Source organism: Arvicola amphibius, chromosome 9 (genome assembly GCF_903992535.2).
Source record: "Arvicola amphibius chromosome 9, mArvAmp1.2, whole genome shotgun sequence".
NCBI classification, from domain to species: domain Eukaryota; kingdom Metazoa; phylum Chordata; class Mammalia; order Rodentia; family Cricetidae; genus Arvicola; species Arvicola amphibius.
This window is the reverse complement of record NC_052055.2, coordinates 40,625,718-40,767,352: the sequence shown is the minus strand read 5'-3', so window position 1 is coordinate 40,767,352 and position 141,635 is coordinate 40,625,718. Positions and strand designations below refer to the sequence as shown.

Here is a 141,635-nt window from a genome sequence, read left to right as displayed (position 1 = left end):
GTCTCAAATTCATCACTCACTGATGATAGTACTGACTGAGCCCTTTGATCCTCCTGCCTCTGCCTCTCGAGTACTGGGATTGCAGGCGTGCACCACCATCCTCCTGCCTCTGCCTCTCTAGTCCTGGGATTGCGGGTGTATGTCACCATCCTCCTGCCTCTGACTCCCGAGTGCTGGGATTGTGGGTGTGCACCACTATCCTCCTGCCTCTGCCTCCCGAGTGCTGGGATTGCAGGTGTGCACCACCACACCAAACTTTATTTTTGAAATAACAGAATCTGGCTGTATGTTCAGTCCTGGCTGACCTTCAGTTTCCAGTCTCCCTGCCTCTATCTCTAGAATTCTATGGTTACAGGCAGACACCCTTATATCTGGTGTGTTCTCTTATAGCACTGCTTTCTGGCTAACTGTACTTCTATTCAGCCACCAAAATTCAGATCGGGAATTCCTCCTCCCCCTCCTTCTTCTTCTGAGACAGGGTTTCTCTGTGTAGTCCTGCTGTCCTGGAACTCACTATGTAGACCAGGCTGGTCTTGAACTCACAGAGATGCGCCTGCCTCTGCCTCCCGAGTTCTGGGATTAAAGGCATGCATCACACCTGGCTAGGCTTTTCAGAGATGCTGCTACCTTTGAGTCATCCATGTTCTTAATTCTACTAACCTCACTGACTGAACTGGGATGGAATCCTTTTTGGTTAGTCAGTGCCCCATGTGAGCTGAACAGATGTTTCCTTACATCTCCCCAGGAAGAGGAATGCAGCATTACAAACAATATACAACCAAAGATGACTCAGAGTGGAGAAATTGCATGGCCTCTGCTAAAGGTGGTAAGATATGCAATTAAGCTTAAACCATCTGAGAATGGAGCATCCATGGAGAAATCCCAGGGTAGCCATCTTTACGTGGGATGGCATGCCCATTTGAAGAAATAAGAGTGTGCAAAGGCCATGAAGACGCAATCCTCCACGTTAGCCTCTGATCCGGCAAGAAAGGCAGCTAAGAGGGAGGATGAGATAGAACACTAGCTCAGAAAGATTTGGCTCAGGCCAGACATGGGAACATACGTCTGTAATAACTAGGGTTTGAGGGGCTGAGGCAAAAACAATTCCAAGTTTGAAGCCATCGTGGGTTATCTATCAAGATCTTGTCTCCACAATAAAAAACAAAACAAAATATTCAGCTGGCAGATTATCTCTGTAACCATTATGCCTAGCTGGACGACATTCTGAAACAGTGCAGTCACGGCGCCAAAAGCAGAGCTCTAGAGAAGTCTCCCCCCTCATCCTGGAAGCACCATTCACCTCCCCACCACCATTCCACCCATCCCACCTAAGGCTTTTTCCACTTTTTGGCAGCCATATTACATCTGACTTCTCACTGGCTTGTGCTCAACCGAGCAAGCAAGTCTTCCCTCAACAGTGTCTCTACTGCAGAAATACAGTTCTTTCCTCTCTCAGACAGAAGGACTCGAGAATGTGTGGCAATGTGAATGTCTACTATATTTCACATGGAGGCTTTCAGTCTGTTGTTCTTTGTCAGAATAATCAAAATCATTCCGTGTGTGTGTGTGTGTGTGTGTGTGTGTGTGTGTGTGCGTGCGTGTGCGCGCGCGCGCACGTGCTCGTGCATGTGTGTATGCACACACATACTTGAGACAGCAGTTAGTCTAGGATGGCCCTGGATTCACTATATAACCAAGGATGCCCTTGAGCTCCTGACCCTGCTCCCTCTTAAGTTCTGGGATCACAATAATAAAAAATATTTTTTTGCTTGTTTGTTTTTCAAGACAGGGTTTCTCTGTGGCTTTGGAGCCTGTCCTGGAACTAGCTCTTGTAGACCAAGCTGGTCTCAAACTCACAGAGATCCACCTTCCTCTGCCTCCCAAGTGCTGGGATTAAAGGCATGCACTGCTACTGCCTGGCTTAATAAACATGTTTTTAAAAAGATGCCCAGAGAAGTGTGAACTGGATGACCTGAGTCAGCTGTGAGACAGGGAAGATAGCCGACCAGATATTGGGAAGCGTTACCTGACACAGACTGCATCCAGAAGGCCTTTGTGTGCCAAGCACTACTCATCTACCAAAGCATATATTTGTATCTCAACCCTACTTGAGGGATGCTCCATTTTTACCTATGAACTCAGTACAGGCAAGGTGGCTCTGCATACAGTTACCACAGCTAACATGCAAATGTCTTCCTGACTTCACTACAGCTGGTGCCTCTCATTTGCTGTTTTGGGTTTTTGTTTGCTCTTTAGAATGGGTGTCTCCCAAATATTCCTTTACAATGAGCAGAGGAGGTCAAAAGACGCCCCTAGGAATAGACTGACTTGTTCACATTTTCTGAACCGAGTGGGCCCCACCACACTCAGACCCAGGCCCGTGGGCACTGTCTCAAGCAGCCGAGGCACCTTGATGAAGCAGCTTCATGGCCATGCTGTCCAGTTCTTGCTCCGACTCACTCCTGAGCTGCACCAAGGAGAGGAGGTTCAGCAGCAGAGGCAGGTTCCCTGAAGCTATGGAGAACAAGAACCAGCTGCTCAGAGAGCTAAGCTCAGCCCACCCAAAGGTCGAATACTGCCCTGCCACAAACAGTCCCAAGTAAGGGCACTTGGCTCTCTCATTTCTTCTCAGGAGGGACAGCAGTAGCTTATACACTGGGTGCCAACTCTAGGGAATTCATTACTTCACTAAAGCCCATTAAAAAACATGCAAACAGGGACTTTTATTCCTAATTTGGAGTTATGAAAACAAAGCTCATAGTGACTTCTCACAAGGGTCCCACTGCTACTGCAAGGTGGGTGTCATGCTCTGAATGCTTGCGAGCCCCAGCTCCTCTGCTGAAACCCTAACCTTCACTGTGAAAGTTACTAGGAAGGAGGGCCACTAGGAGCTGATGGAGTCATAAGACATTATCACCATGGATAGGATTAGCGCCATAAAAAGAGACTCCGAAGTACTAGTCATTGTTCCTTCTGCCGCACGAGAACACAAGATGTCTGAACAGGGACTCTCACCAAATATCAAATCTGCTAGTATCTGGACTCTGGATTTCCCAAGAACTGTTAATAATATCCTATTGTTCATGAGTCACCAAACAAAGGCAGAAATTGAACACAAATCTAAATCTATTTTCCATCCTTTAATCTTTTTTTTTTGGGGGGGGGGGCTTTTTGAGACAGGGTTTCGCTGTGTAACAGTCCTGGCTGTCCTAAAACTCACTCTGTAGACCAGGCGGCCTCAAACTCACAGAGATCCACCTGTCTCTGCTTCCTGAGCGTTAGGATTAAAGCTATGTGCCACTACTGCCTGGCAGTCTTTTTTTTTCCTTTGAGTCAGGGTTTCTAAGTGCAGCCCTAGCTATCCTAGGGCTCCCTTTGTAGCCAAGGCTGACCTCAAACTCACTCTGTAGACCAGGCTGGCCTCAGATTCATAGAGCTCTGCCTGCCTTGGTCTCTCCAGGACTGTCACACTGTTACACCTGACCTCAAATTTTTAAAATTTGTTACTATTATTACTATTATTATTATTATTATTATTACTATTATTGAGTGTGTGTATTGTAATGAGGGCGCAGCAGCACATACATGGAGATCAGAGGACAACTTCATGAAATCAGTTCTCTCCATCCACCTTTACGTGGGTTCCAGAAACCAAACTTGGCTTGGCGGGCTGTTGAGCAAGGCGCTCAGCTGTCACCTGCTGAGCCATTTGGCCGGTCCTACCCTTACTGTAAACAGTACCATCGTCCAGATACAGTTTGTTCTTCCCTGGAAAGGAAGTGCTTGGATCCTCAAAACTCCAGGGTTCTTTCAGAAAGTGGATCTGGGAACCACAAGCCTCTTCCCACCTCCCCTTGATGGCTCAGAAAGTTAGTTTAAAAAAAATAAGATTCTTGGCTCAGGTGTGGCAGTGATAGCTTTAATTCCAGCACTCAGCAAGCAGAGACAGTCGTGAGTTCGAGGCCAGCCTGGTCTACAAAGTGAGCTCCATGCAGCCAAGGCTACACAGGGAGACCTTTTTAAAAAGAAATCAGATCCTTGAGCCAGGCATGGTGGTACATACACACCTCTAAACCCAATACTCCAAAGACAGAGGCAGGTGGATCTCTGAATTTGTGGCTAGCCTGGTCTATATGAGACCTTCTCTCAAAACTCAAAAGCAAAATCAGATTCTCAAAGAAAAAAATGTCAGCTTCTTTAAAAATAGCTGAAGACAAATCAACCCTAATTTTGAGTTTCTTCATACTGAGAAGCCAGCTTCTGTGACTGCTAACATATCCTCCTGGGGCTCACTGGGTATTCAACACATCACAGATCCACCCTACTCCCACAGCCCTGCTGGTTCCCCAGCTTTCTCCAGATTTGCACTTTCCGTTGCCCTCTGGGAGCTGCCATTTTTGTGACAAACAGTTTTGTGCACATGCTGTGCACGGTAGGGACTGGCCTGATTTTTCTTCTGTTGCAAAATCTGATGCTCTTAGAGCACACTTCACCAAAATAGAATGGTCTACCCTACGTGTCAAAACATGTCCAAGGAAAACTGACCTCCTGGGGTGGAGGCTCCGTACTCCACCAGCAGGCGCTGCAGGATGAGCAGGAAGTGGCCTCGGATGAGACCACCCACCTCAATGTCTTCATTCTCCCGGATGAAGGTCCCCAGGACAACCAGGACCTTGTGGGCTGTGTCCACGGGGCTGGAATAGACGAGGTCCTGAGAAGAGAAGGAAGCCGGAGCTCAGAGGGCATACAGCCAGGGACAGGTAGACAATGCAGGAAAGAGAGTCAGGGACCATGCCCAGGATGATGGTTTCACAGAAACTGAGCGAGATCTCACTTAGCACCTAACTTTGTACCAAATGCCCTGTTGGATGAACGGACTCCTCACAAATCCTGGAGAAGAGTCCCATCATATTACATGAAGAAGCAAACACGGACATTCCACGATTTCCCGAGGTCATATAAAGCCAGTAAGTGGCACCAAGGATGTGACTGTATGCCTCTGGACTCAGGATGCCTCTCTCTTGTAGTTAGAGGCAAGAAAGTTGCTTTTAGGACAAGGAACCTGAGAGCCAGAAGACGACGCAGAGGGCAGAGATGTCATAGGTCAGGAGAAAAATAGGCTGGGAAAGATGCGGAGACGGGAAGTGAGGACCAGGTCAGGCCCCTTCTCTGCCATGGCATCTGCCCTTCCCGGCCCCAAGCAGTGAAGGACTCGGGTTCAGAAAATGGAAGAGGACTTTTTGCTTTGTTTGTTTTGCTTTTAGAGTTATTTTAATGAAGCGTATGTTGAAGGCAAAGCAAGCAGAAGGCACAGCAGGAGCTGTCCCTGATAGCTCCTGGCACCTACCAGCTCAAAAACGCCAATGTCTTTGGACAAGTGAACGTGTCAAGCCAGTTATGATAGGGTGCTATGAATCCAAGGTCGCTCAGACGCTACCCAGAGAACATCTCCCAGTGCAAAGAAACATGACTGCAGGGCACTTCAGCCAAACAAGCCCTGATGTGATGACCTCTGGGCAGGCAGGGTAGGATGGGGAAACATGAGCATAGGGCTTGGGCTGTGGAGAAACAATATCAGCAGTTAGAACCTAATAACGTAGGTGCTGCTTTGTTTTTATATGATAGCCATACATTTGTCTATACATTTATCTTTTTATTTATTCATTTATTTATTTGGTTTTTCCAGACAGGGTTACTCTGTGTGATCTTGTCTGTCCTGGAGCTCACTCTGTAGACCATGCAGGCCTCGAACTCACAGAGATCCACCTGCTTCTGCCTCCCAAGTGCTGGGATTAAAGGCGTGCACCACCATGCCTGGCTGTCTATACATTTTTTTTACATCTTCCTGATAATTTTAGATATAACTCCAATTTACAAATGGGGAAACTGAGGCAGATAGATTAGTTGTCTATTAACTAATCAAGAAAATAGTAGAGAACTGGACAGAGTGCTACAATCTCAGCACTCAGGAGGATGAGGCAGAGGAATTCCACGTGTGTGAGGCCAGCCTGGGCTAGGTATTAATTTCTGGGCTAGCCTAGGCTACCGAATAAGATGGTGTCTTAAAAAGAAAAAGGAAATAGTAGCACTGTAAATTCTACTCTAGAATGTGTTAATGAAGGGGAGGGGTGAAGTGGCTTTATCTCTGACGCTTCATGGAGACTCAAAAAACATCTCTGAGAAGACAAAATCACAAATTGGAGGGCTAAGGAAAATCAAGATAATTTCAGAGATAGATGTGTGGCCTAAGCCTAAAATCCTAGAACTCGGGGGTGGGGATGGGTGGGTCTCAAATTCATTCATCTTCTCTGCTTTAGGCTGAAACCTAAAGAAGGTCAAGAGAGAAAAGGTCCAGTTGGTTTCCCTGCTGTCCTTTGCTGGCCCATCCCTGCTCCAGTGTCACAAAACTGGTCCCTCAGACATCAGTGAAGGTCTAAAAGGAGAGGGGTTGCGTGGTCTCCGTGGGCCGCAGTAAATGCGGTGTGCTGGTGTGCACCTCCTCACATGGGTTAGTGAGAAGGTGTTGGGCGGACCCATGGCCCACTGCATTTTCAACTGTCCAATGCTGTCCAATCTCAGAACAGAGCATCTGTGACAGCCTTGTTTTTCACAGCCGAACAATGTACGTGAAAGACCACCCGTGGGTAAGAGTGGCAATTAGCAGCTTTGTTTTCAGCTGCTAATTACCCATATCAAAACCAGAAATTGGTCCCAGCACATATTTTTAGACTCTTTTCCCCCCTGTGGCTAAAAGCTGGGAAGAAATGGTGGGAATTATATGTGTGAACAGCAAGCGAAGTTGTTCCTTGCTGTTCTTTTCAGCACTGACGTTTCTAGGACCTAATTTAGTAAGACTCAGTAGCTGTGGTCTGCAGTCCAGGCCATGATCCTTATTACCTTGGGCAACTCTTAGCATCTCTGAGTATTATCCAGCTCAGACTCAGAGCCAGTGATTAACAAGATATTATCTGTATGCGGGGCTTGTTTAATATCCCTCGAACTCCCCCTCCTCCAGCTGTCTCCATTTTATCTGAAACACAGGAAAGTCTCCTTTCCCAGATCTCTAAACAGCACCCAGCCCTGAAGGTGGTTCCTTCCTATTGAGCTCTAGGCAAAGGGAAGAAAAAAAAAAACTCCTGGGGCCTGATGTAGCCACCTCCAAGAAGAAATGAATGGGACAGTGGGACAGTTTACATTCGAGGGCAGGGTCTGAGCCGGAAGGATAAAATGGTGCACCCCATCCCTTCCTGAGCACATGGAATCTAAGGATTTGGTCTTGTGAGATTCACTTTCTTTTTGGTTTGCTTCTCCTAAGTGTTTATTTCCTTTGACACTGGTGGCCCAGGGTGGTTTTCAGGTCTCCACCCTAACAAGGTCCAAACTATGAAAGGTGCAGAAAGAAGAGATAACGAGCTGCATTGTTTTTATATTAATTATAGACTTATATGTCTACTTATCATGAACTCAGTACTTCACGTGTTCCAAGCACAAGCTCTATCACCGATTTACACCTCCATTCCAAGGAGCTCTGCTGTGGGAAAATTCTCTTGTACACTGTAAAGATTTGTCACTCGTATTGGTTTAATAAAACATTAATTGGCCAGTAGCCAGGCAGGAAGTATAGGTGGGGCAACCAGACTAAGAGAATTCTGGGAAGAAGAAAGGCAGAGACATAGTCACCAGCCAAATGCAGAAGAAGCAAGATAAAAATGATTCAGTGAGAAGAGGTACCAAACCATGTGCCTACACATAGACAAGAATTATGCATTAATTTAAGTTGTAAGAGGTAGTTAATAATAATCCTGAGCAACAGGCCAAATAATTTATAATTAATATAAGACTGTGTGTTTCTTTGAGACTGTGCAGCTGCATGACCAGTGGACAGAAACTTCTGTCTACATAGCTTCATGTTAGACAAAACTGCCAAGTACATGGTTGGTATTATAAGACTGAGTCTGGAGTGGTCAGAAGTGAGGTGTAGACTTGACTCGTCAGCATATAGGTAGAGGCTACCAGAGTCTGGGATAGGAGACCAACTCAGGAGAGATGCACTGAGTGAAGACAGCTTCAGACAGAACCCCGCAGAATACAACCCTTCAAGACCCTAGCCAGGGCACAGGGAAATCTCTAAGGGACTCCGAAGGAGCGTCAGAAGAAGGGTAAGGAAAATCAAGGGATGGCAAACCTTAAACCAAGAGTGGATCACTAAAAAGGAAAAGGACAGCCATCAGTATCAACAGGCCACTTAAGATGATTACCAGCAAGCCGACGGTAATTAGGCAGAGACATCCTTGTTATAATGGTGATGCAGTGTTAAGGAGCATCAGGGCCTGAAGCCAAAGGGTAGATGAATGAATGATGGAGGTGAAAAGTTGGAAGTAGACAATTACTTCTAAGAGTTGGGCTGTGTCAAGGAGGGAAATTAAAACATAAAGAGCAGGAGGCAGGGACTCAGGAGCCTCCACTTCCCTGGTGCTGGGATTACTGCTGTTCATCACCATACTCAGTTTATGCAAACTGGGATGAAACCATGGGCCTCCTGCACGCTAGGCAAGCACTCTGTCAACCGAGTTGCATCTCCCCAAGCCTGCCGTCCATGAATGCAGAAATAAATGAGTGCACCCACCAGCAAAATGAGTAGGACACTAGGCGTGCTTCTGAGCATCTGGAACAGGGCTGCTAAGCTGGCAGGAAGGATGGCACATCCAGGAGACGAGTCGTGATCTAGGTTCTCATAGTTGCACTCTTCCCAAGAAAACCAAAGTTCCAGGACACGATACCCGAACCTGCTCATCAGCTCTGGGTAGACCAGGAAGAGCCTGAGCAGCAGCGGGTGATGGGTGTAGACAAGGCGCAGGTCTGAGATGCCTTCTAGGAATTTCCTGATTGCACTGATCACAGTCTGGAGGGAGAAGAAAGCAAATGAATAGACCTTGCAGAGGACCTGAAACCCCAATAACGTAACCGATGACTGAGGTATCTCAGCATCCCAGGGCATCTCGCTGATCATCCCAATGGCTTGGAAAGAAAACCCTCCACAGGACTTCTGTAGCATGCGTGTTTCTAGCTTCTCTGCAGACTACATGCATGTTGGTACAGACATACATGGATGCCAAACACCAATACACGTAAAAAAGAGGCAGCAGGTGTGAAAATATAAGAAACTCTTTTTATTTCTTTTTTGAAAACTGCTAATTAAAGAGAAAGAATCACCGGGCGGTGGTGGCTCACACCTTTAATCCCAGCACGCGGGAGGCAGAGGCAGGCAGAGTTGGAGGCCAGCCTGGTCTACAAGAGCTAGTTCCAAGACAGGATCCAAAGCAACAGAGACACCCTGTCTCGAAAAACCAGAGACAGAGAGAGAGAGAGAGAGAGAGAGAGAGAGAGAGAGAGAGAGAGAGAGAGAATCCCAGCTGGGGATACAGCTCCGTGGTGGAATGCATGCTCACTTACATGGGGTCCTGTGTGTTTCATTCCTGGCACCCAAAATAGGAGCCAATCTTTTCAGCTATTTCCTATGCAATCTGCCCCTGAGAGTGAATGAACAGTTGATAAAGTACTCTAGTTAATAACTGGCGAGGGTGGGGCACAGTGTTTCTACCTGTGAACTCAGCACCCAGGAAGTATGAGCAAGAGGACCAAGAGTTCAAGGCTATCCTTGGCTACACAGGAAGTTGAGTGAGCTGAGTTCCAAGCCAGTCTCAACTAAATGAGACCATGTCTGAAAACAACAAAAACTAAATAAAGAATGTTAAATTCAGGCCAGTGAGATGACTCAGCAGGTAAAAGTCCATGCTGTCCAAGACTGACCATTTGAATTTGAGCCCTGGAACTTATTTAAGGGTGGAAGGAGAGGACCCATGCTACAGAGTAGTCCCCTGACCTCCACACACATGGTTCAGCACGTGTGCATGCACTTAACACAGACATCATGCACACATATACTCTCACACAATAATAGTCAAGCTTTTAATCTCCAAATAAAAAGAATGATAGAATTAGAATAGTATTGTGTGAAAATCTCCAGTGAAGTAACAAGTGTAGGCAACAATCACCGGAGGCTGCTGGTAACCCACAAAGACAAGCAATGGGACCCTGCGTGCGAGACCGCACAGAGTCACGCCATGCTCTTTATGCTTCTATTCCAATGAAACTTAATCTCCTTACATCACATTTGGACCGGTATCAATTAAAAAAAAAAAGAATAAAAGTTAATCGGTGTCACACACCTTTAGTCCCAAAACTCAGGAGACAGGAGCAGCCAGATCTCTTGGACTTTGAGGCCAGCATGGTCTACAAAGTGAGTTCTAAGCTAGCCAAGGGTACATAGTAAGACCTTGTCTCAAAAAAACAAAATCAAAACAAAAAAAAAACTGTTAAACTGTTACTGTAGACCAGTGATACAGCACTTGCCTAACATACGCAACACACTGAGTTCAATACCCGGCACTGAAAACCAAGTAAACAGAGCAATAAAAATAGTCTGGGGTAGCCAGGCAGCGGATGAACACGCCTTTAATCCGAGCACCTGGCAGGCAGAGGCAGGCTGATCTCTGTGAGTTCAAGGCTAGCCTGGTCTACAGACCCAGTTCTAGGACAGCTAAGGCTGTTACACAGAGAAATCTTGTTTTGAAAAAAAAAAAACCCTATATATTCTTAGGTAAAAACTGAGAAGTTCATAGTCAAGGAATTGAAGTGGGGCTGGAAAGCTGGCTCAGGGGTCAAGAGTACTTCCTGCTCCTCCAGAGGACCAAGTTCTGTTCCCAGCACCCACGTCACATAGCTCACAGCTGCCTCCAGGGAATCTGACATCCTCCTCTGACTTCCACAGGCTACCACACAGTTGTGCTACACATTCACTTAGATACACACACACAACAATAAAAATAAAATGCATTTTAAAAAGACATAGAAGCAAACTTCTAAGAAAAACATTCTGTTATGAGTTAGACACTGTTCTTGATTTCCAGGACTGATACAACAGAGAAACCTTGTACAATATAACTATAACCACTATTGCCGGGTGGTGGTGGCGCATGACTTTAATCCCAGCACTCGGGAGGCAGAGGCAGGCGGATCTCTGTGAGTTCGAGGCCAGCCTGGTCTACAAGAGCTAGCTCCAGGGCAGGCTCTAAAGCTGCAGAGAAACCCTGTCTCGAAAAACCAAAAAAAAGAAAAAAAAGAAAAAAAAAAAAACCTATAACCACTATTAAAGTAGGTGGGAAGTTAAAAAAAAAAAAAAAGATCCAATAGCCAGGTGTGGTAGAGCATTTAATTCTAGTTTCTTGGAAGAGTGAGGCAGGAGAATTCCAAGTTGGAGATCAGCCTATGCAATTTAGTGAACTCCTGTCTCAAAATAAAATAAGAAAAAAAAAGGCTAGGAATATAGTTGAGTAGTTGAGCACAGAAATGTGGAAGGCCTTACGCTCAATCTCCAGAACCACCCGATACATACACACATACAGAGAGAGAGAGGAGAGGAAGGGAGGGAGGGAGGAAGGAAGGGAGGGAGAGAGAGAGAGAGAGAGAGAGAGAGAGAGAGAGAGAGAGAGAGAGAGAATCAGTCCAACTAACAGTGGCCACTCAGTTTGATGCGTTGTCACCACAGCTCCCTCAAAGCACAGAGGTGGCACCAAGGACAGACGTGTGCACCTAGAGAAAGTTATTTTCACTTTTTATGGGGCGGGGAGGATGTTGTTAGAGGCAGGCTACGCAGGCTGGCTTTTATCGTCTTCACCTCACTAGCATATTAGATGTGATCCCACGTCTGTCTCCATTTTCTTACGTATGAAATGGAAATCACAATCTCCACCAGCCAGGGCTGTCGAGAGAATTAGTGGGTTTATAGGCTCGCCGTGTGTCAGCACTGTCCTCTCTTGTCCCATGGCACTTCAGCTCAGCCTCGCTCTGCCATCCCTGTCTACACAGATCACCACGCCCTCCCAAAGAACAGGAGTGCAAAGAGGAGAGCCCCAGGCCTTCTCGTTCCGTTTGTACCTCTCTCAGTGCGCCGTCCCTGTCCTGGCACACGGCCAGCAGGTAGAGGGAGGCTTTGCAGGCCGCTGGCGGAGGGCACTCGCCCTGGTCCTGCAGAGACAAAAGGAAGCTCTGCACAGCCACGAATAACTCTGCCTCCGGAACAAACCTGTTGACCAGAAGAGCCTGAGTGAGAAAGGCAGAGCTGCCGGGCGTGCAGCCTCCTGTCCTGTGGCCCCGTCCTCCCTCCGCTCAGCGTCCGTCCCCAGCACGACCACAACCTGGTCATTCCGGGCACAGTGTGTTGTATAGACTTTCAAAGCACTGTCACACATGTGCAATACAAATGCGCTCAAACGCGTGTGCCCAGATGAACACAGACACATGCACACATGCATTCCGCGGAACTAGGCTACAGATAAAAGCCCCAGGGGCTGGAGAGATGGCTCAGCGGTTAAGGAGCATTGCCTGCTCTTCCAAGGTCCTGAGTTCAATTCCCAGCAACCACATGGTGGCTTACAACCATCTGTAATGAGGTCTGGTGCCCTCTTCTGGCCTTCAGGCATACACACAGAAAGAATATTGTATACATACATAAATAAATAAATAAATAAATAAATATATATATTTTTTAAAAAAAGCCCCAGGACTCACCCCGGCCGGGGCCTCTTGGAGAAGCTGACCTGTCTGTCGGTGGATATGAGCCGGTAGAAGAGGGAGCAGGATGCAGTATTGTCTCCTGGCGTGCAGCGGCCTCCACATACTGGCGACTTGACCAGGAAAGCAAGGCTTTCCTCGCGGGTCCTGCCTGCTTCTCTGGGGCAGTCCATTGCTGCCTAGGAACTCAGACACTTGCGCTGAGTCTTGGGAGGCGGCAGGTAGGGGAAGGCCCGCAAAAGAGAACACAGAAAATCAAGTAATGGTGTCTGAGGACCACCGCACGTAGATGCTACACAGGGCACCCAAGGGCTGCACCATGCAAATTAGAGGCTTCTCTTCCCTTATGCAGCTCTCGTCTCTCAGAAGAGACTGAACTTAACGTGTGGAAGGACACAGACAGTATTCATTCATTAATTCACTCACTCATTCATTCATTCCTCTGATATGTTTCCCGAATGGCTTACTCTAGAGCAGACTGTGAAACCTACTGGAGTCCCTGAAGGGAGTGATAAGAGAGAATTGCAGGAAAGTGGTCAGTGCCATGTTCCAGGTGTGGAAACAGGAAATCAGGCTAACCTATGGCGGAGGGGGCAACCTTAAAGGGCAGAGAATCCAGAGGGTAAGCAGAAAGCAGGCAGAGAATGGGAGAGATTTTTCTCTCTCCCAAGGGACAGGAAGCAAGGAGTTTGGAGACCCAGAGCCATAGGCAGGCACATTTCCGTTCACTATGAACAGGTACGGGGCGTCAGGGACCATAGGGCCATGTGGATAACTCACAGCTTGACTGCAAAAGACATCAGATGCTGCTGCTTAAAGAACTTGAATATTAGCAGGGCAGATTAGTACTTGAGCAAGGAAGTTGTGGCACATGCAGTTCCTATCACTACTGACCTGTGCATCAGGATGGCACTCAGGTGGCTGAGAAGGGGGAGACAGCTCAAGGGCACCCTGGCCTACATAGTGGGATCCTCTCTCTCTCTCTCAAAAAAAAAAAAAAAAAAACCTTGAAACACAAACAGCAAAAACCATTTGTATTTGCTCCTGGGAGTAGAGATCCTAGTTTTCTTATGGAACCTGTTTTACAAGAAGGTACAGAGGAAGAGAAACAAAGGATCTCAAAGCTTTTTCAACTTTTTGGGAAAGTTACCACATTACCCTTATTCTTTGTATCACCAAAGGCCAGCGAGCTCTCCCCTCACCATCTGACGCTGCTACGCAGACTGACGGGTGAGGACCACAGCTGAAGAGCAGGGGGAATTAAGGAGATATAAAACTTCGCCAGGCGATGCTTCAGCAGTGAGTGGAGACAGCTTGGAGAATGAGCGCCTAGAAGCGGGGCATCCAAGCTAAAGGCCAGCCGAAAGAAACACACCCGCCAAGGCAAGTCCTACCACATGTAGAGGGATCCCCAGAACAACATGGCAGCACCAATCCATCAGGTGTTCCAAGTCCAATTCAATTCTTCTCCAGCAACAAGCTCCATATGTGTATGATACAAGGTGAGTGTCCTTGAGCCTCACAGATCCACCTGGCACCTCTCCTCATGATACATCAGGAAAGGGAATAAAGCCACGAGTGTGAGAGTAAGTCAGCTGCTCTCCTGGCATTCTGAGCTCTGACAAGGTGCTTAGTGCCCAAGGGAACGGGCCGCAGGTGGCCGGTGGGGGGGGGGGGGGGAACGACTTCCTTTTGTTCTGACAATGAGGGAGTGTAAGAGGCAGCCACAGTGATGAGGCTGCCAACAGTCTCGCGGTCACCGTCAAGCGGAGGCACTGAGGTCTTCTCTCTTGCAAGTTGTGACCTGAGCAGCAGACCGCTGGGATACCATCCGGCCAAATGCTGGCCAGTGTGTAATGAAAGAATCAGGCCCCCAGGCACATGCTGGAAGTAATAAATTGCTTGTCTGGACTCCTGTCTGTCTCGGTACGGGAGTATCTGAGAAAGGGAATGGACCCGGGAGATGAGGGGGGACCCAGTCTTCATCGTGATGACAGGAAGAAACAACTCAACACCTCTCTAACTCACCAAAGACAGGATAGCATGAGCGCACACATAAAACAATCATTGTCCTATGTTATCTCAAATGATAAGTCTAGAAGTAGGGGAGTTTCATAAGAAATAACCCTGTAATCATTGTCTGATCTATCTGTGCCTCACCAGGCATAGGGGAGAATTCAGGGACTATTCAATAAAAGAGAAGATTTCTAACAAGAGGCCGACACCCACTGTTCTTCCTGCCTGGGTCCTGCTTGGCTCTCCTTTGGTCCCCTGTCTAGCACAGCCTCCTCTCTTCTGTCTTCCTCCACCCCTCTGCCCATGTTCATTTCCTTCACAGTGCTGTGCCTGACACTGCACCTATTGTATAACACCCGCCTTTCTCACTGGAAGAGAAAGGGCGCTGTCTCCCCAGCTCTTTCACTAGCACCTGGAATACAGTCTGGTATAAAATGTATGCACAAGAACTACTTCATGAGCCGGGCAGCGGTGGCGCACGCCTTTAATCCCAGCACTCGGGAGGCAGAGGCAGGCGGATCTCTGTGAGTTCAAGACCAGCCTGGTCTACAAGAGCTAGTTCCAGGACAGGCTCCAAAAAAGCTACAGAGAAACCCTGTCTCGAAAAAAAAAAAAAAAAAAAAAAAAAAAAAAGAACTACTTCATGAATGAACGAACAAAGAAATAGAACGGACTAGTCGAGAGACACTGAGTCCTGGGCGGATGCAGACCAGGAGAGTGTTGGTGTGGGGTGGGGTGGCGCAAAGGAGACAGTCGAGAGAGAAGATTTAGAGCCAATAAACTCCAGGGTCCTTCTCAACCTTCCAGAGGCTAACATCCCAGGAACCCTGGACCCCATCAGTGTCTCTACTATTATTTCACGTCCTTAGAAATCATTCTAGAACTCTATCAGTGTACCTTCTAGCAAGGTGGTCTCATTGCATTGACTCATTATACAGCCAATCAGCAAGACTAGCGGACTGAGAACTGTCACGGGACTCGGGGTGGTCAGATCACTTCATCTTACCTTCTTGGGAGGAGGGTTCTGTCTTCTCTGGAGCTGAGAGCAGATTGAGGCACATGTAGTAGAGGAAACTGGAACACACCTGATTGAGGGATGAGTGACTTGAAGGGGGAAATAAGAACAAAAGAGGCAGCATTACTACTTGGGCCCCAACACCATTAACCCCAACATCTGCTAAGACATCATTGCCTTGTGCCAGAGCCCGGTGAAAGTCTAATCATGGCTACAGCAGAGGAGACCCTAAGGTGGTTAGAAAAAGTAAGTAGCTGGGGAGGGGAAGTGGAGAGATGGCTCAGTGGTTAAGGGCATTTGCTGATCTGGCAAAGAACACAGGTTCAGTTCCCAGCACCCATAATGGACAGCATTCAACCACCACTTCTAAGGGCACAGCACACATACAGACAAGTAGGTACACACACACACACACACACACGAAATAAAAATAAAAAAATATTTAAAAGTAAATATGTAACAGCTGCCACATTTGCAATAGGCACCAGCTCCTGTGGGATCACTGAAAGCTTCCTGAAACATATACTAAGGAAGGCTGCCCAAAGATACAACACGCAAAATACACTAAGGAAGTCTGCCAAACATACAACACACAAAATACACAAAGGAAGTTTGCCAAACATACAACACGCAAAATACACTAAGGAAGGCTGCCCAAACATACAACACACAACATACACTAAAGAAGGCTGCCCAAACATACAACACACAACATACACTAAGGAAGGCTGCCCAAACATACAGGGCTGAAGAGTAGTACAAATGTAAGGAGCGACCTGACATGGTAGTTCGTATCCATAATTCCAGCACTCGGAAGGCTGAGGCAGGAGGATTGTCGTAAGATCCAGCCTGGGTAGACCATTTGCAAATAAAAGAAAAAAAGAAAGAAGGAAAAGGAAGAGGGAAGAGGAGGAGGAAGAAAGAAGAGAAAGAAGAGGAAGAAGGAAGAAGAAAAAAGGAGGGAGGAAGAAGAGGAAGAAGACACTGAATGCAGTTCTGACCTTGAACCCAGACTGACTCCTGAATACTCTTGAATGTGAACATTGTATTCAGAGCTATGGAAGGAGAGCCGCATGTGATGCTGTGGTCACTTTGTAAGCTCTGGACAGTGGCAAATCCCAGATGGGAAAGTACACAGAAGGACGATCTAGAAAACTAGCAAGACACTGAAATACTGACATCCACAATGAGCAAAAATTGGTCCTCTGAAATCGCCGAGCTGGCAACAGCTACAAGTTGATAAATATTGTATCCCTTCACCTCTGCAGGCCTCAGTTTCTCCATTTACTGAGATTACACAAATAATCTCCAAGAACCTGTGGTGTTGATCTTTCCTTGTGAACTTGACACAACCTAGGCTCTCCTCGAACTTCGTGAGAAGTTGTGTCGTTATGGGTTAGTGCCTTTCGGCTATCTTTGAAGGTGTGTTAAGTTAACTGATGCAGGAAGACCCAGTCCACTGTGGGTGGCACCATTTCTAGGAAGGGAGTCCTGAACTGTATAAGGAATCAAGAAAGGAGGCTGGAGATGGCTTAGGGGTTGAGAGCACTGGCTGCTCTTCCAGAGGTCCTGAGTTCAATTCCCAGCAACCACATGGTGGCTCACAACCATCTGTCATGAGATCTGGCGCCTTCTTCTGGCCTGCAGGCATAGATGCAGGCAGAACCACTGAATACATAATAATTAAAAAAAGAATAAGAAAGCCAACAGTGTGAGCAGCCAGCAGGCGCGCATTTCATTTCTCTCTCTTCTTGACTGTGGATATGATTGTGACCAGCTGTTTGAAGGGACCTTGCCTTAACTTCCCTATTCTAAGCTGAAATAGCTCTTTTCCTCCCGTACGTTGTTTCTGCCAGGGTGATTTATCACAGCCACAGAAATGAAACAAGGACAGAGCCCTCCCAGTTTTGATGTGACAGCTGCCTGCTCCACAATCACTTTTCCGTGGCAGAGGAATCTCAACTTACAGAAGCACCTTCAGCTCGTGTGTCAGTTGCTGGGCAACACTGACACGGTTTCCACGACTGAACCACCCACCAGACACTCCCACTTGTCCGATCAGAACTTTTTCTGGCCCCTGCTGTCCAGTTCTGCGGAAGCCATACATACCTCTGGCCATTGCAGAACTTGGCCTTCAGCTCCAGGGTCAGCCGTATGATGATGAGTCAGCTTCAGGGAACTGGGGAAAAAAGCAGAGCTGTTCAAACCAGGGCTTGTCAACAGGAAACTTGCAGGTGTTGGTGTCGGGGTATTGGTTTTGTAGTCTTGGGGCCTAGCTCATCAGGATCTAGTAGCAGTTAACTTCTGAGACTCTGCTTTCGTTATCTGTCCCTCATAGGTTGGGAATAAGTACATCTTTTGTATGTCTATTTTTAGAGACAGGGTCTCACTGTACAGCCCTCAGCTGTCCTAGTACTGGCTCAGTGGACCAGGCTGGCCTTGAACTCACAGAGACACACCTGCCTCTGCCTCCCAAATGTATGCCACTACCACCTGGTGGGAATAGCACACCTAACAAATGCTTGCTGGATCTCTCTCTCTCTTTCTCTCTCTCTCTCTCATTCTAGTATAACATGGTACTTTCTGCAGGCACCAGAAAGGGCCTTGTTGCTTCTACCTTGTCTCATCTTTGTTGAAACAATCTAGTTTCAGACTCAGAAAGAAGAGTGGTAGTCATTGTCTTATCCCTATCTCTAAACTGCCTTTGTGAAGGAGACTGGATCTCGGACCACAGACCTGAAAACAGCTTTTGTCTTAGCTAGTGACTGTGGCCTAGCTTCCTCTGCAAGGTTTCTTCCGGTCTTCCCTCACAGACTGGCTTTCACTCCCAGCACCCACTCAAGTGGCTCACAATTACCTGTAGCTCCAGGGAGTCTATGCCCTCTTCTGGCCTCTACTACCTCAATTACAGCAAATACCCTACACACATCACACACACACACACACACACACACACACCACCAACATGCACGCACCTCAAAAACAATTGTTAAAAAGGAAAGAAAACTCTAAATACATAGTCACAGGATACTTACAGTGGTAACCCTGGGCAAGTCCTTTTGTCTCCCTGATAACTCAGTTTATTGATCACTTCAGTGAAGGACTATGTGTAATTTCCCATGAGTTTTCAATCCATCAATATCTGTAAGCCATATCAAATAGTGTCTCAGACAGTAATGGAGGAAACCTTGTTAGCCAATTAACTTTAAGAGGTGGATCTAAGTTAAGGAGCTGGCTTTCTGGGACTGGGAGAGAAAAGAGAAAAGAAAAAAAAAAATCACTCTCTCTGTGTGATTCCTGCGGGGCACAACTGAGCTTGGACTTCTCATTCCTGTTTCGGAGTTTTCCCCTTATAATAAATAAAAATATAATTGTTTTATCCTTTAGATAGCCTGGTTATTTCCCGAATCAAGCCAATTTCTACAACACAGTAAGAACTTAAATTATTGAGGATGGAGAAGGAAAAAAAAAACAGAGGCCAGGTAGTCAGTAACATGGCTCAGGCACTTGCTACCAAGACTGATCACCTGAGTTGAATCCTCAGGACCCACACAATAGAAATGAAGAGATAATTTATGTAAATTATCCTCTGATGCACACATATACACATGACAGAAAGAAAGAAAGAAAGAAAGAAAGAAAGAAAGAAAGAAAGGAAGAAAGAAAGATGATAGATGGCTAGTTGGATGGTAGATAGATGATAGATAGATAGATAAAAATGGAAGGAACCTCAATGGACCACTAAGTAGTAGCTTCTATATAGAGTGCAACGGCTCCCTTAGAAGACACTTGGAAGTATATTAAGACCTTTCTCAGTTTTCACAATGACTGATGCCCTGGCATCCAGTACTCAGAATCAGAGACTCTGAGGGCTGGAGAGATGACTAAGCATCAAAGTACATATTCTGTTTTTGTAGAGATTCTATGTTCAGTTCCCAACACCCATGTCAGGTGACCCATAACTCCAGCTTCAGGGGATCCACATCTTCTTCCCGCCTCTGCAAGCACCTTCACTCACATGCACAATCACACCCATCCGTATCCACACCCACACACACACACACACACACACCGGCACACACCAACACACACATTTACACACCCACACACATCCACCCATTCATACCCACACACGCACATACATCCACATACCCACCCATCTGTATCCACCCACACACATCCATGCAATTTATTTATTTTTTATGATCTTTAAAATATTTTTTGCAGGGTGTGGATGGCACACACCTTTAATACCAGCACTCAGGAAGGCAGAGGCAAGTGGATCTCTGAGTTCAACACCAGCCTGATCTACAAAGTGAGTTCCAGGACAGCCAGAGCTACACAGAGAAACCCTGTCTCAAAAAACAAAAATTAATTAATTAAATTTCATTAAATATTTTATTACTTTTTATAAATATTTATTACATGTAACTAAAAATAAATCTTGACGAGAGAGAGAGAGAGAGAGAGAGAGAGGAAAGCGAGAGAGAAGAGGGAGAGAGAGAAGCAGCAGCTTCTAAACATCATTTGTAGTCTCAAGGGATATGGTATATAAAAGGAATGGGGGATCCAGGGATTAGAGGCTCACACATTTAACCCCAGCACTAAGAGCAGAGCAGGTGGCTCTCTCTAGAGTTCAAGGTCAGTCTGGTCTATATAGTGAATTCTAGGACAGGCGCTCTATATAGTGAGACCCTGTCTCAAAAAAAAAGAGAAAGACAACACTGAAAGTATCAATAAGTTGGAAAACTGACTTCAATAGCTTTGATTGCTCCATGATTTTTTCTGCCACCCAACCACTGGACAGAGAAAAGAACATACAGTTTAACGGACATGCAAATGTCCACCCTGTAGCTAATGTTCTCTTTGAACACTCTCAACAGCTACTGGACAGTGCTCACCTCTCTGCAGACTTCCATAACAGCCTGCCACCTACCAAGCTTCCTGGAGAACTTCACCTTCATGTGGGGAACGATGACAAAGAGGCTGTGCAGAACTGAGAGGAACAACTTCCATCAGGCTTGGATGCATGGCCTCCTCCGAGTATCTCTGAAAGTACCAGAAGTGAGAAGACAATGCAGCACCAGGCCTGAGTCTCCGAAGAAGAAAAAGACGGCTTCAGAAACCAGCATCAAATCTACCAGGTTGGGATACCACTTCCATTTGACCACACAAGGAAGACTAGGACTCTGACCTCACAGGCCGACACCAAAGGACTCTGCCAATAGATAGTACCAGGTACTTACCTCCCTGGCCTCTGCTCTATCCCCTTCCCCCCAAACAAGAACAACCTATCTCCGAGAAAGATAAGTTATAATGTACAGGAGGCACTTCTAGGCCATAATGCAGGGGTGGACATATTTCTCTCACATAATTATAATTTTAATAGGATTATAGAATTTCAACCTTCATTTTTAACCTTCATTTTATTTTTCCCAAGATAAGATTTCACAGTGTAGCCTTGGCTGTCCTGAACGTTCACTCTGTAGACCAGGCTGGCCCCAAATCAGAGATCACCCACCTGTCTCTGTCTCCGACGCTGGGAGATTAAAGACGTGCACCACCATACCAACTTCTGCCTTCATTTTTTTTTTGTGTGTGATTCTGGGCAGTCATGGAGACAGCCTGATATAGACCTCAGGATTGAGGTAAAGGGCATGTTTCTGTACGTCCTTAACAATAACCCTTCTCCCCTCCATGAGTCTTAGTTCCTAAGTGTTGAACTGCTGGGACCTTTGAGACATATTCTTAGGACATTGCCAGTTCTTCAGTTTTCAAAACAAAACATTTAAATACATATAAATTATTATAAAAGTAGTAACTGGGGGTAGTAAGACACACCTTTAATACCAACACTTAGAAGCAAAGGCACGTAGATCTCTACAAGTTAGAGGCCAGCCTGGTCTACATAGCAAGTTATCTAGGACAGCCAGAACTATACAGTGAGACTGTCCCCAAAACCACAAAACCAAAAAAAGTAGTATGTGCACTTATTTAAAAAAAATCTACAAAATAAAGGAAAGTAGGAAGCAGGAATATTATAATATTCCATAATCTGCCCTGACTAATAAGGGGACTCTTGGTAGCTCACAGGACATCAGACCCTCCGAAGGAGAGGACTCTGGATGACCCTAGAGTCAACCACTCTGTCTCCCCCGCCCCCCAACCTGTTTCCATCATCTTCTTATAGGTCAACCATAAACAAAGCTCTGTGGACCAGGTCTCATTTCAGGTTGGTGTCTCTGATTTATGAAACACCACATGTCCTTATTGAGCTAAGGATCAAAGACATTCACTGTTGCTACTACTCGGGGGGAAAAGCAAGAAAAGCTATGAATACTGAAATTACGTGCTCTTTCTCGGCACACATAAGTACTTGTTTGCTTTTCTTTTCTTTCTTTTTTTGGTGGGGGGGAGGGGCAGGATCTCTACATAGCTCTGGCTGTCCTGGAATTTACTATGTAGACTAGACTGGCCTCAAAATCACAGAATTCCACCCGCCTCTGCTTCCTGAGTGCTGGGATTAAAGATGGGTGCCACCATGCCTGGCAATACTTGCTTTATAACAGTAGAAGAGTATCATTTAAAAAAAAATTACAGAATATAGTTTAGTGTGGTGATATTTTTGTTTGTGATCTAACAAATAAGCTTGCCTGAGATCAGAGTGTTGGAGCTAGCCACTAGTTAGCCACAAAGGCCAAGCCAGTGGTGGCACACACCTTTAATTCCAGCACTCGGAGGCAGAGGACAGACCATCTATGTGAGTTCAAGACCACCCTAAGCTACACAAGATTGATCCAGCCTAAAAAGAGATACAGAGCCAGGCAGTGGTAGCTCAAACCTTTAATCCTAGTCCTCGGGAGTCACAGGCCTTTAATCCCAGCACTAAGGAGGTGGAGACAGAAAGGGTATGACTGGGCAGAGAGTTATGATGGAGGAGTGCCTATGTGTTACTTTCATTGATTAATAAAAAAACTGCCTTGGCCATTTAAGAGGATAGAAAATTAGGTAGGTGGAGTAGACAGAACAGAATTGTGGGAGAAAGGAAGCAGAGTTGGGGAGACACTTCAGGCAGTCACCATGCCTTTTCTGTCCGAGATGGACTCAGGTTAAGATCTCTCCTGGTAAGCGACCACCTCATGGTGCTACACGGATTACTAAATATGGGTTAATTAGCCAATAAGAGGCTGAAACTAATGGACCAGGCAGTGTTTAAAAGAGTACAGTTTTCGTGAAATTATTTTGGGTAAAGCTAGCCGGGTGGCGGGACACAGCCCCGCCGCTCCATCTACAGAGTTATATAAGGCGAGAGGAGACAGAAGCTCAAAGATTCAGTCTGAAGATGCATGGAGACAGGATCCTGTCCACTTTGGTCTGAGGATTTGGTAGAGGTAAAAGGTCTCTCTGTGGTTGCTCCTTCACTTCTCTGATCTCTCAGCATTTACCCATATCTAACTCCAGGTTTTTGTTATTAAGACCAATTAGAATTCATGCATACAGTTTAGTGACAGCCACGTGTAAGGTCTGAGGCAGGGGAGAGATACAGGGAAAATTCTAATGACCCTTCTGCCGTGGCCACGGGGACAAAATTACATGTGACTGTAAAACAGGTACCACATTACAAACGTTACCTGTTACTGATTTCAACTCTTTCGTCAGATGAGTCTATTACTTTTATAGATGAAACTCACTTTCTATGTTACTACCAAAGTAAGGTGAGCTGCAAGAATAACATTGATAAAGGGCTAGGACTAGCTGAGTGCTCCCCCAAGATCCATGCTGCCTGTGGAGGAGAGCCTTACCATCACATCAGGGATGCACAGGGATGGAGGAGAGCCTACTATCACCACAGGGGCACAGGGAGTCACAGAGGAGAGCCTACCATCACCACAGGGATGCACAGGGAGTCACAGAGGAGCCTACCATCACCACAGGGGTGCACAGGGAGTCACAGAGGAGAGCCTACCATCACCACAGGGATGCACAGGGAGTCACAGAGGAGAGCCTACCATCACCACAGGGATGCACAGGGAGTCACAGAGGAGAGCCTACCATCACCATAGGGATGCACTATGGAGGAGAGCCTACCATCACCATAGGGATGCACTGGAGTCACAGGCACTGAGAAGAAATTCTGAGAAGGCCTCCAAGGTGTCTTCCTCTCTGCACCTGGAGCTGTGAAGGATTCTCCTGAGTGGAAGGCTCGCCTTGGAATTCCACAGCCAACCTGAGAAATCAGTACATATGTTTTTTATTAACACCCATGCACCGTGAGAAAGAATGTATCCAAGGCTGAGAAATGGCTCAGTGGTTAAGAACACGGCTGCTCTTCCAGACATCCTGAGGTCTGAGTTCGATTCCCAGCAACCACATGGTTGCTCACAACCATCTGTAATGAGATCTTGTGCCCTCTTCTGGACTGCAGGCATACATGCAGACAGAACAATATATATATATATCTTTTAAAAAGAGAGAGAGAAAGGATGTACCCTCTTACACTGAGCTCAGAATTCAGGGAAAGTATTCCCACCTTCAGGTGGAAGCAATTTTAGGACTCCTCAATGAGAAATTCAGGGCTTTAATCAGTCCTCCAAGTCTCTGCTGCCCCATTATATGGCTCTTCCATACCCATGTGTACCCCCTGACCATCTCATGCTATCTGCTGATGCTCCTCTCCCTGCCTATACCACTTCCTTGGATTTTATGCAACGTAGAGAATTTGCTATATACCCAAAGCCTCTTCCCACAGAGACTGTCAGCTCCCTGTGGGCAGGGGTCACTCGACTCATCTTTCTATCTCGAGGTCTGGCACACAGATGTGACAAACATCTGTTTATGTGAAGTGTGTTCAGAGAAGAGTGATGGGTGACATCAGGCTAGTTTCAGGGAGGAACAAACAAAAGTGAATAAGACATAACTTCATGGGGGCTGGAGAGATGGCTCAGTGGTTAAAAGCACTGGCTATTCTTCCAGAGGACCCAGGTTCAATTCCCAGCACCCACATGGTGGCTGACAACCATCTGTAACTCCAGTCCCAGGGGGATATGCTTCTCTCTCTCTCTCTCTCTCTCTCTCCTCTCCTCTCTCTCTCTCTCTCTCCTCTCTCTCTCTCTCCTCCTCTCTCTCTCTCTCTCCTCTCTCCTCCCTCCTCTCTCCAGCTCTCTCTCTCGTCCTCTTCTCTTCTCTCCTCTCTCTCTCCTCCCTCTCTCCTCTCTCTCTCTCCTTTCTCTCTCTTTGGTTTTTCAAGACAGGGTTTACCTGTGTAGCCCTGGCTGTCCTGGAACTCACTCTGTAGATGAGGCTAATGTCAAACTCAAAGATCTACCTGCCTCTGCCTCCCAAATGCTGGGATTAAAAGCGTTCATCACCAACTACCTGGCTTGATACCCTCTCTTAGCTTCCATGGTAATGCATGTACATGGTGCAATACATACATTCAAGCAAAACACCTACACACATAAAATAAACACATACATACATTCAAGCAAAGCAACCTACACACAAACATAAAATAAAAATAAACAAAGCTTAAAAGATGTTTTTTAAAACAAACCTCATGGTACAGTAGCAAAAGCATCACCAGGATGCTTTGGGGGAATCTTAGAACTTTCCTACCCAAGCTACTCGTTCTCAAACTTCCTCCACATACTCAACCCCATTCAGAGTTCTTTCACAATTGGGAGAGCAGCAGAGGCCAAGCACTACTCCGTCCTTTGCCTAGGAACTCATCAGACCCTACTCTCCAGCCTCAGGCTGCAGAGGCCGCTTACCTGCAGGCATTCCTGAACCCTCCAGAGTGCTCAGGAGGAATTTCCCCATTCGAAGAATGCCTTCTCTGAGTTTCTACCTGCAAGCATGGCCCTGGGGTGAGGAGGGGAGAGGAGATTATGAGTCACACAACCCACTCCACGTGCCAGCCTAGGCCTGGATGGCACAGGCCTCTCCTTCCCTCGCTGCAGCCTGCCCTGGACATACACCTAACTTTCCAAGGGATCGTGTTAACAGCTTCACGAATCTGAGCAACTCCCTTAAAAATAATAGAGGCAATAACTTTAACCCCATGTGCCTAGCACCTCAAGAATGGCTCTTGGTCTATTACAAACAGAAAGGAAGCTATCACAGCTGGTGAACAATAGCCAAGTAGTTGTAACACCCACATTGTTGCTCCCTAACACAAGAAAGCCCTCACTCCAGCAGTCTGAGAATACAACCCTGAAAAACAGAACACTCATACTGAGAGCATCTTTCCTGATATCATAAGGCTAGGAACCATTAAAAGCCAATAATTAGCCGGGCGGTGGTGGTGCACGCCTTTAATCCTAACACTTTGGAGGCAGAAGCAGGTGGTTCTCTGTGAGTTTGAGGCCAGCCTGGGCTACAGAACTATTTTCAGGAAAGCCAGGGCTCGAAAAACAAAAACAGCCAATGATTACAACATAGTACCCATCAGTTAGATTCTTTCTCATAATGTGAGAGTGTTTACCATACCTACAAGGTAGGGTTAGGAATGTGGCTTAATGTGGAGTACTTGCCTTTTACTGATTCCCAGAAGCACAAAAGTAAGCAAGAAAACAGAAACAAAACAAGAAAGAATGTAATTAACCATGTTTGGATAGTAGCTAAATTATTTTGGGACATTATGTAGCCGAGGCCAGCTTCAAATTCTTCAATCCTCCTACCTCAGCCTCTTGATAAGGATTATAGGTATGAGCCTTGCTTGCTAAGGTACCTTGAATTTTTTTTCTAAGAAAGGGTTTCTCTGTAGCTTTGGAGCCTGTTCTGGAACTCACTCTGTAGACCAGGCTGGCCTCAAACTCACAGAGATCCGCCTGTCTGTCTGCCAAGTGAGTGCTGGCTGGGATTAAAGGCAAATGCCGCCACCACTGCCCAGCGAAATTTTGGTCTTTAGAGAAAAGTGTTTAACCCCTGGGGCTTCAGTTTCTTCATCAATCAGAATGGAGATAGTTGTCCTTACACCTATAAGTTGGTATGGGAGATAAGGTGATGTACAAATTACTTTTCTAAGGACAGGTTGGAGAGCTGGAGAGATAGCTCAGTGGTAAAGTGCTTGCCTAGCATATATAAGGCCCTAGGTTCAATCCCCAGTATTCCAAAATAAAAAAAAAAATCTAATAAATAAGATAGGCAAGATAATGCATGCTTCCAGTCCCTGGCAGAGAAAAGAAAAGACGGACAGACATTAGGGCAGGGGCTTGCACTTCACTCACCAGGGGCCTCCTGTTCAGCGGGGTCTGGGAAAACTCCATGCATCGACTCAGCATGGCTTCAAGCAAGGCCCGAAGGGCTCTGTATTGCACAGGTAGAGAGCTCTGATGGTCCTTCCTACAACCACGGAGACAAGAATAAGCTCAGAGAGGTAAGATAGCCCTAAAATCCATGCCACAGGGTTTGGGGCGTTGGGAGGCCCAGAGCAGATGCATAGCTTTCTTTACGTTTTCACCCTCTGTACTCACCGGCCTTGCCTGCCCGTGGAGGGAAGCTTAACAGCAGGGAACCTCACAGACTGATGCTGGGGATCATACTAGGCCAGTCAACGAAGGTGGCAAGAGGGAAGGCCAGGGAACAAAAACAGAAATGGCCTTCTTTCTGATATACCTCTTTCTTTTAAAAGTCTGGGCCGGGCTGGAGAGATGGCTCAGAGGTTAAGAGCATTGCCTGCTCTTCCAAAGGTCCTGAGTTCAATTCCCAGCAACCACATGGTGGCTCACAACCATCTGTAATGGGGTCTGGTGCCCTCTTCTGGCCTGCAGGCATACACACAGACAGAATATTGTATACATAATAAAAAAAAAAAAGTCTGGGCTGTAGGAAGGTGCCATCCTGACTGTGGGTCTTCCTACCTACATCATTCGAGGCCGTCAGGACAGTTCCAGGAGAGGCCTCCTGTTCAGGTGATTCTAATGTCTGTCAAGCTGACATTAACTTATGAGATAAATTATGACATAATTTTTATAACTCAATTGTGTAGGGTTTTGTGTCTTTCTTTTAATTTTGGTTTCTCTTTTTTGTTTTGTTTTGTTTTGCTTTGCTTTTTATTTTTATTTTTGAGACAAGGTTTCTCTGTGTAACCCAGGCTGTTCTGGAACTCATTTTGTTGACCAGGCTGGCATCAAACTGACAGAGATCTGCCTGCCTCTGCCTCCCGAGTGCTGGGATTAAAGATACATGTCATCACTGCCCGGTTCAATTGCGTAGTTCTTGAGTGTGAATTCTGTAAACAATGTCTTGTCATAATGTTAGAAGACAGGACTGACTTGCAAATCTAAAGCATCTTGGGAAGTATCTTTCCTTGTCTTAGCTTATTGGTGGTTGCCAGCAATCTCTGCATTCCTTGGCATTGCTCTAATTTCTGCCTGTCTTCACAATGATATCTTCTCCTTTTCCAAGTTACCATGTGTCTAAATCATCCCTTTTAAAGTTTCATTTATTTTTATACATGCGAATGTTTTGGTTGCATTTGTATTTATGTGCACATGTGGTGGCTGGTAACACTGGGGGCCAAGAGAGGGCATCAGATCCCCGGGAACTGCAGTTACAGACAGTTGTGACTGTCATGTGGGTACCTGGAACTGAACCCAGGTCCTCTGGAAGAGCAGCCAGTGCTCTTAACCACCAAGCTATCTCTCCAACCCCAATCCTCCACCCCAACCTTTTTGAAACAGAGTCTCACTCTTAGTTTACTGGCTCAGAATTTACTGTGTAGCCCAGGCTAGCCCCAAGCTCTCAGAAATGTTGTTGTCTCAGCCTCCCAAGTACTGAGATTACAGGCATCACACCATCATGTCTGGATTGTGTTCTTTTGTTTTGTTTTTTGTTGTTGTTGTTTTGTTTTGTGATGGTGTCTCAAGTGGCTGGGGCTAACTTCAAATGCTCCCTATGTACCTGAAGATGGTCTTGAACTCCTGATCCTCCTATCTCCACCACCCAGTGCTAGGATTATAGGTAAATGCCACCACTGTAGCTTAGACAATAGTCATTGAATTTGCAACCCCTGCTCTATGACTTTATCTTAACTTGACAATATCCACAAAAGTGCTATGTCTGAAGACGTACTCACAGGTCTACATGGACAGGACGCTGGGAGTAACTAGGGAACACTATCATCTCTCATTCCTGGGTCCTTTGACACTCAGTGAGCTATTTGGCGTCTAGTAAATTCTCAGCCAACTGCACATAGTTTAGGCTTGGTTTCGCCTTCCTCCTTCTGGAAACCTCTTGTTTTCTTCTTTGATTGATTTTTGGCTTTCTGTTGTTTCTGTTTTGTTTTGGTTTTGTTTTTTCTTTTTTGTTTGTTTGTTTGTTTGAGACAGGGTTTCTCTGCCCTGACTGTCCTGGAACTCACTCTGTAGACCAGGCTGACCTCAAACTCAGAGATCCACTTCCCAGGTGCTGGGATTAAAAGTAGGCACCACTACCACCTGGCCTTTGTTTAGATTTTTGAGACAGGGTCTTGGTATGTTGCACAGACCCATTTCTTTAAAAATTATTGATCGTTGTCTGTCATATACGTGTGAGCAGGAATGTCAGAGTGCATGTATGGAGGTCAGAGGGTAACTTTCAGGAGTGAGCTCTTTCCTTCCGACATGGTTTTCTGGGGACTGAACTCGGGCCATCGGCTTATGCTGCAAGGGCTTTCACTCACGGAGCCATCTTGCCAGCCCATGCAGATGGGTTTTCACTACCCTCAAGCAACCCTCCCAAGTGCTGGGATTGCAGGGGTGCACCACCGTGTGAATGCTGGCCCTCTAACTTTTCCCTACAGTGATCCTCAAGCCCCGGGTCCCTTATATCTGGGGTGCGCTCTCTTTCTATGTTTCAGCAGCTCGCTTTCTTCTTTCTCCTTCTAGTTTGTCTCCCGGAGCCAAACCACTCCATCTCAGAGCGACCACCTCAGCCAGCGTTCTGGGGGGTAAAGTCAACCCCTCGGCAGCCTGCAAATATCAATGACTCACTCACCTTCCTCCCAACTCTCCCCAGCTCTGACCAAACAGCTTTGCTGGTACCGCCAGCTTCTTGTAACCTGCTAACTGAGCCAACTGCTGCGCCTCGGAACGCTCCCCTTGCCTTTCCACCCACCCTGTCTTTCCACAACCTGCATTCCCTCAGCCCTCCAGGCACAGCTCAAATACCACCACCTGCTTGAGAGCTGCTTCCTGCCTCCCCCAAGCACAGCCCTCCTGTGCACGGGAGCCTGACTGCCATCGCTTTTCCTCTAGCTGTGCCCTGGCACCGCGGGGCTCACTCATCTCATCCACCCTGGGATTCATGCTCCAGAATTAGAGATTCAAATCCCGGGAACCACAAAAGGAAGGAGAGAGAGGATCAAGTTATTGTAATGTAAATGTTATTTTTTTTTTTTTTGCTTCAATTTTTAGAACCACCCTGGAGTTAAATCACAAAGATTTTAAATATAAGGAAGGAAAGAACTATAAATGTTAACAACCTTTACAATGTAAAAATAAAGTTACAGCTGACCGACCTTGAAAAGAAGAGAGGGTTTGGTGGGGGACGTGGGGGCTGTTAAGAGAACGAGAACCAACAGATATTGCTTCAAAAGCCATATTTAGCTGATTGAGGTGGTACATGCTTGTATAATCCCAGTGCTCAGAAGGCTGAGGCAGGAGGCAAAGAAATCCAAGGTGGTCATCTGCCATGCGGCAACTTTGCGGCCAGCCTGGAACTACACAGATCTTCCCTCAAAAAGAAACAAACAGAAGCCAGATATGGTGACAAAACCTTTAATCCTAGCGCTCAGGAGGCAGGGGCAAGAAAGAGAATCTCTGTGAGTTCAAGGCCAGCCCAGTCTACAATGTGAGTTCCAGGACAGCCAGGGCTATGTAGAGAAACCTTGTCTTAGAAAAGAAAAAAAAAAAAAGGAGGAAGGAACTATAGGAAATCAGGTGTGGGGCTCGTGCTTGTCCTAACACTTACAAAGCAGAAACAGGAAAATTACTGTTTGAAGCCAACCTGGGGTACATAGTAAGTTCTAGGCCAGCCTGGGCTACACTATGAGATCCAGTCTCAACAAAACAGCAGTAGCAACAAATGATAATAATGACCGTGGTACAAGAAAACATCTCGGAAGCTGCCTGGCCTCCACAAACCCTCAGGCGTGTTCAGCTCAGCCCGCCTCAGCCTCTCACCTCAGAAAAGCCGAAATGGCCCTCAGTGCTTCAGTGGCCACATCTACCACCGGACTGCTCACCGCCTCCTGGAGGGCACGGCTGGCATCTCTGCACATGGCTGAGCTTGTGAACAGCCTGATCTCTTCTGGCTGCCTGTGAAACGGTAGATGAGGAACGAGTGACTGATTCATCCCCGGCCCCACCAGGAATCAATGCTCACTTCTCCGTCACCACTCCTACCTGACATCTTGGCTTACCGAGTCAGAATTTCAGCGAAGAGCAGCAAGCCCTGCTTATGCAGTTCTGTGTTGGTCATCTGCAGGCTTCCCTGGAGGCTCCTGACCACTGCCTCAATCCCTGCCACAGGATAAGACCACAGACACGGGGTCAGTGCTCTGTGGTTCTTCCATGGACCACACCCGAGAGGTGACATACCCTAAACAGAACCCACAGGCTGTATACAGGACCCTGGCGGCTGAACTGCAGGTACCGCTTAGGGACAGAGTGCTTGCCTAGCGTGCTAAAGGCCTGGGCTCCATCACACCAGTGATGGGTGGGGTGGGGATAAGATGAGACCCAGGTGTGAGGTTTTCAAGGCCATATCCTCATCTGTCTCATTCTATCCCCCTACATCCACACAGACTCAAGCACAGGAGAGAGTCAGTGGCCCCTACTGATTAAGTCACATCTTTCCTCTTCCTCCTCTGCTCCTCCACAAAGCCCCCAGCTCCATCCAGGAAGAGCTGGGAACCTCTCTCTCCTGAGCTCTTTTTGCTTCTGTTTAAAAGACTGAATTAAGTTGTATCAAAATTACCTATTCACACCTCTCTTCCTTTCTTAGGCACACAGACCATGTTATACGTATTTCTAAACTTCCTGGCCCCAGTCTGATACCCAATATAGATGGGAAACAGCATACAAATTTAGACAGGTGGTGGTGGCGCACACCTTTAATCCCAGCACTCAGGAGGCTGAGACAGGCAGATCTCTGAGTTGAGACCAGCCTGGTCTACAGAGCGAGTTCCAGGGCAGCCAGGGCTAAACAGGTAAGCCCTCTCTCGAAAAACCAAAAAGAGAGAAAAAGAAAATGCCCCCCACAAGCTTGTGTATGGGCAATGTAGATGGAGGTGTTTTCTCAGTTGAGTCTCTCTTCCCAGAAGCTAGCTTGTGTCAAGTTGACAAAACTCTAACCAGGAAGAACCAGAGGTCCAAGTGGCTGTGAGCTGTCCGTGGGTCTTCTGTTAACTACTGAGCATCTCTCCAGCTCCGAATCTTTTGCCTAGCTCCATCAAAGGCCCCTTCTCTCCCTCCCAGGCCAGCCCCATTGTGTCCCGCCCCAACTGGACTCACTGAGCAGAGGAGACAGGGAGGGTGACGTCAATGGGCAGAGTGACTGGAGGGCCCTATTAACCAACAGGTCAGCAATGTGGCTGCCCAGGCTAGCGGGTGACAACCGGAGTTCTAGTGCTAGGCATGTCCCACTGATGAGCATGGCTGGCCCTGGCTCCCAAAGCTGGAGGGAGACAGCTCACCAACCTCTCCTCTCCAGATGGAGGCACTGGGACTCAGAGAAAAGGACCGGCACAAAGTCACACACACTCAGCAGACAGGACACTGGCCGACTCCCAAGTAGGGATCCACACCAAAAGTCTACCTTCCTTAAAAATCCAACACAGAGCTGGGCAGTGGTGGAGCATGCCTTTAATCCCAGCAACTCGGTAGGCAGGGGCAGGAGGATCTCTGTGAGTTCACAGCCAGTCTGGCTTATAGAGAGTTCCAGAATAGTCAGGACTACACAGAAAAACCAAAAAAGAAAGAAAAGAAAGACTATTTTGAGTCTAAAAATCTGGATATGGTTTTATAAATCCCAAATAGGATCATTAGTATGGAAGAGCAAAGACAGTTTCAAAAGACCCTGAAGGATGAACTGGAAAATCTTGAGACTATCTGGAAGGACAGATATCTAGGTCACACAGAGGACTGAATCCAAGGCTGAATCTAACTGTTTGAAATTGTGTTTGGTGTGAAGCTAGAATTCATTGAGCGGCTAATAAGAATGCCCCTTCCTGACGAAGAGCCTCTACAGAAACACCTAGATACGTTTACACATGGAATGTGTCTGTGCTGCACCCCTAAAGTGGATGCCAGCCCCTCCACAGCCTCTGCGGCTGCGACCCAGCCGCTGCCCATGACCCTGAAGTCGGCACGGGGCCCCCATTACCAACCATACACTGTGTGGCACTTGGAAAAGAAGAGCGGTTCTTCTGCCAGGAGGATCAAGCAGTTGTAGCTGGACCAGACCAGCACTTCGCTGGAAGCCGAAAGATGCTCGAAGAGGAACTCTGGCCAGGGAAGGAGAGAACAATGGATGACAGCTGGAAGTCGGGGTCCTTTAGCCAACACATCCCCCCTTCCTCCTTCTGTCTGTCCACACACCCTTCTCCATCAGAAACTGCCAATTCACAAATAAACCTTCAAAGTGCTCTCAGGGTCACGAAGGTATTTCTTTTTTAACAGATGGAGAAACCGAGGACCCCAAAAAAGCCACAGAAACAATGAAAGCCATTTCTGCTTGGTAGAGATGGGAACTTGGGGTCTTCACACCCTCAGGAAGGGCAGATGGGCAGCAGCACAATTTAGAAATAAAGAGCTTTGATAATCAGTCTCAGCTGCACGTCTCATCTCTGCCAGTGACTGCTCTGGCTGGCTTGGAATATCATCTCCCTTTTCTGAACCTTAATTCTCCCCAGTTATCATTTACAGCCCTTCCAAGTTGTATACATTCCACATTCTTCCACCTCCTCTACCACAAGAGGTGCATATATTCACATGGGTCTGGTGAGTACTATGTAATGGCCTCCATATATGTAAGCTTGTGTCTTTTCTAGGAAAAAAATTAGTTTCCTAAACCATAAAATAAAGATGGGCTGGAACGCCCATCAGGGACAGAGTACCCACTTAGCACGAGCAAGGTCCTTGTTTGAAATCCTGACCACAAAAAGTAAAACAACCAAGATGGGCACCACCACGTTTGACATCTGCAATAACCACTAGGCTTATTTCCTGGCTCCTCAAAGCTCCTCAGCAGACATGTGCCTTCCTGTCTCAGGTCCTTCTGCCACCCCAAAGGTCAAATGAATGGCAAGTCTCAGTAACAAACTACTCGAGTCCATAAGTTAGTAGGAAGCCTGCTTGACGTACAGTTGACCTTAGCCCTGCCCAGTCCCTCCAGGGTGAGTTATCAGAGATCTGAGAAACCGCAGCTGCGGCTGCGGCCTCCCAGCTCTAGTCAGAATCCTCAAGTCCCCAGAGAGGAAGATCGGCGGCTTCCCATACCTGGGATGTCAGCATGAATGAAGGCAGCAGCATGCTTTGCCGGGGAGTGGACCAGCACCGCAGTTATACAGTGGGAACTGGCCACCTGCAGGATCTCGTCTCTGGAGAGGAGAAACTGGGGAAACAGCGAGAAGCATCCCAGTCACATCACCAAGAAGACCAGAGAGCCCAACCTAAGCGTCTTAGGGCAAGTGCCCAAATCATCATGAAGAACAATCATAGACTATGGAAATGAGTCTCTGCCTGACTCAGGGGAAAACAGAGTGAAGGACTCAACGTGAAATCCAACAGAGACACACGGTTCTAAAAGGAGCACCAACTCATAAACGGGGATTCATTAGCGAAAAGTCACGTGACAGACACAACAAAAGAAGAGTCCGCCACTGTGATCTTTGCTTTTCTGAGTGTGTCAAAAGAGTTCATGTAACTAGTCTGAAGCTATTGCTCTTGGCAAGAAGTGTTTACTAAACTGAACTTTGGCTGGATTTGGAATTTGGGTTGTGGGGGTGGTCCTGCTCCTGTCGGGCCCAATGAGGGCAGCTATGACTAAACTATGTGAACAACAATGCATCTGTGAGCAGCTGCTGTCCTTCTGGGAGCCCAGAAACCTAGGCTGTGGGAGGCAAAGGGTCCCTTCGTGACCATCCTGCTCCAGGCAAAACTCCAGGACATAAAAACCACCCTCAGTAGGCAACATTTCCCATGGATTTTCACCGCGAACTGTTGGAGGAGCTACAGCACCATATGAGAGGACTTTAGGAACCTCTGTCCGGTTTCCCTTGGACCTTACTGCATGTGCCTTTTCCCTTCTTAATTTTGTCTTGTAGCCATTCAGTGTAAGAAGTCACTGCCAGGGGGCTGGAGAGATGGCTCAGCAGTTAAGAGCGCTGGCTGCTCTTCCAGAGGTCCTGAGTTCAATTCCCAGCAACCACATGGTAGCTCATAGCCAGCCATAATGAGATCTGGCGCCCTCTTCTGGCCTGCAGGCATACATGCAGACAGAACACAACATAATAAATCTTAAACAACAAAAAAGTCATTGTCATATAATAAACACCCAGGCCAATGAGACCTCTATGCAGATCATCAAGAAGAGACAAAGCCAAGGTAGGAATTCAGGTCAAACAACGGTAAATTTGAGGTCCTACCACAACTAAATTGTCTCATCAAAACCTGGTTGTTTTGAGAGGTTGTTTAGGGTTTGCTTTGTTCTTTATGGCTGTTGTTGTTGTTGTTGTCACTGCTACTGCTGTTGTTTTGAGGCAGGATCCCATGTAGCCCAGGTAATCTTGCATGCCTGATCCTGCCCACATGCTAAGCACATGCTAAGCACATGCTCTACAACGGAGCTCCGACCCCTGGCCCACCACTACCTTCTTGAGCACCAAAGGCAGCGAGGTCTCTCTCAATGGCCGCTCAACACCCTTGGCACTCTCGAGCAGCACAGACTTGCTCATGATCACGGACACAAAGAGATCATACTTCAGCAGCTGCCTTAGCAAACCTAGGTGCAGAGGGGTTGAGTGAGGTCAGAAGGGCACCAGCGTCCTCCCAAGACGGCCCCTCAGACATCCCAAGAGACTTCTTCAGGTCTCTGTAGATGTGAAGTTGGGTTAGAAGGCTTAGGCATCAGTTTGCTGTCTGTGACCCAGCTTTCTCCCACAAACAGCTGAGGAGAACCTACTAACTGTTAAGGCCTGTGAGTCTAGGAATTCAGCTGTGGCCTGGTCTGGCTTCCTGTTGCTATGATAAAACTCTGAACAGAAGCGACTCAGGGAGCAAAGTGTTTCTTTGTCTTCTACTTCTACCTCAGAGTCCATCACTGAGGGAAGGCAGGGCAGGGAGTCAAGCAGACCCAGTTAGGAACCATGTAGGAATGCTGCTTCCTGGCTGGCTTTGCAGGGTTCGCTCAGTTTGCCTTCTCCTACAGCCCAGGTCCGCCTACTCAGGGGTGGCACTGCCCACAGGGACCATCTGTGACTCTAGGTCAAGGGGATCTGATTCCCTCTTCTGGCCTCTGCAGGCTCTTTGTGCATGTGGCACTTGAGCATACAGAGAAGCAAAACACTCATACGCATAAAATAAAAATAAATACATCTAAAAAAAGCTTAAAAAAATAAGAATAAAACTGCATACCTATTTGGAGAGAAAGGCTCCAGAGAAGAGATAGGATTTAAAATGTACCACCAGCTGAGATTTCCCTCTTCTTTCCCTAGGCCAGCTCTGGGAGCATCCAGGATTTCAACTTAATGCCCCTCTGAACGCTAATCTTCTCTGATTCCAACACTGTCTTGTCACAAGCTACCCATCAGGGCTGCTTCATGCCTGGTGCTTTTGCCCATGTTACTTCCCTCCCTCCCATTCCCCCCACGCACACACAGGCTCAGTCTAAGCATCTTTCCCTACAGGAAGCCTCTCCAGTGCTCTGCCTTCCTCACCCTCTTTTCAGCTCTATGTCAGGATGCCACATTGTATCCTAGCCGTCCATGTCTGTCCTGCACATGGCCTGTGAGTCCCCACAGGATAGAAGCTGGGTCTGACCATCTTTGTGATCCAAGAGTCCAGCACACAGCCTGGCTCAGAATTAACACTCTCTGAGTGGCTGGGCTGTTCCTGACCGCTCTTGGCATAGGCTGTGAAAAGCAGCTGTGGTCACACAGATGCTGCTTTTCCCTCTAGCTCCTGCTCCAAAAGTAGCCCACACTCAGTCCTCCATGACAAGGTTGAAGGCCAGCCTAGGCTATATACTGAGACACTGTCTCAAATAGAGGAGGAGGAAGAATAGGAAGAGAAAGAGGAAGAAGCCGCCTATATAAAAAGCAGGGAAACCAGACCTTTACCCTGGAGGCCAGAAGAGGACATAGAGGATTTTTCTGACTAGGAGAGTGACTGTCCAGGAGATGAAAACTGTATGGTATAACAATTAACCTCGACAGCAAGTTCAGGCAGCAAAGACTCAAAGAAAAATACCCTCTATTTCCTTTCAGCTTTTTATCCCAAACACAACATTCTTAAAGTGCCACACCAAATGTAGGCATCTTTCACCCACTCTATGAATCGTCTCTCCCAGACCTGCCTTCTGCCCTCTCCAATGCAGCAAACCTCCGCTCCACCTGCAACAGCCAGAATCGAAAGTTCTCATTCGAGAGCGTCTTCCTTTACCCGCCAGCACCGTCTTACCCAGACAGTTGAACTGTAGGTCCTTTGTCTGGGCATTGTCCAGGGTGGAAAGGAAGAGGGGACACAGCTTCTCCCGGAAATGGCCTGCAAGCATCTCAGCTGCCGTCGGCGAGGAGTAGAGCTTCCCATAAAGGTAGCAGACGGAGGCCTGCACTGCCTCATTGGGGTAAACCAAGCCCCTCAGCAGATGCTCCATCAACGTGCCTATCCAGAAAAGTAGAAGCAATCTTTTAAGTTTTGTTTTTAATGCCGTGTCTGCGGGTGGGTTTGAGCATGTGAATGCAGAGGGCAGGAGCCCAAAGAGGGCAGAAGAGGGTGTCAGATCAAGAGCTACAGGCGGCTTTGTGCTACCCGATGTGGGTACTGGGAACCAAACTCCAGTGTTAGTCGTTCAGCCATCGCTCCAGCCACAAACAAGGAATCTTACGTCAGTTACTATATACTTCAAACTAGAGGCTGGAGAAACGGCTCAGAGTTAAAGAGCACTTGCTGCTCTTACGGAGGACCTGAGATCAGGTCCCAGCACCCACATCAAGGGGCTCACATGACAGTATAACTCCAGCTCCGGGGGATGTGACACTCTCTTTGGGCCTTCAGTGAGGTAATAGTGATTTCCCTACCAAAAAAGAAAGAAAGAAAGAGAGAGAGAGAGAGAGAGAGAGAGAGAGAGAGAGAGAGAGAGAGAGAGAGAGAGAGAGAGAAAGGAAGGAAGAAAGAAAGAAAGGAAGAAAGATGCTTTCTAAATGCACAACCAAAAGAAAAAGTCAGAACTTAAAGGAAGGCCCTCTGGAGATGCGATTTGCATGCCACCGATCTTTTCTAGAGTGCTTCTGGGTCTGTGAGTGGTGGGTAGGGGGCGTGCCTGGAAACGTGATGACCTGAGCCTGATCCCCAGATCCCACAAGCTGGCAGGAGAAAATGACTCCCAAGAGTTGTTCTCTGCATTCCACAAACTCTCTGCGGCACGTACATGGCTGCACACACATGTGCACCCTCACAAACACTCTAAATAAATAAAATCTAAAAGTGCTTCTATATCCCAGAATGAATTTTTTTTTCACCTAAAAGGAAGGTCATGATAAGCCCTTAGTTCATTTGTAGTGCACACCTCTAATTCCAGTACTCCCTAGACTGAGAGAAAACTGTGAGTTGAGACCCTGCCCAAAAAAAAAAAAAGAAAGAAAAGAAAAGAAAAAGCCCAAGACCAGAATCAAGAAACTCAGAAACTGTTTTTTTTCTTTTGTTTTGTTTTCAAACTGACCAATAAGGAGCACACACTGCAGATTTAAAAACAAAACAAAACAAAAAAAACAAAAAAACCCAAAGAAACACACACACAAAAAAAAAACCAAGCAAGAAAACAGTAAGGAAAGTTACGCCTTCCCAAGCACGCACGGTTCTCAGGACACTCAAGTGGCAATGTGACCAAGGCAGGTAAAGGGTGGGAGCCACCCTCTCCACCCTCTCCACAAGAAACTCACCGTGCTCCATTACAAGCTCATCCGCCAAACCAGAAACGGCATCCACCAGCTTGCCGAGAAGAGTCATGATGGCCAGGCTGCCTCCCATGGAGGGCATGCAACACAGCTGCAGAAAGTGAACACGTCAGAGTCATGGCTGACCTCCGATGATGACCTTGCCCTACCCAGACTAGTGCCTGTTATGCCTGTCTCTTACCACAGTTAACTTTAGCTAAGACTCTGTCTCCTCCCTTCAACTGGGAGCACCTGGAGGAGGGAACCAAGTCAGATTCCTCTCCAAGGCCTCAGAACCTGGCTCAGGACACGCTTGTTAAACTGTACTAATATTAACATATTCTGGTTTGAGAATGTAGCTTGGTGGTTGAACACTTGTCTAGCATGCTTGAGGTCCTAGGCTCAATCACACACATACACACACACAAACACACAGTCACATGTAATAAAATGTTTTAAAATACAAAATATATAAATAGGTAAGTATTTTTTTTGCTTCCTTTAGAACCAGAAACTGGAAGATAAAACCTGGGAGTCTCATAAAGATAAAACACTGACTCTAGGCCTAGAGAGATGGCTGAGAGGTTAAGAGTTCAGGCTGCTCTTCCAGAGGTCCTGAGTTCAATTCCCAGCTATCACATGGTTGCTCACAACCATCTGTAAAGAGATCTGGTGCCCTCTTCTGGCCTGCAGGCATACATGCAGAGAGAACATGGTATACATAAAAAATAAATAAATCTTTAAAAAAAAAAACACTGACTCGATGTGGGATGTCCTTCTGTTCATGTGTTGCTTTTATTGGTTAATGAATAAAGTTGCTTTGGTCTATGGCAGGACAGAATAAAGACAGGTGAGAAATCCAAATAAAGATAGAGAGAGAAAATAGGTGGAGTCAAGAGGATACCATGTAGCTGCCCAAGAAGCAAGAGGTTACAAACCACAAGCCTCGTGGTAAAATATAAGATAAATGGGTTAATTTAAGATTTAAGGGGCTGGAGAGATGGCTCAGTGGTTAAGAGCACTCAGAGGACCTGAGTTCAATTCCCAGCAACCACATGGTGGCTCACAACCATCTGTACTGAGATCTGGTGCCCTCTTCTGGCCTGCAGGCATACATGGAGGCAGAATGTTATATACATAATAAATAAATAAAATCTTAAAAAAAAAGATTTAAGAGCTAGCTAGAAATACACCTGAGACATCAGCCAAATGGTGTTGTAATTAATACAGTTTTTGTGTGATTATTTGTGTCCAGGTGGCTGGGAAATGAATGAGAGACTCCATTTACAGACTTTAAATGTATATATGTACATATTTTAGCTACTGTTATTGAACATTCAATTACCTTTTTGTGGATGTAGTACTGAGGATTAAACACAGGACTTCACTATGCCATGGAACTATATTCCCAGCATAATAAATGAGTGTCACATGACTTGAGTAATCATTTCTATTTTACTGACCTTATGATGGATATGAACCTTTACTATTTTGTTTTTTGAGATCTCACATTGCCCATGCTAACCTAAACTCTATGTAGCTGTGGCTGGGTATTACAAGCTGCAACACCATGCTGTTTTTAATGAACACTCTGTGTGTGACCAGCACTATGTTTTTTGCTTTACAGGGAGAGTAACCTTTCCTGGCTTTTTAAAAACCTTTTCTTTCTTTTATTTATTATATATACAGTGTTCTACCTGCATGTATGTCCATGTGCCACAAATGGCACCAGATCTCATTATAGGTAGTTGTGAGGGGGGCTGGAGAGACGGCTCAGAGGTTGGGAGCACTGGCTGCTCTTTTAGAGGTCCTGAGTTCAATTCCCAGCAACCACATGGTAGCTCAGAACCATCTATAATGAAATTTAGTGCCCTCTGTGGCATATGAGCATACATGAAGGAAGAATACTGTATACATAATAAATAAATATATCTTTTAAAAAAAAAAAAGATGGCTATGAGCCAACATGTGGTTCCTGGGAATTGAACTAAGGACCTCTGGAAGAGCAGCAGCCAGTCCTTTTAACCTCTGAGCCATCTCTCCAGCCTGAGATGATACTGCACAGACTCTTCTGGTGGAAACCAATAACAGCAGTGCTCTCCTACCACACACACGACAGGCGTGGCAACTCTTGCCTTTCATCCCGTAAACTCAGGAGGCAGAGATGTGGGATCTCTGAATCCGAGGATAGCCTGGCCTATTAATAAGATCCTGTCTCAAAAATGGGGAGGGGGTCTAGAGAGATGCCTCCGTGGTTATGAGTACTAGCTGCTCTTTCAAAGGACTCATGTTTGATTCCCAGCACCCACATGATTTTTAACTCCAGTTCTAGTAGAACCAACACCAGCTTTTCGTCTCTGAGGGCATGCATGTGGTGCACAGGTATGCACGCAGACAAAACACCCATACACATTAAAGTTTAATTTTAATTTAAAAAGATATTTCATGTAAACTGGATATCGTTGTGTATAATGCAAACACTTGAAAGGCTCAAAAGTTCAATGCCTAGACTACATATGGGTAGATGATCTCAAAAAAAAAAAGAAAAAGAAAAAATATTGCATACAAATCACCTCATGGTGCCTAATACAGAGCAAGTGCTCAATAGGTGTTAATGGCATCATGATGAATATTTACAATAATTATAAATTTAATCTATTACAACAAAATAATTATATCATTTAAATACAATATAAAATTAAGCCGGGTGGTGGTGGTGCATGCCTTTAATCCCAGCACTCGGGAGGCAGAGGCAAGTGGATCTCTGTGAGTTCGAGGCCAGCCTGGTCTACAAGAGCTAGTTCCAGGACAGACTCCAAAGCTACAGAGAAATCCTGTCTCAAAAAAAATTTTATATATATGTATGTATATATATAAATAAATATTGCTCTTAATGAGATTAAGGTAAACATTCATCTTCCTTCTGAAAAATAAATAGTGATTCTAAGCTGGGTGCTTAGAATTCTAAGTTGGTATGCACCTTTGATCTCACATTCAGGAGGCAAAGGTAGGCAGAGCTCCATGAATTCAACGTCAGCATGAACTACATACACATCAAGTTCCAGGCCAGCCAAGGCTACATGCTAAGATTTCAACTCAAACAAAAAGGTAGTTCTGATATTATCCCTCAGTCTCGGTCTTGTTTAACTGGCTATGAGCATGGCAAAGAAAGCACAATGTACATGCGTGTACAAGGTTTGCTTCAGATACTGATACCAAGTCACGCATACAACTCAAAACTGGTGGAAATCCCAAATCCAGACACAGAATCCCCAGTCCCTTGATAAATTCATCAAAGAAATGTGCGCTGTACTTAGATACCCGGCATGGGCTATGGGGGGACTCCACAGGCAAGATGAGGCTCTACTGCACAGAGGCAGGATTCGGGATGCTGAACGTGGAAGGACCGACTTAGCTCCGATAGAATCTGAGGACTCTGAGGGTCTCAAGAACCCACAGCTCCATACTCACCTCTCTGTAGCACTCGCTCACCAGGCAGTGGATGACCTGCTCCAGCTTCAGCTGGGTGGTGAGCTGGATAAGAACTGAAGAGACACCACCACATTACAAACCAGAAGACAGCCGCACGCCTATGATCCCGCTATCACAGCCCCTCTACTCAGACTAAAAGCACGACAGTAACTAGCTTGTTGCAAATGGTGTCGGTTTTGCTATCTCCCTCATTAAGGTGCATGTGCCAACCTTCATTGTTCTGGATGAGCCGTTCCCAACTCAGGCTGCACAGCAGGATCACCTAGGCTTTTAAAACATAGCAATATGAAACCGAGGCCATGACATGTTCTGGATGAGCCGTTCCCAACTCAGGCTGCACAGCAGGATCACCTAGGCTTTTAAAACATAGCAATATGAAACCGAGGCCATGACAATGGGGGGAGTTGCCTGCTTACCACGTGTGGTGTCCTGGATTCAACCTTCAACAACACCAAAACAAGAATAAGAAAGCACTAGTACCCAAGTCCCATTCCAGACCAATCAGGGTCTCTACAAAAACCCAAGTACCTTTATTATTTATTTATTGTTTGCTTTGAAACAAGGTCTGATGTAGTCCAGAATAGCCTTGAACTCATGATATAACCAAGTTTGATCTTGAACCCTTGATCTTCCTGCCTCTACCTCCCCAAACTCTGGGATTATGGATATGCACCATCACAATTAGAATTAACAATTAGGAATTAACAGTTCTTAAATGTGAACACATACAAGCATATATATATATAATTTATTTAAATTTCCTTCTATATTTACATATACTTACCTATTAATATGTTTTATTTTTAAAACATTTTATTACATTTGTAGGGTGTGTGTGTGTGTGTGTGTGTGTGTGTGTGTGTGTGTGTGTAGGTCAACCACCTTTGGAAGCCAGTTCTCGTCCTCCCTTATGTGAGTCCTAGGAACTGAACCCAGGGCATCAGGCTTCGACAGTAGCTGTCCTTACGCTCCAGGCCATCTCACTGGCCTCCCCCCCAAAAATCATTTTTCTTAATATAAAATGTGAGTACATTGCTGAAGTCGCTTAGTAAATCTATTGTGAAGCCAGGGCTGGAAATTACTTTGTTTTAACCGCTGTTCTCCTTCCTCAGAGTTTGCTCCTTTATATCTAAGAAAAGATAATTATAAGTTGAGTGCTGGGCCAATTATTAACATATCTCCCAGCCCCAAATCTACTTTGCTATACAATTGAGATGTTTCTGCTAGCACTTTTATGAAGCATGAAATGGTTAGGAAAAACTGCAATGTGGATTTATAGCCATTGCTGGAATGTTCCACCATTGTTGGAACAAAGAAGCAGTCTAACAGGGTTGGAGAGATGGCTCAGCAGTTAAGAGCTTTGGCTGCTCTTCCAGAGGTCCTGAGTTCAATTCCCAGCTATCACATGGTGGCTCACAACCATCTGTAAAGAGATCTGGTGCCCTCTTCTGGCCTGCAGGCAAGCATGCAGGCAGAACACTGTATACATAATAAATAAAATTCTTTTTTAAAAAAAAAAAAAAAAAGAAGCAGTCTAAGACAGCACCCCTAAAGCCGAGATGCAGCAGGAAGCAAACAAGGACCAGGAAAAAGAATCAGGTCCTCCTGGCACTTTCCAGTTTCCCCCAGTGCCTCAAGGGACATTCGGAGGGGTCTGGTAAGGGCTCTGTATGATACGTCGGCACCGGCTAAAAGTGAGTCACTGCAGTGGTGCTCACGAGCGAAAATCCCACCCAGGAAGGCTCGGTTGGGAAAATACTTGCCTGGCATGCATGAAACCCTAGGTTCAGCTTTCAGGACCACTCAAAACTGAGTGCGGTGACACACCCTATAATCCCAGCACTAAGTGGGATCCCAAGTTCAAAGTTATCCTCAGCTACAAGAGTTTAAGGCCAGTTTGGGTTACACAAGACCCTGTTTCAAACAAAGAAAAGAAAAGAAATTAAAAGAGAGGAAGGGAGGAGGGAAGGAAGAAAGAGAGAGAGAGGACGGAAGAAGTTCCTCCAGTAGCCAGAACTTAAAGTAATAAATGTGTGTCCAGCTGGACGCTGGTGGCGCACGCCTTTAATCCCATCACTCGAGAGACAGAGGCAGGTGGGTCTCTGTGAGTCTGAGGCCAGCCTGGTCTACAAGAGCTAGTTCCAGGACAGGCTCCAAAGCTACAGAGAAACCCTGTCCCCCAAAACCAAAAACAAACAAACAAACAAACAATAAATGTCTGTCCACATATTTGTCTGGACAGATGTTGTCAGAAAAAAACACAGATCACATTGACTTGTGGGATGTTCACAAACATGGGAAAGACAAAATAAGTAGATCAGCTGACAAGATCTGTGTCTTATGTGAGCATTTTCTAGGGAGTATCTGTTACAAAGGAGGTTCTGAACACCCAAGGTCACAGAATGGCATATACGGATGTTCATCCTTCTCCTCTCTGCACCCCCAGCGTTTGTTTAATAGACACATTTATAACGCGGCTGTGCTGGCAGACCTAGAGGCTGTGCTTGGATGGGCTCAACATGGACTTCACCTGAAGGCTGGGCTAATTACTTTTTTTAAAAGACTTATTTATTATGTATACAACATTCTGCCTCCATGTATGCCAGAACGCCAGAAGAGGACGCCAGATCTCATTATAGATGGTTGTGAGCCACCATATGGTTAATGGGAATTGAACTCAAGACCTCTGGAAGAGCAGTCAATGCTCTTAACCACTGAACCATCTCTCCAGCCCTGTTACAACTGAATGTTTAATCCACAGATAGCAGAGACCAACTCTAAGCTTACAGTGCAGCACTATTCCCTGAGGGGACCATTCACATGGCAATGGGTAGATTATATACTGTGCCCTTGGATGGCGGGAAGGCACAAATTTGTCCCCACTGGAATACACACATTCTGACCATGGGTTTACCTTCCTAACCCATGCTCATTCTGCCAGCAGCTCATCTATAAATTCACAGAATCCTTGTTCACTGCCGTGGTATTCCACACAGCATCCTTTTGATCAGAGAACTCATCTCACCGCAGCAGAAGTACACAAAGGGGCTTAAGCTCATGAAATCCACTGATCTTGTCCTATATTTCACCACCTGAAACCAATGTGGGCCTGGAACTAACAACATGGAACAGCCTATAAAAACTCAGTTATGGCACCGGGTGGTGGTGCACACCTTTGATCCCAGCACCCAGGAGGCAGAGGTAGCTGGATCTCTGTGATTTCGAGGCCAGCCTGGTCTACAGAGAGAGTCCCAGAAGAGGTCCCAAGGCTACACAGAGAAACCCTGTCTCAAAAAGGAAATCAAACAAATAGAGTCAGTTATGGCATCGTTGAGAGGTCACCACTCTGAAAGGGTGGGCACCTTCCTTGCATGGGACATAAAGCACCCTCTGCACCATGGAATACATGGGTCAGGAACCAATGAGTGAGTGGAAACACTCCTCTTACTGTTGGAGAATTTTTATATCCTGTATTAGCTCTTTGGGAATTCCATAGTAAAAATACCACAGATGAAGTACATCAAACAACCAAAATTTATTTTCTTATGGTTTTTGGAGGCTGGAAATGCACTATGTGGCCTTTTCCCAGGTTTGCAGATGCCTGCCTGCCTTCTGTGTCCTCCCAAGGCCTCTTCTTTGTACAAGTACATACTAAGTGTCTCTCTGTGTGTTCAACGTCTGCCCTATAAAGACACTGGTCAGACTAAATTAGGACCACACTCGCTGGCCTCATTTTAACTTGTCTCTTTGGAGGTTCTGTCTCCAAAAAGATATGAGGTCCTGGAAATTAGGGCTTCAACATATGAGTTTGGGGGTTGGGGGAGTGACATAATCCAACCCACAATATATGGTCTTTTAGCTCCAAACCCACCCTTTGGATGTTATTTGGGGAGGGTGAGGCTGAATTAATGTCTGCCAATAACGGACAGTGGAAAGAGTGAGCTGTTCCCTTTGCTTCTTTTTATTTATTTATTTTGTTCACTGTCTGCTTCCTACACTGAGGACTATTTCCCTAAAACTTCCTTATCTTAATTGGAACAATGCCTTTCCACCACAGGAGCTGAATTAAGCCTGCAGTTTTTCCAGAATCAGCTTCTTTGCACCCCTCTTCCCTAGAAGACACCCACTGATAGACACTTCTGGTCGACACCCTGCCTCAGACCTGGGTACCAGGCAAATTCCACGGCTCAACAGTATCTAAGTAGTATACTGTTTCATACACAGGACTCACCCGCCAAACTCCTTTTTCTATTGGTTTGTTTTTTTTTTTTTTCAAGACAGGGTTTCTCTGTATAGCTCTGACTATCCTGGAACTCACACTCTGTACCTGGCTGGTCTTGAACTCACAGAGATCCACCTGCCTCTGCCCCCAGAATGCTGGGATTAAAGGCGTGCACCACAACCACCCGGCTCGCCCTCCAAACTTCTAAGTTTTAACAACTCTAACCTCTCCTTCAGAGATGCAGCCCCAGGAGTGGAAGCTGCTCTCTACAGTAACTGCCTCTAGAGAAAACTTTTTGTGTCTTCAGTTACCTACTTAAAAATTCTTTCTGGGTGGCGGTGGCACATGCCTTTGATCTCAGCACTCAGGAGGCAGAGGCAGGAGGATCTCTGTGAGTTCAAGATCAGCCTGGTCTACAGAACTAGTTACAAGACAGCTATGGCTGTTACACAGAGAAACCCTGTCTCAAAAATAAATCCTTTAAAATGTTTTTGTTGGTTTTGTTTTTCTGTTCAAACAACTGGAATGGTTTCTGACCTAACTGGCCCACTTCTCACTCTCGGCGAGACTCGTTCCACTCCAGCACCCTTGTCGTCTGCGATGACTATTCTCGGTTGTCAACTTGACTATATCTGGAATTAACTAAAACCCAAGTGGCTGGGCACACCTGCGAGGGATTTTTTTCTTAGTTAAATCATTTGAAGCGGGAAGACCCACTTGTAATCTGGAATTCAGATCTCTTGAGGGGAGAGATAAACCTTAAATCTGGGCCATGTCTTCTTCTGGCAGCCTATATTAAAGGCCATGGAAGGAGGAAGCTCTTTCTTTGCCTCTTGCTCCCACTGACAAGTCCGTTCTTTTCCTGCCATTAGAAGCTCACCTCTTTGGGGTTCTGGATCCCCAATGAGACATCCAGCCTCACGGACTGAACACTATTAGGATTCTTGGACCATCTGTTGGTAGGCAGCCATTATTGGACTGGTTGGACCACAGCCTGTAAGCCACTTTAATAAATCATTTCTCTATAGATAGATGGATGGATGGATGGATGGATGGATGGATGGATGGATGGGTGGGCAGACAGACAGACAGATAGATAGATATAAACAGACAGACAAATTTATTCAGTAAATTCTATTCCTGGGGCTGGAGAGATGGCTCAGTGGTTAAGAGCATTGCCTGCTCTTCCAAAGGTCCTGAGTTCGATTCCCAGCAACCACATGGTGGCTCACAACCATCTCTAATGGGGTCTGGTGCCCTCTTTTGGCGTGCAGACATACACACAGACAGAATATTGTATACATAATAAATAAATAAATAAATATTTAAAAAAAATTCTATTCCTTTAGGGAATGCTAACAGATGTTGGTACCAGAGGTGGATCTAGAGAAGTAAAGGGATGAATTTTTGTTGTTGTTTTTTGAGACATGGTTTCTCTGTGTATCTCTGGCTGTCCTGGAACTCACTAGGTAAACAAGGCAGGCCTTAAACTCACAGAGATCCACCTGTCTCTGCTGAGTGCTGAATTAAAGGCTCATACCACCACCACCCAGCAAGGATGAACTTTTTAAGCATAGGCTTTCCAATTTGTCAACACCTATGGTTACTGAAACCTCTCCAGTTACTGAAAAACTCTTTTTTGTTTGCTTGGGGGGTTTTTTTGGTTTTTTTATTTTTTGGTTTTTCTAGACAGGGTTTCCCTGTAGTTTCTAGAGCCTGTCCTGGAAGTAGCTCTTGTAGACCAGGCTGGCCTCGAACTCAGAGATCCGCCTGCCTCTGCCTACCCAGTGCTGGGATTAAAGGTGTGCACCACCATGACCAACCAATTTGTGGGAAAATAAGGAAAATGATGCTCCTGCATCCCTGGGTAGACTGACAAGGGAAAAAATGAACTCTGTGATAAAATTAACCATCTCAGAATATGGTGAAGGACAGCATTGAACTCAATAACAAAACTGACCAGTTCCGGACACACATAAACAGTCTAAAGGTTTCTAAGTGTGTCCTTGAAGAGAATCTTCTCTCCAGCAGTCACAGAGCTTGTTATGAAAAACTGGTGCCCTCTTTATAAGGTTTTATAATTATAGTCAAAATTCAAGCTACAGGGAGGCAGAAACAGGTGGATCTCTGTGAGTTCGAGGTCTACAAGAGCTAGTTCCAGCCGGGCCGTGGTGGCGCACGCCTTTAATCCCAGTACTTGGGAGGCAGAGGCAGGCGGATCTCTGAGTTCGAGGCCAGCCTGGTCTACAAGAGCTAGTTCCAGGACAGGCTCCAAAGCCATAGAGAAACCCTGTCTCGAAAAACCAAAAAAAAATCAAAAATAAAATAAAAGAAAGAAAGAAAAGCATGTTGAAACCGTTGCTAATGTTGGTGTGGGTTATATAGACTGGAAACCTCATGAAGGGGGAACAGCAGCAAGCACAGCGAGAACAACAGGCACAGCAAAGAGCGAGGAACAGTGTGGGCATTGAAGAGGCCACGGAAAGATGGGCCTTGATAAAGAGTGATGTGAGCTAATTTATTTCATTTACCAATTAACCGGTTTTTGCCTGCTATGGCAAATCTTTCTGAACCCTGAGAGGTTTAGTGGGCTTAACCCCAAAATAAACTTCAATATGAACTGTAAGTGAGTCACCGCGATTAAATGTTTTCCTTCATAGGAGTTTCTGGGGTCATGGTGTCTCTTCACAGCAATAGAAACCCAAACTCAGGCACATGCCTAGTGCCTAGGGAGGTTAGAAGAGGGCACTGAGTCCCTGGAAATGGAATTGCAGATGGTTGTGAGCTACCATATGGGTGCTAGGAATTGAACCCAGCCCTCTGCAAGGGCAACAAGTGCTCTAAACCACTGAGTCATCTCTCAGCCCTATTGTTTGTTTGAAACAGGTCCTTAGGTAGCTCAGGATGGTAAGGAGCCAAAGATGTCCTTGAATTACGGATACCTCTGCCTCTACCTACCAAGTGCTGGGATTACAAGCATGAACCACCACACAGAGCTCAAAAATATTGTGTTGGCCATGTCTTCCTTCCTTTCTTTTCTTCTTTTGTTTGGTGGGGGGCGGGTGCGGTCTCCCTGGGTAGTCCTGGCTGTCCTGGAACTCAATATACAAACCAGGCCAGCCTCAAGCCCACAGAAATCCTCCTGTCTCTGCCACCAGAATGCTGGTATTAAAGGCATGCACCACTATGCCCAGCGCACAGCCATCATGCGTGCCTTTGTAACAGCACTCGTCAACCCCACTTACTTACCAGTCAATCTCTTTTCTGTGTAGTGGTCTGTCCTGCCCCTTTAAGAGACAGGCCCCGCCCACTCCTTCCCCCCCCCCCCTCCACCTCAGAGGCAGGCAGACTGGCCTTCCTGCCTGCAGCCCTTTCTTTCTCCCAAAGAGGCAGCTTCTGTCTGGCTCCTTTCTCCCCACTTCTCCCCTCCCCTTCTCTCTCTGCCTCTCTCTCTCTCTGCTCTTCTCCCTTCTCCCTTTCTCCCCATTTTCCCCTTCCCTTCTATAACCCACTAAATAAATATCCACTTTCTCTGCATGGCATGCCAATCCGTCTTGGTCTCTCACCCACCATGCGGCTCCCTGGTCTCAGGACCTGCTGCCCGCTGCCTGCAGCCACTCGGGGACCTGCAGCATTTCTGCCGCTGCGCCCCTCGGGGAAACAGCAGCGTTTTTATTTTTACCGTTACACTCTGGACTGTAGACTCTTAGAAGGCAGGGGCCACATCTTACCCCTAATGTCCCTAATACCTAATGCAGGACTTAGCAAAGAGCTGATGCTCAGGAGAAGCCTGGAGCTCCTTATGAACTGACTGGGTTCCCTCCTGTGTCCCGAAGTGGGCAGTCTCACGACAGCCTCCGCCACCAGGGTTCAGTGTGAATGGCAGGCACCACAGTTCCGGTAGGCGCGCCTTACCTTCAGTACAGAGGTCTGCTACGCTCCCATCTTCCACGCTGTTCATCAGCCCTTGGAGCAGAGTAAGGCAAGGAACGTGTGGTTAACAGAGCCGCCTAAGATACAGTTCCTCAAAGGCAGGCTTCATTCTCAAACCGGCAGTTTTAAGTAATGCCCTTGCTAAATTCTACCCTCGGCAACACCTAGACTCCTCAACGGCCAGTCTAAGATAGTCCATGTGCACAGCAAACAGACGGTGTGCTCTGGAGTCTGACACATCTAAGGGTGAAAAGATGAATTTGGGCTGTTACTTTCTGCAAAGATCATCCTATCTCCCACAAAGGTCTAAGCGGGCAGTTGAAAGCACGGAAAACCTCAACACAGAACACCGAATGCATGTTAACATCCTCCCTACACGGACTCGTTCCACCAGACACTGGACTCATATAAAAGAAGGACCCACTTCACTTTACAGGGAAAGAAACCAAGGCACATGAAAAAGCAACATGTTGAGTATCATAACCAAGGTCAGCAGACTCCATTCCAGGCCTCCAATCCTGAGCAGAACCCCAACTGTACAGGAGGACTCACCCACTTCCCATAATTCACTAGCCTCTTAGATCTAATAAGGACAGTTACCATGAAATGACTCGGGTAGCTTAGGAAGGGAGGCATCTTGCTATGAGTATAACAAAACTTGCTAGTTAACGGCCATATGATACAAAACATCTAAGTCGTCTTTCCAAATCCTCCGAGGGAAAAACACGCTCCACAGGCCAAGTTCATGACAGTTTTCCCGTTGATGCTCACCAAAAAGTACGCGTACCAAACGGATGCAGACTCTCTGGTCCTGAGCTACCAGCTGTGTGACCAAGGAGGTGTGTCTCACGAGAGCATCTTGGAAGCAGAACACCACGTGCTTCTTGCGCACCAACTTTGAGCGGATGAAGAGAAGTATTCGTTGGCAACCAAATATAATCAAATAGCCCAAAATACTACAGCAGCCATTTAAACTGTGGGGAGAGCCATACTCCCCAGTGGGAGCATGGATAAATGCATGATTATTTCACACATTTATAAAGAATTCATATTTATATAGAAGTATATAGAAACTAATGTTCCTACCTTATATTTACATAACACATATTTCCAGTCACTCTTCTGCACCAATACATTTGGAGGGGAGACATTCTTTTGTCTCATGTAGCCCAGGTTGTCCTCAAACTCACTGTGTAGCTGAGGCTAGCTTTGAATTGCTCCTCATGCCTCTATCTCCCAAGTGCTGTAATTACAAATGTGTGCCACCAACACATCTCAGCCTAACAATTTGGTGAAGCAAGCAAAAACCGATATTGGCCCTATTTTGTGGATGAGGAAAACAGGCTCAGAGACTTTCCCAGGGACCCAAATCCAAGTCTCTAAGTAGGCATTGCTAATGCCCAGGCTCGTTCCTCTTCAACATTCCCAGGGAAGGATTCTGGGAACCCTTCATGAGCCTCAGCAGTAGACAGAGAAAACACATAAACGCTCACACTGGCCAGTTCCCTGTACAGTTCCTGTGAAATGCCCAAGACAAAAGTCAGGCCAAGAAAAGAGGTGAAACATTAGGCATGGCAATGTGAGCCTTTAATCCCGGCATCTGGGGGGTCACAGAGGCAGGCAGATCTCTGTGAGGTCAAGGTCATCCTGGAATATCTATGAGATGCTGTCTTAAACTAGCAGCATTACTAAGGTAAGTGTATGGACTTCTGCCTATCAAAACTGGCTTCCCAAGCCGGTGGTGGTAGTGCATGCCTTTTTAATCCCAGCACTCAGGAGGCAGAGGCAGGAGGATCTCTGTGAGTTCGAGGCCAGGCTGGTCTGCAGAGCGAGTTCCAGGACTGGCTCCATAGCTACTGAGAAACCCTGTCTAAAAAAAAAAAAAAAAAAAAAACTTCCCATACACCCCACTTCTGCCTGTCAGGAACCTCGGCCTGTCGCCATTCCTGTTATCGCAAAGCTCAAAACAGCCTCTCACCCATTTTTCTAGGGCTAAAAGGAAGTGGGGTGGAAGAGCTGAGTCGGAACTATTTCTTAAAGATGGAGAAGGGCAGCAAACATGGGAGCAGGTGGTGTGGGGAGGGGAGGGAATGGTGTTGGGCGCTGAACTCTAGAGGTGTACATGGCTCCGGGGCTCATCTAGACTCAGTGCACCCAGGGGCAGGCTCACTAAGACAGGATAAGCCACAGGCAGCACCCGCTGAGGGAAGGTCGACCTGGACCGAGGGGGTGAGGAAGCGGGCTGCAGGGGAGACCAAATGTGGGGACAGCAATGGCCGCTGCAGCCGAGAGAGGGGAGAGCCTAGGGGAAGCGTATAGGGTGTGGGTTTCCTTTCAGTAAAGCCTAGTTCTGAGAAACCGGCTTGCTGAGGGGGGTGAGGGAAATGGCCGGGCCAGATCCACGGGGGAGGATTTAGGTCGCACCGACACGCTGGGCTCCGGCAGCAGCTCCAGTACGCAGGCCAGGCAGACATGAGGGGACACCGGCAACAGCCAACGCGGATCGTGCCGGTGATGGGTCCTCTCGAGGAGCAGCACCGCTTCTTCATCTCTCCCAAACGCTGGATAGTCAGCAGCCGTCATCTGCACCACAGCCACCTCCAGGCTCCGGCTCTGCAGCAAGTTTTCCCGCGCAGCTTTTGCGCAAGCGCACTTGGAAGCGCAAACCGCACACGTGTACGTGCTCGTGTCTCCTGTACGCTGAGGCTGCAGTCAGCGCCAGCGAGCAGCCGATGCAAGGGCGGGTTATGTAGGCAAGGACTGGATTGTGTGCAACGAAACCTAGACTTTGGCAGGAAGTGCTGCTCAGTACATCGAAAGTTGAAAAGTATAAAGTAGCTGTCAGACTTTAAAGAAAGGAAAGAAAATTGATTTCTGCTATTATTTACTTGGGTTTGTTTGTTTTTAGATTTAATTTTACGTATGAGCGTTTGCCTGTGTATGTGCATTACGTGAGTGCCTGGAGGTCAGAAAGATCCGCTGGAGCTGGAGTTAAGGGGGCTTGCGAGCCACCATTTGAGTGTCGGCAACCAAAACCAGGTCCTCTGCAAAAACAAGTACTCTTAACCCCTGAGCCATCTCTCCAGCCTGCTTTTGTTTGATTGGTTTTGTTTTGTTTTGAGTTAGGCCCTCATGTAGTTCAGGCTGGTCTCAAACATGAAATGCAGCCGAGGATGACTTTAAATTCCTGATTCTCCTGAGACTGAGACGGGAGGACTGCTCCATCATTTCCGCTGTACCTCACTGCTGGAAGTCAGTAGTGCCAAATCACACTCAAGAAGAGGGACTTTCAGCTTGGTGGTAGTGGCACATGCCTTTACTCAGGAGGCAGAGGCAGGTGGTTCTTTGTGAGTTTGAGGCCAGCCTGGTCTACAGAGCTAGTTCCAGGACAGGCTCCAAAGCTACAGAGAGAAACCCTGTCTCTGGAAAAAAAAAAAAAAAAAAAAAAAGTTAAGAGGGGTTTTCACAAGGCATGGGCAACAGGACTCCAGGTTTCAATCCTCCTGCCTTCCTCCCCCACTTTTTAAAGACAGGGTCAACTTGTCAAACACTAACTAAGCCACAAGTTCTGTCTTAGTTTGGGTTTTTGTTGTTGTTGTTTATTTGTTTGTTTGTTTATTTTTGGTTTTTTGAGACAGGGTTTCTCTGTAGCTTTGGAGACTGTCCTGTCTTGTAGACCAGGTTGGACTCAAAGTCACAGAAATCTGCCTGCCTCTGCCTCCTGAGTGCTGGGATTAAAGGCATGTGCCCACCGGGCGGTGGTGGCACACGCCTTTAATCCCAGCACTGGGAAGGCAGAGGCAGAGGGATCTCTGTGAGTTCAAGGCCAGCCTGGTCTACAAGAGCTAGTTCCAGGACAGGCTCCAAAGCCACAGAGAAACTCTGTCTCGAAAAAACAACAAAAAAAATAAAAAATAAAAAAATAAAGGCATGTGCCACCACCACCAGGCTAGTTTGGGTTTCTATTGCTGTGAAGAGACACCCATAATCATGGCAACTCCTGTAAAGGAAAAACATTTAATTGGGGTGGCTTACATTTACATAAACTAAAGAGGTTTAGTCCAGTATCATCATGGCGGGTCATGGTGCTGGGCAGGCAGACATCGTGCTGGAGAAGTGGCAGGTGTCCTACTACTTCTTAAAGGAAGCAGTCGGAAACACTGGGTGTGGCAAGACCTCAAGGATCACCCCCACAGTGACACACTTCCTCTAACACGGCCACACTCCTAACAGTGCCACTCTCTGTGAGTTTATGGGGTCAGTTACATTCAAACTACCACAAGCTGCCGCTTCTTGCTCTGTGTATTTGTTTTAAAGAACTTCTTGACTCCAGCTTAGACTGCCATATTAAAATTACCTGCTGGGAGTGAGAAGGAAACACGGAACACACAACACAGCAAACCCGCTTAGGAGTTTATTAGAGGGGGCAAGTACAGGCCTGGGGAAGTCAGTGTGCAGAGAGAGAGGGAGATGGCGCTTCCAGCTTTTTTTGGTTTGGTTTGGTTGGTTTTTCAAGACAGGGTTTCTCTGTAACTTTGGAGTCTGTCCTGAAACTAGCTCTTGTAGACCAGGTTGGCCTTGAACTCATAGAGATCCACCTGCGTCTGCCTCTCAATTGCTAGGATGAAAGGCATGCTCCACTTTTTTTGGGGGGGGGGTTGTTTGTTTTTGTTTTGTTTTTTTGGGTTTTGTTTTGTTTGTTTTTTTTTCGAGACAAGGTTTCTCTGTAGCTTTGGTGCCTGTCCTGGAACTAGCTCTTGTAGACTAGGCTGGCCTCAAACTCACAGAGATCTGCCTGCCTCTGCCTCCCGAGTGCTGGGATGAAAGGCGTGTGCCACCACCACCCAGCTATTCCCCACCTTTAAATTGGAGGCGTGTTCAGCTTTTAAAAGCTGCCTAGCACATGGGCACAGGGGGTTAGCGTGGCTATGGCATATGCAGGTGATGGGGTTCATGCATGCCCGCAAGGGCTTAGCTGAGTCATATGTGGGTCACACGGGGCCCTTTAATATACCGGGGGGGCCATTAGTCACTTCTCTCTGAGGGCTTGTCTGCACATGCATGGCCCCTAGAACCCAGAAATATCAGTCTTATTGTGGCTGAAATCATAACGCATATACTCCTGAGTATGGGGTCATCCATTAGAGTATGGTTGACCTACCAAGAGCTACACCTTAAAGAAAACTGACTCTCCCCTTCCACAGAGACCATCAAGTCTGCAGGGCTCCCCAGGAGTGGAGGCTTCTTCACCCCTTCCCACTCCATGCTAGGATGCTAACTGGCTTGATCTTGCACAGGTCTTGTGCAGGTGATCACAGCTGCTGTGAGTTTATGGGTAGAGCAGTTCTGCCAGGTCCGGAAGACATGGTTTCTCTCTGGTTCTCTTTTGCTGCCTCTTGCCGTCTTTCTGTCCCCTCTTCCTTAATGGTTTCTCAGCCTTGACAGGACCTCAAAGGGGTCTGAATAATATTGTCTAATGCAGAGGACGACCCCATCCGCCAAACAACTGGGGCTGAGTACCCAGCTTCGATCAGGATTAGTTGGGAACGGGGCAAGACAAAGCCATGACACATCCTCAATGCACTCTATTGTGAGGAGCTAGGAACGTGGGGGGTGGGCTAAGAAGGTTAGGGTGGTGGAGGAGGTCCTTCTGTATCTGTGTTGCTTTCATTGGTTAATAAAGAAACTGCTTTGGGCCTGGTGATAGAGCAGAACTTAGGTAGGCTGGGAGACAGAACTGAATGCTGGGAGGAAGAAAGAGAGTCAGAGAGAGAGAGAGAGAGAGAGAGAAGCCATGGAGCTGCCAGGTCAGACATGCTAAGTCTTTCCCAGTAATCCACAACCTCGTGATGAACACAGATTTAAGAGAAATGGGTTAAATCAAGATGTGAGAGTTAGCCAATAGGAGGCTAGAGCTAATGGCCAAGCAGTAATTTAATTAATACAGTTTCTGTGTGATTATTTCTGGTGTAAGCTAGCCGGGCGGGGTGGAACAAAGGGCCCCGCTCCCTTCAACATTAGGGCTGGTAGTAGATGATAGTGGATTGTCCTACACTCTGCTAGCCCTCAAAACTGCAGGGTAGAAGTGGAATCCTGTCCCCAAAGAACCCCAAACCCCAAAAGAGAACAGTCGGACAACACACCAAGGCATCTGCAGCCGTACAGAATCCAAATAACCAATTTATTAGAGGCCCTAGGACTAAGCAGATCACTCTCGTGACTTCTCTGGCATGCCCTAAGGATTTCAGCCCGTGGCCTGCTTTTTAAGACCACACCGCCTGAGAAAATATCTCAAGTGCCTCATAAAACCAGACTTTTGTGAAACTGCTGGATTCGGGGGTGCCCCATTTTGGTTCCCAGGTGCCTCATGCTCCTCGTAGCTCCCCGTCTGGGGAGCAGTTACTCCTGCACAGCACCGCTCTGGTGGCTCACCGTCCCTCTCCAAAGCAGTGGGGGCACTGGTGCCGTCTGCCCTTGTATATGGGTCACTCACTTTGGAAAGTGGGGTAGGATTCCTCAGCGTAAGAAGGGGGGCCGAGTGCTGGAGCTTAGCCGGCTGTGGCGACCGTGGCATCTTGTTCAAGATTGTCATGCTCAGCCTGGCTGCAGCAGACTGGACATTGTTCTTGAAGCTGGAGACACGTGCAGAAGAGGGGAAGGGCAGCTGCCAAGCCCCTCTGCTCTCTGCAGGTCCCAAGCTTCTACTTCTCCAGGGTGGGGGCTGCTGGCATTTGAGTCTGGGGAGCTCAGAGGCTTCCCTTGGTATGCATTCCTTCTTCCAGTGGCTGTGGCCCTCTGTACAGGATAAGGCCCTCACCCTGCTGGAAGCCCTCTCTTCCACGTGGGAAACTCGAGACCTGGCCATTTTTCTGCCCCTGCTGCTCTCAGTGGAAAGCTCTTGGACCTGCCCTGGGCCACACCAGCTCTTAGACTCTGCTGCTGGCCTGGGATTCCTCGGAGCAGGGATATTGGCTTTCAGGGCGTCCTCTTGGATCTGTGGTTCTTTTGCGCCCCCTGGTGGTCTGGTTCTCCTGGGTTTCTTAGGTGGCATGGAGCTGCCCGTTGGCTCTGACTTGGGTGGCCTACACTTCTCCAGAGCCTGGACTTGGGTAGAAAGTTTTGAGCTTTTTCTTTCAAGAACTGGACAGCTTTGAGAGCTGCCTTGAGACTCGGGGCCTAACGGGGATCCCTGGGGCTCACAATGCCGTTCCTGCTGCCTTTGGCGATCCTGGTTGGTGCGTACTCCAGGCAGCCTCACGCCAGCCCGAGGCAAAGAGCAAGATTCTAAGAAGTGAAAAAGCAAGTAAGACTCTAGGATTCGTCGAGGGAGGCCCCACCTCAGGTGCGCAATCCTCCTCTTCATAAGGGATTCCAGGAGCAGATGCTTGCTCTTCTTGAGGGCTGGCCCTTTCGGCAGAGCGGTGAGAACGGGTGCACTTGCCAGAGCTGGGGCAGCTTGGGAGACTTGGGGACACAGGAGAGAGGGAAAGACAGAGCAGGCCTGTGACTGTGGGTGGGGGTGCTGGCATGTCATGGAAGCCTTTCCTGCATCCACTGGCTTGTCCCTTTCTTGTCTTCTTTGAGATCCAGGTTGGGCCCCCTGGGAGCTTTCAGTGACCAGACCTCTGTGCTTCCGGGCAGGGGCTGTGCCCTGGCTACTCAGATGTTCTTCAGGACAGGGGACAGAGTCTACACCATTTCCACCTAATGGCTGCTTGTGCCTAAAAATGAGAGAAGCTGGCTGAACCAAGCTGTACTTCCTGCCCGTGGATCCCACTGTCACAGAAGAGTCACCTTGGAGACTGGGCCTGACAGCATCCTTTCTTCTGATGTGGCCCTTGCCTCCTATCCTCCTCACATGAGACTGTTCAGAATCCTCGGCGCTGTGTTTTCTCTGGGCCTCCACATCCTGGATTTCTGCGGCAGCATCTGGACCCTTGCTCTGGATTCTTTGCCCCTGTGTCTGAATCTTTCCATCAGTTTCATTACCTGACTGTCTCTGGTCCTGTCCCACCGAGGCTTGGGTCTCTGGGTCACCATCACCCGTGAAATTTCTCAAGTTTCTCTTCCCTTGATTTTGAATTTCTGCATCATCCCCATCTCTGAAATTTTGCTGGGTCTTCCACTCTAACAAGTGGGTCTGTCCATTAGCTTCATTTAACACTCTCTGATCCCTTCTCCTGGCTCTCTGGATCTTTTTGCCATCCTCGCCTCCAGCCTCTCTCCAGTTTTTCTTCTCCAGCGCCCCATTTTCTGAAGCGTTCTCTCCTCTAGCCTGCTCCCAGCTCCTCCACCTGGTAGAACAGCTCCCTCCAGTTTCAGTCAACTGTCCCTGGATCTCGCTCTCAGGTCTCTGGGTCTTTACATCATCGTCTCCAGGTTCTCTCTGGTTTCTCTTCTCTGGAGCCTGAACTTCCATTCCATCCTCACGTCCCACCTGCGTCTGGTTATTCGACTCTGACGAATGGGTGTTTGTACCCATGTTACTTCCTAACCCGGTCTGGCTCTCTTTCATGGCTGCCTTAGTCTCTGTACCTTCCTCTCCTCCAGCTCCTCGCGGGAGTCTCATTCCTTGTGTTAGAACTTCTGCACCATCCTCATGCCCAGCCTTCTCTGCCTCCTTGCACCCTGCTGTGTGGGTTGTATCATCAACGTGATGACTTGATTTTTCTTCCCAGTTCTCTGCCTCAGGTATCTGCTTATTTATACTCTTGTTGTCTCTTGTCTGCTCCTGATTCTTCTGTTTTGGTATGTGGATCTTTTTATGAACTGCATTTCCTAACCGATCCCAATTTTCTTCCCCAAGTGTCTGGGGCCGTGCTTCATCCTCACCGTTAGCCCCTCTCAGGTCTCTCTCCCCTGGTGCCAGCTCATCCGTCCCATTTTCCTTTCCAGTCTTTCCCTCGTTCTTGCTCTCTACTGGACAAGGCTCAGTTTTACCTCTGTGCTGACCCTGATACTCAGCCTCAAGTGTCAGGCTCCCTGCTGCGTATTCCCCTCCAACCTGATCCTGATTCCCCCAACACGATATCTTGAGTCCTCTGTCCATTGCAATCAGCACCAGTCTCTGGTTTCCCCAGCACGAAGCCTGGAGCACCACCCAGTCCTCTTCTTTTATCTCCTTGAGCTTCTTCAGCCCCACCCGAACTTCTTGTCTTGACAGATTCTGGTCCTCTCTTTTAGATACTTGGGTCTGCCTGGCGTTTCCTCTCCATCCTTGCTTCTTCCCCGCTGGAGTCTGGACCTCATCCTGAGTTCTAATGCATCCCTGTTTCTCCCACCGCAGGGCCTGGGTCTCTCCATTGTCCTGTTGTTTGACTTCTCTCAGGTTCTCCCTCCCAGATGTCTGGATTTTCATACCAACCTCACCTCCAGTCTCCTTGTTTCTTCCTTCCCCTGCCTCAGTTTCTGTCCCAGTATTCCCTCCAGTCTGGTCTTGTGTCCCCTGAGTTAGCATTTGGGAATTCTCACTATTCTTACTTCCAGTCCAGCTCTGGGTTTCCGATCCTTGGTCCTGGGCCTCTGCCTCGTCCTTCCTTCTAGCTTCTTTCTCATTCTTCTTTCCCCTTGCCAGAGTTCCCATAGCATCCTCCTTGCTCTCCCACTCTGGTGTCTGAGTTGCTATGTCAGTTTTACCTCGGAACTGTTCTTGATCCTCTCCCATAAGAGCCTGGGTAGAAGGATTCTTATCCCCAGGCTCCTTGGTTTTCTTCCATACTTTCTCAGTTTGTTCTCTATCTTCGGTTCCCATTTGGTCTTGCTTCTCCCGCCCTGGTATTGAGATCTCTCCATCCGTTTCCATGACTAGTCTCTGGTTTCCACATGCCAGGGCCTTGGCCTTCTCCACTCCAAAGTCTACTGGGAGGAAGTCTCCAGATGCTTGTATTTCTGAAGCAACCTCCCTTCTGCTCTCTCTCTTGTTTGTGTATTGTGGAGTAGGTTCACTATAGTCTCTGTCTACTGTCTGGGTTTTACCCTGTGGTTCTGAGGGATCTTGTGGGCTATCCGGGGACTTCTTGGTGGGCAGTTCCAATTGTTGGTTAAGAGGACCAGGCAGACGCCTTCTGAGGCAGAACTTTGACCTCTGAACTAAAGGGAAGTTTAGAGGGGAGATGGCTAAAGTTGTGGAGGTGAGGTGGTACTTCAAGTTAACAGGCTCTCCTGGCACCACCTCCTTCTGGAAGGGAGGCAGCAGCTGCTCCATTCTTTGGCACATGTCCAGGGAAGGGTGGGCCTGGCTACTGCTAGAACACCAGGGGACCTGCCATACGTCCCAAGAATTATCCCGAGGAAGAAGACGAGTGCTGCTTGAAAAGGAAGAGGTACAAAGCATGGACTCAGAAGAGGTGTGGACAAACCAAGGCAGGTCTTGGCATGAGTTCCGTGGTGACAGTAGATATTGGGTGGCCCACTGTTGTCTGACATTCTTCCTGTATCCCCATCTCTGCTTCTGTGTCCCTTGTCGGACAGGAACATCCAGGTCCCTGATTTTTCCAAGAGTAAAGAATTGGGGAACCATCCCAAGGAAAGCTTCGTGTCTGGTGGATGGCACTGCCCATTTCTGCGGTGACACCTGTAAAAGCGAGGACCGAGATCCTTACAGATCTGACTAAATGTCCCACCACCCAGATGAAGGTGCTGGTGCTAAGTGGGAGGCACTTGCCATAAGCAAACAGCATGTATTCACCCCGAAATACTAAGAGCTTGCTCTGAGCCAGGCACCGTTCTGTGTGTTGGGTACCAATGTGAATAAGATAAAGTCCATGCTGGGAACCATATTCTAGACATGGAGAAGACAATAAGCAAATACATAACTATCAGGCAAGGGATGTGGCTCAATTCATAGAGTCTGTGCCGAGCATGGGAAGAATCCACTCCAATAATCTCTGCACTCAGAGAGTAGACAAAGGAGGATCTGTAGTTCAGGGTCATAGCAAGTTAGAAGCCAGCCTGGGCTATATGAGACCCTTACTAAAACAAAACAAAAATCCATATTAGCACCCAAAAAGCATCTGAATGGAAATAGATAGGAGGGGCTGCAGTTAACTCCGCTAGACAGAAGAGTCAAGGAAGGCCTCTCAGAGGAGGTGATATCTGGCTAGAAAACTGGATGAGGTTAGGGACAAGCCGAGCGACACCAGAGTACGATAGGCAGAAAAGACGTTAAGTGTAAAGACCCCAGGAAGAGAACAAGAAAGATTGTGTCCATAGGGCCGCAAAGACGCTCAGTGAGCGTTTACTGTTGTTCAACGCACAGCACAATGCCTAGGGTGTAAGACCCTGAGTTCTGCCCAAGTGTTAAGAAAACAAGGAAGAGAAGGAGCACCCATGTGGTCAAAATGGAGCCAGCAACAAGGAGAACCCTGGAAGATGAAGCCAGAGATGGAGGCAGGCTAGACTCTATCAGGCCTTGGAATTGAGGTCAGGGTTTTGGTTTTGTTCTGAATTTTGTAAGGAGTGGACTCACAGAAACTACTCTAGGGTATTATGTAGCACAGAGTTTTGATCTGTTTTGAAGTCTGTCTGGCACACAAGCACGGTGTTGGACAGAAGTCAGTGTAGAATGCTTGCCCTGTTATTTCATATAGGTCTGCACTAGCAGCAGCTACGGGAGTCACACTGTGGGGTTTCAGGGCGTCTTTTCAGTGCTGGAATTCAAACCCAGGATCTTCTAGTCTGGTCGGGTTTTTTGTTTGTTTGTTTGTTTGTTTGTGTTTTAGATTTTTGTGATAGGGTTTCTCTGTAGCTTTGGGGCCTGTCCTGGAATTCACTCTGTAAACCAGACTGGCCTCAAACACACAGAGATCCACCTGCCTCTGCCTCCCAAGTGCTGGGATTAAAGGCGTGCGCCACCACCACCCAATTTAGTCTGGATTTTTGAAGAGTAGTTTTTTTGTTTGCTTGCTTGCTTGCTTGTTTGGCAAGGCTTGAAACAGAGTCTATTTCTCCTCCTGATCTGCATCCTGGGTCCTGAGTGCTGGGATCACCCATACCGAGTTTGCTTTTTCTTTTTCATTCGAGACAGGGTCTCTCTATATAGCCCTGGCTGTCCTGGAACTTACTATATAGACCAGGCTTTCCTTGAACTCACAGAGATGCCCGCCTCTGCCTCCTGATTGCTGGGTTTAAAGGTGTGCGCCCCATGCCCAGTCTCATGCCTGGTTTTCATTGCTAGTGTTTGAAGTCAAATGCTGATGGCCTTGTCAGAGGAGTAGCAGGTGGTGATTGAAGTTCCAGGTGTCAGCCTCCCAGGAGAAAACTCTCTGATGGGCCAATTTAGGCAAGGCCACAGGACTGCAGACCCTGGAATATCTTTTGCTTCTGTTGTGCCTTTGCATGTTTGCTGCGGCTCTCTTTCTCTAGTACCGAGCATGGTGTATGTGGATGTGGGAAGATCTCTACTGCCTGTAATATAGTGTGTTCATCTCTTGAAAACATCCTGTTCTACGGGGTATTTTTATCTGTAGATTGTCAAGAAGATGACCCCTCCCTAAACTGTACTGACTAAATTGATAATAATAATAATGACAGCCTATACAGAGTTTTGATGAATAAAAATAAATACAAGAATATGTTTCACAGCTAAGGCCTATCAGTTCCACCTTAGGAGCTGCTCAGGAGCCAGACAGACTTTAATTCTCTTAATGCTGAAAAGAGGCAGTCACGTAGCCAGGCAGTGGTGACACACACCTTCAATCCCAGCACTCGGGAGGCAAAAACAGGCGAATCTCTGTGAGCTTGAGGCCAGCCTGATCTACAGAGCGAGTTCCAGGACTGGCTCCAAAGCTACAGAGAAACCCTATCTGAAAAACAAAAACAAAAGAGAAGCTGTCATGTACCATTAGCTAAAATAAAGCTTCAAAATAACTTCAGTTTAGAGCAGATGCCTTGATAATGGTTTTAAGATAAATATCCTCAAGCCAGGCAGTGGTAGTGCACACCTTTAATCCCAGCATTGGGTGGCAGAGGCAGGCGGATCTCTGTGAATTCGAGGCCAGCCTTGTCTACAAGAGCTAGTTCCAGGACAGGCTCCAAGACTACAGAGAAACCTTATCATGAAAAACAAAAAACAACAAACAAAAAAAAGAATAAATATCCTCAGAAAACAAGCTAAAGTTCACAAGAACACATAGCTGAGCTGTCTGATTCATTAGGCTAGGGTAGGGTCCAAAATACAATATACACGCCGATTGTGCTAGCTTTCCTTGCTAGGTTTGGTTGATGACCAAAGGTGATGATTAATTCCTTATACCCATTTCCGCCCTCAATCTCCTGATATTAAAAAAAAAACTATTGGGGGCTGGAGAGATGGCTCAGAGGTTAAGAGCATTGCCTGTTCTTCCAAAGGTCCTGAGTTCAATTCCCGGCAACCACATGGTAGCTTACAACCATCTGTAATGGTGTCTGGGGCCTTCTTCTGGCGTGCAGGCATACATGCAGAATATTGTATACATAATAAATAGATAAATATTTAAAAAAAAACTATTGGGGGCTGGAGAGATGTCTCAGAGGTTAAGAGAACTGACTGCTCTTCCAGAGGTCCTGAGTTCAATTCCCAGCAACCACATGGTGGCTCACAACCATCTATAATGAGATCTGGTGCCCTCTTCTGGCATGCAAGCATACAAGGAAGGAATGTTGTATACATAATAAATAAATAAATCTTTAAAAAAAACTATTAAAAGTGGATATGTACCCTAAAATTTTAAAGTAGAGATGAATGATTCTTTTTCATATACAAAAGCTTAGGTTTGTGAGTCCCTTACGACTCCTTAAGTCTTTAAGACTTAATTCCTTTAAGTCTCCTTCAAAGATGAGTAATCGAGCAATTGGCCCTTTCTTTGTAGCTTCAAAATGCAGCCTGCCAGTAAAAAAAAATACCCGACAAGAACACCTTGCTTGCCCTCACGATTAATCTATAACAAGTTGCTTTGGCATGAATGGGTGTGTGTTCTTGTGGCAATTTGTTTTTCACCTGTAGTACGTAAAATGTTTCATAACATAAGGGAGATGAAAAGCATGTTTTTGCCTGTATTCATTATAACCGTTCACTTGAAAAACAGAATGTGACCACCTTGTAAGTCCTATATTGCCTGAAAAACTTTGTTGGGTTATAGAAGCTGTAGAAAAAAAGCATACCGTAGAAAGAGCAGAGAAAGAACAAGAGAGAACAGAGAATAAAGGAGGAAGTCATCAAGACAGCGTGTGAATGTTTCATTTCCTAAACCCCCTCAGATAGAAAAGTCTAGTTTACACCTACTCTGTGGATTCCTCTTAAGGCCCTGTGCTGCTGGAGGCTGCTCCACCACCACCACCAGATAGCAGTAGCCAAGGTTTTATAACTGGCTAAACATTCTCTCTCTTACTAAGCAACACTTCTTACTTGATGGCCTGTTTCTTTTATCTTTCCTTTTATATCTTACAAAACAGAGTTCCGTAGCCCTGGCTGGCTGGGAACTAGATATGTTGACCAGGATGGCTTCGAACTTGGGGCAGTCCCTGCCTCTGCCTCCTGAATGTGGGGATTACAGGCTTGTACCAACCACTTCACACACACTAGCCCGTGTGTACATGCCATAGCATAGATGTGGAAGTCAGAGGACAATTTGTGGGACTTCTTTTTCTCCTTTCACCACATGGGTTCTGGGGATCAAAGTCAGGACATCAGACTTGGCAGCAATCACCCTTACCCACTGAGCCATAATTGTGTGTACATAACGTTTTTAAAAGGAGAAAGGGAGGTTACTCCAGGCAGACGCAGACAGCGGTTACCGAGGTCCAGAACTACATGCTGGCGGCTCTGCCCGGGTGGTGTAGTGAGGTCTCCAGAAGTCATAGCTATGAGTGATGGATTGCGTGGAGGGTTCCTAAAACCTGCAAATGGATTGAGTGTATAGAGTGAGGAACAGAGGCGAATCTGGGGTGTCTCCTGGGTTTAAGGCTTAGATGTTGATTACACAGACCAGCCTAAGCTCTTTAGTTCATCTCTGATACACAAGACACAGAACAGGGTCCATGTAGCAAGTGACTAACAACGGTGATGCTAAGGAAGTGGCCCCTTTACCTTGGTGGTATTCTTCCTGCTGGTCCTGGAAACCTGGTACCAATACTGTCGGATCTGCCAGATCAGAAAGAGGCAGAAGACAATCAGATTACCACAACACCGGGGATCCCTGCAGCTTTGATCCTGGGATAGTAGGTCCCTTACTGGATCCCACTCAGGGCCATGGAATGGACCCACCACGGCACAGGCTCCCAGAAGTGGTAGCAACATGGCCAAGATTAAGTCAGGTAGATGGTGTTTTAGGGGAGTGGGAAGGAAACACTGGTGTGGCTGGCTCAGCCAGTTTGGGATGATGTACCCCTTACTTCATAGTACCTCTGTCACTGAGCCACCTCACAAAGGAGCCTGCCTGCTGCTGCACTCTGGCTAGCAGGCCCTTGGGAGAGGAAACCTCTTTGGCTAGACCAGACTAGGTTCAGACAGGAGCTCCAAGATGGAGTGTTATGCCTCCATGTGGCCAAATGGCTAAATAGCGGGTTGGGTACAAGTGAGACCTGCTCAGCTTTCCCTGACATTGATACCAGAGCCTTCACCAAGGACAGCGAGGGAAATATCATCCATAATTGGGGCTATAAACTGTGCCAAGGGAGGGACTGATAAATAGCTTAAGATGATCCCTTGGTCCCTCATGGAAGCAAAGACTAGACAGAGGACTTTGAACCTAAAGGAGCTAGTGGCATAATAAAAGCTTACCTCGTTGATGAGTAGTTGAGTGCATTTGGACAGAAGGAATAGCTTCTAATGTTCTACAGGATGGTGGGATAACTATGTTTGACAACACTTCACTGAATTTTTTTGTTTGTTTCTTGGTTTTGAGACAAGACCTTTCTATATAGCCCAGGCTGTCCTCAAATTCACATTGCGCCTCCAACCTCAGACTGAGTACTGGGAATCCAGGCATTCATTATCAGTCTCCGTCATACCACACAAGCTGCTGAAGAACTTATCTCCAAACCACTCACTGTCCTCCTCTACCCTAGCCTCTTCTATTTTTGCTTTTCTGAGATTTCTGATTTATAAATCACTGTATAACCCAGGCTGACCTGAAACTCACAATAATCCTCCTCTCTCAGCTTCCTAAGTGGTGGCAATACAGGCACAAGCCATCAGGCCTCTACTTTATTAAATAAAATAAATTCCATTTCTAGAGTTAAAGAATACAAGAATTACTGGGCGGTGGTGGCGCACGCCTTTAATCCCAGCACTCGGGAGGCAGAGGCAGGCAGATCTCTGTGAGTTTGAGGCCAGCCTGGTCTACAAGAGCTAGTTCCAGGACTGGCTCCAAAGCAACACAGAGAAACCCTGTCTCGAAAAACAAACAAACAAACAAAAAACAAAACCAAAACAAAACAAAAAAAGAATACAAGAAGCCTTCTGCTTTGTTTTGTGGGTTTCTTACTTCTGGAACAGAGGCAGCCTTGAAGGAGTAGGGTCTAGGCAACAGTAAGGATGATGAAGTCATAACAAAACTGTCTAGAGAAAACTTGTTTGGCCCTGGGAAAAGAGAACTCAGGAGAGGAGGAAGGGCTGAAGTAGAACATGCTGGGCATCTCCACGTTGCTCTGGCTTAAACCTTTCTGTACTCAGTGAAAAGATTAAGCGTCATGTCAAGAGGCTGCCTGACATGAACGATCAAATGATGTAACCTGCCCAATCATGGAAAAAATCTATGTTCCTGGTAGCAAGTAATCCATAGCAAACTAATTTCTTTGAACCTCTCCAAAAGTTTAAAAAAATAAACCTAAATCTTATATCAAGACTTTTCTCAACAAGACAAAACGACAGCCTACAGAATGGGAAAAGATCTTCACTAACCCCACATCAGACAGAGGTCTGATCTCCAAAATATACAAAGAACTCAAGAAATTGGACACCAAAAGATCACATCACCCAATAAAAAAAATGGAGTACAGACCTAAACAGAGAACTCTCAACAGAAGAATCTAAAATAGCTGAAAGACACTTAAGGAAATGTTCAACATCCTTAGTCATCAGAGAAATGCAAATCAAAACAACTCTGAGATTCTATCTTACACCTGTAAGAATTGCCAAGATCAAAAACATTGTTGACAACTTATGCTGGAGAGGTTGTGGGGTAAAGGGAACACTTCTGCATTGTTGGTGGGAATGCAAGCTAGTACAACCCCTTTGAATGTTAGTGTGACGATTTCTCAGAAAATTAGGAAACAACCTTCCTCAAGACTCAGTAATACCACATTTGGGTATATATCCAAAGGATGCTCAATCGTGCCACAAGGATATGTGTTCAACTATGTTCACAGCAGCTTTGTTTGTAATAGCCAGAACCTGGAAACAACCTAACTGCCCCTCGATCGAAGAATGGATAAGAAAAATGTGGTACATTTACACAATGGAGTACTACACAGCAGAAAAAATAGCAACAGCTTGCATTTTGCAGGAAAATGGATGGAGCTAGAAAACATTACTTTGAGTGAGGTAACCCAGACCCAGAAAGACAATTATCACATGTACTCACTCATAGGTGGGGTTTTTTGGTTTTTTTTTTTCGAGACAGGGTTTCCCTGTAGTTTCTAGAGCCTGTCCTGGAACTAGCCCTTGTAGACCAGGCTGGCCTTGAACTCAGAGATCCGCCTGCCTCTGCCTCCCGAGTGCTGGGATTAAAGGCATGCGCCACCACCGCCCGGCTTCATAGGTGGTTTTTAAACATAAAGCAAAGAAAGCCAGCCTACAATCCCAGAGAAATTAGACAACAATGCGGATACTAAGAGAGACTTACATATATCTAATCTACATGGGAAGTAGAAAGTAGAAAAAGACAAAATCTCCTGAGTAAATTGGGAGCATGGGACCTTGGGGGTTGAAGGGGGAGGGGACAGGCAGAGAGGGGAGCAGAAAAAAATGTAGAGCTCAATAAATATCAATTTAAAAAGTTTTTTAAAAAGACTTTTCTAATGCCATTGCTTTTAGACATGTGTCAGGAGCAATTGTCATGAGCTACTGAGGGTCATGATGTAATTACAGTTTATAACAATTGATAATTCAGATATCAACCCACCAGACGAATGGTTCTCTGTTGGAGAAACCCTGAAAAGCAGGGCCTGCAGGGTCACTGACTCTGAAAACTGTTGCTTTCATCTGTAATTTCACTTGTGCAATAACAGTTATGACTAGGCGGTGCTGGCACATGCCCTTAATCCCCGCTCAGGAGGCAGAGGCAGGTGGATCTCCGTGAGTTTGAGGCCAGTCTGGTCTACAAGAGCTAGTTCCAAGTCAGGCTCCAAAGCCACAGAGAAACCCTGTCTCGAAAAACTTGGCTGTTTTATAACTAGCTCTGTAACCAGGCTGGCCTCGAGCTCACAGAGATCCGCCAGCTTCTGCCTCCCACGTGCTGAGATTAAAGGTGTGAGCCACCACCATCCAGCTATATTCACTCTTTAAAAAAAAAAAAAAAAAGATTTCATGTGTATGGGTGTTTGCCCCAATGTAAGTCTGTGCATCACAGTCCTCATGGAGGCTAGAAGAGGGAGTTGGATTCCCCTGGAACTGGAGTCACCAAAGCAGTTAGTTGCTTTGTGGGTGACGGGAATAGAATCAATATCTTATGGAAGAGCAACCAGTGCACTTAACCAGTGATCCATCTCTCCAGACTCTATAAATGCTCACTCCTACAGGCAATTTGAATCTTTCTGGTTGCCGGACCTCCAGCAATGCTCAAGTAGCAACGTATGTTGAAGATAACCCAGGCCAGTAGCTAAAACTCTCAAGGTCTAGGTTTAGCGGTTGCACTGTTTCCCTCATGATGGTGGGCAGGCTTTTGTTCTCCATCTAGAAAAGTGAGACGCTATTTTGCATGGTTCTTAAAGATCTCCCTAGCTCTCAGCTTCTCCACATTTGAAGCAAAGAACTGGAATTGGCTCTGAATGGTGTGGGCTGGGCTAGATCCAAAAGGTCCCAAATGTGTATGGCACCATGTTGGAAAGAATGGGGGCCCTAGAGAATCACTGAGGACCTCGCAAGAGAAAATACTAGACATGAATTTATCCTTTAATAATGGAGTTTTAGTGCGGGAATTAAGAGAGGGACAAGCACATGCCTTTAATCCCAGAGGCCGGCAGATCTCTGTCTTAACACTAAGGAGTTAGACAGATGAGTTTTTATTTTTTCTTGTGGAGGAAGACAAGGTTTCATGTGGCCGAAGGCTGGCCTTGAACTTGCTATGTAACCGAAGCGGGCAACAAACGGATTCTCCTGCCTCACTTTTCACACGTTGGGGTGACAGGCAAGCCGCCACCTCAGGCCTGAGAAGAGGATTTTCAAAGGGTACAGGATATGCTCAAAAAAATAAAAACAAAAATCAAAAAATCAGGCAATGGCTGGGTGGTGGCGGCCCACACCTTTAATCCCAGCATTTAGGAGGCAGAGGCAGGTGGATCTGAGTTCGAGGCCAGCCTGGTCTACAGCGTGAGTGCAAGGACAGCCGGGGCTATACAGACCATCTCGAGAAACCAAAAAAGAAAAAAAAAGCAAGCAAGAAAAAAATGACAATTATATGGTGACCCTTGAATCCCTTTGTATCGAATGTTTAATTCACCGTTTCGGCTGACGATTTACACTAAGTCGCTATGTAAACCAGTAAACACACGTTCCCTCACGCAAAGACGATTTTGGCATTTGAGCAGGGTGGGTTGGGGGCCGGGGCGACGTCACTGCGCGCTCCGAGCGACGTCACTTCCGCTTCCTCCCGCGCAGAAAGTGACTTCCGCTCGTCTTTCCGTGCGGCGCATTCGGTCTGTCGGAGCTAGGCTGTTCTCGACCCTCGGCGAGGCCGGCGCACCGCAGCCATGGTGAGTGAGTGAGCGCGCGCATGGAGCCACCGGCGCGGGGAGCGGGGGTCCGCGGGCTTCTGCTCGCTCTGGCCGGTGGGAGGCGGAGCGCGTGCGCCATCTCGCCCGCCCGGCGATGGCCGACCTCCAGTTCCCGGGGTAGAACTCGGGCCGCCGCGGCGTGGTCGCGGCCGGCAGAGTGGAGAACTCAGGCGGCGGGAGGCCCGGAACCGCTGTGGCCCGAGCCGCTTTGCAGCGGTGGGCGTGGCCAGATGCCGGGCGCAGCGTGGGAAAATGATCGCCCCACGTGGGATGGCGGAGGGCTATGGAACATCGACCTCTATTGCCTTTCGCTTATTTTTTTTCCTTTTCAAAATAATCTCCAGAAGATGACGTGAAATCACAGGTAGTCGACTGCTACCCACCGGCTTCCCGCGCCCCGGAGTTAAGGAGCATGGCTCCGTGGGGTCTGCATCTGCTGTCCTGTCGGGAACTAACCCGGCATAGGAAATTCAGGGGCGGTTTAGGGTTTGTTTTTAGGGACTCAGTATGTAGCCCTGGTTGGCCTGGAACTCGATACGTAGACCAGGCTGACCTCGAACTCTCAGATCCGTCTGACTCTGCCTCCGGATTAAAGGCGTGTGTCTTCTCGCCCTCGCATTAAGGATTTTTGGAGGGGGGGGGGTGTCAAGGGAAATGTGGTGTGGCCTCAGCTGGAGGCTCAGGCAGTACTACGGTGAGACCGACGCCTCAGAAATCAGAGGTTCTGAGAGCCTCACGTGTGACGATAAGGCTTCCTCGGCTCCACTTGAATATTGTAGCGAGAGGGTTCCTGCTCGTGTTCCTGTCGTAACTAGTTGGGATCGGAACACAGTAAGGAGGAAAGAGTTTGGCGGAGCCCTTTCACGTCTCTAGTGAGATACTCATTCAGCCCTTTGGTTCTCTGCTTTGATAACGTTCGCGCCCCCCGTCTGGTTTGAGAAAGCCTCTAAGGCAGTGCTGAGCCCGTGCAAAGTTTTGAGCTCCGGTGCTCTCAGGTCGAACTTTGCATCGACTGTGAAATGGGCAGAATGAGTTAGTTGTAAGACTTGCGGTGCGCGCATGCATCCCTTAAGGACGGGTACCTTCTAGCTTTGGACTCTAGATCCTCCTTCCTCAGCCTCCAGAGTGCTGGGATTACAGGTGTGTGCCGCCACACCAAAGCTAGTCAGTCATCCTTGGGCCTCTTGATTAGAAGCCAGGATGCTGTTGCCATGACAAGTGTACTGTCTACAGGAATCATTTTTTAATACACAAAAGAATAAGGAAGTGTAGTGTGGTAAACAGCAAGCCTTTTATTATCTGTGCGTAATTTTATGTGCCCCTGTATACAACTAGCAACACGTTGGTGAGTTCACAGATGTTAAGAAGGTATTTTGCTAGAACTTTAAGATGACTAGTGTCACTGGCCTTTCTCAGCTCCATTAGCATTTTATGTGAGCAGGGTCTGGTTAGTTGAGGCATTATTAGGTTATGTGTGGCTATATATGCTAAATCAAAATCATGCATGTCTGACTGTCAGTTATCAAAGGAGACCAAATTGATCAAGCTAGGGGGATTCAAGTTGACTAGCCTGGGCCGCATAGCAAGCCTTGTCTCAAAAAGGTGTGGGCTGAAAATAAAGGTTAAGTGCTTGGTAGCATGCCCAAAGTCTTGAATTCAGTTGCCAGCATCTCAAAAACATGAAATTAGAGAGGCCTAACTTTGGGATTGTTTTCTAATATTTGAGAACTTGGAGTTCCGATTACTTGACAGCAGCATTATTTGATTGAGCCCAGGAATTCAGGTCTGCCCAGGTAACCTAATTAAGTTTGTTTGGGGGAAAACCAAGTGAATGAATAAATCTGTGAAAAATAGTAATAAATCTAAAGAGAGGAAAGAAACAGAACACCCCAGCAACCCAAAATGAAGATTGAACCCACTATGTTAGTACTTAAAATACAGGGTCTAAATGTTCCAGTTCTGCCTGCCCAAGAGTACATTTGTCTCCAGAGACCCACCTGCCTCCGCCTCCGCCTCCTGAGTACCGGGATTAAAGGCATATGGCCAAAACTCCCAACTTTTTCTCTTTTTTACTGCATTTGCTCTCTGGTGTGGATGTACATGTGGGATCAGTAGACAACTTGGGGAAGTAGGTTCTCTCCATTATGTGGGTTCTGGGAATCATTCAAGTTGGAGGCAAGCACCATCTCACTAGCCCTGAATTTGTCAAAAGATAAAACCTTATGCCGGGCAGTGGTGGCGCACGCCTTTAATCCCAGCACTCGGGAGGCAGAGGCAGGCGGATCTCTGTGAGTTCAAGACCAGCCTGGTCTACAAGAGCTAGTTCCAGGACAGGCTCCAAAGCCACAGAGAAACCCTGTCTCGAAAAACAAACAAACAAAAAAAAAAGATAAAACCTTATTTTCTATATTTAAAAAATAAAATTGAATGATATTTTAATAATCATTATAAGCAACTGTATATATTAATATCCTCATCGGCAAAATTAATTTGAATAACTTTTGAATATGATGCTCTGAACTGGGTGGTTGTGGTAGGAAATCTTGACCTGGTGAATTTGGTGAGAGATGAGGTTATCTCCATGAAACAAATATATGCAAGGCCATAGGAGATGTTAGTTATCAGACTGCTAAAATAAAACTAGACAACAGGCTAAGGCTAAATAAAAGCATGGAAGTTGTTTTTTTTCTTTTTTTTTTTTTTTTTTGGTTTTTCGAGACGGTTTCTCTGCAGCTTTTTTTTAGAGCCTGTCCTGGAGCTAGCTCTTGTAGACCAGGCTGGCCTTGAACTCACAGAGATCCGCCTGCCTCTTCTTCCTGAGTGCTGGGATTAAAGGTGTGAGCCACCACTGCTCGCCTAAAAAAAATGTTTTTGCCTGGTGGTGATTACAGATCTCTGAGTTTGAGGCCTGCCTGAGCTACACAGAGAAACCCTGTCTCCAAAAACCAAACAAAAAATTTATTTTATTTTGTAATTATGGATATGTGGGGGGGGGGGGGATAGTTCTTGCCTTTGGAGTCCAGAAGACAGCATGAGTGGTCAGCCTGTGTTAATAGACATGTTCTGTCTGTACTTAATTGGATTCTTTGTTGAATCACTAGGGGCTGTTTTTGAAGTCGAACGTCATCTCTCCCCAAAATATGGGCGGGGGGAACCAATCTGGTCCTTGTCTCGGTTGTAGATATTTTGTCATTTGTCTGAATGAAATCCCTTTTGATTCTTGTGTTTCCTTACAGACAGAGGCTGATGTGAACCCGAAGGCCTATCCCCTCGCAGATGCCCATCTCACCAAGAAGCTGCTGGACCTTGTTCAGCAGTCGTGCAACTACAAGCAGCTTCGGAAAGGAGCCAATGAAGGTAAGACTCCAGGGTGATGCTGGGGTGCCGAAGGGCCCTGTTTTCAGCAGGGGTGTCCTGCATTTCTGTTTGGAATAAAGACTGAGTGTTTTATTTTCACTCTCTCTCATCCCTCTTCACTTTTGTTTTTAGTTTGTAGAGACAAGTTTTGCTGTGTTCCCAGGGTGGCCTCAAAGTCCTCATACCTCAACCTCCTAAATAGTTGGGCTTACGGTGCACTCTAGACTGGGCAGTGGTAGCGCACGCCTTTAATCCCAGGCCTCGTGAAGCAGAGGCAGACAGAGGGAGGCGGATGATCTCTTTGCGATCAAGGCCAGCTTGGTCTGTGAAGTGAATTCCGAGATAGCCAAAACTGTTACACAGAGAAACCCTCTCGAAAAACCAATTCTTTACTGACCAATGAAAGGTGTATTGGGTAGTTAGGATGTAGAGTCATCGGTTAATATTTTGCTATCTTTCTCTCTGAATATATAATTTATTTATTTTTGTGGGGCCATTTGAAAGGCAATTGTTAAACTTTGTGTATGAAGTTGTACTCACTCTTTAGAACCATAAAAAGGAAAGGGATTTTAATGCTTTTTTTTCTTCCCCAGTATCTGGCACTGTGAGGTGCATGTAGTTTTGGTTTGTTTTTTTTTTTGTTTTTTTGTTTTTTTTTTTTTTTTTTTTTTTTTTTTTTTAAGATTTATTTATGTCGGGATGTGGTGGCACATGCCTTTAATTGAAGCACTCGGGAGGCAGAAGCAGAGGCAGATGGATCTCTGAATTCGAGACCAGCCTGGTCTACAGAGTGAGTTCCAGGACAGCCAAAGCTACACAGAGAAAAGCCCTGTCTCAGAAAGAAAAGATAGATATATTATGTATGCAGTGTTCTGCCTGCATGTATATGCCTGCAGGCCAGAAGAGGGCACCAGATCTCACCCTTATAAATGGTTGTAAGCTATTATTATGTGGTTTCTGGGAATTGAACTCAGAACCTTTGGAAGAGCAGGCAGTGCTGGTAACCACTGAGCCACCTCTCCAGCCCTGGGATGCATGGATTCCAATGGTTCTCAGATTTCCCTTTTGTTTGTGGAGGAAGTGGTACAGCTAGGGACAGACTGAGGCTAGGGAATTTTGTGTTTTGTTGGTTTGTTTGTTTGGGAGAGCCTCATGAACACAGATTTATTGTGTAGCCAGCCGATCCTCCTGTCCCCACCTCTCAAGTGCTGGGATTACAGATAGATTCTACCATGCCTGGCTGTAGCTTGGTTTGGTGAGTGAGCAATTTTTCAGTGGACTAATTACATGCACCATGACATTTCTGCCCAGAGAAAATAAAACCAAATAATTTTCTGTGGTAGATCTGATTTGTTTTTAGATACTAATTTAAATACTATATTTGAGATTTTAGGAGAACCCTGAAAAAATGAGAATCTTTTACCTATGTTGTGGCAGGAGGCAAAATAAACCGCTTTTGGGCCTGTTCTGTTGTGTCCTCTATTGGAGTTCACATAGTGAAGGAAGGTGTGTCCTGTGTCTGCAAGGCAGCAGTGCTGTGACGAGACTGGGGTGTGTGACTGAGGCCTTGGTGACCGGTTAAAACTATAGAAGCATTACTATAGAAGCTGGTCGATCTTTATGATGAGTGGGTGAGGAAGACATTAAGGATTAAATAACTGGCTAGCGTTTGGGTGCCTTATCACAGGGCTGCTCCAGCCAGAAAATTGCTCCCCCCACCTCAGCCCCTTTTTGAGACAGGGTCTCACGATGTAGTTTTGGAACTCAATGTGTGGACCAGACCAGGCTAGCCTCAAACTATTGCTGAGATTAAAGGTGTGTGCCACCTTGCCTGACTTGTTCCTAAGCATTTTGTCTGCTTCCTTGTACCTCTTACTAGTTCTTTGCGTTGCTGTGGCTGCTCTGCCCACGTCCCATGTCATCTGTTGACTTCATGTCCTGTCTCAACAGCCACCAAAACCCTCAACAGAGGCATCTCTGAGTTCATCGTGATGGCAGCAGACGCTGAGCCCTTAGAGATCATCCTGCACCTCCCACTGCTGTGTGAAGACAAGAATGTCCCCTATGTATTTGTGCGCTCCAAGCAGGCCCTAGGACGGGCCTGTGGGGTCTCCAGACCTGTCATCGCCTGTTCTGTTACCATCAAAGAAGGCTCTCAGCTAAAGCAGCAGATCCAGTCCATCCAGCAGTCTATTGAAAGGCTCCTGGTGTAGGCCTGTGGCTCTGCCCTTCCTGTCTGTTCCCACCCTACTCTGTATCATACCGTCTATTAGCATGTAGTGTTTTCAGCCAGTTTCTATTATAAATATTGTACTACATCTGGTTTTTGTATTTTTTTATAGTCTTACAGGGTTGTTCTGTCCCATCTCTCCATCCTCTACTACCATTTTTAATCTGTTTCACTTAATCTAAGTGAAATGATATCTAAGGCAGGTGAGAGGCAGAACGTCACAATTTAACAGTGGAAAGAACCAGGAAAAACCTAAGCCAAGGATAGTGTCCACTTTCATCTGCAAACTCATTCCTCTGTGCAGGACAAGATGACAGTAACACCGGTCCCTCATGCCTTTGCATATGAGATCTCCATATATGCTACCGTGACTGAAGATCTTTCTTTGGGAAACAGTCCCTCCCGCCCACCATCATTTGAAGAGAAAGCGATAATGTTAAACCTACGTCCAAGCCATTTATTAATGTTGTGTTTTTGATATGTATAACCTATTCTCACCCATTCCCTACTGAGGGTATCAAGGCAGGAACCATTCAAAGGGATGGTCTGCAGACTCAGGCGGCCTGAGTCTGACTGCCTGGATCCGGAAGAGTGACAAGGACAGAGTAGTTGGAATAAAGGATACCAGGGCTGGAACTTAGACCAGAGACAATGCTATCAGGGACATCCTGCCCTTCACTGAATGGGGATTTCTTGTGGGGCTGTTTGACACCCACTTTGGGAGCCCTACCCCTTTCCTCCCTCAACATGGGTCAAATGTATTCTCTATCACATGAAGAGAGTGAGAATAATGTTCATTCTTGAGCATCCTAATAAATGCGTTCATGTTACGTTTTAAATGAAATGTGGCAACAGTGCCTGATTTTTGGTTTTATCAGCTAACATTTGAAAATGAAACACTTAGCATTTCTAGGGCAGTTGTGACATGGGTAGGGAAACACTTGAGATGTTCCGGGTGCGTAGACCAGACTAGCCTGAATTCTTAAGAGATTCCCCCACCTCCACCTCCCATGCTGTAATTACAGGTATGCACTACACCCCTGCTTTATCATATTTTGATATGTGTGTTGGTGTTGAAGATCAAGCCCAGGGCTTCCAAAGTACTCTACTACTGCTCCAAGCCCAGCTGCTGTTTCACTTGGTGCTAAGTAGCAAGCACACACCTACCACTGAACTATATCTCCAGCCTTAACTCTTCACTGAGAGGCCGTGTAAAGCCAAGTGATGACGTACACACCTTTAATCCCAGCACGCTGGACGCAGTGGCAGGCCTGGTCTACACAGAAACCCTGTCTCAAGGAAAAGAGAGACTAGCACTGACTTCTCTTCCAGAGAACCTGGGTTCAATTCCCAGCACCCACATGGTGGCTCACAACTGTCTAACTCCAGTTTCCAACACCCTCACAAACATGCAGACAAAATACTAAATCACATAAAGGTAAAAATATTAAAAATTTCTGTTCCCAATCGTTCTATACAGCAGGATTTCCTAACACAAGTTGGTTGATTGCAGGCAGCCTGGCAGGCGTCCGCACGCTAGATGGTAGTAACAGTCCACCTACACTCCCAACCAGAAGCCATTAACCAGTGTGCCCTGGGAGCAAAATCACCCACAGTTGAAACCACTATTGGCAGTCAGTCAGGCACATGAAGAGTTAGTGTTGGCAACTGAAGTCACTGTCACTTCCGCCTCTTGTGCTTTACACTTCTGTCACACAAACTACTTTAGTTTGAGATCTAACTGTGCAAATAACTACCACACAAGTCAGATGAGTGAAGACAGATGATGCTCATCTTTCTCTTGGTCTGGTTGGGCAGTATTCCACTTCAGCAGGAAGCCCACTGCCTAGGACCTGTTTACCTACCAGGCCAGTTATCATCCCAAGCAGGATGTTCGTGGATTGGGGTTTCAGGGAGTTCTGTCTTTGTAAGTTCTTTTGTTAATCTGAATCCAAAAGGAGTTCTGTGTTTTGCCTGCAAATATGTATGTTCACTGTGTGCTTAGTGCCCATGGAGATCAGAAAGGGTATTGGGTCCCTAGAAGTGGAGTTATAGATGGTTGTGTATATATATATGTATATATATATATACACACACACACATACATATATATATATATATATATGGGGCTGTAAGAGCAACAAGTGTCCTTAACTGCTGAGCCATCTCTCCAGCCCCAGCATCATACATTTAAAGAGAACAGGTGGGAAGACATGGGAATACAATCTTCCTAAGGCTTGTCACTCCAGGACCTGTATGACCACTTATCCATCCCCACACTCTTCCCCAACCTCCTGTTTGTTTCCACTTGATATGTACTTCCGGAGGGGAGGGGGGATTAAGCTAAGAGCCAATTAGAGTAACCTCTGGATTTGAGGCAGCTACTTCCCCATTCATATCAAACAGTACACAGTATAAAGTTAGAGCTCTTTATTCATATAGTAGTATAAGGCACAGCATAGCGGAGTGGGAAGGCCACAATCTCTATGATAAAGTCCCTTGCATTTCTATCAGGTAGCTCTTTGCAGCTAAGAAACACCTGCCACCTTGGCTAGACACAGCAGCTGGTCACTTCTGGAAGTGTCTGGTGAGAGCGTCTAGCAGGTCCTGCTTCTTCGGTCCACTCTTGAGCCCATAGGCTTTGCAGACCTCCTTCAGTGTAGGCACAGTGAGCTTGCCCAGAGTGCCCTTGGCACAATGGGCCTTCAGCTCTTCTTCTGATAACTCCACCTTAAGCTTTTTACTTGCAGAACCTTCATCATCTAGAGAAAAGGCAGGAAGGACAACCTAGAAATTCTTCCAGTGGTACCCTAGCTACGTGGCACGGGACCGTCCTAGGATGTGGATGCAGTTGACCATTTGCCATCTGCTCACCTAGCGCAGCTGCTCATTCTGTGTGGCCCCTATCACTTTTTCTTTTTTTCTGAAACACAGCATAGCAATAGACTGCTTGCCTAGTATGCTTAAGGCCCTGGTTTCAATGTCAGCAAACCCAAGGTGTAGAAAATAACCATTTAAATTCTGAAGCACCAGGCAATAAAGACAGGCAGGGCGAGTGACAAATTTATTGGTAAACCAGACAATGTCTGATAGCAACCTCTAGGGAACGACAGGAGTCAGTTCTGAAGCAAAATGGAGCAATCAGGATGGCCACCAATCTGATCTCTTGCCACTCCTGTCGTCATGGGTCTACTGGGCAACAAGGATTAAATATGGCTTTACTTTGCCAAAGACAGTCAAAAGGATTAAAACCTAAACCAGAACCATTCCAAAATGGTGACAGTGTATCTGGTGCTTCTCTACAAATGTGAGCCTCATAGTAAAGGAAATCTATAAGGAAAATGGTCAGTGCCAGGAGCAGACAACAGTGGGGAGTCAAAGAGCTGCATGTCAAAGCAGGACATACATTCTCTTTACCATTGTCTTTGTAGAAATTTAGATAATTAGGGGCCAGAGAGATGGCTAAGCAGTTAAGATCACTAGCTGTTCCTCCAGAGGTCCCGAGTTCAATTCCCAGCACCCACATGGTACCTCACAACTGTATATAACTGTAGCCCCATGGGATCTGATGCTCTCTTCTGGTGTGCAGATGTACAGATAAAACACCATATAAAACACATAAATAAATCATACAAAATTAGATAATGGGCGTAAAGTACAAGTTTGTTAAGAGCATAGAAGCCAGTGTGGTGATCCATGCCTGTAATCCTAGCACCCAGAAAAAAAAGTCAGGGTTTCCTGGACTTGAGGGTCAGCCTGAACTACAAACACCCTTGTCTCAAAGCAAAATGACTAAAGAACATATAAAAACGCACTCATTTCTTCCTCGATGGAGTATAAATGTCACTTTTTTGGAGGCTGTGTATCCCAGGCCCTCCTGTCACTCCTGAGTGCTGGGGCTATTGGCCTGTGCCACCACATCCAGCTTTTGATGCAATTCTTATCACGCGTGTAGCGGTGCATGTCTTTGTAGAGGCCAGAGAAGGATGTTGGGTGTCCTCATCTACAGCTCTCCACCTTATTCCCTTGATATATGGACTGGTCCCTACCTGCCCCATACTGCCCCATTACCCCATGCACATAGATTTCTGAAAAGGCTGGGATGAAGCTCAATGATAGTGCTTACCTGGAGATGCAAGGTTCTGCTGACCCCTAGTACACTCCTCATCCCCCCAGAAATGAAGAGAGAAGTAAGGAAGCCAGTTGTGTCTGTGGTAAGACCATAAAGACCACGAGGAAACCTCTGAAAGGAGCCTGCTGTACATCAAGCTGCAGCCCTCACCTTGTTTTCTCTTGGCAGCTTTGCCCTCGGGGTCATAACCTGGGGGGTAGACAAGTTCTTTAAACTCATCTACCAGGGAACCCAGTCTTTTCTTCATGGCTTCAACCTTGGGCACTAGAAAAATCAAAACAACACGGTGCTCATGTGAGTCACACACATTCCAGTGACCTGTCTGTTCCAGTTCTGTGGGAAACACGAGAGCACTGAGTCAGGTGACCAAGAAAACACGGACCAGATCCTTCTGGCATCCTCCATGCATAGCATCCTCAGTATTGTGATGGACCATTCTATGACCTCCTTAGATTCCCGAGTCTTGGAAAATGCCAGTTCCTTACTTAAATGGCATAGTACCTTCATATATCCTACACACTCTCTTGTACTTCAAGGGAACTGAGGATACGGGAGTAGTCCTTCCTCACAGGCTGCTGAACTGAAAGACTGTCTTCTGCTAGACAGTCCCCACAATCATGCCTGCTTTTAAGAAGAGTTATTTTGTCTGGTGTAAGAAGCCACAGAGAATTAGGACGCTAAGCAGGCCAAACTAATTGTTCTGGTGCTTTTAACTGTCACGGGGACCTTCATTAAGTCCAATCTGCTTCCAGTGACCATTTACTTCCATGTCACAGCCTGCATCCTCATAAACACTATCAAGAATGGGTCTAAGAGCCAGACGGTGGTGGCGCATGCTTTTAATCCCAGCATTTGGGAGGCAGAGGCAGACAGATCTCTGTGAGTTCCAGATCAGCCTGGTCTGCAAGAGCTAATTCCAGGGCAGCCTCCAAAGCTACAGAGAAACTCTGTCTCAAAAAACCAACAACAACAACAACAAAAAAAAAGGGGGGGGGTCTGATAGCAAGGCCTGAGAGAAAAGCAGCAAGTATAACGGTTCAGGGTGAGGGCAGGACTCTGTTTCCTAATGTATCCACTACTGACTGCTCTGAGAAACCACCCCTTTCTCTGGAAAGTAAGGGCAGCAGAAGCCCCTGCTTCAGAACTATGGATATTAACTGAGTCAGCAGGCAGGACAACAGTGCCTGCCACACTGATGGCCTCCGTAAATGTTATCAGCATTAACTTTCACCACACAGACATGGGGTGGCCTAGTTAATTCAGAGTCAGGTCTCAGGAGCCTGGCACTCTTTCCTCCTGTCAACGCAGAGCTAGCCAAATCTGTTCCAGGCAGTCTAAGGTGACCTAGAAAACCTCTCAAGCAGAGACGGTCTGAATGAGGAGGTTTGGAGATGGCTAGAAAAACACTTCAGATCACTGGTCAGAAGGTCAAAAGCAAAAGCTGTCTTCCTTTGTGCTTCCCCTAGCACACACACACACCAGCACCACTTGGTGCTGGACAGATCCAGGTCGCCAATTGAAATTTAAAGAAAGATCTTGGCTAAGGATGTAGCTCACCAAACAAAATGGAAGGCTGCCTCCCTACAATGCGTTCATCCCCAGCACCAACGACCAACAACAAAAGGCACACTCCTTACGTGTCAGATCTACTACTTGTTCAGACTCCATCATATCCAGAGCGAGGGCCTCCAGGTTCCGGAAGTGCTGCTGCAGCACCGGGTTCTCAAAACTGTCACTCCTGTTCAAACAACATGGGAACACAAGAGCTTTCAGGAAGGAACTAAATAATCAGCTGAGACAGCACGGGTCTGAGGTCAGTAGAGGGAAAGCTCTCCAGTTTTCAATTTATCACTGGATGCTGGACCATTAACTGCAGAGCAAACCCGGCCACTTGTCTGTCACTAGAAGCTTCAGGCAGAGACAGGAATAGAGAAAACAGAATGATTAAAGTAGAGAGAAGAAACGAGGACAACAGGACGGAGTGGGAGGAAATCCAATGTGTTTTCTGTGTACAGAGCAGCACAGGAGTTAAGTGTTTGAACCCTGAGCCACACACACGGAGCTGAAACCCGGTCTCTACGCTTTTCTGTTGGATGAGACTGAAAAGGGGGCCTACTGGCCTGTAGCCTGTTTCATCTGCAAAATAGGCATAAAACCAACCTTTCAGGATTGCGCTCACACACACATACACACACACAAGAATAGGCATCTGCAGACATCACAGGAGACTGCAGAAGTCAAAGGTATCAGATCCCTTGGCGCTGGAGTTACAGGCGGTTGTGAGCCACCTGACATAGGTGCTGGGAATCAAATTCCAGTCCTCTGCAAGAGCAGTAGATGCTCTTAACCACTGAGCCATCTTTGGCCCCCCCTTTCAGATTTCTTAAGGAGAATAAAGGACAAGGTTGAAGTGTAGCTAAGAGAAGAGGACTTGCCTCATATGCTGGGGACCCCAGATTCAATTCAGCATCAAATATTAACAAAAATAATTGATATAATGTTGGCACTGTTGTTTAACACAGGGTACTTTATTGTTCTTGATGTGTGTGTTTGTGTGTGTAAGACATGCCCTGAGCCTTGTACATGCGAGGAAAGTGCATCCCCAGCCCTACTTGTTAGATTCTTAGTGCTCCCATTTTCTAGGAATGGACTATAGCAGGAAGTTACAGCTGAAGGAGAAAGGCATCTTTTTGTTTTTGTTTATTTGTATTGCTGTTGTTTTTTGAGACAGAGTTTCATATATTCCAAGCTGGCCTCAAACTGTAGTATAGTAATGACCTTGAACTCCTCATACCTCTGCCTCCACTTCCCCAAACGCTGGGATTATGGGTGTGTACTACAATGAAAGGTACCATCTGCCCAGAAGTAGAAGTAGATACAAAGATAGAATGTGAAAAACTCTAGCTTGATGGCAAAACAACAACAACAACAACAACAACGCTGGGTGGTGGCGCACACCTTTAATTCAAGCACCCGGGAAGCAGAGGCAGGTGGATCTCTGTGAATTCGAGGCCAGACTGGTCTACAGAGAGTGTTCCAGTACAGGCTCCAAAGCTACAGAGAAACCCTGTCTCAAAAAACAAACAAACAAACTGACTTTAAAATAGACTATAAGCTAAGCATGATGATGTGTGCCACCAATTTCAACACCTGGGCCACTCTGGGCTAGACAGCAAGACAATGTCTTAAAAACTTAAAAGCCGCCGGGCGTTGGTGGCGCACGCCTTTAATCCCAGCACTCGGGAGGCAGAGGCAGGCGGATCTCTGTGAGTTCGAGACCAGCCTGGTCTACAAGAGCTAGTTCCAGGACAGGCTCTAGAAACTACAGGGAAACCCTGTCTTGAAAAAAACCAAAAAAAAAAAAAAAAAAAAAAAACTTAAAAGCCAAACAACTAAAATCTTGATAAGCATGTCTCCTAAGAGGACATACACATGGCCAAGAAATACACAAGATGTTCGTTCGACTGTCATTTTCATTAGGGAAATATAAATGAGGCTACAATGAGTTATCACCTCATATCTCTCAAAAAATGAAAGACGGCAGTTGGGGATGTGGCTCAACGGAGTGTGAGACTAGTCAGCATGAAGCCCTGGGTCCAATTCCCAACGCCAAAACCAGGCATGGAAGCCCCCGCTTGTAATCCCAGTGCTGGGGCAGGGAAAGCAAGATTAGAAGCTCCAGTTCTTCCTAGGCTACATAGCAAGTTCAAGGCCAGCATTCAGGAGTGACAGCTGCTGATCAGGTCTCACAGTGCAGCTGTGCAAGATGACAAAGTGCAGCAGAGCAGGGTTTCTCTACAGGGTACCGACAGTCTAGGAAGGAGGTAGATGTTGTACATCAAATACAAACTGACAAAAGATGGCGTGTGATAATTATGTCTGCAGTCACATTGTGTAGGTTTTAAAAGATGTTCTCTTTTCTGTTTATAAGAAGTGACTTGTCAGCTGGGTGCAGGCACAAGCTTTTAATCCCAGCACTCAGGAGACAGAGGCAGGTATATCTCTGTGAACTCGAGGTCAGCCTGGTCTACAAAGTGAGTTCCAGGATAGCCAGGGCTGTTTCTAACACAGAGAAACCCTGTCTCAACCTTCCCTCCAAAAAAAAAAAAAAAGTTATGCAGGGCTAGAGAGACAGCTCAGCCATTATAAGAGCACTTGCTGCCCTATAGAAGACTTGGGTTCAGTTCCCAGCACCTATACAGCAGTTCAAACTGGCTTTAACTCCAGTCCTAAGGGCTGCAACTTCCTCCTCTGACCTCCTTCCTTGAGCACTAGCTATGGATGTGGTGTCTGAGATGGGCATGGTGATGCACACTTGAAATCCCACTATTTGGAACATGAGGCAGAAGGAGTACCGCAAATTTGAGGCTAACCTGGGCTACATAGCAATTTCTAGGCCCACCTGGATTACAGAGTAAGAGCCCATCTAAAACAGACAAGAAACCAAGTAAACACATGCCACTCTTTTCTAACTTGTGAAACCTCTAGCCTTTTTTTTTCCTTTGGTTTTTCGAGACAGGATTTCTCTGTAGCTTTGGAGCCTGTCCTGGAACTAGCTCTTGTAGACCAGGCTGGCCTCGAACTCACAGAGATCCACCTGCCTCTGCCTCCTAAGTGCTAAGATTAAAGGCGTGCGCCACCACCGCCCGGCTTTCGTTTTTGAGACAGAATCTGGCCTTAAATTATACAACCTTGCAGCCTCAGCTTGAAAATGCTGGGATTACAGGTAAATACCACCATACATGGCTCCTCAGCTGACTTTTTAGGTCTCCCGCACAGTCTGAGACTCTTCAAGATAAGTAGAGCCTCCATTCTCGATGTACTTTTATTTTTGGTTTTTCAAGTCAGGGTTTCTCTGTATAGTCCTGACTGTTCTATAACTACCTCTGTACCCAGTCTGCCTCCAACTCACAGAGATCCACCTGCCTCTGCCTCCCAAGTGCTGGGATTAAAAGCCCATGTACTTTTTAAATTCTTGGTGACAAATAATGATTTCTTGTTTTTGACTACCTGCAGAGAGCCATGCCCTCTTAGTCTACGTCTAACCCGAATTACTCAGTAGACAGCACCAGGAGAAAGCCAAGGCTGGGCCAGCGCTCACCTGTATGTGAAGCGGAGCCTATGAACGATGGCCTTCATCTTGTCTATCTGCTCGGGGTTGGCCATCACTTTCTCAGTAAAGGGCACCTTCCTTTTGTCGTCAGCAAAGGGGAGGAAGACAAGCTGGAAGCCTGAGGAAGGAAAACAGGTCTTCTGAGGTTTGACTTAAGCGGTGTGGCTGTCTGTCTCTGAGCTGTGATGCTGCAGCTGGGGGTTCTAAGTCCAGTTCCTCCTTTACCATGGGACACCTGTGAAAGTTAGTTGAACAGACTCTCTGGGGATTCGTGGGAAACCTGACAGAGGAAAGATGCCCCAACAGGGAGCAACAGCCAGGCAGCAACAGTTGGTCCCAGCGTCTAGCTTTTACTATTATTATTTTACTAATCCAGAGTCAGATGGTCCCAGCTTCACTGGGCTCTCCTCTGAGCTACCGCCTTTTCCCATTTTTACTGCAGCTCAAAGCACACATTAAAGAGATAGGAGTTATCCTGTGGATCCTGGTATAGTCCCAGAAGGTTCTAGAAGGAAAAGCCCAGCCATTCTAATCAATATTGCTGCGAGGTGAGGGCCCTTATGGCAGGGCTGAAGGTGTTAAACAAACAAATGAGCCAATTTTTCCCCTCTGCTCTCTAACACACACACACACACACACACACACACACAGTGTGTCTACTATTGACAAGGACTTTGAGGTCACTACTGGTTTTGGACAGCCAGCTTGGGCAGCTTACAGCATGAAAGGGTGAGAGGTTAAATGAGAGGTTAGGTTACTAAGCAAGCATGTTGATGACCCTGGTTTTGATAGCTCCAAAATAACATGTTGACATTGGTTCTTATTAGCATGACTAGAGGACTGGGATCAGTGACATCTTGTGCTAAGCATAAGTACATAAAATTATCCCAAATATAAAACAACCTTCAGGCGAGAATAGGAAAAGTAAATTCTGTCCCCAAGTTGGCTAGCTGACAAGTGGCGGAGAAATTCAAAACAAAAAAAAAAAAAAAATAGTGAGCTCTCAGATGTACAGCAGAAGACAAAAGTCACAGCTGGGTATGGCGGTGCATGCTTGTACTAACAGCACTCAGGAGGCAGGGGCGGCAGGAACACAAGTCAAGGTCAGCCTGGGCTAAATAGTGAGACTTTGCACAGAGGGGCTAAAAGGGAAAAGCAAGTCTGACTTCAGTTTATCCATGTCTCCACACACCACACTGCCCTGGCAATTACACCAAGTACTAAGGGTAGCAAGAGACTTTCAGTAAAGGAAAACGTCAACAGAGAAGCCCTTGAAACAACGTACAGATACATACAGTGGAGCCTGTTCTGAGGCCTAACAACCTGTGACTGCACACTGTTGCCATCTATGGTGGCCTTGCCTGTCAGGACATCACATCCACCTACAAAACCTTTAAATCACACATTTCCCAGGCCTGGGATTCCAAAGCACACGGAAGGCTCAAGAGCCTGGAGCTCTCTGCCACGTACCTGCTGGAGTCACCTGAATATTCTGATCGTCCAGTTCCTCTTCCTGTGGCACCAAAGCCACAAAATAAGGGGGGACGTTCTTTCGGGATGTGTATCTACACACGGCTATGACCTCCTTCTCCAGACACTTGGTGAGCAGAGCACTGAACAAGGTTGAGCTACCTAAAAAACAAACATCACAGGGGCCTGCATCCCAAAGTACTCTCCTCTCCCGCCTCATTCCCCATCATAACCACAGTCTGTTTTGATTTGGTTTTTTTTTTTTTTTTTTTTTTTTTGAGTCAGGGTTTCTCTGTGTAGCTCCGACTGTCCTGGAACTCACTCTGTAGACCAGGCTGGCCTGGAATTCAGAGATTTGCCTGCCTCTGCTTCCCAGAGTGCTGGGATTAAAGGCGTTAAAGGAGTGGGCCAACACACCCAGCCATAACATTTTGTTCATTTTCTTTACAGGGCCATGATACCTCAGTAAGTAAAAGGTGAAGACCCAGAGCAGAGAGAAAGTAGAGGTCGAAGGGACAGAGAAACAAAAAGAAAAGCAACCAAGTTTGGGGGTTCAAATACTGCATTGGGAGTATGACCCATTGCCGTCTCATTGCACCAATGTTAGGCTAATGTTAGGCATGAGCTTCCAGGACTAACGGAAGCCACTCAGGTACTGACGAGCTCCTTGTGAGGTGCTCAAGTACAGACAAGGGCAAAGGTCATATCACTAGAACTGCCCACAGTTAAAGCAGAGGAATGTCCTGGGTACAGTTTTGGCTCTATTATTTGGTCACTCTTACAATTCCATAGGATGAAAGCTTTAAAAATAATTCCAGCCAGGTGATGTCCGTGCACGTCTTTAATTCCAGCACTTGGGCGGCAGAGGCAGGTGGATCTCTGAGTTCGAGGCCAGTCTGGTCTATAGTGTGAATTCCAGGACAGTCAGAGCTACACAGAGAAACCTTGTCTCAAAAAACCACACACAAAAACAACAAACAACAAAACCGACAAATTGCAGTGTGGAGCGATGGCTCAGAGAAGACTGTCTAGAGAGATGAGTGCTCTTCCAGAGGACCCGGAAGTTTCCAGCACCCACATGGCAGCTCACAGCTGTTTGTAACCCCAGAGAACCCGACCCCCATGGCAAAACACCAATGCACATAAAAACAAAACAAAAACCCAAAACTCAAATTCTATAGCCCCCCCCCCCGGATTTTTTACAATACATGGCAGTATGGTGAGATGCCTGAAGAAATTTAACTTTGCTCAGTTCCCATTTCCAAAATAGAAACATGCAACATTACCTTTGTTTTCCCAAACGAGACATTTTTAAAATACCCATTCATATCTCTTATACGTGTCCAAGCAGCACACATTTAGGAAACATGGCTCATAAACCCAGTGACAGTGGTGGGTTATCTCTTGGTCTACTGTTTACCAGGGACTCCTCTGGGTACACGAACTGGAAACCTATGTACTAACCATTTACCAGGGACTCCTCTGGGTACACGAACAGGGAGGGTCTCAGGTAGTGGTGCTTCTTCAGCATGACCAAGGGCTTAAAGCCCATGAGGATCAAACCTGGCTCATCAAACCGCTTCAGCTCCTCTGTTTCCTCTTTCTCTAGCACAATCTGACGACTCCCATAGATCTAGAAGAGAAAGGATGGGAATAACAAGGGCCACCAAAGAGCTACGTAGAGATACATTTGCAGTGACCAAACATCAGCAAGTTAAAATTAGCTCTGTGGGGCCTGGAGAGATGGCTCAGCGGGTCAGAGCACTTGCTATACAGCTGTGAGGACATGTTTACATCCCTGGCACCCATGTAACACCAGATGCGCCTGGAACCCCACCACTGGGTTAGGGAAGGAGACAGGAGGATCTCGAAGTTTGCGGCCTACCAACCTGGCTAAGGAAACAATAAGCTTTGGTTCAGCGAGAGACCGTATCTCAAGGGAATAAGGAGGCCAGAGCAGAACAACCAATGTCCTCCTCTGGCCTCTACATGAGTACACGGTGCACAGATGTGTACACACACAGAGACCAGCTTTCTTCAAGGAGCAGGCGACATCCTCCTCATAAAACCAGGCATAAGCATTTACTTAAGGATGTCCAGGCAATTTATATGTGCCATCTAACTTATCTTCCGTAGCAATCCTGGGAGGTGGGCTGTTTAACAGGAGCAGCAGGGATGGCTCAATGGTCAAGTGCCTGCCTAGCAATTAGGAGGCTCTGAGTTGGATCTAAAGTAAAACAGGCAAAAAACAAACAAAAAACAAACAAAAAAAAAAACTGTTAACAGACAACTGAACTGAAGGTCAATAGTTGGGCACATGCTCCAGATTATACCACTACAGTGGTCTTTCTCCCTGCCTCTCCAAAAACAGGGTTTCTCCGTGTAGCCCTGGCTGTCCTGAAACTTGTTCTTTAGATCAGGCTGACCTTAAGCTCACAGTTCTGTCTTTATTAAAGGCACCACCGCCTGGCTGACAGTGATTTTTAAATCTATATCTTTCTTGTGCCAAAGGCCATGCTCCTCAGAAATTGTTTTTTCTCTTATTTAATATTTATTGAGCTCTCAGGTCTACCCATGACACACAACAGATACACAAACCAAGGACTATGGAAACAGCTCAGTGGGGAAAGCACCTGTTTCACAGGACTTTATGGAATGGAAGGTCCCACATCAGGTCCTGGATTGAGTTCTGAGAGGAGGGAGAGGCAGCAAGAAATACCTGCTGAGCAGTGGGCGCAGGCCTTTAAAAAGACCCTTCTGATTTATCTATTAATAAAGAAACTCAGTGGTCAGAGGACTGCTACCCAATAAGCCAACATGACAGTCTAGTTACAAATAGAAAGAGAATGTTTTATACTCTCTATCCTTCAAACAGCAGGGAGACCCCCTGGTGTGAAATTTATACTTCAGAAAAAAATGTGTGTGTGCAATGGGTTGAATAAAAATACTTAACTCGTCAGACAGTTAGGACCTGAAGGCATACAAAATTCTGATCCTCTCCCACATTTTATATAGTTAAATAGAATGTGTTCAACCAGTCATGGCGATGCACACCTTTAATTACAGCAGTGGGGAGGCAGAGGCAAGTGGATCTCTGAGTTCAAGGCCAGCTTGATCTACAGGGAGAACCTGTCACAAAATAATCAAAGGATGAGTTCAATTTTCAATATAACATCCTTCTAAAGAATATACACCAGAGAAAGGACAAAAAGAGAGAAGGCGCTGTACCTGACCTTTCATGCTCAGAAAAGCAGGGTACATCCATCAAGCAAAGCAAAATAATTTGGCAAAAACAAATTCTCACCCTTGAACAGTCCACTGCACCTGCAAACCCTAACTCCTCAGCGCCTGGGATTAACCGCAAAGCACTTCCTGTTGCTGTACTTAAACAGTTATGGCAGTGTGTGCTGAGCAATCAAGGCCAAAGTTCCCATCCACCTACACCTGTCCTATTCGGCTTTCTGCCCTCACAGACCCACGTGCTATGTTTGCAAGGTCAGCGGCTTCCTGTCTTAACAGCTTATCTAGAAAGATGCAGGCGAAGAGTGACCTGGTCAGGCTGCTCAAAGTGTTTCCTTCCTGCTTTGTTTTGTTTTGTTTTTTCTCCCCAAGACAGGGTCTTTATAGCCCTGGCTATCTAGGAGCTCACTCTGTAGACCAGGCTTGCCTTGAACTCACAGAGATCCAACTGCCTCTGCCTCCAGAGTGCTGGGATTAAAGTCATGTGCCACCATGTCTGTTCCTGTTTTTTGGTGTTTTTGATTTGTTTTGTTTTGATTTGTTTTTATTAATCTGTATGCACACCTATGGACAATGACCACGTCTGGTGCATGCAGAGGTCAGAAGGGGTCTAAGCTCCTGGAACTGAAGTTATGGATGGTTGTAAGCCATCATGTGGATGCTGGGAAAGGAACCTGGGTCCTCTGCAAGAACAGCAAGTGCTCTCTTAACTCCTGAGCCATCTCCGGCCCCCAACTCCTGTCAATCCTGGAACGGAAGACTGAGTAGGGTTAGCCACCTACCTGAGACCGCTTGGTATCACTAGGCAGGAGCAGACTGCCTGTGTTTACATTAAAAGTCCTAGTCTTGGTTTTCACGGGTTCATTTGTTTCTCGATAGAGCCTCACTGGAAAAGGCTTGTTAGCTTTCTGGACCAAGTTATAGATGCCCACCATGAGCGCTACATCTTTACCAAGCTTGAACTTTAACCTGAGGGAGGAGGAAAAAAGAAAAAAGCATGGACAGAAACATTGAACTTTCCCATGTAAAATGTTTTCACAGCAGCCCAAGTTTCAATTTGTTTTATTCTTTCCAATAATGTTTTAAAACGCAGACTCTAAACAGAATATAGCACTGGGTGTGGTAGCAAGAATTTAATCCTAGCAGTTGAGGGACTAAGACAGTAAAATTGTCATGAGTTCAAGGCCAGCATAGGGAACATACCAAATACCAGGCAAGTCAGGTCTACATACAAGACTCTGCCCAAAATATAAAAACAAATAAATAGGGGCTGGAGATATGGCTCAGAGGTTAAGAGCATTGCCTGCTCTTCCAAAGGTTCAATTCCCAGCAACCACATGGTGGCTCACAACCACCTATAATGAGGTCTGGTGGCTTTCAGACATACACGCAGACAGAATATTGTATACATAATAAATAAATATTTTTAAAAATTAATTAAATAAATAAGGGGAGAAGTGGGAGGAGGGGATCAGAATGCTGCTAAACTTGGTAGCAGACACCTGCAAACCCAGCTGAGAATACATAGCAAGATCCTAACTTTAAAAAAAAAAAAAAGATCTAATAGTGGTGGCGCATGCCTTTAATCCCAGCACTCAGGAGGCAGAGGCAGGCAGATCTCTGTGAGTTCAAGGCCAGCCTGGTCTACAAGGCCTATTTCCAGGACAGGTACCAAAGCTACAGAGAAACCTTGTCTCCAAAAGAAATCAAAATAAAGCTAGGAGTGCTGGCCCATGACTTTAATCCCGGAGGCAGGGATTAAATCTGCTCAGGAGGAAGAGGTAAGTGGATCTCTCAGTTTGAGGTCAGCCTGTTCTGTAGAGCAAGTTCCAAGACAGCCAGGGCTACACAAAGAAATCATGTCTTAAATGAATGAATAAATAAGTACATAAATATATAATAATAAAGGACTCAGGTCATAAGGCTTGGCAGCAGGCACCTTTATCTGGTGAGCTATCTGACTGGCTCAATAATAATATAATTTTGACAATGATAACTAACATCTGAGGGCTGAAGATACAGCTCAGTGTTTAAGAGCACTTGCTATACTTCCAAAGGACCTGAGTTCGACTCTCAGCATCCATGCTGGGTGGCTCATAACTATCTGTAACTCCAGCTCCAAGGGATCTGGTACTTTTTGCCTACATGGGCACCCACAAAAACATATAACTTAAAATAAACAAATAAGTACACAACATGTTAAGCTTCTTTGTGTGTGTGTGTGTGTTAGATGTCTTTTACTTACTCTGTACAACATATAACCTAATGAGGCAGATGTTCCTGCCATCTGCCATCTAGAGAGATCAGACAAGGCACTAAGGAGTGTAGCAGAGGACTCAGACATCAAGGAAACAGACGGCTGCATTACTGTGGAGACTCACAGTACCATCTCCAGCCAAAGAAGAAACAGGTCTTGCTATCCCAAGGTAAAGCAGGTAGAGGAACAGTGTGGCAGCAGCGCAGGTGGGGAAGTCAAATCCATGCACTGTTTGCGGTGTGTTAGGGAAGGATGGGCAGCTCACACAGGCTGGGTGCCCACCTGGACAGTACTCGCTTTCTGGTTTCCTTGGCTCGAACCTTCCTTAGCAGATCTTCCAGCTTGCTTGATTCCTCAAAGTGAACCCCAAGGTCCTCACCCTCAGCTATGCTGATGATGTCTCTGTAGAACAAGGATATGTCAAAGCCCCCACGTTTCTTCAGATGCATCAAGTCAAGGAAGATCCCTGAGGTAAGTACAGAGCAAAAAGGGAAACAAAGTACAGCAGATGAGAATTACCACTGTGTTCACACAGACCTCAGTATGTAGCCCTGGCTGCCTGAGACTCCTAACAAGGCTCCTGACTGCTAGGATGACGGGGTGGTACCTGGCGAATTTTTTTTTTTTAAATCACTACACATTTTAACCACTGAATCATCTCCCATGTTCTACAAAGCAATGTTAAGTCAGCATGATGACTCACTGTGTGAAGGAACTTGCCACCAAGCCTGACGACCTGAGTTCAATCCCAGGACCTACACACTGGAAGGAGAGAACTCCCGCACGTTGTCCTTTGAACTTCACAGACTGCAGAGAGACATCCATGTGCCCACACACAGATACGTAAAATAAATACATGCAATTTTTTTCTTTATCTTTTTTTAAGACAGGGTGTCTCTGTGTAGCCCTGAATGTCCTGGAACTTCCTCTGTAGCCCAGGCTGGCCTTGAACTCATAGAGATTCACCTGCCTCTGCCTCCCAGTTGCTGGGATTAAAAATGTGTGCCACCACTACCTGGCATAAATGCAATTTTAAAAATCTCATTTTTCAAGCCGGGCAGTGGTGGCGCACGCCTTTAATCCCAGCACTCGGGAGGCAGAGGCAGGCGGATCTCTGTGAGTTCGAGACCAGCCTGGTCTACAAGAGCTAGCTCCAGGACAGGCTCTAAAGCTGCAGAGAAACCCTGTCTCGAAAAACAAAAAAAAAAAAAAAAAAAAAAAATCTCATTTTTCTATCTATCTATCTATCTATCTATCTATCTATCTATCTATCTATCTATCTATCTATGGTGGGGGTAGTTGAGACAGGGTCTTAGTATGTAGCTCTGATTTATACATTTATTTATTTATGGTGGAGATAGTTGAGATAGGGTCTTAGTATGTAGCTCTGATTGATTGATTGATTGATTGATTGATTATGTTGGGGTAGTTGAGACAGGGTCTTAGACAGGGTCTGACTGGCCTGGAACTAACTCTGGAGTCGAAGCTGACCTGGAATTCAGAGATCCATCTGCCTCTGTCTTCCCAGTGGTGAGATCAAAGGTGCACCGCCATACCCAGCTAAGTTTGTTTTTTTGGGGATCGAGGGTGAGGACTTAAATTTCTGTTTAAAAAGAGGTGGTGTCAGGCAAGATGTGGTGATGTATGGATAATCCTAAATCTTGGGAGACAGAAGCAGGAGAAATGTAACAGGTTATAAGTCACTAGGTCTACATGGCAAGTTCCAGGCTAGTCAGGGATACACAGTGAGACCCTATCTCCAGAAAGAGAAATATTCAAAAGATCATGTCTGTAACAGACATGCAAATAATCCCATAATCCCAGCACTTGAGAGGCTGAGGCAGACTGCTGTGAGTTTGAGGCTACACTGGGCCACATACTGAGCTTTAGGTCACAGAGAGTTTATGTAGTCTTTTCTTTCTTTCTTTCTTTTCTTTTTTTTTTTTTTTTCTTTATTTGATCTCGGAAATACAGAAAAGCTAGTTGGGCAGTGGTGGCACATGCCTTTAATCCCAGCACTCAGGAGGCAGAGGCAAATGGATCTCTGTGAGTTCGAGGCTAGTCAGGGATATACAGAAAAACCTGATCTCGAAAAAAACAAATATACATGCATTTATATATATTTGGTATATACGTTATACACACACACACACATATCAGCCAAGGGCAATGGTGGAGCGTGCCTGCAATCCCAGCACTTGAGAGGTAGGTCAGGATTAGGACCAAAAATTCAAGGTTATCCTCAGCTCCACAGCAACTTCCCGAGCAGCCTGAGTGAAAAGAGAATCTGTATCTATCAGACAAGCGGGCAGGCAGTGCTTGGTGTCCTGCAGTACAGCCTGGTGAGAAACGCCTAGATTATGCAGCCCTCCTGCCTCAGGCTCCCTAGCAGCTGAAGCTGTGGGATGTAACACCGTGCCCAACTCAAGCATCTATTTTCAGTTAAATTCAAATGGGTTTCGTTTGCTGGACTGTTGTTTTTAGCTAGGGCCTCACTCTGTAGCAAGACGATTTAGGCCGCACTAGTGTGATCCCAGTTTTACTTTACTCTTTCATTTGGCTCTTGATGGCAAACGCAAATGCTTAATCTCAACTATAAAGAAAATAGGTTAGGAGTCATTTAAAAAGAATAAGAAGGGCTGAGGAGATGGCTCTGCAGTTAAGAGCTTTGGTTGCTCTCCCAGAGGACCTGGATTTGATTCCCAGCACCCACATAGCTCACAGTTGTCTAACTCTAGTTCCAGGGGATACAACACCCTCTTCCAGCCCCCACAGGCACCAGGCACGAAAGTGGTATGCACACATCTATGCAAGCACGCATAATACATATCCATACATACAAAATTCTTAAATTAATTAAATTTTTCAGAAATTAAAATATACATTCCTTTGGGGCTGGAGAGACAGATGCACAGATATGAATGCATTCAAAAAACCCAGATACATAAAATAAACAAAATTTTAAAAAAAGCAAATAAGGAAACAAGACTGGAGAGATGGTTCAGGAGTTAAGAGCACTGGCTGTTCTTGCAGTCGACCTGAGTTTAATTTCCAGCAACACATGGCTGCACACAACCATCTGTAACTCCCACACTAAGGGATGTGATGCCTCTTCCAGCCTCCACTCTCTTGGATGCATATGGTGCATATAAATACATATAGGCATATACATACACATAAAAACAAATATTTTTAAAGTAATAACGAAATAAAAGGATAAGGAAACGCCCACCAGTATCACGGAGATCACCAGCTTTGGTCCTGGCCCGGCTGGCTTTGGCACTGTCATTGCTGTGAGGGTCATCTTCATTGGTGAACAGCATGATCCTCTTATGACTCATCTTGACCTGGACATCACTGAAGAGGTTGGCACAGACCCAGAGCACTTCGCTCAAGGAGTAGTCAGATCCATGGCCAATTGTGTCTTGGAAATGCTTTTCTCCCTGTTGTCCCTTAAACTGGTCAAGCTCCAACACACGTTTAGCTCCTGGTAAGAGGCAGAGTCAAAGGGGGCAAAGAAATAAGACCGTGGGCAGCACCTTCACCACAGGCTAACAGAGGCCTCCTCACTCGACTGCTATGGAACTAGTGTGGCCGGGACTTTCTGTGAAGAAAGCAAGTTCCCAGCCAAGATCAAAGCCGCTTCCTCTCCAGAGCCCTCTTTCTTTCCCACATGAAGGAAACTATTTTCTTTGAATATTACTGACCTGGGTTATCCAAATCTTGTAAGACATAAATATTTTTGAAATTCACTGAATTTTTGTCTTTCTCGGTACCGTAGAACACCACTCCCAAGAGATCTCGGTCGCTGCTTATGATCTTACTGGTGTACACACTCTGGATACACTGAGAAAATAAAAATTCTGAGTGTTTACTAAGCTTCTGGGAGAGCCAGACGCAGTAAGCACTTAGGGTTTACGAGCTGGGGAAGGAAACTCGGTCGGGAGAGTGCCTGCCCGAGGCTGGGTACCAAGTGCCGCATAAACCAGGCACAGTGGCATGTCTGTAACCCCAGCACATGGGAGGTGAGGCTGGAGGCCCTAAGAGCGGCCCATCGCAGCGTGTTTATGCAGGGCTGGCGACTGAACTCCTGACTTTATGCACGGTAGACATGGATTCTACCAACAGTGTCTGGCTTTCACTCCACACATCATACATGAGAGCAGGACTACTGAACCCACAGCGATCCTAGGTCTGTAGCTCCGAGGAACTACCAAGTCATACCAGCTGCACGCTTTCACATTATTTTTAAGACTTTATTTTAGCCAAGGCAGTGATGGTGAACACCTTTAATCCCAGCAAGCTAATTTTTGTGAATTCAAGGCCAGGTTGGTCTACACAGAGTTCCAGGACAGCCAAGGCTACATAAAAATACCGTCTTAAAAAAAAAAAAAAAGATTATATTTTATTTGGTTTTTTGAGACAGGGTCTCTCTACATAGCCCTGCATGTCCTGGAACTATGTAAACTAGGTTGGCTTTGATTCAGAGAGATCTGCCTGCCTCCTGAGTGCTGGGATTAAAGGGGTACACCACCATGCCTGGCCCTTTTCAGCATTCTTAACAGCAGCTTATTCGAGTCTTTTGTCCCCAGCCCCCTTTTAGAGACAGGACCTCATGAAGCCCAGGCTGGCATGAAATTTGAATATGTAGCCAAGGATGACCTTGTACCTCTAATTCTCTTGCTTTTATCTCCCAAATGCTGGAAATACTGGTACACATCACCAACTCAGGGTCTTTCACATGTTAGACAATCACTCTCCCAACTTATCTATATCCCTAGGCCTCTTTTGCCCATTTTAAGACTGTATTGTAATTGTTTACTACAAATAATTTTCAACTCTCAGGTTTCACCTGCAAAAAAAATGTGTGTATGTGTGTCTATCTGTGGTGGAGGAAAAAGAGGAGGAGGTGGTGGTGATGGTGGAGGTGAAGGAGGAAGAGGAGGTGGTGGAGGTGAAGGAGGAAGAAGAGGAAGAGAAGGTGGTGGAGGTGAAGGAGGAAGAAGAGGAAGAGAAGGTAGTGGAGGTGAAGGAGGAGGACGAGGAAGAGGAGAAGGTGGTGGAGGTGAAGGAGGAGGAGGAGGTGGTGATTGGTGGTGGTGGTGGTGGTGGTGGAGATGGTGGAGGACGAGGAGGAAAAAGAAGAAAAGGTGGTGGTGGTGGTGGTGGTCATAGTGGAGGAGATGGTGGAGGTGAAGGAGGAAAAGGAGGAGGTGGTAGTGGTGGTAGAGGTGATGGAGGAAGAAGAGGAGGAGGTGGTAGAGGTGGAGGAAGTGAAGGAGGAAGTGGTGGTGTTTGTGGTGTTGGTGATACTGGGGATTGAATTTTGGTCTCAACCACTGAGCCAGCCTCAAAAGGACCTTATCCACACTATAACAGCAACACTTGACTTTACAATCCAACTCCAAGGAGAACCCACTTTTACCTTCTCCAAGCTAACCCAGAAAGTGGGAGCAATTATCCTAGAGTACTCCGAATAAAATGGAGGGTGTCCTCCAACTCTCATCAGATGCAAGTACAAGTGACCACCTGAGAGGACTATCAGCCATCAACATACAAACTTTTAAACGTGGTGTTTGTGGGGGTGAAGAAATGGCTCAGCAGTTAAAAGCACTGGCTACTCTTCCAGAGGACTCAGTTTCTATTCCCAGTACCCACATGGTGCCTCACAACTGTCTGTAACTCCAGGTCTGGGAATCTGAAGTCTTTTTTGGTATCTTCTGGTATCAAGCACACAAACATAGACATACCTGCACATAAAACACCCATATTCACAAAATAAACAAAATTATAATTAAACAAGATTTTAAAATAAATAAAAATGGCATGTGCTGGTCATGGTGGTACATATTTATGGTACCAGTACGTGGGAGATGGAGAAAGGATTTAAGGTTAGCCTAGGGTGCAAAGCAAATTTTAAGGCCACCCTAAACTACATGAGACACTCAATTTAAAAAAGGAATACTAGGTAGGGCTGGAGAGATGGCTCAGTGGATAAGAGCACATATTGTTCTTGCAGAAGACCCAAATTCAATTTCCAGGGGCTGGAGAGATGGCTCAGAGGTTAAGAGCATTGCCTGCTCTTCCAAAGGTCCTGAGTTCAATTCCCAGCAACCACATGGTGGCTCACAACCATCTGTAATGGGGTCTGGTGCCCTCTTCTGGCCTGCAGGCATACACATAGACGGAACATTGTATACATAATAAATAAATAAATATAAAAAAAAAATTCAATTTCCAGCACCCATATTAGGCAGCTCACAACTGCCTGGAACTCTAGCTCCAGGTGATATGATAACCCCTGACCTTCTACACACACACAGAGAGTATTAAAATTTAAAAATATCCAGGCAGTGGTGGCACAGGCCTTTAATCGCAACATTCAGGAGGCAGAGGTAGGCAGATGTATGAGTTCAAGGCCAGAGTGAAATACAGAGCGAGTTCCAGAATACCCAGGGCTACACAGAGAAACCCTGTCTTGAAAGACAATTTAAAGTGGCACTAATTTTCCTTTTCCTTTTTGGCAAAATCTCACTATGTCACCCTAGTTGCCTTTGAAGACATGCTTTTCCTACTGCAGCCTCCAACGTGCAGATTACAGGCATATGCCATCATTCCCAGACCTTTCTTGGGGGGATGGGTACAAAATAAGCAGGATTCTTATCAAAAAGAAGATTCTAGAACTCACATGAGGCCTGTGGATGAGTAACAGTCTGATAGGACTGGGACCAGCATGGGTACTCCAGGCTTAAGCCAGCCAGTGAGGAGACAATGGCTATTCCATCCCTAGGGTTCTGACCTGATTACCACATAGCACCTTACCCACACACATTCTGTGACATGGGCTTCTACTGTTTGTTTTTTGAGATTAGAGTCTCACTATACAGCCCTTGGTTATCCTAGAACTAGCTATATAGACCAGGCCAGCCTCTGCCTCCTGAGTGCTGGGATACAAGGCATGCACCATCACATCCACCCTCAAGTTTATGAGTTCAGTAACAAGAAAGTCTTACCTGGATGGTCATATCAAAAGGTGTGACTTCATCTTCACCCTGAGATTCAAACATAGCCCTGGAGGCATCAACCAGAAAAATCAAGCTATCTCTTCCTGAATATTTATATTCTCCTATGGGGAAGTAAATGACAGAAAATGTTTGCCTTTTGCATCATACTTAATATACTCATCACTCACACAAAACAAAGAGCTCCATAAAACTAAAGGACAGTCGGACAATTACTGTACAGTGAACACACTTAACGCTGCGTCCTGCCAAGTGCCCTTACTCTTCCCTTTGTTCTTCCTTTGTCTCCCCAAAGGAAACCACTCTCTTGATTGTCTTGGCACTCATTCCCTTGTTTTTCTTTATAACATGTGTGAGGGCCTGGGTCCAATCTCCAACACCAAAGTACATGCACTACACATATAAAATTCATCTAAATTGCTGGGTGGTGGTGGCACACACCTTTAATCCCAGCCCTTAGGAGGCAGAAGCAGGTGGATCTCTGAGTTTGATGCCAGCCTGGTCTACAGACTGAGTTCCAAAACAGCCAGGGTTACACAAAGAAAGCTTGTCTCAAAAAAAAAAAAACACAAAATTTTAAAAAAAGGAAAAAAATTCATCTAGGTATGTATCTTGAATCATTAGTCTTGAATTCTTATTTTTAATTACTTTAAAAAATTATTTATAAATGTATTCATTTTATGTGTGAATGATTAACTTGCAAGTATGTATGTAAACAATGTGCATGGTTAGTTTCCTCTCAGAGGTCAGAAGAGGGCATCAGGTCCATGGAAATAAGAGTTGTAGATGATTGTGAAGCACCATGTGGGTAATGGAAATGAACCCAGATCCACTGGAAGAGCAGCCAGTGCTCTTAATCACTGAGCCATCTCTCCAGCCTCTAGGAGTCTCTTATACCTTTTTCTTTCTTTCTTTTCTTTTCTTTTCTTTCTTTCTTTCTTTCTTTCTTTCTTTCTTTCTTTCTGTTTTGTTTTTTCAACAGGGTTTCTCTGTCTCCGCCCAGCTCTTATACATTTCTAAGGATTAGGGAGGTTTCATAGCAGTCTTGAAGCTGGGCTCTGATTCCTAGGTAAGGAAGGGGCAGGAGGAAAGGCGAAGAGCAGAATGTGTAGCCACCAATGTCCACTTTATGTAAACTTACTTCCCAGGGCTCATATGGAGCTCAAAGTCAATGTCAGCCTGGTCTACATGAAACAACATCTCAAAAATAAACAGCTGGACAGTGGGGGTACACGCCTTTAATTCCACAACTCGGGAGACAGAGGAAGGTGAATCTCTGAGCTTGAGGCTAGTCTGGTCTACAGAGCAAATTCCAGGACAGTCAGGGCTATGCAGAGAAACCCTGTCTTGAAATTAAATAAATAAATAAATAAATAAGCAAACAGGGCCAGAGAGGTCTCTCAGTGGTTAAACTAGTGGTTAAGAACACTTGCTGCCCTCTTGCAGAAGACGCAGGTCCACTTTGCTGCACCCACATGGAAACTTCAGTTCAGGAAATCCAGCTGCCTCTTCTGACTCCTTTTTGCATCCAGACATGTACATGATTGCCAGCCAGTGGTGGCACACACCTTTCATCTTAGTACTAGGGAGGCAGTAGCAGGTGGATCTCTGTGAGTTCGAGGCCAGCCTGGTCTACAGAGTGAGTTCCAGGACAGCTGGGACTGTTATGCAAAAAAGCGGGGGGGGGGATATATAAATATAGTGATAAAGATGACCGTGCATAGAGTCATTGACTGGAGATTAATAAAAAAAGAGATTAATAAAAAATCTATTAGTGACTAATTAAAAAATGAAGAGTTAGGAATGAATGTTCACAGATTCTAATAGGATCTGAACAACTCTGCATAACCCAAAGTGGGTAAATATTTTAGATTATCTGAGGAGAAAAGGAAGAACGATCAGACTGCAAACTGCTCCCAGCAAAAAAAAAAATTAGACAGGAAAAGTCTTTCTTCTACACAGGCCACACTACATAATGAAGCCACTTACCACCCGGGTCAGGGCTCTCCTCCTCTTCTTCCTCTTCCTCGCCCTCGGTTTTGTAATAGGTTTCCCATCCTGACATGTTGTTTGCTCACTAGGCGAGAGAAATTATGAACAACAAATAAATTTAAACAGAAAAAAAATACCGAGGAAGGTAGCCCTGTGACAGAGCGCTTGCCTACCATGTGTGCCAGGTCTTCTGCTACAAAAAAATAAATAAAAGAAAGTCAACTTCTAGGTTCTTTCTAGATCTGCTCAAAACGCTCGGGTCACTGTTGAGGAATATGAATGAAGGCTCCTGCTACCTTGAGAGCTCTCAGTGGGAGGGAGCAGAGGAAATGAGCACGGGAATCATCCCAGCAAGCTGCAGGACCAAAGTGGTTGGCGGTGGGGAGCGGGGTATAACGGAGCGGCCCAGACCTGAAGGTCTCATCTCGCCCGCCAATTGCACTGCGAGGGTACTTGGTGTACTGGTTGAAACACTCGTCTTCATTTTCCTCCCACGTCTCCCTCAACCCTCAGCCAGGGACTCCCGATGAAGTCTCAACCACTAGTCCTATGCCACACCCAGGGGAGAAAGGAGCGGGACCCACAGTGTGTCTCTTAGGACCGATGCTGCTCTGCTGTGAAACAAGGGACCGCGCGACACTGCAGGCTGGACCCAACACTTCCAAAGCACGGCCGACCCACCTACCTTTGCTGCAGGTGAGCGAGCCGAGGGGACAGAAGGCGGGCCACACGTCCGCGCGGGCTCCGGCTCTCTCTCCCAATCAACGACGAACACGTCACCACGCACGACACGCCCTTCTGCCCGTCAAACTGACGCGGCCGTCCCCATCTGTGGCTTCCACCCCTGTACCTAAACTAGATCGCGCGCGGGCAGGGAAAGCCCCGCCCTCTCTTCGAAGCCCCGCCCCCGCAGCCCGTCAGCGCCGAACGCACATGCGCGAAAGTGCGTCCCCGCCCCCGCCCCCGCCCCCTGTTCCTTGCGTGGGGAGTCTCTGGGATCTCTCTCTGTCACCTCACAGTAGTCGTTGCTGGTCGCGGGCGCGGGGGCGCGAGTAGCGCAGGGCCGCTTCTCCCCCGCCCTCAGGCCGGGCCCGGGCTCGGTCCCCCGCACCCTCCTCTCCCCACCCTGGTCGGGTACCGGAAGGTCCAAGTCGCTACTGGGTGCCCGAGGGCCATCGTGGCCGCCGCCACGGGTCCTGATGGAGCCGCCGAATCTCTATCCTGTGAAGCTCTACGTGTACGACCTGTCCAAGGGCTTGGCCCGGCGGCTCAGCCCCATCATGCTGGGTGAGGGGACCGGGGTCAGTGGGAAGTTCTGCCGAGACGGGAAGAGGGGCCCACGGGTGAGAGTGGGGTGGGGTTCCCTAACCCCCCTTTCCAGCTTCCTGATCGGATCCAAGGAGACGCATATGCTCTGGCTGGGAGCAAGCCCTTCAGCTAGGGGACTAGGGTAAGCCGACTGGTCTTGGCGGGTTCCCTGGCATTTGGGGAACCCTCTACACGCCTTCCTTGGCTCCAAGTCGAGAAAGTGAGGATGCCTCCAGCGCGTGTCCCTGGTGGTGGAAGCGACACTGCAGAGGAGATTCTCGGGTGGCCCTCGGAGTCTCTGCCCTCCGCGCCAGAAGGAAACTCCCTCTGCAGTCCTTGGAGTATATGGGAAGGAAGGGAGCGCTAGAGGGCCTGTGCCCTCGCACGGTTCCAGGTTAGGTCAAGTTAGGTCAGCCGGAGCCTGAACTTGGAACTAATCACAGCCCGTCCTACAAGGTAGTCTTCGCTCAACGGTTAATTGCTTTTGACCCGATGGTTAAAAAAAAAAAAAAAAAAAAAAAAAAGCAAGCAATTCTGGGGAGGTCGGTACGCTGTTGTATCGGTAAGGTAATTCTCTGTTGTGTTCAGTTGGAATGTTTTAATGCTGAGAGAAAAGCAGCCCTTCCGTGTAGGTACAACTTCGTTTCAACTCAAATACCAAAATGTCTGTCACATAGGCCTTGTCAGGTTTGTCATTTCAGGTAATGACGGACAGGAAAGGATTTCAAGGATTGAAAATGACTTGGCTTTGTATCGTTCATTTGAATAGCTAGTATTTCCTGGTGAAAGGCTTAGTTCTTAGGGAGGACAAGGGACAGAGAGAAAGGGAGCCAGGCAACTTTTTAAGGCATCCATTAGTGACATGGCACTGAGTTGAACTTAACTCCCCAACGCTGGGCCAGTCAGTGCTTTCTAAAATTGGCTTCACCTCAGAATCATCTAGAATGTTTGTTAAAAGCACAGCTAACTCACCCTCTGGTAGAGTTCTTGCTTGGCATGCTTCAAGGCCTGGTTTTGCTCTCTGGCACTGAAACAAAAAACAGATATGTTCATTTCCAACATACATTGTTAAATGGAATTGAAAAAAAAAACTATTAGAGCCAACTGTGGTGGGGCACACCTGTAATCCTAGTACTCAGGAGGCTGAGGCAAGAGGGTTGTGGGTTCAAGACCAATAACCTAAGCTACATAGCCTAGTTCTACATAGTGTAACAAAAGAAAACAGAGAGAAAGAGAGAGAGAGAGAGAGGAGGTTAAAACAGTCCCTCTACCAGAGAAACAGGTATCTGGCAATTTATGAAAACCGTCCCAGAGTGAAAGAGAAACTCTCCCCTAAAGTTTCCTTACTGTTTAAATACCTGTTCATGTCTGTAAGTTTTAAATGCGTGGATCATAGCGCCATGCTTCACGAACACTACACCAGAATTTTTGGAAATGTGTCTTTTTAATGAGTGTTTCAGATCTTTCTCACGTGGCCAACCCATTCCATTGTTGAAGAGAGATTTGGACCTGGGTCATGGGTTGTTGGCAGGGCTTAGGATCCAGGTGTGACTCAGTGGTAGAGGCCTTGCCTAACGTGCACAAGGCCTGAGTTCAGACTCCTGCACACCTAAGAAGAACGTTAGCAAATCTGAAAGCAAAACGTCTCTTTCTTCTTTTTAAACTGAGAGAGTTCTAGTTTTAAACTGAGAGAGTTCTAGTCGTTAGTAATGTCAGTCAGGTTCTAACTGAACCTTGGAGTGGAGCCATTGGTTTAGTTTTATCACCGGAAGGCATTATTTGTCTCCTTAGACCCATAAAGCCACCCCCCATACTGGTTATTCTTTTGTCCTAATATCTAAAAAAGAATATTATTTTTAGCTGAAAAAGACACAAGAGATTGATGTTTCATTCATTGGACAAATTCTTTAAATATTAGAGGGCTTAGTATGTGCTGATGTTTAATGTTTATCAGGTGGATAGAACCAACAGAGATTTTTTGCAATCTTAGAGCACACACACACACACACAAATTGTGATCTGTGCTGAATGCCAAGATAGAAAATGAGAGAAATTAGGTTTTAAATAAGAGTTTCAGAGCCGGGCAGTGATGATACATGCCTTTAATTCCAGCCCTTGTGAAGCAGAGACAGGAAGATCTCTCTGAGTTCGAGGCCAGCCTGGTCTACAGAGCGAGTTCCAGGACAGGCATCAGAGTTACACAGAGAAACGCTGTCTCAAAAAAACAAAATTTTTTAAAATGAAAATATAGGGTAAGGAAGAAGAAGCTATCCATAGAAGATGGTGAGGGAGGTAGAGTTCTCTAGATAAAAGGATTGACCAGCCAAGATCTAGAGCAGGAAAACCTGGCTGTCAGAGGGGCTGAAAAATGCTTCTGTGGAGTGTGGTTGTCAAGGCAGAAGTATATAAGACAGATGAAGTAATAGACTGGCCAGCCACCCTTAGCCTTTAGGGACTGAACCCAGGCACATCTAGTCTACTAGGTGAGCGCCCCACCACCGAGCTACAGCCCTGCACCCATGTCCTTTTAAATAGATGTGATGCTGTAGAAGGCATCGGCAAACGTGAAACTTCACTAACTCGGCACGTCAGAGGTCACAGCCTTACCACAAATTTTATTCTCTTTTTCCTGTATTTTTATTACCTTTTACAAATGAAGGAAGGGAGAGTTAGCAAAAATAGTCGTTACTTTCTAATGTTAAAGACATTTAGGAAAAGCCAGGTAGGTCTTAGTACTCTGAGACAGGAGGATTAGCACAAATTTGAGGCCAACTGGGGCTACAGAGTGAGAACCTGTCTCTAAGAAGCAAAAACAAGGCAGGCAGGGCTTTGGTAGTAGTCAGTTGTTGTTGTTGTTATTATTATTGATTTTTCTGAGACAGGGTTTCGCTGTGCAGCCGTGGTTACCCTGGAACTCACTCTGTAGACCAGGCTGGCCTTGAACTCTGAGATCCGCTGGCCTCTGCCTCCCGGGTGCTGGGATTAAATGTGTGCTCAGGCAGTGCTCTAGTTGTACTCAGTAAACTCTAAAAATAAACTGGGCATGGTGGCACACGCTTTTAATCCCAGTACTTGGGAGGCAGAACAGATGGGTCTTTGTAAGTTCGCGGTTGGGTTGGTCTATATAGTGAGTTCCAGGACAGTCGAGGCTACACAGAGAAGCCCGGTCTCAACAAACAAAAATAAAACGAATCAACTGTAGAGATGACTCAATAGTTATGGCACATGCTGCTCTTGCAGAGGACATGGTTCAGTTCCCACCAGCCGCATGGGATGGTTCACAGCTTCTGTAACTCTAGTTTCAGGGGACCAGATACCCTCTTCTAGCCTTTGTAAGCAGTAGTGTAAGTGCAGACAAGGAGACATACGTACAAGCCAGTCAATCAATAAACCAATGGGCTGGAGAAGTGGCCCAGTGGTTAACAGCAATTGCTGCTCTTGCAGAGGACTGGAGTTCAGTTCCCAGCACCACATCTAGCCGCTCAAACCACCAGTAAAGCCACAGTTCCAAGTGGTCTGATGCCCTCTTCAAAAGTGGGAAATAGGCATTGCTTTTCTGTTCTTCCCTTTCAGATACCACCACCCTTAAAGTTAGGTATACCCCAAGTCAGTTAATTCCTGTAGATTGATTTCTTATTTAAATATATTTAAACTTAAAAAAAACTTTTGTATGGGCCAGCAAGACAGCTTATTGGGTTGAGACACTTGTCACCAAGCGTGACAACCTAACTTTGGTCCCAGAACCTAAGGAGAGAAGCAACCCCAACAAGTTGTCTTCTCTCCAGCACAGGTGCAACACTCTGCACACACACGCACACACATAGGTAAATGTGGTGAAATTGGTGTGTTTATTTGCTTATTTTTGAAAGGAATTCTAGAATATAGCAGAGTAGCTGAGACCTTGTCACAAGCCACCCCCCACTCCTTTTCCTGAGTCACACACACTGGAATCCTTACCACGCCTTTGTGAAATAGGTCTTGTAATTTGCTCCAAGTCACACAGCAGGTAGTTGGGAGATCTGGGTTATGGACACAGCTTATTTCACCACCATTTGGCTAATACATGCTGTCCAAGTAATGTGTTCCCTTACGGCTACTGTAAAGTGGGTTCCTTAAATGTCTGAAGGTGTCCTTAGATGTCTTGAGATCTGCTGAGCAGAAATCTGGGCTCCGCGTGTGTGCTGCTCTTCTAGCGCTGTGCCCGTCCCTTGTAGCCCTCCGTTTTCCACAGCAAATTCATGTCACATTTTGGTCTTTGAATTTCCTCTTATAAGATCCGTGGGCTGGAGAGATGGTTCAGTGGTTAAGAGCGTGTACTGTTCTTGCAGAGGACCTATTCCCAGCTCCCATGTCAGCCAGCTCACAACCGCCTGTAACTCCAGCTCAGGGGATCTGACACTCCTCTGACCTCTACAGGTGCACACCTGTACACATAAAGAATAATAAAGTTACTTTTAAAAATAATAACTTCAGGGGGTTGGAGAGATGGCTCAGAGGTTAAGAGCACTAGCTATTCTTCCAGAGGTCATGAGTTCAATTCCTAGCAACCACATGGTGCCTCCCAGGTCCTTATAATGAGATCTGGTGCCCTCTTCTGGCATACAGGCATGCAGAACGCTGTATACATAATAAATAAAAAAAATCTTTTAAAAAAATAATAACTTCAAGGCCTTTTCCAATCCTGTTATAGTTCATGATTGACTTAAATAACGCAGACTTAGACTTCACCAAATTATCCTGTCTTTTTTTTAAGTTTTATTTATGTTTGCCTGTATGACACATGTGAGAATATACTACAATAATAAATAAAATTTAAAAAGCCAGGTGTATCTCCAGGAGTTCAAGGCCAGCCTGGTCTACAAAGCCAGTTCCCTGACATCCAGGCCTACACAAAGAAACCCTATCTCAAGAAAAACAAACAAAAAGTCAAAACACATACATACACTCACCAACAACAAACATTTCTGGGCTGGGGAAATAGTAAATAAAAGCTCTAGTTATACAAGCATGCCCTGTGTGCTGGTGCCCATGGAAGCAGAAGAGGGCATTGGATCCCCTGAAACTCTAGTTTCAGGGGATTGTAAACCACTGGACGTGGGGGCCAGGACCCAAACTTGGACCCTTTTAAGCTCTTTAACCACCGAGCATCCCTCCGGCCCCTGTCCTGTCCTATTTTGAGAACATATGTCTCCCGTGCAAATGTATTTGTATTCTGCAGTGTCTCACAATTATCCTTAGCATTCTAATTGAGAGGACAGCGTGCTTGTGCCTTTTCTCCCCATATCACTGTTTGGCTAATAGAATTAGCTATTAGAATTGTCCTTTAGCTCTTCTTAATAATTTTAGCTACTCTTTAAATGCCCTGACCTCTTTTTGTGAAAAAATGCATAGAGATAAATGCAGAGGCTTTGGAGGAGTGGGAGGTTAGGGCCTCATGCAGTTTAGGCTGGCTTTGATCTCCCATCATACTGCCTCAGTCCTCGGCTTGCATAATGGGCGCCTTTACCCACTGAGCCATCTCCCAAGCTCTGAAATTGGTTTTTTAACTAGGATAACAGGTGTTTCGTGTTTCTTTTCTAACTCACAATTATTTTCTCTTAGAAGCTCATCAAATTGTTCCCAGGTTAAAGTACTAGGAAATTGTGTGGTAGAGAGCTTGCCTAGCTAGTATATATGAGACCATTGTTTGGGGAAAAAAAAATCACTGAACCTGTGTCCTCGACAGAGTGCAATCTAGTGACTATTTGGGTCTTTATATTTAGTCCTAGCACAATAGCAATAGGGCCTCTTTACTCTAGGTGTTAATTTCTTGAAAAGCAATGTGCATGCGTGTATAAAATTAAATAACCATATAAAAGGGATAACAGTTGCATGCCAAGATAAATGCAGCAGCTACTTGTCTTTTCAGCAGGGTTCTGGAGCTTCTGAGGCAGAAGACTGCCCCCAGAATACCCCCAGTGACTGCCGAGAGTGGGTGCTCCTTCAGGGCTATGAGCACCCATGTGTGTGGTGTCGGGCAGAAAACCAGGGCCTCACTGAACTATATCCTCTTTCCCAGTATTGGTTATAGGAATGACTCAGACTTGGAGATTAACTAGAATTTATTCAGGTCTGAGAGAGGGTTTTGTTTTTTTCTTTCATGTCTTTACGCAGTCTATTGTGCTTTGTTTTTGTCTTTATTGTTCATTGTGTGCTCACTGTTCTATATCCACTGAGGGAAGGAGGGAATAGCAATTCTGCATCCTTATTATGCAAAATACAAATGAATGTAGCTTGCATCTCTGCATACTCCTGCTTAACATCTGCAGCCACCTTATGTTTAACACACTCACTAGACATCAGCCTTCCTATGTTGGGTTCTACAATAAAGTCCAGTTCTGTCGTTAAAAGAAAAACAAACAAACAGTGTTTTAGTTAGGGTTACTGTTGCTGTGGTGAACACTTTCATGACCAAAGCAACTTGTGGGGGAAAGGGTTTATGTGGCTTCCTCTGCTGTGCCTCGGGCTGGTTGCACAGCAGTTCTCTAGGACTACAAGTGTGTATTATCACATCTGACTATAGTTATTTTCACACTAGAAAAAATTCCTGTACCGACTTTAAAGAATCGTACTACACTATTGTGTTGTTATTGTGATTTTTTAAAGATGTGTTTATTTATTTACATATTATGTATATAATGTTCTGTTTACGCACCAGAAGAGGGCACCAGATCTCATTATCTGATGGTTGTGACCCACCTTGTGGTTGTTGGGAATTGAACTCAAGACCTGGAAAAATAGCCAGTGCTCTTAACCTCTGAGCCATTTCTCCAGCCCCTGCTAAGTGTTTTTAAACCTACCTTTGAAAATGTTATTACATGGCAGGCAGTGGTGGCGCACCTTTTATCCCAGCACTTGGGAGGCAGAGATAGGCGGATCTCTGTGAGTTCAAGGCCAGCCTGATCAACAAGAGCTAGTTCCAGGACAGGCTCCAAAACTACAGAGAAATCCTGTCTCAAAAAACCAAAAACCAGGCCGGGCGGTGGTGGCGCACGCCTTTAATCCCAGCACTCGGGAGGCAGACACAGGCGGATCTCTGAGTTCGAGGCCAGCCTGGTCTACAAGAGCTAGCTCCAGGACAGTCTCTAGAAACTACAGGGAAACCCTGTCTCGAAAAACCAAAAAAAAAAAAAAAAAATTATTACTTTCTGTTACTCAGGTTAGAGTTTGGTGCCTTGTGCATAGTGTAGGACAAGTTCTCTACCACTGAGCTTCACCCCCAGGTTTTTTTGGTGTGATTTCCTGGCACACCTTTCCTCCCCACAAAGAAAAAGGGTAAACCCTTCTGCTAATAGGCATTTTCTTATAATATTGGTGGCGGAGGGCTCCATGATGCACGTGCTTCCTTTTACTTTTTCCCAGAGAATACACAGCATTTTCCAGGTAACATGTAAGCATCTCATTGTTAAGGTGCCAGTTAAAATACTTTGTTGCTAGGAGAGGGTTGTGTGGAGTGAACCAGGGCTGCACTTGATCTATACCATAGAGCTAATGTGTTCTTTTCCCTACCAAAGTGAGACAAACGCCATCTACAAAGAGGCTTGTGCCTCAGGAGTTCTGTCATCGCCATCCACTAAACTCTTGTTAATAGGCACTGCATAGCAGCAGCAGTACTGGGGCTGGTGGCCTGTGTGTCTGTTTATGCTTCTTCCAGCTCCATGGATGAGAATAGGTTGTGTGCTACTCCAAGACTTTTATGTACCTCTATGCCCCTGGACAGTGAAGGCTGGCAATAGCATACCTTGTCCTACACCGTCTGCCATCCATGAGCTGATACCCATGCCTCCTGTTTGTTTCCCACATCCATATTCCATAAGCCTTAGAATGAATGTGTGGGATGCCAGTAAGCTTAGAGACACACAGCCATGTGACTACCTACTCTCCAGTTTGCTGAGGAGATCTCAGTGGGAAATAATCTGCTCTATGCTGTGCTAATATCCACTGAGTCTGATTCAGGTTCCCAAAGGACTTTATGCCCTGCTTTCATAGCTCATACTGCTATCCCACCTCACTTTCTCCCATCCTTTTTTTTAAGATTTATTTATTATGTGTACAGTATTCTCAGTATTCTGTCTGCATGTATGCCTGCAGGCCAGAAGAGGGCACCAGATCTCATTACAGATGGCTGTGAGCCACCACGTGGTTGCTGGGAATGGAACTCAGGACCTTTGGAAGAGCAGGCAGTGCTCTTAGGAAGAGCAGGCAGTGCTCTTAACCGCTGAGCCATCTCTCAGCCCCTCCCATCCTTATCTTGCCTAAAAAATTAAAACTCAATGCAGCCTGCTTTTTCCCCGTACCTGCCATCTTGCCAAGACCTCATGCTTTTCTTCCCCAGGGTGGGCTCCAACACGGCAAGCCTTACATCTCTACCTGAACATCACCCACAAACTCATCTTCACATCTTGTCTTGTCTTTCTATACTAGACAAAACATGGGTCTGTCTACCCTGGACCTCGCTCTGTAGGCTAGCCTGCCCTCAAACTCAGATCCATCTGCCACTGCTTCCTGAGTGCTGGGATTAAAGACTCAAAACATGGGTGTTATTCATCTTTTAAAAATGAGTATAAATGTACACTGTAACATTTAAAACATGTGAATAGGTCTGGGACTGTGGCTCCACTGGCAAAGTGTTTATCTAGCACGCATAAAACCTGGGCTTGATCCCTAGGTCACATAGACCAAGTAGGGTGATATGACTTTAATCCCAGAAGGTGGAAGTGAATCAGAATTCAAGGTTATCCTTGGCTACATAGCATGTTAGATGCCAGCATAGAATACATAAGACCTTGCCTCAGAAAAGGGGAAAAAAAAACCTAGGCCTTGGAGTGTAGCTCAGTAGTAGAGTACATGGTTAGCATATACAAGACTCTGTATGCATTCCCCACTACAAATACAAATTTTCAAAAAGAATGAGATACATGTTTAAAATATAATTTATATAGCACAGCGGGAGTGTAAGCATGCTGCTCTCCTTCCATGCAACACTGGATTTTGTCCTTGAGCAGGTCCTGGAGCACGCAATGAGGGTGACATTTAGCAATCAGTAAACCTTCGTTTGAACTGATAACCCTGGTGAGTGAGTGAGGTTCGCCCATGTTCTGACCTTTTCATTGCCTTCCTCGTCCTTCTGAATCTTTATGTGTTGTCTCCCCTGTTTTCCCATGACCTCTGACCTGCTCTTTAACTCCTCTCCAGCTCATCCTCTCTACCACATCTCACAGCATTCTGCTGGCCAGGCTGCCTCAGCCACTATGTAGCTGAGGATGGCTTTGAACTTTTGATCCTCTTGCCTCTGCTTCCCAAATGCCGGAATATAGGCAAGTGCCACCATACCCAGCTTACCACATATCTTATGTTTATTGAGTCTGTGTGTGTATGTGTACGCGCACAAATGTGCGTGCATATAAGTACTGTAGCATGCATATGGAGGGTCAGAGACAACTTTCAGGAGTTGCTTCTTTCCTTCTACCATGTGGGACCCAGGAATTGAATTCAGGTCATCAGGCATGATGTCAGGTTCCTTTACCTGCTGAGTCATCTTGCTGGCCCTTACAACAGCATCTTTTTAAAGATTTGTCTTTCTTTACTTATATGTACGTGTGTACATTTGTGTTGTGTGTGTGTATATGGGTGCTTCAAATGCCAGAATAATGTATTGAGAACCAAACTTGAGTTCTCTGGAAGAGCAGCAAGTGCCAGGTGTTAGACTTGTAACCCCAGCAACTGAAGTAGTCAAAAAAGGATTTCTGGGGCTTTCTGGTTAGTCAGCCTACCTGATTCATAGATTCATTAAGAGATTCTGTGTGTTGCTGATGTGGTGGCATGCGCCTTTAATCTCAGCACGCAGGAGAATCTTTCTGAGTTCAAGGCCAGACTGGTCTACAGAGTGAGTTTCATGACAGCTAAAGACACAGAAAACCTGTCTCAAAAAACAAAATAAAAAAAAAAAAAACAAAAAAAATAAAGGAAAGAAAAGATTTTGTGTCAAAAAAAAGATGGGGAGTCCTGTGGACTACACACACACACACACACACACATTCAGGTGACTCTTCTTATCTCAGCATCAAGAATCTGAGCTAGGAAGATTGCTTTTAGTTTGAGGCCAGCCTGAGCTATGTTGCTTCAGACATGTGGCTGAGTGGTAGCATGCTCACCTAGCATACAAAAAGCCCTAGTGTTGATCCCCAGTACTACAATAAAATAAAAATAGAATGCTAGTCTTATATTTGGGCCAGGAGATAGCTCAGTGGGTGAAGGTGCCTAATGGCTAGCTTTGTAACCTGAGTTTGATGCGCTTATGTGGGGGAAGCAGAGAACTGACTCCTGAAAACTGTCCTCTGACCTCTGTATATACACTGGCACACAGACACACACAATAAGTACATGTAAAATTATTTTTAAAAAAGTGAGTCTGGTAAAAGTTCTGTCCTACCCAGTGCAGGCACCCTGCCTTGCCACAGGCCTGCTGGCTCTGTATAGTACCACCACTCCTGCCCTCTGCCTACAAAACCTTAATCTTCACATTTGCACACTGTTCTCTCTGGCAGATACGCCCAACTTTGCCCCTGCTTGCTCCTTCATTGGCTGAAATCAAGCTCTTGAAGGTAGTTCTTCATCTTTATTAACATGGCACCCTGTTTTCCCACAGTTTCAGAGCTTATCAACATTGTGTTTTAGTTAATTATTTATCTGTGTCTCTTTTGACTTGACTTGGAGCTTCTGAAGGTAGCTGGTGGGTAGAAGAATAGGATAATAGGCCCTGAGTGTAGGTCAGTGGGTGAGCATGTGCTTAGCATGTTCAGACACCTGCATTCATTCAGTCCCCAGCACCAAATAAATGTGTGTTGCCTTTTAAAAAACACAGAGCATTTAGTTTGGCTCCATTGTTTTCTGAAGACTTGCACCTTAATGGGAACTAGGTGCATCCTTCGTTGTTCTACTGTAGATGTGCTGTAGATGACACGGAGACGTTCAAGTCAGCTGATTTAACCCAAGATGGGAAGTAAGAACAGACATAAACACGTGTGCCGGTGTTATTTGCTTTCTGATAAAGCAGAGTTGCTTCTGAACTTCCTCAACACCCTTGTCGCAGCAGAGGGCTGCCACGGAGAGCTGTATTTCTAGAAAGTCCTCCAGGAGGGCTCTAGCCATCGTCTCCTGCTTAAGTGAGTTTACGCAGGCTGAGGGGGGCGTTCAGTCTTGTCCCAAATGGCTAAACCTCTCCTTTTCTCCACAGGGAAACAACTGGAAGGCATCTGGTAAGTGGGGTGGGACTCCTCATGTTGTCCGCTCTGTGAACCAGAGCAGCTCACTACACCATTGTCTCCACACCTCCCAGCTCAAAGCCTGGCTCTTTGTTGTTAATTTCCCATAGCCTTTATTTTCTTGACATTTTTTTAATTTTTATTTTTATGTGTATGGGTGTTATGTGTATCTATGTAGCATGTATGTGCTTGCTGCCCAGTAGGCCAGAAAAGGGCATCGAATGCCATGATACTCACTAAGTTACAGACAGTTGTGAACCACCTGTGGGTGCTGGGAATGGAACCTGGGTCCTCTGGAAGAATAGGCAGTGCTCTTGACTGCTGAGCCATCTCTTTGGACCCCAATTTCCCATGTGTAAAACAGCAGTTCTCCATGAAGCTGATTTTATCCCTCTACCTCCCAAGCTATTGGCCATGTGTAGAGACTTGTCAGAACTAGAGGGAGGGTGCTGTTGTCACCTATTGGGTAGTCACCTTCCATTACTGCTTCCCACAATAGTCATCTGCCCCCAGTGTCAGTGTTCAGAGGGAGGACGCTCCATCTGTGGTGCTGTCTGCCCTCTTTGTCCACGAGTTCCACCCATTGCAAATTGAAATGTTAAAAAAAAAGGGCTATACTCTTGTGCCCTCCATTCTCCTGTGCATAAGTTAGCTTGTGTAAACAGTGTCAAAATCCTATTGTTAGCTGGGAGTATGGCACACACATTTAATCCCAACACCCAGCAGGGGAGGCAGAGGCAAGCAGATCTCTGAGACGGAGGTCAGTCTTGTCTACATGGGGAGCTCCAGGCCATCCAAGGCTACAATGTTCTGAAAAGTAAAAGTGCTTGTCCTAAACATACAGACTCTTTTATCATTACTTCCTGAATCATGGAGTGCAAATATTATATGATGTTTACGTCATGTTAGATACTATGTGTCATTTTTAAATGATTTAATGTGTACTTAAGGGTTTGTATAATTTCTGTGTATATCCTATTCCATTTTAGATGAGGGACTTGAGCATCTGTGAATTTGAGTATGGGGTTGGGGACAATTCCAGATAATCATCCCAGATCTAGAGGGACACAGTATGTCTTGTTCATATCTTTATCTGGCTAATGTAATAAAATTGGGCAGAAATTATCCTCACTGCAGTATGTACTTGTTTTGTCTTGGAGAATTGTAAGTTTCCTGGCTCACTGTCCCTCTCTGTGGCAGGCACACCTCTATAGTTGTCCACAAGGATGAGTTCTTCTTCGGCAGCGGCGGCATTTCCAGCTGTTCCCCGGTGAGTGTCTTCCCCTGACCTGCAGAGTCTGAGGGGTTCCTATAGCCTGAGAAGTTTGGCTTCTACCACGACCTCTGGCCTCTGCTAGTTCCTCATATGGCACATAAGTTAAGCAGGGTGGCTGCACACACCTTTAATCCCAGCACTTGGAAACAGATGAATCTCTCTGAGTTCAAGGCCAGCCCTGTCAACAGAGAGTTCCAGGAAAGCCAGGGCTACAGAGACACTTTCTTTAAAAAAAAAAAAAAGACTTAACTGAACAGTTTTATAATCCTAGTGCCTGTGGGTACAGGCAAGAGGATCAGGAGTTGAAGTCTTTGTTGGCTACCTAGTGCCCAGAAATGCAGTGCAGAAATGCCCAGCAGGTCAAGGTGCTTGTCACCACGCCTGACAACATGAGCTCAGTCTCAAGAACATGCACAGACGTAGAGAACCATCCCATAACTCATCCTCTGACTGGAGCTCATGTGTGCGCATGCTCTGATAGATGATGTAGTAGAACAGAGAGAGCTTCAGAGGAGAAATTGTTCAACAGTCGAGAACACTGGCTGCTCTGCCAGAGGACCTAGGCTTGATTCCCAGCACCCCCATAGCAGCTCACAACTACAGTTCTAGTTCCAGAGGATCCAATGCCCTCTCCAGGTACTGCATGTAGGTAGTACACAGACATGAATGCAAGCAAAGCAACTATGTACATAAAAATAAATTTTAAATTAAAAAAATATATATTAAAAATAGGATGGTAAGATGAAAGCAGGTGAAAGTTACTTGCTCCCCACCAAGTCTGATGACCTGAATTTGATCCCTGCGACCCACATTGTGACTCCTGCAAGTTGTGCTCTGGCCACTTTGCATGTGTGCATACACACCCACACCCACACACAAATAGATAAAATAAAAAAAAAAAAAAAGACCAAGAATGAATAAAGTCTTTAAAATGCTTTCAGTAGTTGGAGGTGTGTCTCAGTGAACACTTGCCTAGTATCAAACACACACACACTCACACACAATCCCCACGTTTCATCCTCAGCAGGGGGTGGGGAAAAGGAGAGGAGAAGAGAGACAGGAAGACCTTCCAGTTAACCCAGTCAGCTGCCGTCCTTCTGCAGTCAGCCTGCTCCTGTGGGTTCCTTTTCTCACATGAGCTTTCTGACTCTAATACCCATGTCCCTTTTAGACTGTTTCTCTCAGAGCCATCTCTGGATTCTCATGGGATGTACTCAAGCAAAGACCAGCTATCCATTTTGATATCATAAGTAGGAAGTCATTCTTGATTTTTCACTGACCACCCTACCTATCACAAGTCTTTTTCCTTAAGCCTGGTCACTTCTCTTGGTGTTTCCTTTTTGGGATAAAAAGGTCTCTTGTGACTGGGGGTGGCCTCAAGCTCACTGTACTGCCAAATATCTTCAACTTGAGCCTCCTAATGCTTGCCTTTACCTCCCAAGTTCTGGCAAGTTCTGGGATCACGGGCATGCTTGCACCCAGAAGCTGGTCGGTTCCGCCTTGTCACTGTGTCTCCAGTCAGTCTTTCTCTCATCTCTTCCCATCCCTCCAGAGTTTTCACTGTGGTCCTCACCACTTCCTGTCTAGGCTAGACCTATGAAGCTAGCCTGATGCCCCTCTGTCCTCCATATAGGAAACAGGTTTCTTTTAAGTCTGAATCTCTGAGATCTTCCTGCCTCTGCTGCCCAATTAAAGATACCCACAGCCATGCTTGCATCAAACTCACCAGGTAGCCATGGATGACCTTGAGCTTCGATCTTTCCCCGTTGTCACCCAGCGCTGGGATTGTGTGGCCCTGACTGTCCTGGAACTCTAGGTAGAACAGGCTGGCCTCAAACTCAAAAGGATCCTCCTGCCTCTGCCTCTCGGGTGCTGGGGTTACTACTGTGCCCTACATGGTGAGTTTTGAGATGCTGGGTTGTTGTTGTTAGGGGTTGTTTTTTAAAGGAATTTCATTTTTCAAAGTATTCCCCTGCTTTGGCTAAAAGGCTCAGCAGAGTCTCCCGCTGACCCCATCTGGGTATCCTCTTTGTAGGTTGTAGCTTCCCCACCTCTGCCCTCTTCCAGCTCAGGCATTTAACCCTATACTCCAATTACAGAATAGCTCCCTAATCCTTCACCCGGATGTGCCTGTCCATCCTTCAGGTCTGAGCTGGGTGTTGATTCCCTCCGACAAACCTCAGCCTGGCCCTCCCCTCCTGCAGGTGCTAAGGAATGGCCTTCTGCACTTTTTCAGCCTGGTCCTAATTTCAGCTTCTTGTGGTCCACTGGTATATAGATCTTTTTTACCTGCCTTCCTTAATAAACAGAAATCTCATGTTTTGTATATATTGTGCTCCCATTGTCTAGCCTTAGATGTTGCATATAAGTTCTCAATATATATTTGTCATATGAATGAACAATAGGAGTTGCAATAGTGACCTCTTATTCTCTGGAACATTGGGTAATTTTTCTCTGGCTACCATAATAACTGGTCCTGCTCACCATGCCTTCCCGAATGCCTAAAGCAATGTCAACCTCAAGGGAATTGCTCTGGGGCTGTCAGTCAATGGCTTTTATAGGCCAGCTCCGTTCTGGAGTGTTCTGCTTTCCTGAGTGTGCCCTCCTTGATGTCCTGTGGCTGTCCCTTTGGCTGCTGTTCCTGTCCTTCAGTCTGCTGTGGCAGCCCAGCTGTCATGTTCTCTCCTAGTGATCATCTTGTGATCATTTTGGGGACAAACGGAAACCACGGGTTCCAGGTTTCTGTCTTTTTATTGTTGTTTATGTTTTTTTGAGACAGGGTAGTAGTCCTGGCTGTCCTGGAGCTCGATATGTAGAACAGGATGGCCTCAGGCTCACAGAGATCCACCTGCTTCTGCCCCCAGAGTGCTGGGATTAAAAGTGTGCACCACCACACTCAGATAGATAGGTTTCTGTCTTTTTAGCAACAGAATACATGGACATTGTAGAGACCCACCCACACAGGAATCTGCTTCCAGGCCCCACAAGCAGCCAGCTGAACTCTAAACTCTATAGCCTTAACACAAAGAGAAAATAGTCTGCTTCTTATGACAAGAGTGTTCCAGCAGTTAAAAACGAAGCTGTTGGAATAGAGTTTTGTAGTTTTGTGTTAAAAGTCACAATTTAAACTGGGTCAGCGGGAGGGGGGCTGGCTAGAGAGATGACTCTGAGGTTAAGAGCATTGACTACTCTTCCAGGGGTCCTGAATTCAATTCCCAACAACCACATGGAGGCTCACAACCATCTATAATGAGGTCTGATGCCCTCTTCTGGCCTGCAGGCACACATGCAGATAGAACACCACATACTAAATAAACAAACAAACAAAACATAAAGCAAAAAAGTAGGAAATTCAAGCCTGACACAGTAGTAGACACCTTTAATCCCAGCACTTGGGAGCAGAAGCAAGTGAGTTGGAGGCCATCCAGGGTTACATAATAATTTAATAGATGGGGACAATAGCCTGGAGTTCATAGATCCCCTCTTAAGAGTTAACAGAGTGTTGGCGGTCTCAGTGATAGAGCATTTGCCTAGCATGCATAAGGTCCTGGGTCTAACCCTCAGAACAGCCAAGAGAAAGCAAAAGTGACAGAGATGGTGACTTAGTGACTTTCTTGGGTTGACTCTTTCAGGGAGGGACATTGCTTGGGCCCCCAGACACTGTGGTTGATGTGGGGAACACAGAAGTCACAGAAGAAATCTTTCTGGAATACCTGTCCTCCCTGGGGGAGTCTCTGTTCCGGTGAGTAAGGCCAGAGTGGTGGCTGCTTGTGTGCGCCACTGCTAGACACTCACACTCTGGGGGCAGAGCCGGGGCAGCCGTCCCCGACGCTCAGCTCTGGCCCCACCACTATTCACTGTCACTGTAGAGCAGCAGAGCTACAGAAAGAGCAGGCTTATACCCCAGCATGCTTCCTGTTGTGCCTAGAAGAAAGGGGCCACTGTTCCTTCTGAGCAGAACGAGTGAATGCTGTTCCCCACCTCCTCTGGCCAAGTGGATTTCCCTAAATATTGAAAACAGGGTTTGTGGGAGAAATGGGATGAAATACCAACTTGAATTAACCTATCTTATAGGCTTCCTTCAGGCTGACGATGTAGAGTACTTTTTCTATCATGCACAAAGCCTTGGGTTCAACCCCTGCACCACAGAAACCTAAACTGGTGTGTTGGCACATGCTTATAATTCCTGCAGTCAGGAAGTGGAGGCAGGAACATCAGAAGTTTGAGGTCATCCCTAGCTACATAAGGCCACCTGAGCTAGAGACTCTGTCTCAAAAGGAAAAAAAGAAAGGACAAACTTAGCCAAGCAGTAGTGGGACATGCCTTCTCTATAAGTTCAAGGCCAGCCTAGTCAACAAAGTGAGTTCCAGGATACCCAGTACTACACAGAAACCCTGTCTCTGGTGGGAGGGAGGGGGGAAGAGAACCCTGAGTGAAAGCCTTGTAAGAGGACTCATTAGAGTCCATAGAGCCTGGCAGCCGGAGTTTGATCCCTGAAACCCACACTGTGGGGTGTGAGAACCTGCTCTCACACATCTTCCTCTGACTTTATTTGTGTTTTCACACACATACAAAATAAATGATTTAAAAAAAGACAGTGGTGGCGCACGCCTTTAATCCCAGCACTTTGGAGGCAGAAGCAGGTGGATCTCTATGAGTTTGAGGCCAGCCTGGTCTACAGAGCAAGTTCCAGGACAAGGTTATACAAAGAAACCCTTCTGCGGTGGGCGGAGGTGGGGGATATGGGGATACAGAGGAGGATCTAGAAGGATGGCTTAGAGCAGTGAACCTTTAGTTTACAATCCTTTTGGAAGTCCCATATCAGATATTTACATTAGGATTCTTAGCAGGCTGGGCGGTGGTGGTGCGTACCTTTAATCCTGGCACCCGGGAGGCAGAGACAGGTGAATCCCTGTGAGTTTGAGGCCAACCTGGTCTACAAGAACTAGTTCTAGGACAGCTAGGGCTGTTACACAGGGAAACCCTGTCTCAAAAAAAAACAAAAAAAAAAAAAAGAAAGAAAGAAAGAAAAGGAAAAGAAAAAAGATTCATAGCAAAAGCAAAATTTGCTCTGAGGTAGCAATGAAATAATTCCATGGCTGGGGGTCATGACAGAAGGGACTGCTTTAAAGGGTTGCAGGGTTAGGAAGGCTGAGAACTACTGGCTTAAGATGAGAACACTTGTTGAGCATATCTTAAGAGGATAAGTCCTGAGTCCAGTTCCCAGTAACAGGGTGTCTGACCCCCTCTTCTGGCCTTCACAGGAGGTAGGCACACACGTGCACGTGCATTCATAAATACATACATAAAATAAGTAAATCTTTTTTTAAAAAAATCTTTTTCAGTTTTATTAAGGGTTCACCTCTGATCCTTGTCCTGTTGTAAGTGTAAAGCTTCTGGAACTATGTAGAAAGGGTACGGTTTTGGCTCATCTTTCCCTTATTAATCACCTCTCAGAGGTTCAGATCTGCAGACAGTCCTCCTGATGTTTGAGAGGACTGGCCATAGTCTTTACATAAGGCTGTGCTCACCTTCCTGCTCTGTAGTGACCATCAGTCCACATAGATGCTGGCTTGCTCATCTGCTCTCCACCCCCTTTCTCGCACGAACAGAGGAGAAGCCTACAACCTGTTTGAACACAACTGTAACACCTTTAGCAACGAAGTGGCACAGTTCCTGACAGGGCGGAAGATCCCTTCTTACATCACAGACCTGCCCTCTGAAGTTCTCTCCACGTAAGTGTGACCACTCTGTTTCTGAGCCTGCCAACTGTGAAAATCCCCATCCGAGGCAGTCAGGAGGGTACGACCAGCCTGGGCTACACAGTGAGCTTCCTGAGATGAGCCTGAGCTATGACACCCTGTCTCAGAAAGAAAAGAGGCAGGAAAACCTCAGACTTAGTGTCCCTCCCCTGTGATAGCAGAATCCTCCTAGCCAGTAGGACCTGTTAGGTGTTACCTGCCACCATTGTTACTACCCACCAGTGTGCACTAGGCCTCTGGAGCTAGGCTTAAGTGCCACCACAGAACTTAGGAAACCACTTGACCTAACTTAGGTGTTTATATAAAATCCTGGTATCTGATAACACAAAGCCATTTCTCAGAAGATAAGAATCCTTATCTAGAATGCAGACTTCAGTCAAAGGCAGAATCTGGAGGAACAGGGTGACCCAGTTTATAACTGTTGTTTGTCAGCCACACCCTGAGCTCTTCGACACCCTCAAAAGACCAAGTTCTGCTTGTGCTTGAACTTACAGTGCAGACCACCCTCAGCACAGGTTTTCTTTGCCCCTGATGGGGTCTCAACCTTGGGAAGGCCTGTGGGCCATCACCCACCTATCATCTCCTGAAAGAGCACAATCTTCCCAAGCCATATCATATTGTTCCCTTTTGTGATTGTACCAAGCTGCTTCTGCCCACTCTAGGACAGTGCCCATTTGTTGCCTCTGATTCAGTTTCTCCTGAACTGGGTCCTGACCAACAGGGTTCCTGGCAGATAAACTCAGTTTTAAAAAATGGGACTGGAGAAATGGCTCGGAGGTTAAGAGCACTGACTGTTCTTCCAGAGCGGGCAGAACCCTGTATACATAATAATAAATAAATCTTTAAAAAAAAAAAAAAAAAACTCTCAGGCCTGGGACTGCCTTCTCCTGGTAGATGTGCAGAACCCAACACCCCTGCCAGGTCATGAGACCCTGAGCATCCTTGAGTAGCCAAATGTTCTTGCTGTTATTACTTACTGGGTGGGGTCTTTGTCTGAATTAGGGTTGGTATTTAACTCTTGGATCATTTACAAATACTTTATTCTCTTGATCTTAGGGGGATTTTCAAACATGGCTGTATCACCTGGACACAGGGGCACACACTTAGAATCCTAGCACTTGCGAGACTGAGGCATGAGGATCACAATGAATTTGAAACCAGTTTGAGCTACATATTCAGTCTGGAAAAGGGGGAGGGAGAGTGGGCAGCAACCTCTGAGAATGAAACTTGTGCCCAGAGTGTATCGTGAGTCACTTAATTTTATTTTTTGAGACAAGTTCTCACTATGTAGCCCAGACTAGTCTAGAACTGACTACATAGACTGTACTGGCCTCAGATGCACAGAGATTCCTATGCCCTGCTTCCTGGGTGCTTTACTTAAGGGTACAGTGATCTTAAAAAGTTTCTAGACTCCATTTTTTTTTTTTTTTTTTTTTTTTTTTTTTGAGACAGGGTTTCTCTGTGTAGTCCTAGCTGTCCTGGAACCCATAACTGTAGATCAGGCTGGCCTTGAACTCACTGAGATCCACCTGCCTCTGTCTCCTAAGTGCTGAGATTAAAGGTGTGCACCACCACTATCTGGACAGACTCCCATTTTTATGGTGATTTCCCAGTTAAGTTATTACAGGAACCATCCAGGTGTCCTTTAGAAAGTGACATCAACTCCTGGCAAACTCACATGACTATTTATCCTGAATATTCCCTGTGCGCAGGAGAACAGTTCCTTTTTAGAAGAATCTTAATTTTGGAATATCTCCATTCCCAACATCATCGTCATGACTTCTTTTTCTTTGCCTCAGCTTCCCCCTTTTTACCTCATCTTCAACATTATTTTTATCTTCTTCAAAAGAATTGAAGATACAAGTAAACTGGTGGTTTTGGTCCATGCCTGTAATCCCAGTATTTAAGAGGCAGAGGCAGAAGGATCAGGAGTTCAAGGCCAGCCTAGACTACTTAAGACCTGTCTTAAGCCCTACCCTTTGACAAAGGATAAAGCACAGCAAGTACAGAGAGCTCTGGTTCGCTGTGGGTAGCCACCCTGTTCACCCACAGCTCAGCAGGCCCGGCAGTGAGAAGATGGCAGCGCCCACAGAGGAGGAGAACTGGGAGTAACCATAAAACAAGGCGGTGGTAGTAGCACACACCTTTAATCCCAGCACTCAGGAGGCAGAGGCAGGCAAATCAGCCTGGTCTACAGAGTGAGTTCCAGGACAACCAAGGCTATACAGAGAAACCCTGTTTTGAAAAACCCAAAACAAAACCACACAGAAAACATTTGGAAGATTATTAGTCAGCTTCTGCTCCTGGAGCAGATCCTGAGATAATCAGATTATAAAGAGGAAGGCTTTCTGTTGGACACACTGCCAGCCAGCAGTATCAGTCCATAGTCACCTGACATTGTTACCTTTGAACCTGTGATAAAGAAACCTCTCCTGGTGGGAGAACAGAAGCTGTTTACTTGATGCCAGGAAGCAAAGAGGAGAAGGGACTAAGGTTCCCCTTTCCTCTTCAAGGGCAATTCTCCAGTGACCAGCTGACCTCCCAATAGGCCCCACATCTCAAAAGCTTCACAGGCCAAGAGCCAAGTCTTTAACCTGGGGACCTTAGGGAACACTTAATCAAACCAGAGAGCCCCCTTACGAAGACCAGTGTGGTAGTAGATGCTGATTAACAAGACCCCCAACTGGCCAAGTAAAAGGCTCACGGATCCTCAGCCCTAAAAGAACCTACTACACTCCTCCTCCCAGGCTCAGGAACCATTGCAGAAGAGGGAGCAGAAAGAGTGTGAGAGCCAGAGGCCACGCATGCTTATAAGAAAGCGGTATCTTCAGGATACTGCAAGGTAGCTGAACATAGGGACCCCCAGTGGTTGTGACATTATACACAAGCCAGACCAAAGCCCAGCATGGGGAGGAGACCTGGACATGAACCCCCACACACTCCTGCCCAAGGAGCTATTGGCCATTTTAGCTGCTGGGAAAGGGTCAGTTTTCTCCAAGAGTGTAACACTTACTATGTCTGCCATGCTCCAGCGGAAAATCACGTGTCCAGGAATATTTGGGCAGCACAAGATGGCCTTGATGGGGGAAAAGGACAGACACACAGAGGCGACAGAGGCGGGCAAGGGGTTAGGGTGGATCTGGGAAGAGTTTGGGAGGGACGGTTAATAGGACTAAAACACATTGTATAAAATATTCAAGCCGGGCAGCAGTGGCGCACGCTTTTAATCTCAGCACTCAGGAGGCAGGGGCAGGTGGATCTCTGTGAGCTCGAGACCAAGAGCTAGTTCCAGCAAGGCTCCAAAACTACAGAGAAACCCTGTCTCAAAAAAGCAAAAATAAAATACTCAAAGAACTAAGAAAAAAAATATATATAAGGCTGGAAATGGTGGCACACACCTTCAGCTCCAGCACTCGAAGGCAGAGGCAGGCAGATCTCTGAGTTTGAGGACAGCCAAGACTATGTAGAATAGCAGATCTCAACTTCTGGGTCTCAACCCCTTTAGGTCCCATATCAGTTATTTACATTACGATTCATATCAGTAGCAAAATTACAATAATGAAATAATTTTATGGTTGGGGTCACCACAACTGAGAAACTATATTAAAGGGTCGCAGCATTAGGAAGGTTGAGAACCACTGTCTGTGTTGTAGAGAGACTGTCTTGAAAGAAAGGCAGAAAGAAAGATGGTGCTGCCGTGACCACCCTGCATGGCACCATTTTGTCTGTGGGTAGGCTGCGCTGTAAAGCTCTCCCAGCTCATGTCTGTTTCTCCACAGGCCCTTTGGACAAGCACTTCGGCCCTTCCTGGACTCCATCCAGATCCAGCCTCCTGGAGGGAACTCTGTGGGCAGACCCAATGGCCAAAGCTAACAGGACTGCACGGGACCGCCCGCCTCTCCAGGGCTTTTCCTTTTTAAACAAAACAAACCCTACCAGATTTCTATTTTATAATTTTACATCAGAGCTAACGGGGACGGCTTTTTAAATTTCCCAGGGAAGGAGCTTGTCAGGCTGCACGTAGGACAATGCTCCTGAGAAACAGAACCAATGCCATCCCTTCTAATAGTATTATACTAATTTATTAAGGCTGTCTTGTCTGTGAGTTCACTTTTGACGCTGTTGTCTAAGCGTCCTCTACACTGGAGAAAGAGGGGTACTTGTTTAAACAGAAAGCAAGAGTCACACAATCTGGGAGAACCCCGTCCTGGACCCTTTCCAAGGGATACCCACATTCCACCCACACCTGTGGGCCCTGGATGAGTTTTTTTGGTTTTGCTATTTGGGTTTCTTTGGGTTTTTTTGTTTTGTTTTTTTTGGGGGGGGTTGTTTGGGTTTTTAGGTGGGGGGAGGGGTTCAAGACAGGGTTTATCTGTGTAGCCCTGACTGTCTTGGACCTCAACTCTGTAGACCAGGCTGCTCCCAAGTCGTACAGAACTGCCTGCCTCTGCCTCCGGAGGGCTGGGATTAAAGGTGTGCTCCACCACTGGTCTGGGTGAGCTTTATACTGTCCATAACCCTGGAGCAGCCGCCCTCTAGCTGCAAATGAACCAGAGGGTCTGGTGCACACGGGGCCAGCTGTCGGCTGACCAACTCGACCTAAATAAACTCTTTAGCCACAAGTTTGCTCCCTTTTCCCCATACAAGGCCACAGGCTGGAGCTGGAACAGCCAGAGCCTCAGGATCAAAGGACAGTGGCAGCGAGGATCGGGGCAGAGAAGACAGGGTAAAGCCATTCCTCCTCTTCCTTCTCCTCCTCCTCCTCCTCCTAGTGCCAGTCCTCTCTGACTGCCCCTAAGCTGCTCTTCCTCAGCAATAACTTGACCTGCCCCCCTTAATGAAGGTCTAGGCTGCAGTGACAGAGACCTGGGCCTTCTCTCTGCAAATAATAGCATCAGTTTATTTATAGTCAATAGAACTAGCCACCGAAACGGTATGAATTTGTCAGCTAAGGGACATGATCTTTCCCTCTAAGAAATGGTCTCTGATATAGAGTACCATAATGATGCAGACTCAAGGTGGCAAGAAAATTTAGAGTTGTCTCTGATAGGGACTTTCACATTATCCTTAAAGTATCATGAACAGACATTATCTCCATTGTCATTCTGACCTTAAGAGGTCTGTGGGGTGAGTGGGCCGTTTCCTAGTGATGTGCTGCTAGGATTCATCAGCAGGAATTGTCTAGAAGTCTATGATCTGGACTCTAGGAGGAACCTAATGTTCCCTTTCTTGGTGTCAGCCTCCTAGCTAATTTGGGGACTGACAGGATATGGAGAAGGGGACTCAGAGCAGGCACCTGAGACTCTGTTCCACATCCATGGGAGCCCCTGACATGGTTTTCTACCACTTCTGAAACTTGAGCTCAATTGCTCCTTCTCAGGCAGGCCTTTCCTCCTGAGAAGCTGCTGCTGCTACTGGCTCATACTTGCCCGTACCCTGCAGACCTTGCCAGTAGCCATATGAGTTGGCTTCATCAGGATGTCTGCCTCAGCGCTGACCTGTTGCCTGACCAGGGCCAAGTCCAGCTGGGACGTCAGGTGGTGATTTGGAACTTGAAGGTTGGAGTCAGATGGATCTCACTCAAGACTCAGTGGTTTGCAATGCAGTAACAAATTAGAGTGGAAACAATAAGGGTTGTTTACTGTGGGTCTGTTGACAGTGGGGCCCAGAAGGATGAGTGTTCAGAGCTTGGCTTCTGGGTGGGTAGAGGTTGCTGAGAGCCATCACTTTTTCATTTGCCTGGCCCCAGCTGCTAGCATCTCTACCCAGAGCTCTCACCTCTCTCCTGCCAGGTGCCGGACTGATTTTCCCACACGACCAGATTCATCTGGTTTTCCTCTTCGTGGCAGTGACTCACATGCCATGCTATTCTGAGAAGTTTGCCTGAGAATCTTAGTCATTTGATTGCTTGAATCGGCAGCCATCCGCGCCAATGCCTGTGCCCATAGCTTGCAGGGAGATAGGAGGACTGACAGTTTCTCAGACCCTGCAGGGAGGCAAGCTCTTCCCCTCCCCTATGCAAATCCATTGTCACCGGAGTGCCAGGCCAGGAGCCCCGCGTCCACCTTCACACATCTCAGGAGCATATTACTAATGACCAGCTGATTCCACCTGGGTGTGTACAAGTGAGCTGAGGGAGTACTGTTGTTGATGTCACATGACACACCCCTGTGGAGGTCCAGTGGTCAGGGGACAAGGGAAGTGGAGCATAAGATCATCGTCCTCTCCTAGACGAAATGGAAGTGTGTTCTTTAGAGATTCCTTCATGACGTCCTTGGACTCTAATTATGTCTAATACAGAGGTGTTTGGTGGTTTTTCTAATGCAATAAACTCACTCGTGCTGCTGTGGCGTGTTACTTGAATCCTGGCACAAAGCGACCCCAGGCTTCCCCATCTGTCTCCCTCCGAGGATACCCTTGCAGAGCCCAGGAGTTCTGCCGTTGCTTGGGTGACAGGCTGTGGATGAGCGAGGGTAGTAAAGAAGGGTGTGTGGCTATCGCCATTGGTGTATAAAGATGGAGAAAGGGCCCAAAGAGAACGTGATGGGCATGAGGCTACTTTAGCCTAGCTTTAGCTGCACAGTGAGACCCTTGCCTCCCAAAAATGTGTGTGTGATGCCCCTGGTTGGCTTGCAGCCGGTGATACAGTAACATCACATTCTAAGGTGTTCCTCCAGGACCTGGCCATTAGGAAATGATACAAGAATTTTTCTCCCTGAGGAGAGATAAAGCAGTGTCTAGTCCCCTCTTCATAGGTCCTAATGACAAATGAAGTTCCACTCTACCAAAGGTCACCCTGGAGATCAACTGAGTCTACTAGGCTGCTCATAGAGCCTAGGTAGGAAGTTACAGAAGGACGTGTGAGTAGCCTAAGCAGCCACACTGCAAGGTCGGTACCCAGCTCCATCACTGTACAGATGGAGTCCTTCCCAGACTACATACTCTAGCACCTAGAGACCCCAGGAGCGCATATAATTAGGGCAGAATTGCATACAACCGGCTGGGAGGGGCGAATATTCTGGAGAGGGTCCAATGACTCCTCCTGTGATGGATGTAAACAAGACTGACTCCAGGGATAGGACTGCCTAACAAGGGGCATATGATTTCATGAATTAGCAAGTGTAATGATAATTTCATCTGTGGTCCTGAACAAGTGCTGTGGTTGGTTGGTGGTCAGCTTTCTGGAAGCTTCCCTCATACTTCCAGGAGTGCTGCCTGGCTGGCGGCCAGGCCTGTGGTAATGCTTTCCCAACAACAGGGGTGGGGATTGATACCATCATACAGGAGGAAACAGGGCAGAGAAACATTGAGGTGGCAGGTGGCAAGGCCATTTTGAATCCAGGCCATATTCTCACACATCATCCCTGAGGTATGGAGTCTTTCCAGGGTGCTGGTTTCTACAAAGCAGAGTGTAGATAGCTGTGCCTGACATACCGGCTTCAGAAGAGCACAGTAGGCAGGAATCTGTGCCATCCGTACACAGCAGCCCAGGCTGCCCACCTTGGTGGGGTAGTACCAAGTGGTAAGTGACGAGCGCTCTACCCAGTGCTTGGCACAGATCACATGCTCAGTGTGTTTCAGGTTACTAAGACAAGCCTCCCACAGCCGTTGCCTGTGCATTTCCTTAAATCAGTGCCATGCAAAGGTCATTCCTCTGCTGAAGTGTATAGTCACCTGACTCACCTGAAGGAAAAAAAATGGCGGAAAGGTGTATCTTCCCCGCCCAACTTCCTTAGACTTGAGACCAGTCAATCTGGGGTAAATTCATTCAACCTTAGTATTCCCCTTGAACTCCAGGCCCGAGATCCTTCACCCCCTAGGAGCCAGTAGGCTCTTTGTTTAGGGACAGCAACCAGTAGGGAAGGCAATCAGGAATGAAGCCTCATCCAGTCAGGAATCATACTCTGAAGAAAACGAGGGGACAAACACAGGTGACAGGAGAACCTAGGTGATGACGCCAGATGACAACAGTGTGTGGGGGAGGATGGCCATTAGGTTAGAGGAGGCTTCGCTAAGGATGAGGTAGCTACCCAAACGCAGATGGTGCAGGGCCCGGGTGGAGTGGGAAGTCCACTCCAGGCAGCTGAACCAGAGGATGTGGAGAAATGAGAATACTGGGGGGACAGAAAAGCGGGAGGCCACCGTGGTGAGCAGGAGAGTAAGCAGCAGTGTGGGCCAGGGCCTTTCAGGCCGTGGGAATCGGGAGGATGGAGCAGGGCACCAGGAATTTGGGAGAGGAAGGCTGTGCTGCATTGTGAAAGGTCAGTCCTGTGTCCAGATTTCTAGAGAAACACCAGCCGAGTACGGGGCACATAAGAGACCCTCTGACACATTCAGAGACCAGCTATAGGACCACAGGGCCATTTACCCTGCCTCCGGGAGCTTCACTAAGCCTAACACTGATTTAAGAGGTATGCTTTAATTTCTCAAGTCATTTTTTTTCCAAAACAAAATTCTTGCCAGGTATGATAAATAGCACATGCCTTACCCACAACCCCAGCACTTGGGAGGCTGAGGTAAGAAAACTGCCACTAATTTGGGATGAGCCTGGACTATATAGTGAATTGCAGACCAGTCTAGGCTACAGAACGAAGCTCTATCTCAAAAAAAAAGTGAAAGACTGTAATAGCAATGTTCTGAAAAATGTAAGCGTCCGGATGGTTTCTGTCAACTTGACACAATCTACAGTTATCTGAGAGGAGGGGACCTCAAATAGAAAATGTCTCCATTAGATCAGGCTGTAGGCAAACCTGCAGAGTATTTTCTAAATTAGTGATTGATGGGGAGAGGCCAGCCCATTGTGGGTGGTGCCATCCCTGGACTGATGGCCTGAGTTTTATAAGAAAGCAGGCTGAGCGAGCCGGTAAGAAGCACCCCTTCGTGCCCTCTGCATCAGCTCCAGCCTCCAGGTTTCTTCCTGCTTGAGTTCCCGCCCTCACTCCCTTCAGTGACAAGTGGATGTGGAAACGCCAGACAAACAAACCCTTTCCTCCCCACCTTGCTTTTGGTTGTGCGGTTTCATCCCAGCAATGGTAACCTTAACTAAGACAGTAAGCAATAGCATCACAGAGATGAAAGGGGAAAGTCACCAGGAACTCCCTCATCCTAAGAAGTCACTGCTAACCACTCCGGAAACAACGCTGTGGATGTTGGAAGACAGGCATGCAGGGTAGCTGTTCATCTTAGGATTAGAGGAGTGTGGACAGAGTGGGAAGAAGAAGAAGACGACTTCCATGCTGGTTAGGAAGAACATGAGACCCAAGCCTCAGACTCAGGGGCTTTGGCTTAGAAGAATCACCAAGAACCCAGCAGGGACCTATCACAACGTTGAATGGAACACCCTGCTGAGCCTGAGGACAGGTCCTGGCGAGCAATGTTGCCCTCTTCCGGTAAAATGTTTATACTGCAAGAGAGGTATGAACACCAGGCGGCGCTATAGACCTGCAAGGTACCCCAGGTCTCGGCCAAACTCCAAGGCTTGCCAGGCTCCTGTGAGCCAGGCTGTCCTGACTTTCAAGAGCCCTGTGAATAACAGCCAAGCTCTTTGTCCCCGTTTTTAGCAAGGCCCAGCTGCAATTCGTCCCAGGACACCAACCCTCTCACCTTCATGCAAACACTGGTCCCTATCTGTCACTCGGTGGTTTTGTAACCCTCCATTCCTTACTCAGTCACATCTGCTCTGCTGGATCCCCTTCCTCATTCCTCGCCCAGCTCTAAAGGCCAGCCAGTAAGACCTTAGTAAGGCCTCCCCAAAGCCTTCATCGCTCCCCACCTAACCTGGCCCAAGGGCACATTTTCCCCCACACTTCCACCAGGCTATCTCTCAGGGTATCAGCTGAATAACAAGGACTAGGATTGGATTCGGTAGGTCGTTTAAACTGAAAAACACCCTCTGGGGCCTCTGAGATACTCCTCAGACAGTGGCCCTGCTGCAAAGCTCTTGCTGTTAACCCCGAGACCAGAGTTCATCCCCACAGCCCACTGTAAAGGTGGAATGATCTAATCCCATGAAGTTATCCTCTGACCTCCACACATGCGCCCTCTTATATAGCATATACACAGTAATATTAAATATATACATACAAAAATGCAAAAACGAAACCTTTCTTGGCTGGAATTCCTATAGATGTGGACTGAGCCTCTGACACTGAGACCTTGGTCAAGACCATCCCTTCTCTAGGCCTGGTGTTCATCTGTGGAAGTGAATCAGCTGTCTCTAAGATCCAGCCATGCTAGCCATTCTCCAGACCTGGCTACGCTGTGAGGAGACTGGCTTATTCGCACATTCTCACGCTCTGTCCAGGGCTGCGCTTTGATCCATAGACAACACTATTCTGTCCCCGCTGGCTGAAGAAGTCCCAGATGGACCAGAGACAACACAGCAACAGCCTCCACTCAGCAAACACTATCTGAGCATGCGCCCTTGGCCTTGTTAAATTCAGTGGACTTCCCTTTTGGGAGACAATGAAAGAAAAAAATAGCCTAAGAGTCCCACTCCACTTATTCCCAGCAGGTCTTGCCAGGAGCCTCTGTAAGCCATGGCTTCCCTGCTACCCCTTCTTCCTATGCTAGCTAGCCTGTTGACAGCTTCTAAGAAGAGGAACTGACTTAAAAGAGTCACCGAGCCAAGGTCAACTGTCAACCTCCACAAGCCCTTTCAACCTAAATGTCCACCCTCGAAAGAGCACACTCCAGGTGGAGAAAGAGGAAACCTACTGGTGGCTCCTAAATTATTTATTACTTAAAAAAAATATTTTGGGGGCTGGAGAGACAGCTCAGAGGTTAAGAGCACTTGTTGCTTTTGCAGAGGCCCCAGGATCAAGCATCCACATGGTGGCTCACAGCCACCTCCAGTTTCAGGGGATCTGAACACTTTCTGACCTCTACAGGCACTAAGCATGCTTCAATCAGACAAAGCATTTGTATATATAAAAATAATATTTTTATTTTAAGGGTTTTTTTGAGCCAAGGTCTCACTACATAACTGTTGGTTGTTCTGGAACTTGCTTTGTGGACCAGGCTGGCTTTGAATTCAGAGATCCACCTGCCTCTGCCTCTTGAGCGCTGGAACCTTAGAAATATGCCACCATGCCCAGCTTCTAAACTCTTTGGACTTGTTATTGTGCTGCCTTCTAATAACGACTGGCAGCCAGGAGAAAGCTGGGCATGCAGAAGAACAGAAATGAGTGGGGAAATACTCCAGGTAGAAGCCACACCATGCAAATCAAACGTGGAAGGCACTTACCACAGACCCTCAGTCTTGACCCAGAAGAACCCGTCATCTCGCCAGACTGAAATTACAGGTCCTCTGCCCACAGTCCTGCTTTGCTCTGGTTCTCAAACTCACCATAGGCCAGTCTTCCCCTCCCCCAGTCCTGTTCCTTTCCTTCCCCAGGGCCCTCTCTCAGCATCCGTTGCCAGGGACAAACTTTCCTCTTAAAGGGACACACTGGAAGCCACAGGGACTGCTCCAATATGGGTATGTGCCTCAGCGCAAAGTATTTCACCTTTGGGTTTCAGTGGCTTCACCTTTGAAGGATTGTGGTAGGACTGGTATAGGAAAAACATTAATAAAACGACCTTATTGTTAGCCGTGATGGTACACACCAATAATCCCATTGCCACAAAGGCAGAGACTGGAGCTTAGGCCAGCCAAGGGTATGTAGCAAGATTCTGCCTAAAAACAAAAACAAGGGACTGGAGAGATGGCTCAGTGGTTAAGAGCATTGGATGCTCTTCCAGAAGTCAGGGGTTCGATTCCCATCATCCACATGACAGCACACAACTGTCTGTAACTGTAATCCCATAGGATCCGACGCGCTCATCTGTGGACATACATGCAGACAAAACATCCAAACACATAAAATAAATAATTACAGCCGGGCGGTGGTGGCGCACGCCTTTAATCCCAGCACTCGGGGGGCAGAGGCAGGCAGATCTCTGAGTTCGAGGCCAGCCTGGTCTACAAGAGCTAGTCCCAGGACAGGCTCTAGAAACTACGGGGAAACCCTGTCTCGAAAAAAAAAACAAAAAACAAAAAAAAATTACATATGACGATCACTCTTGTTTTCTGCATGCAAATTGATAGAACATTCTAACTAGGTATTTAGTTTCATAACTTATTTTATCACTGGTAATAAGCTTGTCTAGGTTTCTTTTTAATAGTTGTCTTTTGTCTTGATTGTCTGATTGTTCAGATTTCTTATCTGTTGAAAAAGTGCCATTCTCTCCAAGGTGGAATCCTGGCTGGTGGTTATTTGGACACCTATCCAGAGTCTTGGATTAGCACTTAGTCTCATGCTTACTAACAGCTTTACCCTATGATCTTTAGCATCCCTTCACCTCCCCTTGATTCAATGCTAACCATAGGCAAAGCACTCTGGAGAAAAGAGATTGTGGTACAAGCTCCAAAAAACAAATACAAATAAATAAATAAATAAATAAGCAAACAAACAAACAAATCTCCAGGAGGTGAAGGCAGCACTCAGTAGGCAGATCTCTGAGTTCAGGGTCAGCCTGGTCTACAGAGCAAGTTCTACACTAGCCAGAGCTACACAAAGAAACCCTGTCTCGGGGCTGGAAAGATGACTCAGTGGTTAAGAGTACTGACTGCCCTTCCAGAGGACCTGGGTTCAATTCCCAGCAACCACATGGCAGCTAACAACTGTCTGTAACTGCAAGATCTGACACCTTCACACAGACTGATACACATAAAATAAAATTAAAAATTAAAAAATAGCCGGGCGGTGGTGGCGCACGCCTTTAATCCCAGCACTCGGGAGGCAGAGGCAGGCGGATCTCTGTGAGTTCGAGACCAGCCTGGTCTACAAGAGCTAGTTCCAGGACAGGCTCCAAAGCCACAGAGAAACCCTGTCTCGAAAAACCAAAAAAAAAAAAAAAAAAAAAAAATATTAAAAAATTGTAGTGGGAAGCGGCGGGGCTGCGTTCCCGCCGCCCAGTTCCCAGCAACCAGCTAATCCGCCGCCGGCTAGCTTTACACCCGAAATAATTACACGGAAACTGTATTCATTTAAAACACTGCCTGGCCCATAGTTTCAGCCTCTTATTGGTTAATTCTCACATCTTCCTTTAACCCATATTTAGTAATCTGGGAAGCACCACGAGGTGTGCCTTACCAGGAGAGATCTTAACCTGCGTCCATCTCGGAGAGCAGCAGCATGGAGACTCACCACGCGACTGCCTGAAGCGTCTCTCCTTAACTCTACTTCCTTGTTCCCACAATTCTGTTCTGTCTACTCCACCTCTCTTAAAGGGCCAAGGCAGTTTTCTTTATTAATTAACCAATGAAAGAAACACAGACAGATAACTCTCCTCCATCATTTCCCCTTTTTCTGTTTAAACAAAAAAGAAAGGCTTCAACTTTAACATAGCAAAATTACATATAACAAAACAGTTATCAAGTAAGTATTACAGTTACAATATTTAAATCTATTTTATCTTTTATCATAACTAAGGAAATCTATAACTATCTATTTATTCTTCAACTCCATCAAAGACTCCAGAAGGATATAATGCTACCTAAGTAAACAAGAAATAAGTAACTTATAAAACTCTAGAAATGACAGAGACAACTCGCTGCCTGGACAGTCACCCAAAGTTCCTCTGTACCTTTGGGGCATCCATCTTCAGCCTTCAGGCCCACAGTATCCAGCAGACATTTCCATGAAGCAGAAAAATTCCAAAGACAGTTCAGTCACTTTCTGCTGTGTCCTGCAGAACGTCTCGCAGACTCTTTCACGAATCAGGAACCCTGAGAGACCATCTCACCTTTAGGCAAGTTTAGCAGTCCTCTTTCTGTGGGTTCCTTGTGTCCAGTTTATGCAACAGTCCAGGCAAGAGCAGTTTCTTGCCCAAATGGCTAACAAACTCCATAAGTAGCCTCTTCGATGCCCATCTTCCTCTCGAAGTAGATTGGTGCTGCCAGGAGCAGACGTGTCTCATTGTCATGAAAAACCCTAAATTATTAAAACATTAAATGCCATATTCTGCAGTCTTTGAAAGATATGAAGAATGTCTATCTAACTGAAATATATCTCTACATATCTAGAAAATCTAATAACATGACTACAAGCTTAACTATTATCAATGATTATCCATTAACAACCTATATTTCCTAATTATACATTACAGTTTTTAAAATGAACTACAATCACAATAGCTTAATCAAGATCAGAAATACATATACATATAACAAAATTGACCTTAAAATCTATACCAATGCAAATTCATATCTATATCATCTCCCCCTTTAAATGTAAAAGAACATTTATAAACAATATTTGGGAAAATGGGCGCAGTTTTTCTCTCCAAACTGCTTCCTGCTGAATGGGGGCGCTGTTATTTAGGTCTTTTATGGTGTAACCTGTGTGCTAGGTTCCTCTCAGTTGGCAGTTGAGTGAAGTAATTTTTTGAAGATGTTCACAGCAACCTTTCAGGAGGGCGTGGTCTATCATACCATATTGGGATAGAAGCAATCCACAGAGTCTCGTCCTCTGTGAAAACAAAAGAAGAAACTCTTTTCCAAAGCATCATGTTCTTAGATCCAAATCCTGAAGTCATACCATTAAAATGTCCATTTTGGTCTAGACTGGCAGCCCATATAATGAAATGTCTCTCTGTACTTAGCTCCTTTACAATCAAAAAAATCAAAGAAAACACAACAAAATACATAATCCAGACTCTCTGTGAATTTTCCATTTTTATGTGGCTTATTTTTACTCTATCACTTACTTTATTCTGTCTCTTTAAAGACTTTAGCCTTTTTTTAGGCATTAACTTTATTTTTTATATTTTCTTCTCTCTCTCTCAAGCCTACATACATTCATCCAACACTGTGACTCATTTAAAAGTCTTTTATGTCTGAATCTGTCCTATTGTGAATCTGTAATTTTTTTACTGTCGAGAAACTTTTTTGATTTGAGCCTTTACATTGCTAAGCGCTTAAGACTCTAAGCTGTGACATTCCTAGGTCAAAAAACAGGTACTGTGAGCTTGCCACGCCCAGTCCAACATAGCTGAGCCGCTTGTGACTCTGAATTGGTTGCAGCTCTGAGCTGCAGAGCAGCGGGCTGCTCTGGATGTTGGCTCCACCTCTCTCCAATTTCAAAATGGAGGATGTACCATTTTCTACTAGCTCTGGGGCCGCCAGGTAGGAGCCGCACTCAGCACTTTAACTCTGAGACTGAGCGTGCAGCACAAAAACTCTTTTAATCCAAGTTACAGCCAAATCAGATGCGCAGAGCACTGCGCAGACTGAAAACACCTCTCTCTCTATGGCGGCGGCAGGAATCCGCAAACGCTGTCCCGCTCGCCTAAGCCTGATTCCGCCATCTGCCCAGGTGCAGGCAGGGAGCAGTGAGCCATTGGCATGGTCTCAGAGAACTTTCTTTCCGATCCCAAGCGGGCAAGGTTTTTAAGTGGATTTAGTCACCACGTTGGAGCGCCAATCTGTAGTGGGAAGCGGCGGGGCTGCGTTCCCGCCGCCCAGTTCCCAGCAACCAGCTAATCCGCCGCCGGCTAGCTTTACACCCGAAATAATTACACGGAAACTGTATTCATTTAAAACACTGCCTGGCCCATAGTTTCAGCCTCTTATTGGTTAATTCTCACATCTTCCTTTAACCCATATTTAGTAATCTGGGAAGCACCACGAGGTGTGCCTTACCAGGAGAGATCTTAACCTGCGTCCATCTCGGAGAGCAGCAGCATGGAGACTCACCACGCGACTGCCTGAAGCGTCTCTCCTTAACTCTACTTCCTTGTTCCCACAATTCTGTTCTGTCTACTCCACCTCTCTTAAAGGGCCAAGGCAGTTTTCTTTATTAATTAACCAATGAAAGAAACACAGACAGATAACTCTCCTCCATCAAAAAATAGATTTAAAAAAAAAAGAAATCTTGTCTCAAAAAAACACCCAAAACCACATGAATAAAGTGAAATAGCTTGGGAAAACAATTTCTTTTTGTTTAAAGGGTGCTCCAGAACCACATCTGTCTAGCAAGTGGTATTTTGAATCGCCAGTAGGTTTCTCCACCAATGAAGAAGCCAAATCAAGCCAAATGAATAAGGCCAGGTTTAATCTGAACAAAGCAACTCCTGGTTATCTGGGAGCTAGGGAGGAGAAGTCACATCCAGGGTCTAGGTACCTGGTCTGTAGGAGCAGAGCAGTCTTGAGTAGCTCCGGGGAGGAGCCAGTATTGGGCAGGCTTTCAGAGAGTGGGGTCTGGAGAGAGAGAGGTGGGGCCAAAGCAGAGTTCCCAGTTAAACAGCAAGTAAGCCTGGCCCAGGCAGCAGGTTCCCATGATTTTCTCTCTACAGGAAGTGGTGACTGTCTTTTCTCCACTGGCTGTGGTGATGACCTCACAGTCTTTCCTGATTCACTAGCTTCAAAATAATCCATGCAATGGAAGTGAAGGAAGGGCCAAGGGGTCTGTGTCTAGGCCGGCTAGCACGGAGGAGGCTGGGTGGCCCAAAGAAAACAAAAGTTTATCAGGTGCAGAGATTAAAATATTTACATAAAAGTCTACAAGAGTGGAGAGAGATGTAGAATGCTTGTTTCTTTTTCGAGAAAAACAAACAAACAAACAAAAACACTTCTCACACCTGGAATAGAGCCAGCATCATCTTGGAGGGATTGGAGATTTAAAACTGGGCAAATCCTGTTAACCCCGCTGAGCCACAAGACCATAAAACCTCTACCCCTTCCTTCCTTCTTTCCCTTCCTTTCTTTCTTTCTCTTTCTTTTCTTTTTGTTTGTTTGTTTGGTTTGGTTTGGGGTTTTTCAAGACAGGGTTTCTCTATGTGGCCTTGACTGTCCTGGAAGTCACTCTGTAGACCAGGCTGTCCTCGAACTCATAAAGATCCACCTGCCTCTGCCTCCTGAGTGCTGGGATTAAAGGTGTGCACCACAACTACCCAGCCACTACCACAATTTTTAAGCCAAATTTGAAGCAAATTTATTAAATACTGGCAGAACGATGGACACTGGCCTGGTCCACCCAGGATCCCCAGAGAATGGCCACGAATGGTATTAGTCAGGGGCTTATAAAGGCAAAACCCACAGCCGGGTGGTAGTGGCACATGTCTTTAATCCCAGCACTCGAGAGGCAGAAGCAGGCAGATCTCTATAAGTTCAAGGCCAGCCTGGTCTACGAGAGCTAGTTCCAGGACAGGCTCCAAAGCTACAGAGAAACCCTGTATTGAAAAACTAAATAATAATAATAATAACATTAATAGCAAAACCCACAAGGCTACATACTTCTGCTTTCATCCAATCAGGATGTACTTCCAGAAGTGCTTCCTGCCTGCATCCCTCCCACCTACGTGTGATCAAACACATCCTGTGCAGTTAGTTATCTGTCCTTGAGGAAGTAGGGGTTACAGGTTAGAGGCATTTCTGTTGTATACATCTCTTAAACACAGCAATTTAAACTTGACACATAGCCTGACAATGGTGGTGCATGCTGAATGGCTTCTCCTCAGCCCCTGCAATGAATCCAGTTGCGCCAAATTAAAAGGTAAAAAGCAGGTTTATTCAGGGACGAGTCACTTCCGGACAGTTCACAGAAGGAGGTCCATGAAACTGGGCAGCTAGACGGGGTCAGGGGCATTTTGTAGGAGAAAGGTGTGAGGCACTGGTGTGCTTGGTAAGGTATCAGAGTATTGCCTGGGTTTGGGGTCCAGTAGGTGTGTCCTGAGTCCAGTGGTCACTTTGGAATCCGGAACTAAGTGTCCACTTTGTCTTGTATCTTGCGCAGCCTTTTGTAAGCACAACTTCTGGCAGGAATCTCTTTGTTGCATTGGCAGACTTCTGCAAGCCCCGACTTCTGGCCAGAGTGGAGGTGGGCTGGGATCTTTTTGTTCAAGAACCTCCAACCTAACACACACCTTTTAATCCAAGTACAGAGGGAGGTAGAGGCAGGCAGATCTCTGTGCATTTGAGGCCAGCCTGGTCTACAGGACTAATTTCAGGACAGCCAGGGCTACACAGAGAAATGCTGTCTCGAAAAACAAACATACAGAACCAAAAACTTAAAACATAGCTTTAGCCCTTAAATTTCAACCCCTTGTTCCCACAAGCACTAAAGAAAATGGGTCCTGCCAGGCCACAATGACCCACGGCTTTAATCCCGGCACTAGGGAGGCATAGGCAGGAGGATCTCTGTGAGTTCAAGGCCAGCCTGGTCTACGGAGTGAGTTCCAGAACAGGCACCAAAGCTACACAGAGAAACCTTATCTCAAAAAACAAAATAAAACAAAAGAAAGAAAGAAAGAAAGAAAGGAAGAAAGAACGAGAGAAAGAGCGAAAAGAGGGAGAGAGAGAGAGAGAGAGAGAGAGAGAGAGAGAGATTGGGTCCTTGAGCTCTGAGGTACCAAGCCTAAGGGCTCTGTCTGGGCCCAGCAGGAAGTACGGTGGAACTTGGAACATGCCTTCAGCTGAGATGACTCTGAACACACTGGTTGTCTCTGGGGTTGGAGATCAGCTTTACTAGCTGAGCATGCTCACGGAGGAGGCCCTGTGGGAGTTACAGGATGGGACCTTTATTTTGTTCCCTGTATTGTTCCCAGTAACTGTAATAGTGACTGACACATGTTTGTTGAATAAAGAACTGCCACAGGGCTTGGAAATAAAACTGAATCTTCCTTTTGCCGGACTCCATTCTGGGCTCTTCAGTGCAGCACATTTACCATCTACTGTCTTACTATCATCTCAGAGAAATATATATATGTCCTGATAAATGTTCTACCTGCGGGGGCTGGAGAGATGGCTCAGAGGTTAAGAGCATTGCCTGCTCTTCCAAAGGTCCTGAGTCCAATTCCCAGCAACCATATGGTGGCTCACAACCATCTGTAATGAGGTCTAGTGCCCTCTTCTAGCCTGCAGGCATACACACAGACAGAATGTTGTATACATAATAAATAAATATTTTAAAAAAAATAGTTCTACCTGCATGTATCCTTGCAGGCCAGAAGAGGGCACCAGATCTCATTACAGAAGATTGTGAGTCACCATGGGGTTGCTAGGAATTAAACTCAGGACCTTTGGAAGAGCCATCTCTCCAGCCCAATAAATAAATAAAAAATAAAACAATAATTTAAAAAAAAGAACAGGGCTGGAGAGATGGTTCAACGAATGGAACTGCTGCATACAGCTCTTGTGGAAGACCAAAGTTCAGCTCCCAGCTCCAGCCCCAGAGACTCTGAGGTCTCCGGCCCCCCATGTCTGCACTCCATGTACCCCCACACAGACACGTGTACGCACATAAAGTAAACCTTACAAAAATCATTTAAAAATGGACTCAAAGGGAACCTTAAGAACAAGTTTATCAGAGTTTAAAAGACAAACAGTGGGGGCAGGCAAGCTGAAAATCCTGTCAGATGCCACAAGTCGGAGAAGACAAAGGCCATCCCACTTCTGGGTTAGGCGTGAAGGTTAGCCATGGAGGCTGACCAAGCAGCCCCGTGACAGAAGCAGGGCAGGGGAGATGCAAAGAAAAAAACAAGAGAGCCCAGAACATCAAGAAAAAAATGCCCAGGTATTGGCAAGTATTCAAAAGAAAGATAAGGGAGAAAGAACCAGCTTGTTTTTGTGAGCCAGGACTCAGTGGGCAGAACACAAAGTGGAGGCCCCAGGGTTCCTGGGAAGGAAAGTTCATTATCTCATTAAGGGGATAATTACTCCTCCCATCTCTTTAGCTTAGTTTTAGGTGAGTCAGGCTTCCTGAGCTGTGGTCCCTCGGCCAAATAATTGACATTCTTAGCTGGAGTAGCGCACGTTTTTTTTTTTTTTTCTGTGCTCTGGGAAGTGAGAGAAAAACAGGTAGGGGTGGAGGCAACGTAGTGCTTCTTACATCCCACTCGGTAGTTCATCAGTCATCCCCTGGTAGTTGGATCTTGCTGGGGTCAAACCGGTTGGATTCCATGAGAGGGAGGCCGTTGGCTTCTCGGTGTTTCACGAGCATCTCAGCTTCCCGGCGGGCCCACTCGACCATCCCGTAGTTGGGCACATAAGCCACAAAAGTGGTGCCGAAGACCAGGACGATGGAAAAACCAAAGAAGAAGACGGCGTGCATATTCCAGTGGTCCACCACGGGGTCCTCGTCGTAACCATGGAAGTATGGGTTCTTCGAGTAGACGTTTTCATCCTCGGGCTCTGGGTCCTCCATCCATCGCTGGGTAGGTTCTCTCTGTTTCTTCTTTCGTGCCACAGAGGACCGGGCGACCACAGCCCTAGAGGAGGAGCTCGGTTTCCAGCAAACGTGGGTAGCCTGGAGCCACAAAAGGCTGCGGGCACACAAACTTAACCGCGAAGCCGCCATGATAGCTGCAGAGGTGGGGGTGGGGTGCGTGGGAACGACGGAGAAAATAACGGACGGATGCCCTTCTCTGCGGCCAGAGGCAGAGCCCATTCCTGGCGGGGGGCGGGGCACGGATAGATGGGGGATATCAACAGGGCACTGACATCCTCCAAGACTAAGGTGAGCAGTTCTAACTGCGCACTAAATGACACGCCTTCTAAAGCCCCGACAGTCAACGATGTCATGGCAGTCACGGAAAACTGAATGATGATGACTAGTAGAGTGTACGGCTGACATTTGCGAGGCTCTCCCTGGGATCGGTCTCCACCACCTGAGTTCCCAGCAACCTTCACTCTCAGAGACTACATCAGCGCGACCCCCTCCCCCTTTATCATTCTGTCCTTCCACTTCACCCCGTTTACGGCCAGCTATAACTCCTAACTCTTGGAGTTTACGGTCCATGTCCAAATTCTCTTTCTTAGTTAAGATTGAGTTT

The 141,635-nt window shown here is 46.4% G+C and overlaps 6 protein-coding genes across 7 annotated transcripts in view; 2 read left to right on the top strand and 4 right to left on the bottom strand.

The window, feature by feature from the left end:
- Positions 1-53,031, bottom strand: part of Mei1 (meiotic double-stranded break formation protein 1) — a 61,476-nt gene extending 8,445 nt beyond the window's left edge. Inside the window, 28 exon segments of the mRNA XM_038342771.2 lie at positions 2,410-2,514; positions 4,546-4,711; positions 8,627-8,902; positions 11,998-12,151; positions 12,668-12,714; positions 12,716-12,772; positions 12,775-12,839; positions 15,656-15,753; positions 17,774-17,843; positions 20,601-20,670; positions 20,672-20,713; positions 23,717-23,734; positions 23,770-23,845; positions 23,847-23,891; positions 25,435-25,456; positions 25,459-25,525; positions 26,893-27,007; positions 30,829-30,963; positions 31,068-31,167; positions 33,036-33,152; positions 34,147-34,261; positions 35,520-35,650; positions 37,327-37,530; positions 38,808-38,913; positions 42,273-42,346; positions 50,431-50,481; positions 51,220-51,343; positions 52,873-53,031. Coding sequence (XP_038198699.1) covers positions 2,410-2,514; positions 4,546-4,711; positions 8,627-8,902; positions 11,998-12,151; positions 12,668-12,714; positions 12,716-12,772; positions 12,775-12,839; positions 15,656-15,753; positions 17,774-17,843; positions 20,601-20,670; positions 20,672-20,713; positions 23,717-23,734; positions 23,770-23,845; positions 23,847-23,891; positions 25,435-25,456; positions 25,459-25,525; positions 26,893-27,007; positions 30,829-30,963; positions 31,068-31,167; positions 33,036-33,152; positions 34,147-34,261; positions 35,520-35,650; positions 37,327-37,530; positions 38,808-38,913; positions 42,273-42,346; positions 50,431-50,481; positions 51,220-51,343; positions 52,873-53,031 — 2,809 coding nt within the window.
- A 3,661-nt stretch (positions 53,032-56,692) lies between these two features.
- LOC119823628 lies at positions 56,693-65,722 on the bottom strand. The gene is made up of 2 exons (XM_038343711.1): positions 65,513-65,722; positions 56,693-61,021 (listed from the first exon to the last, which is right to left on the bottom strand). Exons 1-2 carry the CDS (start codon positions 65,720-65,722, stop codon positions 56,693-56,695), a joined length of 4,539 nt encoding a protein of 1,512 aa, XP_038199639.1.
- Positions 65,723-70,230: 4,508 nt separating this feature from the next.
- Positions 70,231-76,034, top strand: Snu13 (small nuclear ribonucleoprotein 13). Its single transcript, XM_038342778.1, has 3 exons — positions 70,231-70,338; positions 73,596-73,716; positions 75,667-76,034. The coding sequence occupies exons 1-3, from the start codon at positions 70,336-70,338 to the stop codon at positions 75,927-75,929; spliced, it is 387 nt and encodes a 128-aa protein (XP_038198706.1). The 5' UTR covers positions 70,231-70,335; the 3' UTR covers positions 75,930-76,034.
- A 2,327-nt stretch (positions 76,035-78,361) lies between these two features.
- Positions 78,362-101,924, bottom strand: Xrcc6 (X-ray repair cross complementing 6). 2 transcript variants are annotated; one of them, XM_038343626.1, is made up of 13 exons: positions 101,858-101,924; positions 101,170-101,257; positions 99,172-99,284; positions 95,866-96,004; positions 95,391-95,645; positions 92,441-92,624; positions 90,684-90,870; positions 88,126-88,294; positions 86,662-86,823; positions 85,180-85,309; positions 81,716-81,816; positions 80,229-80,342; positions 78,362-78,708 (listed from the first exon to the last, which is right to left on the bottom strand). In XM_038343626.1, exons 2-13 carry the CDS (start codon positions 101,243-101,245, stop codon positions 78,515-78,517), a joined length of 1,824 nt encoding a protein of 607 aa, XP_038199554.1. In that variant the 5' UTR covers positions 101,246-101,257; positions 101,858-101,924; the 3' UTR covers positions 78,362-78,514. The 2 variants fall into 2 exon arrangements, with proteins under 2 accessions (XP_038199554.1, XP_038199556.1); XM_038343628.1 differs by having other exon boundaries at positions 101,757-101,869.
- A 219-nt stretch (positions 101,925-102,143) lies between these two features.
- Positions 102,144-127,166, top strand: Desi1 (desumoylating isopeptidase 1). Its single transcript, XM_038342028.2, has 6 exons — positions 102,144-102,459; positions 113,756-113,777; positions 114,984-115,053; positions 118,692-118,801; positions 120,672-120,794; positions 124,601-127,166. The coding sequence occupies exons 1-6, from the start codon at positions 102,372-102,374 to the stop codon at positions 124,692-124,694; spliced, it is 507 nt and encodes a 168-aa protein (XP_038197956.1). The 5' UTR covers positions 102,144-102,371; the 3' UTR covers positions 124,695-127,166.
- A 13,544-nt stretch (positions 127,167-140,710) lies between these two features.
- On the bottom strand, positions 140,711-141,160 carry LOC119822201 (NADH dehydrogenase [ubiquinone] 1 beta subcomplex subunit 11, mitochondrial-like). The gene has a single exon (XM_038341180.1). The coding sequence runs from the start codon at positions 141,158-141,160 to the stop codon at positions 140,711-140,713; it is 450 nt and encodes a 149-aa protein (XP_038197108.1).
- Positions 141,161-141,635: the final 475 nt, after the last annotated feature.

What these genes read in the sequence shown, in the direction of transcription:
- Snu13 (XM_038342778.1), top strand. An exon ending in TCGGAAAGGAGCCAATGAAG is followed by an intron (nt 73,717 to 75,666) that starts GTAAGACTCCAG and finishes CTGTCTCAACAG; the next exon opens with CCACCAAAACCCTCAACAGA.
- Xrcc6 (XM_038343626.1), bottom strand. Translation starts at nt 101,245, where the DNA reads ATGTCAGGATGGGAAACCTATTACAAAACCGAGGGCGAGGAAGAGGAA. An exon ending in CTTTTGATATGACCATCCAG is followed by an intron (nt 96,005 to 99,171) that starts GTAAGACTTTCT and finishes TTATTTTCTCAG; the next exon opens with TGTATCCAGAGTGTGTACAC. An exon ending in GTGATACCAAGCGGTCTCAG is followed by an intron (nt 88,295 to 90,683) that starts GTAGGTGGCTAA and finishes TTTCTCTTCTAG; the next exon opens with ATCTATGGGAGTCGTCAGAT.
- LOC119822201 (XM_038341180.1), bottom strand. Translation starts at nt 141,160, where the DNA reads ATGGCGGCTTCGCGGTTAAGTTTGTGTGCCCGCAGCCTTTTGTGGCTC.
- LOC119823628 (XM_038343711.1), bottom strand. Translation starts at nt 65,722, where the DNA reads ATGTTGCTACCACTTCTGGGAGCCTGTGCCGTGGTGGGTCCATTCCAT. An exon ending in GCAGGAAGAATACCACCAAG is followed by an intron (nt 61,022 to 65,512) that starts GTAAAGGGGCCA and finishes TCGCTTTTACAG; the next exon opens with GTGTCACCGCAGAAATGGGC.
- Desi1 (XM_038342028.2), top strand. Translation starts at nt 102,372, where the DNA reads ATGGAGCCGCCGAATCTCTATCCTGTGAAGCTCTACGTGTACGACCTG. An exon ending in GCTCAGCCCCATCATGCTGG is followed by an intron (nt 102,460 to 113,755) that starts GTGAGGGGACCG and finishes TTTTCTCCACAG; the next exon opens with GGAAACAACTGGAAGGCATC. An exon ending in CCCTCTGAAGTTCTCTCCAC is followed by an intron (nt 120,795 to 124,600) that starts GTAAGTGTGACC and finishes GTTTCTCCACAG; the next exon opens with GCCCTTTGGACAAGCACTTC.